Consider the following 144,179-nt stretch of genomic DNA (forward strand, 5'->3'; position numbering starts at 1 on the left):
GAGGGAAAATCCCCCATAATTCCATCACTGTCACAAATTAACCATTTTTAATTTTCCATGTTTAGTCTATATATCTTTTTTAAAAAAATATTTTATTTATTTATGATAGAGAGAGAGATCACAAGTAGGAGAGAGGCAGGCAGAAGCAGGGGTTGGGGGGAAGCAGGCTCCCTGCTGAGCAAAGAGCCCAACGCAGAGCTCAATCCTAGGACCCTGGGATCATGACCTGAGTAGAAGGCAGAGGCTTAACCCACTGAGCCACCCAGGCACCCCATCTATATATCTTTTCATGCTGACTGACATATCTCTTTGAATTATAAATTATTAATCCAAAGGCAAGCTGCATGAGCTATGGAAGTTGCTTACAAAGCACTTGAAGGATAGGACCACACGAGAAGTTTGAGTCATCTGTTTTTAAAAACTCTTGGGGTGCCTGGGTGGCTCAGTGGGTTAAGCTGCTGCCTTTGGCTCAGGTCATGATCTCAGGGTCCTGGGATTGAGTCCAACATCGGGCTCTCTGCTCGGCGGGGAGCCTGCTTCCCTTCCTCTCTCTCTCTGCCTGCCTCTCTGTCTACTTGTGATCTCTCTCCGTCAAATAAATTTAAAAAAAATCTTAAAAAAAAAATAAAAAAAATAAAAACTCTTCTGATGGGGTGCCTGGGTGGTACAGTTGGCTAAGCATCTGACTCTTGGTTTTGGCTCAGGTCATGACCTCAGGGCCTGAGATGGAGCTCTGCATTGAGCTCTGCTCTCAGTGTGGAGTCTGCTTGGGATTCTTGCTCCCTCTTCCTCTGCTCATCCCACTCATGCTCTCTCTCTCAATTATATAATAAAATAACTCTTTAAAAAATACTTCTGACACTTACAAGGTAGCAATAGTAAATAATCTTAATTTGTATATATATCTCATCTCCTATTCTAGATCATAATCTCAGAGAACAAATGAGGATCATAGTTTGTTCACTCTTGCGTTCCCTGAAATACATAGTGTGCATTTTGTACATAAAGGACAATAGTAAACATTTGTTGAAAAGTGAATGGGGCCTATCAGGATAGATGTGCAGCTACTGGAGACTGAGACCAAGACAGGAAGGCAAAGTTTCCTGTTCTCTCAGCTTCTCTCTTCCTTGGTCAATGACAATCTGTGTAAGAAGAGGGCCCAAGGGGTGGGGGTGGAACATCACCAGGAATCTACTCAGTGTAACCCTCCAAGTCCCTGTCCACCCATGACTACCCCCAGCTCCCATCTTCATTTAGGTAGAGACCAGAGAAAAACACTGTGAGATCTTTAAGAAGCTCTCCTCTTCTGTAGTACCCAGAGACTTGAGGATTCATGAGGGCATTGCCAGAGGAACATGGCATCCCAGAAGTGGCTCCCTAGGGAGTGTCCTGTGCAGTTAGGGGCTTGATGGCATGTTGTGAGCTGGAAATAGAAGTTGTTCAACATGTAGCAGCACACCACTGAATAGGTGCCTGTGCTAGGACAAAGAGCCACGTGTGCAGAGATTTGATGACTCAAAAGAAATGGACAAACCCAGCCACTCCATCAGTGATGGCAGCATAACACCCCAGTGGCTACAGAGGAAGGAACATTTGCACTCAGGATCCATCATGCAGGGAGAAGAGTTATCTCAGAGACGGCTCAAAGGCTGAGGCTAAGAGACTTTTGATTGGCTAGCTAAACAAATTTCATATTGTAACTAAAGAAAGTCAAGTTTTGACAAAGTCTCTATGGGCGACAGGAAATGAATTTCCGTAGGAACTAAGATTCTTGTATTTACTGAAAGAGGAGGATTTTTTTTTTTTAATGGTGTGAAATACTGTTCTAGAATAGAGGATAGATACTTCTACTTCCTGTAGATCTTGTGATTATGTTATCTTTGATCTTTATCTGGTATACATTAGGCTGGTTATCCATCTATCTATATTTATCTATCTCAAACAGGACCCAATTATTGCCAGTTCCCCAAATCATCAACTTTGAAAATAACATCTTAAAAATAGTGCTATGGTCAAGAATGTCTGCTCCATCCATTACTCAGTGCATTTTTAAAATAGTAATTTTACATTTATACAGACAATTTGGATCTGGCTACATCAAAACAGCTGTTTAAAAATGTCCTGCTTCGGACCTGTGTCCTATGTGGTCTTGTCACCACAGTCTATCGTAACCATGCTACTTCCTTCTCCTTGAAACTTCAGCCCAAAGAACACAGGAGCATTTGCCAGAGGGAGAGGTGATTAGGGATCTATTTTTACACAATGAGCAACAGTGGCAGAAGTAAAGGCTGTGCACACTCTCTTCATCACATTTTTGGGCATAATTCTTAAAATTCTGGTCATTCAGATAGTTGTGTAGGATTCATAAAACCTTTTGCTGGCTGGACAATGTATAGCATAGACTGGGAATGGGGACGATTCTACCTTTTGCAAAAACGTCCCTCATGTGCCTGAAATGTGGTGGTTTTCTTCTGCAAGAGGTGAGAGGACTTCCATTGTCCTGTGGGTAGGGGAGCAAGGAGAAAAGAGGGAGAGACTCATTCATTCAATTAACAAATATTTTTTGAGTCCTACTCTGTTCTCGGTGCTGGTCTAGGCACTCTTGATAGGAACAAAGATCCCTGAACTTGGAGCTTGAGTTCTAGCAGGATATTGCTGAACATCTTCAATTTCCTGTTATGTGAGAATACAACTGCTGTTTAATCAATTGTGGTCTGGTTTTCTGTTACGTGCAACTGAATGTAATCCTAGCGACATGGGACTTTGTGGGCCTAGTAGTGTTAACTCTGCTGGTCAAACATCCTCAGAAAGCAGTGATTGTAACTAGACTTTAACTTTACTCCTTCCAGGGTCAAGGACTCTCTGGCTTCCATTTTTCTGTTTGCTTTGGGATACTTCTTTCCTGCTTTTCCCTCAAATGTTTGGCTTCCTTGGTTGGCCACTAATTTTTAAGACTGACTCATGAAAAAGCTCTTTGGGGGCTCTGGGTGCATTGACAAGGTCTATGGTTTGAAGGGCCTTGCTGTAGGATCACTGGGTTCTGAACCAGCCTTATTATTTGGGGGCTGTCTAATGTCGGTGTCTGTAGGTCTTTCCTGGGGGGATTGTCTAGTTTCTTCAGAGGAGAAGCTCTAATTGATTGGGTGCGAGCAGGGGATAAGAACATGCCTGAGGCTCCCCACTGGTCAGTATTAGTTTCTCACATGATACTCCCCCTTTTTTTTTTTTTTTTAAAGATTTTATTTATTTATTTGACAGAGAGAGATCACAAGTAGGCAGAGAGGCAGGCAGAGAGAGAGAGAGGAGGAAACAGGCTCCCTGCTGAGCTGAGAGCCCGATGCGGGACTTGATCCCAGGACCCTGAGATCATGACCTGAGCCGAAGGCAGCGGCTTAACCCACTGAGCCACCCAGGCGCCCGATACTCCCATTTTCAACTTGATGACTTGTCCTTACCCTGCATGTGGCTTAGTTTTCAAGTCCAGAGCCTCTTGGATTAATTTCTCCAGAATATGAACTTCCATTGTCCTGTGGAGTGGTAGTTTTCTGGCTCCTTAGAATTGAGAAGGGGATTGGGGACTAGAGACCCAACCATTTTCCACATACAGTCCACCAGTCATATTACTTTTGGAGTCACACCTTCACTTCTACCTTGTGTGGTCCAAGCACTTAGACTCTCAGTTTCTAGCTCATTATTCATTGGAAATCCCCCTCTGAGATGCTTGTATTTCAACTTCCTCTGTTCTGTTAGGTTGGTTATGACTTCTCCATTTACTTTTCGATCTTCCATAAGTTTGTGGAATAGTCTTTTGTTTATGTTTCCTCTTCAATTTTTTTTTTGGAGGGGGGGAGGTAATACATTTTTATTGTATTCTTTCACTGTTGTATTACTAGTGTTTGGGAGGAGGCACAAGTGTGTGCTCATGCTACCATGCCTTCCTTCATCTCCAGAATTATAATAGCGAACATGATGATAACTGGCTATAGCAATGAAAACCCCTGAGAAGGGTTTAATGGTTCAGCACATTGTGGCAGGAGGTAGAATCACTTTTTCCTGAAAGAAACCCTCCCTTAAATGGGCTTATGGAAAAGAAGACTTTATTGGCTCGTGGAAGCTGGGAAGTTCACGGGGTTGAATGGACAATTTTGGTCTAAAAGAGAACTTCAGATGGAATGTATTACGCAGGAGGAAGAAAAGCTAGCCATATTAGTTAGTAAAGATAAAATAAGTTAAATAGCAAATTCAGGGCAAAATGAATGTGTCAGCCAAAAGTTTTGGAAGAGACAAAACAAGGAAGAGAGATGGGCAGGGACTGCAGAAAGTCTGTTTTTGTGACTATAAAGGCAAGAGGAGCCAAGAATCCTGGGTTCAGCTCCGGGATTAAACATGGGGTAGTTCAAGCTTCATTAAAATTGTGATGTGGTCTTTCCCCACAGGTGTTCTTTTTTTGTTTTTTTTGTTTTTTAGATTTTATTTTTAAGTAATCTCTACACCAAATATAGGGCTCAAATTCACAACCCCAAGATCAAAAGTTGTATGCTCTGCCCATCGAGCTAGTCAGGTGCCCCTTCCCACAGGTGTTCTGATGACGGGACACCTTCTTTCTTCAGAAAGGAATTCTCTAATATCTTCCATGCTTTTTTCAAGCCCATGTAGCACCTGGATAATCGTCATTCAGAACTCTAGTTCTTAGATATTACTAATGTCCATATTGATTAGGTCCCTAGCCATTGGTACTGCCTCTTGTTCTTTTTTTTTTTTTTGTGGTGAGTTTTTCCGCCTTGTCATTTTATCCAGATAAGAATAGATGAGAGAACAAAATACTAAAAGGGTAGCAACGACCCCAGAAAAATATACACTAACCAAATTAGAAGAGACCTGAAACCAGGGGGAGAAGAAAGGGAGGAAAAAAGAAAAAAAAAATATATATATATATTAGACTGGTGAATAAAACAGAGTCACACCCTTGATTTGGGGTGTATTTTGGTCTGTTAGAAGAAACTACCTCCCAAAATTTTAAAGAAAGAAAAACTTATATATATATATATATATACAAAAATAAGACTAAACACGATAAAGGGAGGGAATATAACTGTAAAGATGAAAATTTAAAAAAATTCTAAAAAAGGAATTGATAAGATTTGAAGTTGGTTGAAAAAAGAAAAAAAAAGAGGAAAGAATGTGATCAGGCTGGAGACTAAAAGCACTAGATTTAGGGTATATTTTGATCTGTTAGAATAAATTGTATCCAAAATTTTAAAGAAAAAAAACCCCTAAATGTATAAAAAAAAATAAGGTTCAATACAATGAAGGGATAAAAAAACTATAATGGGGTACCTGGGTGGCTGGTGGCTTAAAGCCTCTGCCTTCAGCTCAGCTCATGATCCCAGGGTTCTAGAATGGAGCCCTGCATCATCGGGCTCTCAGCTCAGCAGGGATCCTGCTTCCTCCTCTCTCTCTCTACCTGCCTCTTCGTCTGCTTGTGATCTCTGCCAAATAGATAAGTACAATCTTTAAAAAAGAATGTGACTATAACAATGAAAATTTAAAAAAGATTTTTTAAAGGTATTGATAAGATAAAATATTTAAAAATGATAAAATAGTAAAGAGGAAAAATTTTTAAAATAGAATAAGAAAAAAATAAAATTAAAAAAATTTAACTTCGAAAGACTAAATGATCATGGGGAAAAAAGCCATGAATTCTATGTGCTTTCCCCTAGCTGTGGAGGAACACCTTCTTTATGATAATGGCAAAAACCAAATGCAAAAAAGTAAACGAACTAAACCTTGGAGGATGATCTGGAGAGGCATTTTGGAAGTGTACTGACCACAGGTTAAGACTTGTGTCATAGGGGGCACCTGGGTGGCTCAGTGGGTTGGAGCCTCTGCTTTCGGCTCAGGTCATGATCCCAGGGTCCTGGGATCGAGCCCCGCATCAGGCTCTCTGCTCAGCAGGGAGCCTGCTTTCCTTCCTCTCTCTCGGCCTGCCTCTCTGCCTACTTGTGATCTCTGTCTGTCAAATAAATTAAAAAAAAAAAAAAAAAGACTTGTGTCATAAGGAAAATGATTTCTGTTTATAAAAAGGATTATCTAGGTCCTGTGGGCTTGAAAGAACTTCTAGGTGCTTCTAAACTGTTGTCTTACTCCCTGACTTTGACCTAAGTTAATGAAGATGAAGAATCATGTGCTTGCGTGTTCTTATTGTCTCGCCAGTTTCATTTGACACCACTGCCTGGAAGCAAACCCCAGGAACTCAGGACTGGGAAATGGTGGGAGTTTTACTCCTGGTGAGCCAAGTATATTGATTTGGGATTGGAATAGTTGAGCCTACTGCTCCGGAGTGGATGGTAGGAGATGAAAGGGCCATCAACATGAAGTTGGCTTTAGGCGTAACTGAATCAAGGGGTTCAAATGACGTCATTAGGCCTGTTTCCCTATCTCCTGACTCTCCTTATCTCTTGTAGCTTCATCTGGGCTTCTCCAGTCCCAGATGTCTAAGCTCCCAGTTTAGCAAATCCAACACAAAGGACAATCTATCCCAATTGTTCTGACCAAAAACCCTTGGAAGCAATTCTGATGTGTTCTGCTGGGTCACACATACATCTCTGAAAGAAGCAAGGACACTGAGGCAACAGGGAACTCGGGTTGGCCTTCCCTGTTCACTTGCATACTTGTCATGTTGGCCGTGTGAGAGCTCAGTCCCACCAGAGACACCGGGACTGGGCTCCTTACAGGAAAGAAGAACTCTAATAAAAAGGGGAGAAGCTAGAGTGTTAAAAACAAGAGAGGTCCATTACAGGTTAATTTTCCATGGATGGATTCGAATCTTGTCCTTGCGTGCTAAACAGCATGGTGCCTAAGAGGGATTCCAACGTGCAATATAAAACATTCTAAACTTTTGGAATGAACATGGAACTGATTTGTTCTGAATAATTTTTTAAAAAGATTCTTTTTTTTTTTTTTTTTTAAAGATTTATTTATTTGACAGAGAGAAATCACAAGTAGACAGAGAGGCAGCCAGAGAGAGAGAGAGAGGGAAGCAGGCTCCCTGCTGAGCAGAGAGCCCAATGCGGGACTCGATCCCAGGACCCTGAGATCATGACCCGAGCCGAAGGCAGCGGCTTAATCCACTGAGCCACCCAGGCGCCCCTTAAAAAGATTCTTTTAAGTAATCTCTACACCCAGCATGGGGCTTGAACTCACAACTCCCAAGATAAGAGTTGCGTGCTCCACTGACTGAGCCAGCCAGGTGCTCCCGCTCTACATAATTTTAAGCAAAGTTTAATTTGGTGTGATAGTACCAGAAGAAATGTTGCTATTACAGTCTCGTTCTTTAGGCCCCACAAATACGAGCTTAAAAATCTGGTCTTTGTGAACACAAACTCTGAAATTATTCCTCCGCTATTAGCCTCTGCCATGGGCACATGCGTTCTTAAGTTCTCTCAGCAACACAGCTTCAAGTGAGAGTGAGTCTCCCTTGTCATAACTTGGGATATCGTTTCATCGGCTGCTTTTATTAATAGACATTTTATTTAAAATAGGGTTTGGTTTGAATAACGCAGTATTCTAAGTATACTTTGAGACTACAATTTACCTACATGTATTACATGTATTTTCTAAGGATACTAAACCCGCAGATACTCTGGCAGAGGAGTGAACCTTATTAAATAGGTTTAATTTCTGAATACATTAAAAAAAAAAAAGAGAAATACTCATTTTATAAAATGAGGAACACCTACGGAATATAAAATTGGGAACGAATGGGGTATTTTTTGGGTAAAACCAGATGTATTTGGAATACATGCCTACCTAAAAGACTTTGGTAACTTTCCCTCATAAAATCTTCATGAGGCAGAGGGGCAAGGTGTGTGCTCCTGGGTGGCTCAGTGGGCTAAAGCCTCTTCCTTCAGCTAGGGTCATGATCCCAGGGTCTTGGGACTGAGCCCCACATTGGGCTCTTTTACTCCCCGGGGAGCCTGTTTCCCCCTTGCTCTCTGCCTGCCTCTCTACCTACTTGTGATCTCTGTCAAATGGATAGATAAAATCTTAAAAAAACAAAAAAAAAAAACAACTTTGCCAGGGCACCTGGGTGGCTCAGTTGGTCGTCTGCCTTTGGCCCAGGTCATGATCCCAGGGTCCTGGGATCAAGTCCTGCATTGGGCTCCCTGCTCAGTGGGAAGCCTGCTTCTCTCTCTCCTACTCCTCCTGCTTGTGTTCCCTCTCTCACTGTCTCTCTCTCTCTCTGTGTCAAATAAATAAAATCTTTAAAAAAACACACCTAAAGAAAAAATCACCTTCACCAATTCATTTGGGAGTTATGAATGAATGAAATTTCTTACACTGAGCTGAGTGAGGCTCAAATGTGCTCATGTTCCTGGGATGCTGGGAGTCCCTTATTCAAAATCTGTTTGAAGGAGGCGCCCATCCTGTTGCTAGGGCCTGCTGCTACATCCCCCGAGGCACACATGGAGGCATGATTAGCTCCACCCACCCAGCAATTAAGACAATTACCTATCTCACACTGTCCTCTTTTTTTTTGTTAAGTTTTTTTTTTTTTAAGATTTTATTTATTTATTTGACAGAGGCCCATCTCACTCTGTTCTTTCTTTCTTTTTAAAATATTTTATTATTTTTTCAAAGATTTTTTAAATTATTTATTTATTTGACAGACAGAGATCACAAGTAGGCAGAGAGGCAGGCAGAGAGAGAGGAGGAGGCAGGCTCCCCGCTGAGCAGAGCCCGATGCAGGATTCGATCCCAGGACCCCGAGACCATGACCTGAGCCGAAGGCAGTGGCCCCACCCACTGAGCCACCCAGGCGCCTCTAAAAGATTTTATTTATTTGACAGACAGAGATCACAAGTAGGCAGAGAGAGAAGGGGAAGCAGGCTCCCTGCTAAGCAGAGAGCCTGATGTGGGGCTCGATCCCAGGAACCCGGATTATGACCTGAGCTGAAGGCAGAGGCTTTAACCCACTGAGCCACCCAGGCGCCCCACTCTGTCTTTTCTTACCTGGGTCTCAAGACAGCACCATATGTGTGCCTCGTCCAACAAAGTATCATGTGAAAGTTTCAGCTTCTGATTCTAACACTTCTTTTTGCAAGGACCTAACAAGTTCACAGCCCAGTATGTCAGGGTGGAGTAGAAGTGGAGTGGTGAGAAGCCATGCCTTCCATTCTGCTCTCCCAGATTCTTGCTCCCAATCTTCTCTTCCTTTCTCAGCCTCCAAATTCATCAAGACTCTGAATATAGCTCACTAAGTCAAGAGTCAAACACCCCTGCATTTGTTTACAGATTCAAATATATGCCCCAGAACAGGAGAAGGTTTGTGTCAATCATTCACATTCCCCTTCTCTGCTAAGACTTAGGCCCACTGATCATCTGACTCTCAGGTGATTGCTTTTCAGAACAATTTCATTGAGATGTTCAAAAACCATTTTTAATCATTTTTACTAATGGAGCAAGGAACAGAATGGCTATGTAAATGTTGACAATGATTTTATTCTTTTCCTACACTTTGTCCTATATTATATACTTGCCATATTACTCAGCACATGTTCATAAGTGAGGTTCTATTTCTTGTGCTCACATCCATTATGTAAGAGAAGGAGGGCTGTAAAGTATTCCGCAAATGTTAGATGCTGTAATCCGTAATATATATATTTTTTATAACATTGGGCATTGCCAAAATATTTTCAGTAACTTTCCCATTGAAGCCAAACATAACATTAAGTTCTAACTCAAATCACAGGGATCACTGATGAAATAATTCATTTTTTTTCTTGTATGAAGTTTCCTGTGAAATCAGTGGCAATTCTGAATGTGGGCTAGCTCCAGGAAGCATTCTGCAGAATGAGAGTCACGTCCACTGTTAATGGGGTCATTATGTCCTTCTTCCCCATCTGAATCATCTATCAATTTGGCTTCCTTAGAAATGATTTTGCAATCATCTAAATAAAGTTTCCTTTGATGATATGATGATAGTGGGAAGGTAAAAATTATCTCTTGCTGTTTGTAATGGCGTAGATGGAGCTCGGGAGTATAATGCTAAGTGAAATCAGTCAGAGCAAGACAAATACTGTTATGACTTCACTGATATGTGGTAATTAAGAAGCAAATGAGCAGAGGGGGAATAAAAGGAGAAAACAGCACAGAAAGTATTGTGTCTCATTAGCACTCATGGGCATTTGGTTCTTAGTTATCATATTTGGTGATGTAGACTGCTGCTCCTGCTATCACATTCTTCTAGGAATATCTGGTGGTAGAAGTCAAGATATTAAAGATCTAAGGACAAAAAAGATGCCTCTTTCTGCCAGGACAAAAAAACACTCTCTAGTAAGAGAAATTAGTTTTTGTTTAATTTAACCAAGATACAAAGGCACTAACAAATTAACAAATTGACGAATTTTTAATAACTAGGGAATATGTGTATATAGCACAAAATTGAAAAGTATAAGAGAATATGTATTCTTTCAAGCTCTGGTTTCCGGCAATCTTGTTTCCCTCCCTGGAGGGTCTGATGTAAATATGCTAGGTATAGGCTAGAAACTACCATACCAAGAGATCCCAAAATAAGGCATACAAGCAAAGTGGAAGTTTGCCTTCCTCATGGAACAGTCTGGAAGGCTGTGGTTCAGGCTGTGGAGTTGTTCTGCTCCATAAAAATTACCCAGGGACCTAGTGCCTTCAACCTTGGTGCTCTACTGCCATCTTTTACAGTGTTCTGCACGGTGGAAGCTGATTCAGTTCCACATGTGTACTCCAGCATGTGGGAAGGGAAAAAGAGAACACTGAGGGCAAACGATTTCTTTTTAAGTAATGATGTAGCAATTCCACCCTCCTTTCTGCTCCTATTCCATTTGACAAGAACTTTGTCACTTGGCCACACCTAGCAGCAAGGGGTGGGGGGCTGGGAATGTAGTTTTTAGTCAGGGGACTGTTAGACCAACTGAAAATGCAGAAGAGAGTTGATGTTCTAGCTGGGGGTGTCTAGAAGTAAGAATTGAGCACCAGGGTAGCTCAGTCAGTTAAGTGTCCAGATCTCTCAGGTTGTGATCTCAGGATTGTGGGCTCCAACCCCGCACTGGGCTCCACGCTTAGTGCAGAGTCTGCATGGGATTCTCTCCCTCTGCCCCTCCCCCTGTTTACGTGTTCTCTCTCTCAAATAAAATCTTTAAAAAATATTAAGAATCAATTCTTTCATAATGTGGCAATGATGTCAACTGGATTGTGAACTGGTGAATCTATCTCAGTATCGAATTGTAATGTCTGGCATGTTACAACTAGATCCCTTCAAAGTACCAGGAATAAAGTAAATAGCAATCAATACAGGCCCAATGCTTCAACCCATGTCATTTCTAGATCATGTCGTTTTTGTATTGTTTTGTTTAAATTTTATTTATTTATTTGACAGACAGAGATCACTAGCAGGCAGAAAGGCAGGCAGAGAGAGTGGAAGGGAAGCAGGCTGAGCAGAGAGCCCGACGCGGGGCTCGATCCCAGGACCCTGGGATCATGATTTGAGCTGAAGGCAGAGGCTTTAACCCACTGAGCCACCCAGGTGCCCGTTTTTTTTTTTTTTTTTTTTTTTTAACGTAGGCTTTTTGCCCAGTATGGGGCTTGAACTCATGACCCTGAGATCAAGAGTCATGTGCTCTACTGGCTGAGCCGGCCAGGAACTCCAAGTTCTTTTATCTTCTTTAACCCATTCTTCTCTTTCTCTTACTTGAATCTCTAAGGCTGGAGTTTGGTAATCTGGAGGTGATTGGCAAACGTCCTTCCCCACAACAACACTGGGCAGACTTAATCTTTTAAAGTTGTGAAGTGGGTGAAATCTATCTTTGCTGGTCTCAGTTCTTCACCCTCCTTCCCTAAGCATACAATAGCCACAGTACTATAGACCATTCAAAACACCACACCCACAGGGTTGCTCTCCATGTAAGGCCATGGCTGAAAAATTCACAAATACATCCTTAGTGTTCCAGCTGGTTAATAAGAATGGGAAGCTGGGGGCAGAGAAGGGATTTAAGGAGTGGTTGAAATGTTGCTGCTTGTGATAAGAACTCAGTTTGACTAGGTAGAGCTATTGCCTCACCTAGATTAGAAGGACTAGAGTTCGTCTTACTGTCAGTAGGACACACCCCCATCTGTTCAATTGCAGATGTACACATTGGTATTCATGAAGACAGAATTCCAAATACCATTTTTGTAAATTTCCACTTCTTTTCTGCAAAAAAAGCACTGCACCTTATAGAAAATCAAGCAGGGGCACCTGGGTGACTCAGTGAGTTAAAGCCTCTGCCTTTGGCTCAGGTCATGATCTCAGGCTCCTGGGATGGAGCCCCGCATCGGGCTCTTTGCTCAGCGGGGAGCCTGCTTCCTCCCTCTCTCTGCCTGCCTCTCTGCCTACTTGTGATCACTGTCTGTCAAATAAATAAATACAATCTTTAAAGAAAAAAAAAGAAACAATCAAGCAGATGGACTTTCTCTCTTCTCCCTTCCTATGGTCATTTTGAAGCCATCTTAGAATTTTTTTTTTTTTTTTTTGAGAGAGAGTGAGTATGTACATGTGCACTGGCGGAGTTGGCGGGGGCAGGGTGGAGGCAGGACAGGGTGAGAGGAAGAGAACATCTTAAGTAAGCTCCATGCCCAGCTTGGAGCCTGATGTAGGGCTCCATCTCATGACCCTGAGATCATGACCTGAGCTGAAATCAACAGTCGGACTGCTAACCAACTGAGCCACCCAGGTACCCCACTACTATCTTTTCTCACTGTAAAATCTTTTTAAGAATTGACTTGATGATACACAATTCGATTATAGCTATCTTACTTCTTGTGTTTTTTTTTTTTTTTTTTTTTTTTAAGATTGATTTACTTGTTTTTAGAGGGAGAGTGAACAGGGAGAGGGGCAGGAAGAAAAGAGAGGGAATCTTGAGTAGATTCCATGCTGAGTGCAGACCCTGATGTGGGGCTTTATCCCACAACCCTGAGATCACGACCTGAGCCAAAATCAAGAGTTGGATGCTCAACCAATTCAGCTACCCAGGCGCCCAGAGCTATCTTTAGTTCTCTACATTTGTTGCCAGAATAGCTCACATTTTTAAAAAAATTTCTGCTACCAATAAAAGAGTCCAAAAAGAGTGCATGTATTGGCCAATACTTGACAAAGACTCAATAACAGACATATTTATTCAAAGAGGGCAATGCTTCCTACATCACAGTACAGGTGGAAAATATTAGTGCTTCTATGGCACTCTGATGGAAGCTGGGACCAACTGGCCTGGAGGCTCTGCCTGCCCCTGGCCTCACCTAACTGTCCCAAGGGTTGAAGGGAATCATTGCCTTGGCACACTCCATTCATTCGACAGCCTAATTGAAGAAGACTTATCTAAAATGCTGGTATTCAAAATGTGGTTCTCACATCAGCAGCACTAACATCGCTTAGGGCTTGTTAGAAATGCAAAATTGGGGGTCTCTGGGTGGCTCAGTCAGTTAAGCATTCAACTCTTGATTTCAGCTCAGGTCATGATCTCAGGGTCGTGAGATTTGCATTGGGCTCCACACTGGACATGGAGCCTGCTCAAGATTCTCCCTTCTGCCCCTCCCCCACAACTTGCTTGATCCTCTTAAAAAAGAGAGAGAGAGAAAGAGAATCATTCCATTAATACCCTCAATTATTCTTTAAGTATTTAATACTTCTGGCCTAAACTAACTGGATGAATTTTGATATAGTCAGCTCTGTTTTCAGGACCATGCATGTATACACTGATTTATTTAACAAATATTTATTGAGGGTTTTCTTTGAACAGGTGTTTATATATATTACATTTTATATACTATATCTAATGAAAAATTATATTCCTAAGAAAGTAGTTCCATCCAAATAGGGCAGGAAAATGAAAGTTCCAATTCCAATCTAATCACTATAAATAATAGTTCATATGTCCTCATTGGTATACTGGAAAGAAGATGGGAATTTAGAGGAAAATATTAGCTTTTCTGAACATTACCAAATGGAGACAGTAAGGACTTGTCCTGTCTACCCATAAAGTTTCTGTGAAAATCAAATAAGGCAACTACTTGTTAATTTTTACTATATTTTCATATGTAAGGTGAATTTACTTTGATAAATTCTATTTACTTTCACCTGGGATAGAAATGCTATGATTTTACTCTTTTTGCTTATTAAAATTATTTTTAAAGATGTCTAAAGTACTCTCAATTCACAGGAGTTAAAAGTGTAAATAACGTAAGTGTTATTTCTAAGACTAAGTGGCTATCAGTTATAATAAGAGTCTGAATTTTACCTGTTATTATTTGGTGGATGAGCTAGTCCTCTAAGGTAAATCTATTTTATTTTTGCTGATTTATCATAAGTTGTTATCATTATTTATTTTTTTAAAGAGGCCAAACATGGTGGCAGTTGTAGCCCCAAAGCAAGGTGCAAGACAGTCATGCCTGAAAGAATACCGCTGTGGTTACACTTGACTACACTTGACTAATAGTGCGCAGGGCACTTCCTACACCATGCATCCTCTTGGAACCGTGGCTTCTTTGCACCACAACAAACCCAATGCAGATCAAATTAAAAGGGCTAGCTTGGGTACAGCACCATGGTGCCCTTTCTTGGGGGATCTCTATGCAACATGGAAGTGGTACCATCACAGATATCCCCTGGATTTGACAAAGTTTCATAGGAACTAATTGATTTGTCTCTGAAGGGACTTTGTTCACATGAAACAGGTCTTAATTAAAACACACCTTTATGGTTCCAGTCCTTTGGAAATGTGGCTCACATTGTGGTGTGCGTAAGGGTTTTAATCATCTGATTTTGTAAGAGCTGGGGCAGGAAACAGTTTTGTATATTCAGTGAAGTAGCCACAATATTGGGGATTAAGTCTGGGTGTGAAAAGTTAATAATCTGTATTTCCAGTTGTTCAAATTATGCATCCATCACAAAATAGAGACACTTTTCTAATGATTTCTGAGCCTTTTTATAGAAATTAAATTTAAAAATGAACATGAAAACAAAAAAGCTAATAAAATAAAAAAAGCTAATAAAATTTCCTTATACCAATGAAAATGGTGAAAACTATATTCACCCCTTTCTGCACAAGCCCTGGTTAGAAATTAGCGAATAAATTGGTATCATGATAAGTGACTAGAAGACCTGTGTTTGTGGCAGTAAAAAATAAAACAATAATTAAATCATTCTTCTTGATGAAGAATATTAGCTCTGGAATCAGATGGCTTGGATTCTGATTCTGACTCTGGTTTACTTTGTCTCTAGGTCAGGTCCTTAATCCTTTCTGGATTGTTTCTTTTAATTTTACAGTGGGCACAGTAACAATAATGCCTATTAGAGGGCTTCTGTGGAATTTGCTGACATGACCCATATAGCGGTTAGCACAGTGCCTGGCACAGTGTAAATTGCTTTTATCACATGTATATTTATATGTGCGGTTTCCTCAATTAAAAATAAATTATTTGACAGAGATAACAAGTAGGCGGAGAGACAGGCAGAGAGAGAGGAGGAAGCAGGCTCCCTGGTGAGCAGAGACCCTGATGGGGGGGCTCTATCTCAGGATCCTGGGATCATGACCTGAGCTGAGGGCAGAGGCTTTAACCTACTGAGCCACCCAGGTGCCCTTGTTTCCCCAATTTGAGTGCCAACTTTGAGAACCCAGGGACCATCTCATACAGTTTTCTGGTCCCTTCATCACCTAGCACACTATGTTAAAAATTACAGAGTCAGCCCTGAGATTTAAAACTAAAGGGCGTCTCAGGGTTATATTATAAAGGATCTTGACATTTCCCTAGGGCTGCTCTGGACCTGTATCCCACTCTAATAGAGCCCCTGAGTTTGTGGTGATGGTAGTTCTTGGCCATTTCTGACCCTAATCAAGAGCAGCCAAACCAATCAAGCATTCAGACAATCAGCCAGAGGCCTGAGGCTATATGTAGTGCAACAGAAATTCCAGATGGTCGTGGCATTTAGGAGCTGTTTCTGGTTTCTTAGGCATTTCTGGCTACTGGGTGGTATATAATTTCTTAATCTCATCTAAGTTAAACCATGCAGAGTATAATTTATGCTCTTCTTCTCTTACTCTTCTCATGGTAGAGTGATGAGCTGGCTAACATTTTTCTTATCAAGACTTAACGTCTCTGAACAACTTATCAGCAATAAGCTCACAGATAACCCGTGGTCGGTGTACTGATCTATCTCCTTTAAACATGCTTTCCACATTTTACTTCTTCAGTTTTTTTATTGAACAATTTGGTTGAGCTATCCCAAAAAAGAACTAAGTTTCATACTTTGATAAATAGAATAAATTAATTATTCTATTAATATGAGAATCACATATTAATCTGGTATAATCTAGGAGTTGGAGGTAGGCTTTGAGAATTTAACATTTTCACTATCACTCTAAAACATTTGGAAAGTTTGAATAAGGCCTTCCTTCTGGCTCTTCTCCTTCTTCCCAGTGCTCTGCCAGTAATGTTTCCTCAAGTAGCTGGCACTACAGCTCCCTCGTTGATATTTCTTTTGTCCATTTCCATTCTATCTTAATTTAAAAAATAAATTTCCAAAAATTTTTTAGTTCTATTTTGTCAGTGTACACTTGCAGCTGCACACAAATTTGATTATAAGTCACTGCGGTGCTGTGAAAAGCTTGCAATTTTTTCCCCCAAATGACAGGCAGTGTAAATTATGAAGTACAAAATAGTGTATGTTAAAGTACTGCCAGCAATAAATAAAAATTGCTTTTTTTGAAGAAATGACTTTGGAAATGAGGAAGAACGAGGGGGGAGGAGGAAAGAGTCCATACAGGAAAGAGCCACATTTAGAGGAGCGTCTGAGGGATAAAGACGAAGGACACAGTTAAGGCATCTTGATCCCTGGAAACACTTAAGGCATCTACATCCTAGGCAGTCCTCCAAGGGTTAAGTCACAGAGGGTAGTTAGGTTGGGTTAGATTTGCTAGTTTCTTTCCTAATAAGATACTGGACCTTTACTTCCCAAGGACGGATCCTTCAGCAATGTTGAGTACCTAACTTGTGCCAGGGATCTGCACAGGAACTGGATTTGCAGAGGTGAAAAAGAGCACAGTTCGTCTTCAAGCGTTTCTGGTCTTTAAAACAGAACACCCTTAAGAGGTAAGCGTCAAGGGACCTGCTGGAAAAAGAGAAAGCAACTAGAAGCTTGGAAGAGTCCTCAGGGCACCACGGAGGAAGTGAGTTGTGGTCTGAAGGGCAAACAATTTCGATCGGTTTTTGTATCTTCCGAAAATAAATGATGATGTGAAATGAACAGATCCTCCCGAAAGGAAAGGGTTGGGATGAAGGATGACGTATTATATGATTTAAAAACACATTTAACTGGAGCAGAAACTTACACAACCCAGTCCCCTGTAACTGGCGGGAAAGAGGGGTCTACATGGCAAACTAGACTGGCTAGTGCTGACTGATCAAACTGACATTCCTCCGCGTGCAGCGTCTTCTTCAGACTTGCACCTTGCTAAATGGAAATCTTGACTGCTATTCTCGAAAATCCAGTTTGAGGGGGTGGGGGAGAGGGCACCCACTTTCATTAGATTTTGCACAAAGCATAGGGAGACCCCTACTTGCATGGTTCCGAGCCCTTTTCTCCCCTCAACCTCTGTAGTTTTAAGGGTGGTGCGAGGTCTATCTGCAGGGATTTTAGAGGTTTTCCTCATCCTCTTGAAGAGAAGTAATAAAAGCATTTAAATTAGCGGGAGGGCGGTTAACACCCGCAGCCCTGGCTCCACTGCACGCCTCGTCACCCGCTGGGGTTCACTCGGCGCCTGCCTTCGGCTGAGTCCCAACAGCGCTAACGGCCGCCGGGCAGCAACGGCTCCCGGCAGCGCGCGGCGAGCGTTGGGCGCTCGGGACTCGCAGGCCAGCGGCGAGTTCACCAGGCGCAGGGAGGGGGGCGAGGCCGAGCCGTGGGCGGCTCTTGACGAACAGCCTTTCCGGCCAATTGGAAGCCCGGTCGACTTTTCCCCCTGCCAATAGGGAGCAGGACCCAGGCTGAGGGGCGCTTCCCGCGGGCTGCGGCTGGATTCGATCCTCCGCGGCGGCGGCTAAGGCGGGGGCGGAGGCTCGGCCTGGGCGGCGGGGAGCGGATTAGGGGAGGAGGGAAGACCGGAAGCCACGGTCGCGTCCCCATCCTTAGATTCGCTCCCCCGGGTTGGGAGCGGAGACGGAGGAGGAGGGAGAGGCTGAATGTTGGCTCCGTAATAAAGGGGAGCGGTTGCTCCGGAGCTTCCTCCCGGGGCGCCCCCCTCATCCCGGCCCGCTCCCTGCACCCACCCGGCTCCTGGGCGCCTGGCTCCCGAGGCCGGCCCGGCAGCGCAGACCTTCGCTGAAGACACTCGGCCAGTGGCGGGGACTGGCCGGCGGCGTCCGAGGCCCGCGCCCCGCCGCCACCCCCACCCACTTGCCCGCCGGTCTCTCCGGCCGCCGCCATGTCCTCCTCCTCATCCTCTCCCAGGGAGACGTACGAGGAGGATCGCGAGTACGAGAGCCAGGCCAAGCGCCTCAAGACCGAGGAAGGGGAGATCGACTACTCCGCCGAGGAAGGCGAGAACCGCCGGGAACCGACGCCTCGGGGCGGGGGCGATGGCGGCGGCGGCGGTCGGAGCTTCTCACAGCCGGTAACAAAGCGCGGCGCCCCGTCCCCTGTGCCTGGCGGCTCCCCGGGAAGCAGGGCCCGGCGGCGGGGACTCGGCCCCGGGGCCTTCCGCGCGCCCAGTCCCCCCCCCCCCCCCCCCGGCTGCTGCGCTGACCCAGTCGGGAAGCGCCGGCTCCTCTCTTTAGAGCTTTTATTCTTTGCCCTACCTGTTTCCCGCATCCCAACCGGGAACCCGGCTCCGGCCTGGCTGCAGGCCCCGCGTGCGAGTCGTTTGCCGGCCCCGAACTTGGGGAGGGTATCCGGGCGGGGGCGGCGGGGCGGCGTTGCTTCCGCTCCGGGTGGGCTTTGGGGCGCGATTAGCTCTTTGTTACTTTAACTCCTCCGGCGGCTGGCCGGCGTCGGGACGACCCTTTCTCTCCCTTCTGCCCCTGTGCCCGCAGCATCCGCGCGCGGGTCTCGGTCACAGGATGGTTGCGTGGGTTCCGCCGGGGTCTCTCTCCATCTGGGTCCCGGGCAGAGCTGTAACCGAATGACCTATTGGGCTCTGCGCGCACACCCTAGTTCCCCTGAAGGTTTTAATTTCAAAATTTTTTTACTCTTGGCAGGCATGGGGTGCATGCTTTGCTTAGCCAGGTTTAAGATCGTTGCTCAGTATAGATTTTAGGTCTTCGATCCCCCCCCCCAAAAAAGTGTTTGGTAGTTGTTAACACCATCCTTATTTTCAGGTAAAACAGATCTTACCAGATTTGCCCCACGAAAGGAGGAACTGAACTCGGAACTGCGTTAAACACACATTCTTACATTCTTGTTGCTCTTATCAGAAATGTTAGGTGGAGGCAGAAGGAATGTGAAAATCGTCTTAGCCCACAGCAAGCAGTGGTAACTCAGCTTAAGTGCGTGGAGACTTTGAGGAAACGAAGCAAAGCAAAAGTTTTTGCCCTTTTTTGGTGCACTTAAGATGTCTTAATGGCTTAGATGTCGGTTAAACATTTATCACATTTTAATTGTGATTTTTTTTAAAAGAAGCTTTATCTGAAGTTTGAGAAATTAAACACATATATTCTCAGAATGTTTTTCATCATTTTATAAGAGGCACATTATAAGCCTTTTAGCTGTTGTTTGAATTTTTATGTGAAAAATTCTGGTCAGTAGTCCCCAGTGTTAGAGTTTCCAAATATGAAACAGTGACACACAGGTTTCAACACATTAGATAAAAGGAACTTTTTCTTCCTCAAAATAAGTGTTTCCTTGTGGCTACATATGGCTTTTGATTTTTTGTGCCTAGGTATTTAGAATACTCAAAATGTGGCTTGAACATGTGAATAAAGGAAATGCATGTTTTCTTAAAGTTTCAGTTCAAAACCAGTTCCCCTGTGGAATTTGGAAGCAGGAATATAATAACTGATATTTTAGATGGAGCTGATGGATCAGTGTATTTCTTTTGCCAGAAGTCTTGAGTTTTTTGTGTAGTAGCATAAAATGTTTTAAGTGTTTTGGAAAGATACTTTAATTTTTTTATGAAAATTTTTTCTTTGAAAAATAGATTTGGTATTAAGACAGTGGTATTATTTTGGATGTTGGGAAGAAAATAATACCTAATTAATATATCTAGAGTGAATTGTATCTGGCAGTGGAAATAGCACTGGGCAGGGCTTAGAAAGAGTCAAAAGTCTTAGCTAGCAAACGATCCGTGTGCCTTTGGGGAAGTCCCTTAATTACTATTCTTGAGTTCATTTAGTCTGTAAAAGATAAAAGTTGAACCTTTCCATACCTGAAGTTGTAGTTTGGTGATTAATGTAATGCAGCCTTTAAATTACCCAGGCAGAAACTAATAACCTGCAGATTTTAGTTATAAATTCTAATTTTTGTTTATCTTACTGTTGTTTTGTTTCTTAGGAGATAGTGAATTGCTTTTATTTAACTGTAGAATCAATACTGCACTGTCAATTTTAATGAAGTTTTATTTTTCCCGTTTTTAAACCTTTTTATTCATGTAAATTGTGGTGCTATTTTGAAATTATTGCAGCTGTGGAAACCTGCACATAATAAAATTTTATTAGGATAGGCATTCCCTGGATAGAAGTTTAATGTCTAGTGCGTCATCAGGCAGAAATATGGTAATTCATCTAACTGAAATGGGTTTGGCTCAACCTCAGTTGTCCTCCAGTCCAGCCAGGGAAGAAAATACCTTGTGGTCAAACTGTTAAACAACAGTAAATGCAGGTTAGGTACAATGATAAGCAATCTTTTCAATTCCAGTTGGAAGTTTGTAAGGTGCAAAGGAAGACTTCAAAGATTTACATTATTTAGCTTCAGATAATTAAGTTCCCACTAGTGCTTTAATAATATATTAATTAGATTTAAAGACAATAGTGAGTGTTTAGGAAAAGCAGTGTTGGGGTGCCTGGGTGGCACAGTCAGTTAAGCATCTGAGCTATTGATTTCTGCCCAGGTCCTGATCTCAAGGTCGTGAGATCGAGCCCCACCTTGGCCTCTGAGCTGGCAGTCTACTTGTCCCTCTCCCTTTGCTCCTCCCCTCTTGTGTACTCTTGTCAAATCTTAAAAAAAAAAGAAAAAAAGGAAATCAGTGTTTTTACAGATGCTCCTATTTAAAAATGAGTTGATGATTGTGAATGGTCATGATGTGTTAAGGTGCATGGAGAAATGAGTTAGGAAAAAAAGAAATGAGGTGGTAGGTTGGATATGAGAAACAAGACAGTCTTCAAATTTATGGCTTCTGGCACTTAATTTGAAGATCAAAAATTCCTAGAGTGTTCAGATTCATTGGGCTGCATTGTTGAACAAAGCTGGATAATGGAGGTTTGTGATGTATTATACATTTAGTTCTTCTGAGTGGTTGTCTTAAATTTAGCAGTCAAGACCTTCAGGATCATATTAATGGTAAATTTTGTATCTACTTATTTTTAAGAAAGCAGCTTGACTCCCAGATATTGGAGTTTTACTTGGCAAAACCAATTGAGGAATTAAATGGGGGAGGTTATATAGAAATAATCTGCTTTTTAAAAGACTGGCATCAATAAAGATTTATGGAGTGCTAATTCATTTTGGAGACTTTCAAGTTTTTCTTTTATTCTTTTCTGCTAGTGACTCAAGAGGCAAATCAGATTGTTAAAATGGTTTGTTTGCTGATGTGGTGAAAATTTAAGTTTCTCAACTTTTAATAAATAGACTTACAAAATGGCAAAATGCCAAGATAAAAATGTAGATCCTAGGATTTCCTAATGGTATATATTAGGTAGAGAATCTAGTTTGAATTTAAGACACACACCTATACTTTAAGGATCTGAATTACAGAGATGTATAGGAATATTATGATGGCTTATTGGATGAATATAGGATAGGAGATGAGATGAGGTCACTTTGTTAGCTAGCTCCCATAGGAAAAGTTTAGAGGCTGACAGCATAGTAACTACACTCTGGGTAATAAAGCTAAAGGGTGTGTTCCCTGGAGGTAAGTGCCAGCGTCTTGAGGCTTCTATAGCAATAATGTTCTCTGTCTCCTTTAGCTAAGGTATTCCAGTAGAGTGAGGTGAGGATTTTCTGGCTTGGTATTAGGGAAAAAGTGAAAAATACTAGGTTTTACTATCTTTTGGTTTTAATAATTGACTATATTTCTTTGTGTTAGTACATACAGTTGAAAGAGCTCTTAGTAGAACCATAAGCCAACCAAGGCAGGTTTCTTGGATCTGCTACCAGTATGCTTTGTGACTTAACATCTCTGGAACTCAACTATCTCATGAGGAGGTTAGATTAGATGAACACTGTGATCTCTTAACTGATCAAAAAACAATGCTTGAGACCCTTTATGTGCTGGCTGCTGTTCTCAGTGATGAAGATATAAAAGTTAAAAATTCCATATCTAAGAATCTGTGGTTCATTTAGCGCTTTTTTTGCCTGTATGAATTGAAAACAAGTTTGAAAGCTTGTAGTTGCAGCCACAGCAACAATTCAGGTGAGCTTAAGCAATACAAAAAGTGGCAGACAGAGGTAGGGAATTTATTGGCCCATGTCCCTGAGAAAGCCAAGTTGTGGCAGTAGTAGGCATGGCTGGGTCTAGGGATTTAGATGATGTCACTAAGACTTGCTTCTGTATGCCCCGTTTACTCTATGTATTTATAAAGCTAGACTTACATTCTTACAGCTAGCAAACAGAGAACACTCTTCTTCCCAGTGTCCATATATCTATATATCTATATATATATCCCCCCCTTTTTTTTTTTAAAGATTTTATTTATTTATTTGACAGAGATCACAAGTAGGCAGAGAGGCAGGCAGAGAGAGAGGAAGGGAAGCAGGCTCCCCGCTGAGCAGAGAGCCCAATGCGGGGCTTGATCCCAGGACTCTGAGCTGAAGGCAGAGGCTTAACCCACTGAGCCACTGAGGCGCCCCCATATATATCCCTTCTGATCAGCACTTTTTATCTTCTCTCTCCCTGCAGTTAATCACTGGGCTGCTTCTGTGTACATGACTGTGTGGTTGAGAATACCAGTGGGACAACAGCGTTCAAGATGCACAAGCGTGCATGTGTCCATGTGTCCATGCATGTGTATTTAACCAGAAGAAGGGGAAGGAGGGGGCGCCTGGGTGGCCCAGTGGGTTAAAGCCTCTGCCTTCGGCTTGGGTCATGATCTCGGGGTCCTGGAAAGGGGTTCTGGGTGGCCAAAACCAAATAATTTCTACTACATGAGCAAAAAAGCAAAGATTTTTTTAGAAAGTTATTTGAAGCATATGGCTGTTCTTTTTAATTTTTGTTATGTCATCAGATGTACCTAAAAATATTAAATAAGAAAATTAAAGGGTTTCCCATATTTTGGATCTGCTCTATTATTTCTTAAATAAAAAATGGAAGAGAAATGGGTGCCTAGGCGGCTCAGTCGGTTAAGTGTCCAACTCTTGATTTTGGCTCAGGTCATCATCTCAGGGTGATAGGATCAAGCCCCCTGTTGAGCTCCCTTCGGGGCATGTAGCCTGCTTAAGATCCCCCCTCCCTGCTTGTCTCCCATGTTTCTCCCTCTCTAAAAAAAGAAAGAAAAAAAGAGCAAGTAAAGAGATGTGATTGTTTAATAAAAATCATGTAGTGCAGCTGCCCCCTTAAAACTCCTTTTTCCGGGACGCCTGGGTGGCTCAGTTGGTTAAGCAGCTGCCTTGATTTCATATGAACTATCCCACATCAAATCCACTCTGTCTGCCTGGGATTTCGCTTAGTATCTAAATAAAACTTAAAAAAAAAAAAAAAAAAAAACTCCTTTTTTCCTTGATTTGTTGGAACTATATAAAAATGTTGTATCTAGAAATTACGTTCATTTCCTTTTTTTTTTTTTTCTTTTTTAAAGATTTATTTATTTATTTATTTGACACAGAGAGAGAGAGAGAGGTATCACAAGTAGGCAGAGAGGCAGGCAGAGAGAGGGGGAAGCAGGCTCCCCGCTGAGCATAGAGCCTGATGTGGGACTTGATCCCAGGACCCCGAGATCATGACCTGAGCCGAAGGCAGAGGCTTCAACCCACTGAGCCACCCAGATGCCCCCCCTCTTTTAAAAAAGATTTATTTATTTATTTGACAGAGAGAGGGAGAGAGAATTCTTTCTTTAATGTTGATAAATTCTAATTCTAAGAGGCATCCAGAGAATGATTACCAGAATGGAAAAGACACTTTAAATCTCATTATAAGAGGAATGACAGAAGAATCTGGGCTGTTCAGCCTGACGGGTATATTTAAGTATGGTGTGAGCAATCATTACAAATAATTGGAAGGTTATCATGTAGAAGAAGGAAATGTAGATAAGGGTAGGTGGCACCATTTAATATTTCTTGAACCATTGCTAAATAACTACATCTCTCACTGTGCTACACATTTTATATCAGTATATTGTATATTTATTTACAGTAATTAACGTGATACGGATTTTTTTTAAAATAATGAAACTGAGGCTTGGCAAAGTAATTAGCCTAAGATCAATGAGCCAGTAAGTGTCCAGATTCCAATGCTGATCTGACTTCAAAGGCCATTTTGGATACAAAACGACAGAGAGGGTGATTTGGATGCATATTAGCAAGAATTTTCTAAAAATATAATGGATTGTCTCATGAGTAGATGGTTTCCTGTCATTGGAGGTATGTAAGGAGAAGCTGGATAATCACTTGGCAGTGGTTCTGTGTCTGGTGCTGGCAAATGAATTACTGAGTTTGAGGTAGGAGTTTTTTTTTTTTTTATAAGATTTTATTTATTTATTTGACAGACAGAGATCACAAGTAGTCAGAGAGGCAGGCAGAAGGAGAGGGACAAGCAGGCTCTCCGTGGAGTAGGGAGCCGATGTGGGACTCGATCCCAGAACCCTGGGATCATGACCTGAGCTGAAGGCACCGAGCTACCCAGGCACCCGAGGTTGGACTTTTTTAATCCTGTAGTTATAAGAGGGCAGAAGAAGGTTGTTCAGTTGCTGTTGAGCATGTGTTGGGCATGGAGATGCTGGGAAAACAAAAAAGCCTAGTAAGGACATTGTGCTTGGCTTTACTGGTTTACAGTTGTTGCTTTACTATGTGAAGAGGCATTAATGGGCCCTTCTTATTTTTCTCAGATAGAAGCTTCATTTATACTCTACTGAGCTTCCCTTCTCTTCAGAAGAGTGTGCTCTTTAATCAACAATAGTCAAAATTCACACTTAAAGTTGTTATTAGAGTTGGTCCTTCAGATAGCCTTTAAGGGGCTGGGAGTTTGGAGTGGTTATAACTAGACTGGTCTATAGCCTGTAAAGGGGACCAGAGAGTGCCTCCATTATAGTTGACAAAGTTTGCAAAAGGAAGGGATAGAGTAATTAAAAAAGAAAAAAAAGTGTATGTAAAAATGAAGGCATGCCTTCATTTGCTAAGTGCTCATGTGGAATATTGTTTTTAGTCTGAAATAGATCAGGATGGAGCCTAGATAACTACATAATTAGAAATGGAAGGAATTTGGGCTTCTGTATGAGAAAGGATTTTAAAAAGAAACTTTTGAACTGGAGAAGACAAAGTGTTAATACATGCATGGGGTAAATAATACTACTGATTTATTCACCAATTAGTAGTTAGATGCATAGTATGATACTTCAAAAGAGGTAATTATAGGGTAAATAAAAGAAATTGTACAACTGATTTCAGATTTCTCACCACCAGTATATAGGATAGGTAGAGATAAGAAAATACTGATTTGAGAAAAGTTTTAGGGGGCGTCAGGTGGCTCAGTTAAGCATCTGACTCTTGATTTTGCCTTGGGTCATGGTTGAGCCCCAGTGTTGGGCTTTGCGCTGGGCGTGGAGCCTGCTTAAGAATCTTGCTCGTCTTTCTCTTCCCCCTTCCCCTGCTTGTGCACACTTGCTCTCTCGTTCTCCAAACCAAAAAAAAACCCCAAAATCCCCCCCAGAACTTTTAATATTTGGGACAAAGGGGGTGGTAAAAATATTGAAAAGATATCATTAGTATATCAGTTTTATATTTGGAAACAACCCTGGGGGGGGGTTCTTTTATTTTCACAGAAAGGATGAAAAAAATTTAAGTTCAAGAAAAATTTAAGTTCAAGAAAAGGGTCCGTAATACAAAGATGAGAGAAATGTCAAGGTAGATAAACTCATGAATGGCAGATTCACTGAGTGGGTATTAGGGAAATAACAAGGGGGACAGAATATGTTTTCTCCCTTGAAGTTGAGATAATTGTATCTTCTAAGTATCTTCTAAGTAGCATAGTGTTTACATTTAATAGCTTTTAGCTTCTGAAGAATGACTTACATTTTGAACTGTTCCATTTAGGAAATAAAATTAAATAATAATATATTAACATAAGGTATTTTTGAGGGATTAAAAAAAATTGGTCCTGGAATCCATTTCTTTGAGAGAAGACCAATTTGAAAAATGGTCATTCTTTTAAGCATTGTATTCAAGATAATGAATATCCATGATGGGAAGGGAGGTAGATATATTCAGCTGACTGGCAGTGTTTTATTTTTTAAACTGAGCGGTGAGTTAATGACTGTTTATATTGTTCTTCATACCTTGTTGTAGGCCTTAAGTATTACATAATAAAATAATTTGCCAACTTTTTATTCAATTACATATGTCCTTCACCTAGATTAATCAGTTTTTAACATTTTGCCATTTGGGATTTCATCTCCATATGTGTATATCTATATTTATATACATTTTCCCCCTAAACTATGGAAGTAAGTTGCATATATCATGACGATCCATCCCTAAATATCCCAGCTTTCCTAAAAATAAGGATATTCATGGGGCGCCTGGGTGGCTCAGTCAGTTAAGCCTCTGCCTTTGGCTCAGGTCATGATCTCAGTGTCCTGGGATCAAGCCCCACATCAGGCTCTGCTCAGCAGGGAGCCGCCCCCCCCCCGCCCCTCCCCACCTACTTGTGATCTCTGTCTCTGTCAAATAAATAAATAAATAAAATCTTTAGGGGAAAAAAAGAATAAGGATATTCTTTTCACATAAACATTACCATTATAATGGTATACCTAAGACAGTAGTTATAATGCCTAATATAATATCCTGTCTGTATTTAAATTTCTCCAGTTATCCCTAAGATGTCTTTTATACCAGTTTTTACTATTATAAAGATTTAACTATTGCCTTTGGTTGTTGTCTTTCTTTAGTCTTAAGCTAAAATCTTTCACTATTTTCTTATACTAACTTTTTGAAGAGTCTTGGCCAATGTAGTTTTCTTCTGTACGTTTACCTTCACCAGCTGATTTCTAAGGATAGCAAAGATGACTTATTTCTTGAAGTTAATTGTTGTCTCATTATTTTTAGAGTAAAACTTATTATTTAAACTTTAAATATATGTTCCAAATTAAATTTTCAGGTATGATTTAGAGCTCTTTTCCTGCATTGCTCTTCAGTTATATTTAGTACCTTAAGGATGATAATGCACATTTGGTTGTTGAGTTTTACTTAGGCAGAGTCTCATTTGTTAAGGTTGTTAATGGAGTGTTTGGTTACATGGTGTACAATCAGAATGATTCATTTCAAACTTAGTGGCATGTAATGAATATCTGCTTGACCATAGAAAAGACTTAGCATAAGCAATTCAAATGACATTCCAAGTATTGAATTAGTATTTGCAGAGGACTGAATTTATTTGTTCAATTTGACAATAATGTGAGAGTAGTCACATGGTTACTTTATATATTTAAATTAGCTCTTTTCTTTAAGCCATGCTGTAATTTTTTAAGTTATAAAGTAAATAGTAAAAAGACGCTTTTAAAATAGCCAAAGAGATTTAATTTTCTTAAAATGATTCTTAAGTTTTATAAAGCTAAAACATTTGTGCTTTTAGATTAGTTTGCTTGTAGGAGGAAAAAAACCTTTAATAGATTTTTTTGGTGTATATGTACAAACATATAGGGGGGGTGCTCTCCGCTCGGTGAGGATCCTTTTTCTCTCTCTCCCCTGCCTGCTGCTCTGCCTGCCTGTGTTCTCTCTGTCAAATAAATTAAAAAGAAAAAAATCAAAATTTTCATGCCGAACATTTAATTGATGATTTTTTTTCTCAGGTCCTTTTGCTAACTTGTGAATGCAATTTGGTTTGGGGTTTTGTTTGTTTCTTTTCTTGCTTTTTAATGCAGGATTGAATTTACTAAAGATGCAATTCAGATTTTGAAAGTTTTTAACTATAAATTATTTTCTTTTGCTAGGAGGCAGGTGGAAGTCATCACAAAGTTTCTGTTTCACCTGTTGTCCATGTTCGAGGACTCTGTGAATCTGTGGTGGAAGCAGACCTTGTGGAGGCTCTGGAGAAATTTGGGACAATATGGTAAGGCTCATAGGGACTTCATACAGATTGAAAACAGTATGGTAAAAGCCTTGATGTTTAAGTATATATTGGTGTCATAGTATATATTGTTTGCCTGTGATTGTATTTGTTTAGAACCTTTGTATTTCTTTTAAACCTCTTAGTTTTAACCTTCTGGGATGATGCATGGATGTATTTTTGTGGATTCATGATCACCTTTCAATCCTCAGCCAGGTTGTATGTGAAATAGATTACAGCACCTTTCATCTGATTTTCAAATGAGTCCATGATTCCTTGTTAAACACTGCTTTAATGTTTAAATGAGTTGATTACACCCTTCGTCTTTAGAATTTTAAGTAGTGGTGCTTAAAAACTGATTTTTGGTTGTTTATTTTGAAATATTTAAGAATTAATTGGTAAGTAAAAGGGGGTAGGTAGATTAAGGGTAGGCATTATTTGTGTAGGTTTGTGTTGTTGAGTTCTTATGCAGACCACGAGCAATCAGTGTTTTATCCTAGTTTGTTTTATTTTGTGTTTTGTATTCACTCAGGCTCCTCCTTTCACTTCCCACAGCTGCTGTATGCTTAAGAATATTGACTTAAGTGAAAACATAATCAGAAAAGTGAATTTGCTGCCAAAAATAGACACTCAAAAATTCTAATTATTTTTGGAGTATGCCCGGCTGTTGTTCTCTTCTTAGTATGGGTAGTCTGGAGTTGATTTTATTATTTTTTCCTTGGTGACTATGTTTGGGGTTTTGGTTATAGGCATCAGGCACAGACTAAATTAAAATATACAAACAGCAAAGAAATTTCAGTATATTTGCTGAGATTGTTTGATTGCTTGATTGCTTCAAACTTATAAAAATTTATGTGGAGTTCCGAGTTTTGAAATAGATGGTGAGAGAGTGATTAGAGATGTCCGACAGGAATCGTTGCTTCAAAGGAGCAGTAATAGAAGTGTTAAGTGACACCTTCCATCATGGCGTCTTTTTTATTAATTTTCTTGATGACCTTATAGAGAGGTGGATGACTTGGCGAACCTGTTATCCTCAACTTAATGAACCTCAGAAACCACAGTTACATATTGTTTATTCTTGGAGGTATGAATTGGCAATCTACACAGCAGAAGAAAGCCCATTTCTTAAAGTGTCATTAAGATGATTATCATTTGTTAGTCATTTGAAGTGGATATTGGAAGTTACGTTTTTGTCCTGGAGCTTCATTTATTGAAGCAGACCTTTAGCCTTATTTAGACCTTGCATGTTAGTGCTAGGCTAGCCCTATGGGTTGCATTGTCTCATGAAGTTAGAAAGAGATGGCTATTTCTGGTTTATTCCCCCCCCTCTTTTTTTAAAAAATATTAGGCTTTTAAAGTTACTTCCTTGAAGTGAAGAAATACTGAAGCAATATTAGAAAACCAGCTGATGAGCAAATACTGGTGGAAACTTTAGAGAAATAATAACTGTGTTGATACTTTGATGTTAACTATGACCATGACCTGAATGTTGGGCATTAAAGAAATAGGACTGTTTGTTGAAGTTGAATTATTTGAATCACTTTATACTTTTTGATATTTAGTCCATGATAAAGTGTTTTATATGTGAATATAATTCAGTGAATTTGCATAGTGCATAATTCTGCCCTCAGGATTTGTGGATAAAAAAGTGAAATAATTGGAACAAATTGGTATATAATTAGAAGTTTGATTGGCATAAATATGTGCCATAGGAGTTTTAACTGTATGAAGTGATCTTGAGTAAGAGGTGGCTGCTTTTAAAGCTGAAAGAACCTTGAATAGCCTCCAATGAGGAATAGGTGTTTTGCTTCAGAATGTTGCATTTTAGAGTCTTTTTCTGTTTATTTCTTTAGTGGTGTGTGTGGGATTATGAAGATTACATAGAAACTGCTCATATTAAAAAGATGTGTTGCTAAATTCAACATGTAGTAAGTTTATACCTAAAAACTAGATGTGTAGGAAAGAAGTTTAGGAGCAATTACAATATGATGTTGGTTGTGTCAATTTAATGAAATTCTATATATTTTTTGTCTTTATTCTGTAGTGTATCCATGTATTAGGATCAAAAGAATGTTTAAAAATCTTTACTGAGTCTCTCTTCTTACCTTTCCCCCTCCCATCAAAGGAGAGGATGCTAGGTATAATTAGCTGTATTGGTTTAAAATTTTATTTATTTTTTAAGACTTTATTTATCCATTTGACAGACAGAGACACAGCAGGAGAGGGAACACAAGCAGGGGGAGTAAGAGAGGGGAGAAGCAGGGTGGAGCAGGGAGCCTGGGACTACAGCTGGAGCTGCTGAAGGCTGACACCCAACCGAGCCACCCAGGCGCCCTGGTTTAAAACAAAACTATTGGGACCTAATTGTCTTTTCTTTTCTTTCTTTCTTTCTTTTTTTTTTTTTTTTTTAAGATTTTATTTATTTATTTGACAGAGAGAGATCACAAGTAGGCAGAGCAGCAGGCAGAGAGAGAGGGGGAAGCAGGCTCCCTGCTGAGCAGAGAGCCCGATGTGAGGCTCTATCCCAGAATCCTGGGATCATGACATAAGTCAAAGGCAGAGGCTTAACCCACTGAGCCACCCAGGCGCCCCCGGACCTAATTTTCATTTAAAAATTTGTAAATGTATTTTCAGTTATAAGTTGAAAGCACTGACCCTACTATGTCCCTTAGTCCCATTGTCTATTTCTTTTCTTTCCTTTGGTCTTCCAGTCTCCTTCATATTAGTGCTTTTAAACATTTCTTATAAATTATGTGCCAGGCAGTTTAGATGCATTCTGAAATGACTGAAACATTCTAATTTCCCCTTTATCTTCATGTAATGACACTTTTAAACTTTTTTTTTTTTAAAGATTTTATTTATTTATTTGACACAGAGAGAGATCACAAGTAGGCAGAGAGGCAGGCAGAGAGAGGAGGAAGCAGGCTCACCGCTGAGCAGAGAGCCAGACGGCAGGGCTATCCCAGGACCCCAAGATCACGACCCGAGCCGAAGGCAGAGGCTCAACCCACTAAGCCACCCAGGCTGCACTTTTAAACTTTTAACTGTGTTTCTAGTTCACTTACTATAGTTACAGAGGCAGTTTTACTGTGACCAAGTCCGTAATAGGCCAATAATGATTTATTTTTGAACCTTTATAAGTTTCTATGTGCCAAAGGATCAAAGGGCATTATTAACTTATCTACTTGGTAATACCATTTAGCTATTCAACCAACATATATATTTGAGAGGAGAATGTTTGTTCTTCCTTAATTTCTTTAGCATAGTCCTAATTCCAGGGTTTTCTGTTTTTCATGCAAGACATCAGAATGTTAGCAAGAAACTTCTAAAAGGAATGCTTTTCTCTCCTGGTATTTATATTTTGCATTCATAATTGGTAAATCTTTAATTCAAGGTCTATTGTTATTTTCTTTAATTTTGAACAATGTGGGTGGGAGAGCTAACAAGCCTCATAGACGAACGAATACTGATTTTTGAATGCCTGTTACACATCATATCTGTTTTCTTGATTCTAAAGATATGAAAATGAGGCAAAGCAAGCAGTTTGTATGCAGTAACATAATCTTGACAACAATCCTTCAAGTTTTATAAATGCAGAAGCTGAAATTACATAATTTGCCAGGTTACAGAGTGGTCTGTTTCTTTTTTTTTTTTTTTTAAAGATTATTTATTTGACAGAAAGAGATCACAGTAGGAGAGAGGAAGGGAAGAGATCACAGAGAGAGGAAGGGAAGCAGGCCCCCTGCCGAGCAGAGAGCCCGATGTGGGACTCGATCCCAGGACCCTGAGATCATGACCTGAGCCGAAGGCAGCGGCTTAACCCACTGAGCCACCCAGGCGCCCCAGAGTGGTCTGTTTCTTACTAATAAACCATTTGCCACTTTCTAAAGGGTAGCGGTAGGTCCGGATGCTTATTGAGAAGCATTGCTGTCACTGAGTACCTGGCGTAATGATTTTTCTGCAGACTTCTACTGTTATAAAGCCATGATGATTCTATTTTAAAACATTTCTAAGGGGCTTGTTCTTATGAACAGGGGAGATTATTGTTTCCCCTGGTGTGATCCACATGCTTTGATTTCTTTCTTCCCTTCCTCCTCCTTCATTGCTTTATTATTTCATATGTTTATTTAAAATATGTTCTTCCCCAAGAGTATACAGTGAAATGTGACTAACTTCACCCTCTTACTCATAGGCAACTATGATTACCATAATCCAGTGAATAATTTTTCATGGATTCTTTAATATTTAAAAATATTTTGGAGGAGATTATTTGTATGAAATTGGTTGGTTTGGAGTTGCTTCTCTGTATCTTTTGATTCTCTTGTTTTTAATAAGATAAATGTAAGTGTATAGTCAGTTCTTAGTTATTAGTGTGGGCACTTATTTATTTGGAAAAATTGATAGAGGTAGTAGTTTCTGTTTTTAGAGTTCCCATATGCTGATCTTCTGTTCAGTTTTATTTCTATTGATTTCTATATCTAGATATTTTCTTTCTTTTAAGACTTTATTTGACAGATAACAGATCACAAGTAGGCAGAGAGGCAGGTAGAGAGAGAGAGAGAGGAGGAAGCAGGGTCCCCGCTGAGCAGAAGAGCCCAATGTGGGTCTTGATCTCAGGATTCTGGGATCATGACCTGAGCCAAAGGCAGAGGCTTTAACCCTCTGAGTCACCCACACGCCCTCTATCTAGATATTTTCTAATATTGCTTGGGAGTGGCGACCTGAAGAGTAAAGGGGGCGGTGTCATTAGTAACTAACAGAGACTTGTGCTTAAGGAGGGCAAAAGGTGGAAAACCTCTCAGTCACAGGAGGATAAGCTTGCAACTATGCATCATCTACCTGATGTACAACAGCTTATTTGGATGATTTAAGAATTGACTAACATTAGATATATGTAGTGAAGAATATTAATCTGTATAGTTTGACATATTTTTTTTAAAGTCTGCTTTCCTTGATTGAGATAAAATAATGTTAACTGAATTTATTATATTTGGGTATTCCTTCCCAATCTCCCTTTTCAGCTATGTTATGATGATGCCATTTAAACGGCAGGCTCTAGTGGAATTTGAAAACATAGATAGTGCCAAAGAATGTGTGACGTTTGCTGCGGATGAACCTGTGTACATTGCTGGTCAACAGGCTTTTTTCAACTATTCTACAAGCAAAAGGATCACTCGGCCAGGAAATACTGATGATCCATCAGGAGGCAACAAAGTTCTTCTCCTATCAATTCAGAATCCTCTTTATCCAATTACAGTGGTATGCATTTTGTATAATAAACTAAATTAAAAGTGATTTTGAAAATTGCCTCTAGAGTGACTAACCTGTAGCTTTCTTCACTGCCATCTAGATATTTGAAAATAGTGCTTTTTAAAGAATTATTAAAATAAATATATCATGCTTAACAAAGAAATGGTGAACACTGAAGTTAAAATGTCAGAAGTGCAGTTGTAACAAATAAGCACTTTTCAAAATTTATATTATTTAGCATCAGTATTAACTATTTCTGATAAGGAATTAGACAGACTTGTTAGAAATAATCTAAGAAATTTCTCTCACTTATGTACCAGCACATGTGTTAAGACCATCTATTAGGTAAGGACAGAATCTCAAAGATGTATATATTATTGTAAGTGCTTTTGAGATAACTTATTAAAAACTTGTCTGATTTACTTAAATTTCCTGTTTCACCCTTTAAAACAGTGATATTAGCAGAATTTTTACAAAGGATTCATGTTCTGAACCAGTTAAGTTTTTTACTTCATAATCACATGCTGTTTCGTAATAAGCCAGTGACAAGGACACTTTATTTTTGTGATGAATAGAATATAACAGTAAGGGAAGCTTCAGTTAGTATGACTTCTAGTAAGGACTTATGATATTGGGACATATAGCATAAGATACAGATATATACAAGATATATAGATATAAGAATACAGATATTAATAAGTCTATAATATCCCTAGACTTATTAATAAGCAGTATTAATTAGTATTAATTAACAGTATTTTGTGTTCAGGGAGAAAGAATGTATCTAATCTAGTACAAGTAGTCTGATTTGTTTATGGTTGTATCCCTAGAACCTAATGGTGCCGTTGTGTAATTGTAGGTGCTCAAGAAATTTCTTGGTAGTTGAAGAATTGTTCTTAAGTAGATGTTAAGTTCTCTCTTATTTAATTCAGGGATCTTGTTTGCTGACATCTAACATTGTATAAATGATCTTTCTGGAATCTTTTCTCTATATAGTCATTGTCCCTTGAAAAATAAATGCCAAGTTTATCTGTTACTACTTCTTAATAAATATTTATTTCTGTAATTCAGGGGGATTTTAAACTATTCCTGAGTCACTTTGGAAAACAAAACATAAATTAATTGAATATAATTTCGGTTTACTTACTGTGTGTTGTCAGACATTATTTTAGGTAACTGTTAAAGTAAGAATCAAGGATTTTGGAGGGAGATAAAGGTAACAGTCCTTTTGAAATGTTTCATTGTAACTTTTCCGATGTTTGTTATACTGTATGGGTGAGGAAATAACTTTAGAAGTATAACCGTTTTTAAAAGTTTAATGAGTAATGGATTAAAAATGACATCTTGAGGGTGTTGTGGTTTTTTTTTAAATTAAAGAAAGCAGGGTATCATTTTCTTGTTTTTCCAAATGTAAAATGTGAAAAAATCTTGTTTTCTTTCCTTCATAGGATGTTTTATATACTGTATGCAACCCAGTTGGAAAAGTACAACGTATTGTTATATTCAAGAGAAATGGGATACAAGCAATGGTTGAATATCCTTTACATAGAAATTTTTTTTATTGATGTAGAAGATTGCTGTGTAATATGGTCTTATTTTTTCCTGCTTAATCATATCTTGACAAGTGGTATTTATTCTCTGCTCTTCACCAAAAACCTACTTGTTTTAGATTTAAAAAATGAAACTGCTGTACCCACAGATAAGAATAACTTGCTACCTAAAAACATTCCCATACTTCATCTCATAGTGTTCTTTGTCTTTTTAATAGGGGAAAAAATAACATTTTTTGATAATGTGTTCATTTGTACCTTTTAATTTTATTTTTTAAAATTTTTTGTTGTGGGGTGCCTGAGTGGCTCAGTGGGTTAAGCTTCTGCCTTCGGCTCAGGTTCCTGGGATCAAGCCCCACATCGTGCTCTCTGCTCAGCGGGGAGCCTGCTTCCCCCTCTCTCTGCCTGCCTCTCTGCCTACTTGTGATCTCTCTTTCTCTCTATCAAATAAATAAATAAACCCTTTAAAAAAGTAAATTTTTTGTGTTCAGTTAGCCAGCATATAGTACATCATTAGTTTTTGTTGTACTGTCCAGTGATTCATTAGTTGTGTATACACCCAGTGCTCATTTGTACCTTTTAAAAATGTATCCCAAATGGACTTTTCTGACTCTCTCCTTAAAATAGGTAGTTTGGAAGTGCCAAAACTTTAGAGAGTCAGTAATATAAAGCTCTTCTTACCTTTTTTTGTTGAATTTTTCAAATGGGTCTTAGTTTATATAAGAACTTTTTGTTGTTGTTGTTGTTGTTGAGTAAAAAGAGCAAGTTGCAAATATATAGGCAATACATACAAAGTATGTATTGTATAATCCTATGTAAAAAAATAACTATCCTCCCCCCCCACCTATGTGTACATGTGTATGCATAGAGAAAGGTGAGGGTATACAGCAAACTCTTAATGGTATTGGCCTCAAGCAAGGTGTTTTTGCCCCCTGCTTTTTTTTAACCATTTTGGTGGTTTTTTTTTTTTTTTTTTAAAGATTTTATTTATTTATTTGACAGAGAGAGATCACAGTAGACAGAGAGGCAGGCAGAGAGAGAGAGAGGGAAGCAGGCTCCCTGCTGAGCAGAGAGCCCGATGCGGGCGGGACTCGATCCCGGGACCCTGAGATCATGACCTGAGTCAAGGCAGCGGCTTAACCCACTGAGCCACCCAGGTGCCCCTGATTTTTTTTTCTTAACTATAGGCCAAAGTAATTTTTTAAAACCAATAAAATGAAGATAGTTAAATGATTATAAAACTCTGCCTTCTCAGAATATATAAAAATCAAATATTTGCTGTATGTAGTTTTTTTTTTGGTAATGTTTTTCCTTCTTTAAGAGTAAAATATTTCCTGTTTCAAGATAACAGACTATCATCATTTGCCAGGGAATTGGATCATGCTCCATTTCCCGTCTTCTTTTCAGTTTATAAAGTTCTTTTGATGATTTAGAAGGATTAATGTAGATAGTTTGGTTTACTATGTTTTCTTTGGTGCCCTGGATCTTAAAAATAAATTGTCCTAAAATTCATCTAGAAATTTTATTGGTAAAACATTTCTGGAAGTGAGAGTTATAGTTGATTATTTTTCGGTCCTTTTCTTAGGCAGTGAATAATGATTAAATATTGGACACTTTAAACCAAATTTCCTTAATAGAGCTTATGTTTGAATCAGTCCTTTGTGCCCAGAAAGCTAAAGCAGCACTCAATGGAGCAGATATTTATGCTGGATGTTGCACACTAAAAATCGAATATGCAAGGGTAAATATATTTTCAACACTTTGCCAAAGAAATATTTATGCTTTGGATATGCAGTTTGAGCTTATTTTCTTTTTGATCTTAACAGCCAACTCGTCTAAATGTTATTAGGAATGACAATGACAGTTGGGACTACACTAAACCATATTTGGGAAGGCGAGGTAAGTATTTTATGCATTTTAGAATGTACTTACATCTGCTGACAGATTTTTACATGCAGTTAGATTCCTTTTTCCTGAGGTGAGCTAGTGCATTTAAATGAAAATCTTGTTGGTGAATGCTTTTGTTGCGAAAGGCCATGTAATGCTGGAAAATAACCTTGAAATTAGTGCCCCCTACTGGTATGTGCTGAGTTATTTATATTTAGTTCAACAAGGAGCCCATACATACAGGCACGCCCGCAGTTCAAGGACTTGCATTTCTCCAAGCAGCTCTCTCTCTTTGGAGGAGAGGAAACTGATTCAGAATATTCCTTACAAACTGCAAACTTGCACACTGCTTCTCTATGGAAAGGACTTTTCCCCCAAGCTGGACGAGGCATTAAGAAGGATAGAGGACTCCAACAGGCTGACTCTACACTTCATCATGCACAACATCGGCATCAGCAAAAAGCCCTCTGAAAAACTCAGACTTGCAATTCACCTTGACTGCATACTGCATGCACCATCACCCCAAGTTTTTAAAGGAGGACACTTAACAGTACTTCAGACTTGCATGGGATGAACACCATGATAGACTGTGCCCATTTATTCAAGTTGTATGTGTATACTGGTCTGATTTCCCTTAAGGTTCCAGTTGTAGAATTTAAGACTTTTCACTAACGGGTACTAGACTTTATTTACAATGTTGTAAATCTTAATGCCCATTAATGTAACTGTTTTCAGCTCAGATTCAAATTGTTAATTGGCAGGTAACCAGGGCCAGTTTATCTATAGGTCTTGAGAATTGCTAATGCTCAACCAATCCACACAGATATTAAAGATAAAAGGTTTAGAAAGGTGCACATTTGCTGCACTCCGGTTTACTCCTTTGGGTTTTTTTCCCTTAACTGTGGACATTGAGCACATTAACATACTGATGAAAAGTTGCATTTTATGTAAAAGATGGTTTCTGTGTGGTTTGATTTTTTTTTTTTTTTTGTAAAGTGGCTGTTTATAAGTTGTCACTTTTTGTAACAATTTAAGGTTATCATTCATGTTAACTTGTGTAACTAGAAATTTTGACATTTCAAATGTAGGTGAAAGTAACATGTCTGTTCAAGGTAGACTATATTTAAACTTGATAAATCTTAAAATAAGAGCATTTCACTTGAAATGCATTTCCACCTATAACTTATAAATTTCATGAGCATAGGTTTGACTGGTAAAATTGTTCAACTAACTATGTGGCAATTCTGGAATATACAAGTTAAAATGTGGATCTTGTAAAAACAAGGGGGCTGCAGTATTGGCTACACCTCAACTACAATATCAGTGTTTGAACCACATGTTGAAAAAACTCACCAAGATGAGCATATCTATAAAAGTCCATAAAGTAGGAAAAACTTTTATGGCACCCAGAATATCTTGGGCAGTAGGGACTCCATAGTGCATGTATACTTAGCAAAAGAAAACATCACAAAAGACAATATGATCCTTTGCATGTTGCAATATTTAGAACTTTGGATGATTGGCCCCTTTAATTCTCAATTCTTAGGAAACCATCTTGCCTTATGCATGGGGTTGCAGACAGGTTTGTATTGTGATGCAGCTTTGGCTGGACCCCACATTTTTCCCTACTTACAAATCTGCTTGGCATAGGCTTGGTACAGTTGAGCACAGTATTGGAAAACAAAACCTTAGTACTCAAACAACAGAACAAGTGGTTGATGAGAAATCTCTCACTTCTGTGAAATTACAGTCTGTTATTGAATATATATATATTTTTAACTCAAAACAGTTTTGGTTACATTTCTCTTAATGTCTTTTAAAACATTTGTAGATGTGCTTCTTACTGTAATAGTGTTTACATCTTTTTTTTTTTTAAGACGGTCTAAAGTTTACACAGAGCCAGCTTAGATTAGTTTTTCATACAAGGAATTATAATCAGAAAAGGTTAGAAACGTATGAGGTAGATATTTAAATAGTGAAATATAAAGAAGTAAAACAAGTTCAGTTAGTTTTCAAGGGGAAAATATTCTTGCTTTCTAAGTCTAGCAGTTTCTGTTCTTGTTTTTGTAGTGACTTTATCTTCCACTCAAGTTGATACTGAATTGTAAGTTTTTCTACCAAAAGGAACTCTGTAATAAATACGACCTCATTTTTAAAAGTCCTTTTCAGCCCAAATTACACTTAGTAGAAAAAGTTCTTAGTCTGGACTCCAGAGAATCATTCCAGAAATGTTAAACAAAACTTGTGTATATGTGCATTTTTGGGGGAGAAGGTATATAGCTTCCATCAGATTTCAGATGAATTTATGTAAAGTCACAAACCACTGTTTATATAGACTGATGTAATCAGCATTTGACTCTTTCACACACTTTTTGTTTCATGTGACCTTATATTAGGTAGAGAATGTTTGGCTGAAAGATACCTTGGGAGACCATCCACTCTAACTCCTTCATTTTATGAATGAAGTGTCAGTTTCTGTGATTATACAGCAAATTAGTGTTTAAATTGGAATCTTCTGATTTCTAGTCTAGTGCTCTTTCCTTTATATAGCACACTATTAACTGTATCAGTAAAACAGCCATGAAGACATTATGGTGTTTTTGGTTTAAGATTCCTTAGTTAGATAAGGAATTGCATATAGTATTTGGTGGCATGCTTAAGTAGAGGAATATTAACAGAAGGGATTAGCAGACTGGATTAATTCAGGAGGAGTGGGACTTAAATGATGATGCTAGAATCCATGTAATGGAAAGAAGGAACTGTGAATGACTAGAGAAGAAATGACTTTGGGGAAATGGAGGGAGGATCTCAATAACTTGGAAGCATTTGAGAGGGTTTTTGGAGAGAGACTAAGTCTGTGAGTCCCAAACGGGATAGAAAATGGGTAGAGGACCAATTTATATACAATACAAAAATTATCTCATTATTTAGGACCAACTGAAAATGTATAGGAAGGTAATGAAGGTAATAAGTACATTGTTATTGGTATTGGGTAAACAGAGGGCTAGATGGTTCCAATTGATAGGGATGGTATAAAGAGCATTTATACAGTGAATAAAAGGTGAATTAGATGACCTCTTAGGTCCCTTTTAATGCTGTGCTAACTTGGAATAGGTACTTAAAATGGTACTTCTCTGGGCTGAAGTGAAAATTATTTCTCATCTCCCATAAATCTCATTTGTTTAGGTGACTAAGGATTTATAGAAAGCCTCTCTGTGAATTTTCAAAGATTAGAATGACCAGATTCATAAGATATACTTTAAAAAAAATCTTATTTGGTATTATAATTTGATCAGCAAACTTTATAAAAGTATTGTACAGTAATTTCTAAAATTTATCAACCAACATAGGAAGTGCTATTTTAGAAACTTACAAGTAATTTTTTTTTTTTTTTTGGATCTTTCAAATTAACTTTAGGAAAATTGGCATGCCTTTCCTGAAAACATAGCTAGCATAAAAATTATTTTTTAGTAGTATTGTAGTACTCTCATCCAATAATGTAGCCCCCTTGGTTAGCTTTATCTTGGCATATTTAAACTTTGGGGGGGTGCTCATAGTCCCGCCTGGTGTTAAGGTCTATAGACAATGACCAATCCGTGATATAAAATGGGCCAGTGATGTGCACATTTCCAGCTCTCAAGTCAGTAGGTGTTTGTAAATATGTGTATATACATACAAAATACTCTGTGTTTACTGATTGTGAAACCATGTAATACAGGTTGTTGTTGGCTTATGCTGAACTTCTTGAAAGAAGCCCACTTTGAAAATGTGTTGCTGTTGAAGCTAATAGTATGATTCAGGTACTGTCTTTCAAAAGTACTGCACTTAAAGCTTGTTTTAAAGACATGTATTGGTAAAAACTTCTGTACAGTGTCAAACTCTAGCATTGTGTATGTTCACTTCCTGAAAAGTATCCATTCTTTCCTTAAATTTGAAAGTGTGATTGTATTTGGCATTTGCCAAAAAGATATTTTCAAGCTAAGTGGAATTTGTTAGATAGAATTACTTCCTTAAACTCTTGGTGTTTGTATTTAAATTGGATATGAATGGATGTTTAAAGTTAACCAGGAATCCTATTTCTCTCATGAATTGTAATGGATGTTTTGAATGGGTGTTTCCCATGTGAGTACTCTGTTAAGTACTTGGGTCAAAATTGTTAAAACCATGTTTCTACTTTTGTGTCAGATAGAGGAAAGGGTCGCCAGAGACAAGCCATTTTGGGAGAACACCCTTCTTCGTTTAGACATGATGGCTATGGTAAGTTTGTCAAGGCAGAAGGAAGGTAGTATAGACAAACTATTAGAATTTTTGCATTTCTGATGAAGAATGGCACATTTCTTGTCTCTATTTTTCCTGTCACCTGACTTGGTTTATAGGGGATCAGTCCCTTATAATGTACTCCCAAAGAGTTGTCCAGAATCCTTTGTTTTCTTAGGATATTGATTTATCATCTAATCCTTGAGATAAATGAGAGCTGTTGGTTGGGGGTTGAAAGATTTTTTACCATTTTGGTTTGGTTTGGTTTTGATTAGTAATGGGTACTGGTCTGTTAGAGGACCAAAAGGAAATATTATTGCTCAGTAAGTATATTTTCTTCCATTCTAGCAATTAGGAACAAAGAGGAACTTTGAGTAATAAAGGCAGAAAGAATGGGGCATTTGTCAAAAAGAAACACATTTCTGGTTAGAGCCTAATTCTTTAGTTCTACAGTTGGTATTTTGGCTTTGGCTAAATTTGTTTGTACTTAATTCCTCTTTTAAAACTTCTCAGTTTTAATGTTAGCTATGTTGGTAAGGTTAAATAATATTCTTGCCCAGGAAAAAGTTAGGCATCAGACTATTGTTCTTGTAGGTAGGGGTAGATGTTGAGAATTGTTATTGATAAGACTTGTAACTGGTTATAAGTTCTGTGTTTTTAGATCTTCTTTAGTTTTTAGTAGTTGTTTTTGACCCCACCTATTCTGTGGTTTAAGGCTGAAGTACAATGCTATTAGAAGCTGTAGAAGATAGAAATTGCTATATTGTACTCTTGGGATTTATCTTCTAAAATCTCCCGGTGTTGCTTATTGTCCATAATGTTTTCAGATTGCCTATGTTTGATGACTGTTCTTAGCCATGAATTTTAGCTTATTCCTTAGTGTCTTTTTTTGAACTCTGGGATTTATTACCTGTGTGTTTGTGTGTGTGTGTGTGCTCGCATATGTGTGTGTGTTTGTTAAGGTTGCTATGGTAGTCTGTCTGGAAGAAGTGATTGAAACAATCTCTTTGTTGTCAAAATAGTAAGTGTGGTATATAATGAAAATCTTCCTCCAGTGGTTTCAATGAGTTCCTTGATCATTTTTCTTAGCTGTTTCTTTAACACCATAAATATTAAATCTGGTCATGTAGATAGTTTTGCTTCTGTACTAAAGAAACACTTATTAGGAGCTGACTGTGCTTTCCATAGTGGGAGGTTACAAAGAATTGCTTATCACAAGTTTGTAGTGTAGTTGTGGAGTATATGTGTCATGGCAGTCGGCGGAAGGCTAAAAATTGTTAAAATATTTTGCCAAGGGGTCTAGAAAAGTCTGTGAAAGAATAAATGAAGGACAAAGAACCCTACTGTGATATTGTTGACACAGACTATTTTCTCATTCTGGGTTTTCAGGTTTGCCTTCATAAAATACATCTTACTGAAAATTGGTATAAATAAAAGTATATTATATGCATGTGTAGAAGAACCATATTTTTAAAAAGCCTATTGTGAAATCTTTGTCAGTTTTCATACCCTAATTGTGTGTGTGTGTGTGTGTGTGTGTGTGTGTGTATAAATTTTAAAATGTAAGCTTACTAAAGAGAGGTGAAAAATTCTTTGCATTGGCAGTTAAATAGGGTCCTACTGAGGAGGACTGGTTGTGGGGTTGTGTAGGGACAGCCGTTCTGAGCTATATACATTGAAATGTTAACTCTCCGAGGATAACTTGTTTTACTTTCCTAGGGGAGTAAGCAGAGCAGAGTATAGGAAGAGTGAGAGATGAATACAGAGAGGTAGAGAAAGAGAAGTAAGGTGAGGAAATTGGTGGAAAAGCAAGATGGGAGTAGGTGCTAGTGATATATTGAGCCTGTTTAAAAACTGCAGATCATATTTGTATCCCTTCAGATCAGCAGTTCAGCAAAATAGGTGTTCTTGCATTTCGGTGTCATATCATAGGTGGCTTTTCCTTTATTTATTTATTTTTTTTTAACGATTTTATTTATTTATTTGACAGAGATCACAGGCAGGCGGAGAGGCAGGCAGAGAGCAGGGAAGCAGGCTCCCCGCTGAGCAGAGAGCCCCATGCGGGGCTCGATCCCAGAACCCTGAGATCCCAGGACCCCGAGATCATGACCCGAGCCGAAGGCAGAGGCCTAACCCATTGAGCCACCCAGGCGCCCCTGGCTTTTCCTTTATGATGGAATATGAGAATGAGGGAACAGAAAAGTTTTAATGACTTAATTAGATTAGATTTACTCATTGGTTGATTATAGTAGTATAAATCTGTGCTCTCAGCATTCTTTAAATCTTTTACTTTGGGAAGCACTATCCTATGAGGTGAACTGGTAGATGCCCTCATACTTGAAAAGTATTATTTTTACCACTTTTATACAGATTTGTTTTCTGTGGGTCTAAGAAAATTTTGTATATTAATTGCTAGCATCTTTGGATATGGCTCCTGGACCAGAGATTTTAAAATATAAGGATGAGAAATGCCTTTCAGATGATAATGCATTTATGTAGCATTTTCCACATAATCGAATTTTTTAAATACCTGAAGTATTAGCTTTTTAAGCATCAAAACATTTTGTATGAATTTTTTATGTATAGAAACATTTAGAAAGATTTCTACTTTTTCTTCTTAAACAATATAGGCAACAATTTAAATAGTATAGATAACATAATTTAATCCCGAGGGCTGAGGTCATAATTACAAACATCAGTTACATTCTCTAGCACTGAATTCATTTGTTACCTGTGGTAGTGGATCTCAACGTTTTTGGACATTGACCAACTTAAGCAGAGTGGAAGTTTCCATTGCCCATCCACGACACATCTTTCTACTTTCTATGAAAAAGAAAATTTAGTGATAATAGTGAAGTGTATTTTTTTTTTCTTAAGATTTTATTTATTTGACAGAGAGAGATCACAACACTGAGCAGAGAGCCCGACGAGGGGCTTAATCCCAGGACCCTGGGATCATGACTTGAGCTGAAGGCAGAGGCTTTAACCCACTGAGTCACCCAGGCGCCCCAGTAGTGAAGTGTCTTTAAAACGGTGGTAGCAAAGGGATGGTGTAGCATGGATATGTACTTCTTTTTTTTTTTTTTTTTTTTTTTTTAAAGATTTTATTTATTTATTTGACAGAGAGAAATCACTTCTGCAGTAGGGATAGAGAGTGATTGATCCCTTTGACAGAGAGCCCCCATCCCAGGACCCTGAGATATGACCTGAGCCGAAGGCAGCGGCTTTGAAATTATATATGTACTTCTGCAGTAGGGATAAGAGTGATTGATATTTGACCCCAACGTATGTATAAAGTTTAAATTAGAGTTCAAAACGTGTTGCTACTAACAACTCACCATGAGCTAGAGCTATTGTTTTGATAAACTACTAATCATCAGCAAGAAGGGCAGTTGAAGGTTTAAGGCAACACTGATGATGCATTAATGAAGTGTTTCTTCCTCCATGAAATCGTAGGAACTCACACTGTGTGTATGCTCACTGGTTGTATTGCTGTGTTGTTATGAAGGACAGCTATATTAAGAATACTAAATACTGCACTGGAGTCCACATAAGCTCTAATAGCATGCTATGAATACCAAAATGTAGTTCTTGGTAACTTAGTGGATAACAGGTGTCCCTTAGTTTTACATAAAAATGAGTGTCAGTAGCATTACATATTCTTCTTGAGAATTGAAGAAAAGACTTGGGTCTTTGGATTGGTTTCTTGAACACCAAGAGGACCTTTCCATGTTACAAGAGTATGCTTCTGTAATCACTAACTCAGGAGTATCTAACGTGTGGGTTTATATTTCTGAGCTATGCATCCATTTTAGTTGCTGCTTTTAAGTCGAAGTATAGTTGACATACAACTGTGATATTAGTTGAGTGTACAACAGAGAGATTGATGGTTTTGTTCTGTGTGCGGTGCTCACCATGATAATACGGTACCATACAGCGTTCCTACAGTATTACTGACCATCTTCCCTCTGCAGTACTTTTCATCCCGGAGGCTCATTTTATTGTACTGAGAGTTGATACTTGATCCTCTTTTCCTGTTTCACCCCCTCTTTTCTCTCCTCTGGCAAACACCAGTTTATGAGTTGGTGTCTCAGTTGCTTCTCATTTTTTAGGACTCTCTCTTCTTGATGTTGTGAATGTGCCCTATGCCTGCTTTTAGTATCAGTTTCTCCAGACTCCCCCATTCGTGTCTGTTCCATTGACTTTTTAGCTTTATTTTTCTTGTTACTTCCAATCTGTTACAGATGGGAAAACTGGATAAATCAAAGTTGTTTAGAACTACTCTAAAATTAGAAAGTTAGTTCTTAATAAGGATTCTCAGTATGAGACATAGATTTGTGTGTGTTTTGTGACTACAGTTTCAGCTGTTCAGGCATTATTCTGGGTTCTTGATGTTGTTTCAGATAATGCAGGGTGCTGAATAAATGATACCTTTGAGTTGATAAGATATTAATGAAATTAGGGGTTTTGTTTCCTAAATTAGAATTAGGGTAATAAAATACTGGAAAGCATGTTAAAGTAAAATATATTCAAGGAGATAGCTTTTCAGTGAAACTAAAGAGGTGTTCTTTTTTAAAATGTCTGTATAGAGATAGTTTCTGAGATTTCACTGTATATTTTATTGTATTATCCTCCAAAAGATGTTGGCAGAAGGCTTTTTGTTTTTGTTTTTTTTAATTTGAGATATAATTTATACACAGTGGCCCAAAGTTTTATACTGATTCTCCCCATCCCTGCTATCTGTGGCTTGATCTTACATACTTTTTTGTTAAACAGTATTTTTAAAAATATAAACTTTAAGCCCGATGTATATGCAGAGGTGTGCAGGTCAGTGTATCTTGGATCTGGTACACAGAAACAGATTTTATTAATCCTCACAGGTTATATTTGGATATTAATACATTTGAGTTTTCCTTGGACATACATCAAACTAGCTAATACTAAGAGTTTACTTTTAGTGGTGAAGTGTATCTGCTAAGTTGTGTTTTGTTTTATTTATCATTTTTATAGGATCCCATGGTCCATTGTTGCCTTTACCAAGTCGTTACAGAATGGGCTCTCGAGATACGCCTGAGCTTGTTGCATATCCGTTACCACAGGCTTCTTCCTCTTACATGCATGGAGGAAACCCCTCTGGGTCAGTTGTAATGGTTAGTGGATTACATCAGCTAAAAATGAATTGTTCAAGAGTGTTCAACCTATTCTGCTTATACGGAAATATTGAAAAGGTAAGTTTCATTTTATATTAATTTCCTTTACTAGGATACCTAGTCGGAAAGTTTGAAAAGACAGCAAATCTATATGTCTTCTCGTATTAGGAACATAAAAGTTCTTTCAGTAGTAACCCACATAAGCTAAAACTTTATAATGTAGGAACTTCAGAAATTGTTTTTTGTTGGTAAGTGATCAGTGTAGGTTATTGGTACTAAAATACTTTAAAAAATAGCTAATGTAGGGGCGCCTGGGTGGCTCAGTGGGTTAAGCCGCTGCCTTCGGCTCAGGTCATGATCTCAGGGTCCTGGGATCGAGTCCCGCATCAGGCTCTCTGCTCAGCAGGGAGCCTGCTTCCCTCTCTCTCTCTCTCTCTGCCTGCCTCTCCGACTACTTGTGATTTCTCTCTCTCTGTCAAATAAATGAATAAAATCTTTAAAAAAAAAAAAAATAGCTAATGTAAATGGAAGTCCAAAACAATAGTTTAGTCAGTTACTAGCCTGTATTTTTTTTTTTTATCATTGCCAAGTGTTTCTAACACTTAACATTTGAACTATAGAATTTGAAAGAGCAAATGGAGCTTGGCCACAAGTCCTGAATTTTAGGAGAGTTCTAGATTTAAATACTTGCCTCCCAAATGCTAGAGTTCTAGTATCTTCTGAGGAACAATGTGTTTTTAGCTATATCAGTATTTGAAACTGACCCCTTTTGAAAGACTGTATCCAAAACTATATCTGGAGGCTTATACTCAAAAAGCAGCAAAACATTTAAATTTTACATATTTTAAAGATCTTTAAAGCTATGACCTTATTTTTATTAGACAACCATTTCCCGAGATCTATGATGTTTTGTTCATTGATATCTCGTAAATATTTAAAATAGTTCCTATCATAAAGTAGATAAACTATTTTCTAGAATCATGGAAAATTTAACTGGGGAAGTGATTGGTCATCTTAAGTTACCACTTCTTTGATACACTTGCCAGTGAGTTTCAGTACTGAGATAATGTTATTTTTCTCTATTGTTTAAAGTGATTTTAGTGTTCTTTTCACAATAATAAAAAGGTACAAGCATGTGAGTCATAAATGTGTGGGAGCAGGAGCATGGCTTGAAAAGTTGGTCTGTGAGTTCTTGGTTCATTAATTCCAAAATAAAGGCTCCTTGAACTGAGAAAGCAACTCAGAAACTCTCTGAAAGAAGAATTTCCTCAACATAACCATTTGACCACATTTAGAAAAGAAAAAGAAAATCCCACATTTGGTCTAGGGATAACATATGGGGTATTTCTTCTTACATAACTTGCCAGGAATACATGAACAGATTTAGCAACATTGGGAGGAGTAGTTCAGATTTTTTCACAGAGACATTTATCTTAGACACCTAGGTGTTAGTTAAGGTTTAGAGACTGCACGTTTGTTAACTAAATGGGCTTTAATATGTATTTTAATCTTACCACGTAATGTTACTTTTCTGTTCGTGCTTTTTGCATTTGTAGACAATCAGAATCAGTTTAATCAACATCTTTAGGATATCTTTGTCTTTTCTGTTATGAACTAGTTGTCTCTAGATTTAGAAACCTAAATCACTTTGTTTAATAAACTTGAACAATTACAGTCTCACATGTCAAAAATTTTTTTGTATTTTAAACAATTATGATACATGAAACTTAAGCTATGGTAATCCTTTAAAAGACCCGTATAGGGGCGCCTGGGTGGCTCAGTGGGTTAAAGCCTCTGCCTTTGGCTTGGGTCATGATCCCAGAGTCCTGGGATCAATCCCCATTTTGGGCTCTGATTTCAAGTAAAACTGAAAAGTCGTGCTACCACCAAGTTTTGTTCAAGTGCAGGTATGGTATAAAAACATTGGGAGAGCCCATTAAAATTGGTAGTTGCAAGGGTGGATATAAATGCTATGTGGCATGTGTTATGTAAATACATTTGTAGTTTTCTTTTAAGGCTAACAAATAAGTATGTTCAAGGTGTTCTGAATGTTAGTGGTACAGAATAGCTATTTAAGGCGTTTCTAAAAAGTAGGTACTAGCTGAATTATCATACTTTACCCATTTAACCCTTATTATGGTCGTGTTATCTACTAAAATTAGAATGGTATAAGAGGATAAGTATGGCCTCGGCCCAAGATGTCATGAAATATTGTGAAGTATGCCTGTTTTTGAAACTGCCCCTACCTTGTACAAGCCTTCCTGCTGGCAGTGCTGTCTCAAGGCCATCATGCATTATTTCTTATAGCATCCTGTTTTTTGCTTTAACAGCATTCTGAGTAGTTGGGAATTATTACTTACTTTAAAATTTTTGACCTACCTACCAGAATATAAGTTTCAAGAAGACCGTGTCTTTTATGTTCACCATTAATCCCTAGCACCCAGCACAATGTTTATCAAAACATTTTAGGCACCCAGTAAATACTTGTTGAATGAATAAATATTGATGAGCCCTACCAGATACTATCATTATCTCTGTTTTATAGGGAAGCCTGTGGCTCAGAGAAGAAAGTTGCCCCAAATCACACAATAAATAGCAGAGCCAGGGTAAACCTGTGCTCTTCTTCATTGTGCTACACAATGGAATTATAGTCTTCCTTTTTAACTTTGTTGAATTACAAGGGTCTAATAGCACAGTGGAGTAAAGTAAGATTCCAGGTGATCTTCTGTATATTCTCTCTAAGAAATTCTGTTACTGTAGAAGGGAAATAAATAGTCACCTTTTTGGGATTTTTGTATTTACAGGTAAAATTTATGAAGACCATTCCTGGTACAGCACTGGTAGAAATGGGTGATGAGTATGCTGTAGAAAGAGCTGTCACACATCTTAACAATGTCAAATTATTTGGGAAAAGACTTAATGTTTGGTAATTATCTTAAGTGGTAAATTTAAAAAGTATTAAAAATCATTTTTATTAGATATTTCAGTTTCAGAATATTTTAATGTAATTGAGAGCACATTTGAAACTAGCACCTATAATGTTACCATTTTAGACAAAATATGTTAGGGTCATATAATTCAGGTTTTGCCCACCTATACCTAGTTTTTAATGTTATGATAAAACAGCATGTTAAAAATGGGCAAGTTTTAGGGACGCCTGGGTGGCTCAGTTGGTTAAGCGGCTGCCTTCGGCTCAGGTCATGATCCCAGCGTCCTGGGATCGAGTCCCACATCTGGCTCCCTTGCTCAGCAGGGAGCCTGCTTCTCCCTCTGCCTCTGCCTGCCATTCTGTCTGCCTGTGCTCGCTCTCCGCCCCCCCCCGATAAATAAATAAAATCTTTAAAAAAAAAAAAAATGGGCAAGTTTTATGTAAAGTTTCCCAGTTTGAGAATATACCTAAACTATAAGAGTGATGGATCATAACTTAAACATTCAAGTAAATGTTTAAAATATTAAATAAATCATATTTAAATATCTACTTTTGTCTTATTTGTCAGAATTGATGCAGGCTTAGATATTAATATTTTGACACTGCCTACTTGTTGCTTTTTGTCTAACAAGGTATGTTCTGTACCTTTTTCCTTCCCAATCCTTAGTGTGTCTAAACAACATTCAGTTGTTCCCAGTCAAATATTTGAGCTGGAGGATGGTACAAGTAGCTACAAAGATTTTGCAATGAGCAAAAATAATCGCTTTACAAGTGCTGGTCAAGCATCTAAGAATATAATCCAACCACCGTCATGTGTGTTGCATTATTATAATGTCCCATTGTGTGTCACAGAGGAGACTTTCACAAAGGTAAAGAAATCCTATTTCTTATTTTAAAATTTATAATATTTTAGCCTCATTTTAAAGTCTTGCTTTATTCATCATCTGCATTTGATGTTATCAGTATTCTTTTATTTATTTCGGTCTTTATAATTACCTCTTTGACCATTGGACTTTTCTGGTCCCCAATCTGCATTAGTCTTTTTAGTCTTTTGTTGGTTTGTGGCTCTTTTTTTGTTTTGTTTTGTTTGTTTTAATTTTATTTATTGACACAGAGAGAGGGAATACAAGCAGGTGGAGTGGGAGAGGGAAAAGCAGGCTTCCCACCAAGCAGGGAGCCTGATGGCAGGACTCGATCCCAAGACCCCAGGATCAAGGCAGATGCTTAACGACTGAGCCACTCAGGCGCCCTGTGGCTTGGTCTTTTTGAGAGCTGGAATTAGAATGAGATACCTGACTTCTCCATTCAGAAAGCTCTTTTATGGGGCGCCTGGGTGGTGCAGTGGGTTAAAGTCTCTGCCTTCCGCTCGGGTCATGGTCCCAGGGTCCTGGGATAGAGCCCCAAATCGGGCTCTCTGCTCTGCGGGGAGCCTGCTTCCTGCCCGCCTCTCTCTGCCTGCTTGTGATCTCTGTCTGTCAAATAAATAAAAATAAAATCTTAAAAAAAAAAAAAACAAAACATCTCTTTTATTATGCCCTTAAATCTTGCCCATAACAGGGGGCATCTGGGTGACTCAGTTGTTTAAGTGTCGGCCTTCAGCTCAGGTCATGATCCCAGGGTCATTTTTTCAAGTCCTGCATCAGGCTCCCTGCTCAGAGAGCCTGCTTCTCCCTCTTCCTTTGCCCCTCCTCTCCCCCAACTCATGTTCATGCTCTCTGTCTTATGAAAACAAATAAAATCTTTAAGAAACAAAATCTTGCCCATAGCAAAATTTTATGTATCCCTTCTTTTTTGCCAAACTGTAGGAAATGCTTCAGAAAAGAACTGATTTTACTGGAACTCCACTCCCTACCTTAGATACTAGATAAATTCTGAGAATACATATTTTAGTTATAAATCTATAAATCTGTGGTTTTATTGTATAGCATGAAGTTATTTACTTAGTTTATTGAACATCCCTTTTTAAAGTTGATTTTCTCATAGAACTTAACAATCTAAAACATGTTTGATTTCATTTATTCATGCCAGACTTAAATGCTGCCATAGGATCACTTTTTCTTTTTTCTAGAGAGAGAGTGAGAACATGAGTACATGTGTGTGCACACAGGGGTGAGGCAGAGGGGCATAGCGAGAGGCAGAATTTTTTTAAAGATTTATTTACTCACTTGAGTGTGCACACCTCAGTGGGGGACGGGAGGGGCAGGAGGAGACAGAGAATCTTAAGCAGACCCCACTGAGCATGCAGCCTGAGGCGGGGCTAGATCCCACAACCCTGAGATCTTGATCTGAGCAGAAATCATGAGTCGGATGCCTTTTTTTTTTTAATTAATTTACTTTTATTAATAGTGTATTTTTGTTTTAGGGGTATTGGTTTGTGATTGATTCATCAGTCTTACACAGTTCACAGCACTCACCATAGCACATACCCTCCCCAGTGTCCCTCACCCAGCCACCCCATCACTCTCACCCCCTCTCCACTCCAGCAACCCTCAGTTTGGTTCCTGAGATTAAAAGTCTCCTATGGTTTGTCTCCCTCTGGTTTTGTCTTATTTCATTTTTCCCTATCTTCCCCTAAGGCCCTCTGCCTTGTTTCTCAAATTCCATATCTCAGTGAGGTTATATGATAATTGTGTTTCTCTGATTGACTTATTTTGCTTTGCATAATACCTTCTAGCTCCATCCATCTCATAGCAAATGGCAAGATTCCAGTTATTTGATGGCTGAGTAATATTCCATTGTATATATGTACCACATCTTCTTTATCCATTCATCTCTTGATGGACAGATAGGCTCTTTGCATAGTTTGGCTATTGTGGACATTGCTGCTATAAACATTCGGGTACCCATGCCCCTTCGGATCACTACATTTGTATCTTTGGGGTAAATACCCAGTAGGGCAGTTGCTGGGTCATAGGGTAGCTCTATTTTCAACTTTTTGAGGAACCTCCATACTGTTTTCCAGAGTGGCTGCACCAGCTTGCATTCCCATCAACAGTGTAGGAGGGGTTCCCCTTTCTCCACATCCTCACCAACATTTGTCGATTTCCTGACTGGTTAATTTTAGCCATTTTGACCAGTGTGAGGTGTGGTTTTTTTGATTTATATTTCCTTGATGCTGAGTGATGTTGAGCACTTTTCATGTGTCTCTTGGCCATTTGGACAAAGAGAGAATGTTAAGCAGGCTTCCAGTGCTCACAACCCTGAGATCATGACCTGAGCTAAAATAACGAGTCAAACACTTAACCATCTGAGCTACCCAGGTGCCCCCATAAAGTTTGCTTTCTAAAAGAAAAAAAGGCAGGAATATTATTTTGGCCATATTTTTAATGGAGTTTCACATTTCTTTGACAGTTATGTAATGACCATGAAGTTCTTACATTCATCAAATATAAAGTGTTTGATGCAAAACGTAAGTGCACATTCCTCTTTTTAAGGTTTCTGGTTAAGCTGATGACAAGCAAATAACTGGACTTGTGTTTGTTTTGTTTTAGCTTCTGCCAAAACGCTTTCTGGGTTGTTAGAATGGGAGTGTAAAACTGATGCCGTAGAAGCCCTTACAGCACTTAATCACTACCAGATAAGAGTTCCAAGTAAGTAAAATTGTGCCATAATTATTCAGTAGGCGTTACTTTAGAAACATCGATAGTAGTTTTAAAATAACATTTACGGGGTTGGGGGTTTTTTTTGTTTGTTTGTTTGTTTTTTAAATATAGAGAAGTATGAAGAAAAAAGGCATATAAATCCCACAACCCACACAATCCTTACATTAGTTAACCTTTTACTACGTAACAGATTACCAAATTTAGCAGCTTTGAACAGCAAACTGAGGGTCAGTATTCTGTGTGCAGTTGAGCTGGGTGTTTCTGACTTAGGGTTTCTTGAGGTTGCAGCCAGGCTGTTGTCTGGGTATACAGTCATTTCAAGTCATGATTGGGGATTGAGAAATCATTTCCAAATTTATGTGGTTTGCAAGTCCAGTGAAGCTACATGGGCCATTTCGTCATGGTAGCTGGTTTCCTTCAGAGTGAGTGATCCAAGAAGGATGAGAGCAAAAGACTAAAACAGAAGTCACAGTGTCTTTTATGAACTAACATTGGAGGTGACATACTGTCACTTACGCTGTATTCTTATGGTCACACAGACCAACTCTGGTACAGTGAGGGAGGGGGCTCTCCAGCCGTGAATACCAGGAGGATAGGGATCATTGGGGCCATCTTGGTTGTTGGCTCCCACAGTCCTGTTCATCTTTCTAGAAGAAAGTCATACATACATTTATATGGTTAAAAAACTTAAAACAGCACATGAAAGTACAAAATGAAAGTTAAAGCTTTCTACAACTTCTAAACTATTTGTCTTCCTTTCATTCCTCCTCCTCAGTGCATATATATCTACATTTTCAAAAGTTACACAGAATGGTTGCTCTATACATACTCTTCAGTGCCTTGCTGTTTTCACTTAATATGTCTTTGAGCTATTTCTATATCAGCACATGCAAAGCTACTACTTTTTTTTTAAAAAGCACCCCAGAGTAGCTGTTCATAGTAGAGATACACCACAGTTTATTTGATTTACGCATTTCCCCACTGATGAATACAGTTTTTCCAATTGATTTTTTCTACTGCTGTAACATCCTTATCATTGCACATTTTGTGTTTGTAGGGCAATTTCCTAGTACTGCAGAACATAAAGGTTTATATTCTGATAGATGTTGCTCGATTGCCCTTTAAAAAGGTTGCACCAGTTTACATTTCGAACTGTGGTGTGTGAAAATGCCTGTTTCCCAATACTCTTTTTACCAACACTGAGTCTTGTCAGATTTTCAGTCTTTAACAAGTATTTTAGAAGAAAAATGGTATTCCATTGTTTTAATTTGTGTTAAATGAACTTGTCACTGTTTATTCTCTCAAGAATGGTAATGGCCTCTTTTTCTACCACACAAAGTACACTCAAGTATTTAACTTTTGAAGCTTTGTGCTGTGTACTTTTTTTTTTTTAACTTTTATTTATTTATTTGACAGACAGAGATCACAAGTAGGCAGAGAAGCAGGCAGAGAGAGGAGGAAGCAGGCTTGCCGTGGAGTAGAGATCCTAATGTAAGGCTCAATCCCAGGACCCTGGGACCACAACCTGAGCAGAAGGCATACTTTAACCCACTGAGCCACCCAGGTGCCCCCTGTGTACTTTATTTTGATCCTGGATCTAAATGGTGCTAGGTGATAGATAAATTGGGGTTTATCATACCATTCTATATATTTTTATATGTTTGAAAATTTTAATTAAAGGATAAAACCCAGGAATACCTCCTTTCATTTAACTTTTTGTCACAAAAGTTAATTTTAAGTAGTAAATCAAGCTTAATATGTGTTAGAAGGTTTTTAAAGGCTTTAAAATTATATGCATATTTGAGACATACTCGATGTATTTTAGACTTCTTTCAGACAGGAACGATTATTTATCTTTTTATCCTCTCCAGTGTCATGCAAGTACTTGTTAATTTATGTGCTTTTTCCTTTATAGGGATTAAGAATTTTTTTGAATTTTTTTAATACATTAGGATACCAGGATTGTTTCTTTGCACAGTTAATTGAGGAGGAGTTATCTGCCTGGTCTGAAAAGTTAGAAATGTATAAAATGGAAAAATTTTTGTGGAGTTTTTTTGTTTGTTTGTTTGTTTGTTTTATGGAGAAGTTTTAGAATTTAATACTAGATCTCCTGGAACTTTTTCACCTTATTAATATCTTCCTGTACATTCCATTCTTACGCCATTTTCCAGGCTGTGTTTGAATGGGCTTTTTTTTTTTTTTTTTTTTTTTTTTTTTTAAATTTAAATTGAATTAGCTGGGATGCCTGGGTGGCTCAGTGGGTTAAAGCCTTTGCCTTCAGCTCAGATCAGGATCCCAGGATCCTGGGATCAAGCTCCACATCGGGCTCTCTGCTCAGCAGGGAGCCTGCTTCCTCCTCTCTCTCTGCCTGCCTCTCTGCCGACTTGTGATCTGTCTGTCAAATAAATAAATAAAATCTTAAAAAATAAATAAATAAATTGAATTAGCTGACATATAGAACATCATTAGTTTCAGATATAGAGTTCAGTAATTCATTAGTTGCATATAACACCCAGTGCTCATTACATCATGTGCCCTCCTTAATGCCCATCACTCTATTACCCCATGTCCTGACCTCCCCACCTCTCCTCCAGCATCCCTCAGTTTGTTTCCGAGAATTAAGAATATCTCATTTTTTGTCTCCCTCTCTGATTACTTCCCTTTCAGTTTGAACTGGCTTTTATAGAGGAATTGCCATTCTGATACATTCTGCTGAGTGAGCTTTGCTGATGGACATAAGCCTAATCCGTACTGTTCACCTGTAACGATTAATTCACTAGGAAATACTGAGTGTGTCTATGTGTCAGATAAGGTTTAGAGCAGTAGGCATGTAGCATGTAGCAGTGGATGTAACTTACCTGCTGGTAGAGATGTACAAATGTAATCTTACCCTTACCTTACCTAGAAAGTTTCCTTTTTTACGTTTCTGGTTCTGATTTCATAAAAAGGTGAAATAATTTACTCTGCTAATTCAGGATAATCTTGAAAGGTTGATGAAGTGAACAGTTAACTTTGTTTTTTAATTTTTGCAGATGGTTCCAATCCCTACACATTGAAGCTTTGCTTTTCTACATCATCCCATTTATAAGAAGAGAAGAGCATGTTAGAATTTATGTTCACCTTTATTACAATTTTAAAGCTACACTTCATTAAAAAGAGTTCTAAGATGGTTGATCTAATGTTGCCTTGCTTACTTTGACTTAAGATCCTGTTCCGTAATAAACAAATATTTTGCCTTGAGTAAATTTGTTGTAAAGTTAAATATTGAATTGTTTTCATTTTAAAATAGAATGTCATAATGTAGACTATCTACAGGTTCCTTGTAGATTACACAAATATATGATTTCTAATCTTATTATTTTTCTTCCACAGTGAAAATATATTTGCATTCTTAATGCTGATTATCTGCAAGTATTTTTCCATTGTGTATGAGATTAATGCAGGTGAAAGTATTGCATTTTAATATTACAGAATTCCTATAATATGTTTAGATGTTTAAGTATGTTGCAGTTATTCATATTAAACATAACTTGTATTTATTAAGTATTTTAATCAAGTTTGAGAATAACATTGCACATAATGAATTTTAAGTACTAAAGATTTAGCTGATTTTATATTTCTGAAAGGCTAACAGACATGGATACACTTTGTACAGTATGCACTCAAACTTATTTAAATTGATGTAATTTTTTTTTAAGTCATTGTCCATTTGTATTGACATGCCTCTGTTTCTAGTTACAGTTTGGAGATTTTATAAAGTTACAACAATGAGTTAATGTGTTCATCTTCATTTGTTGCATGTGACTTGATCTTGAAAACACATCTGGAATTTGGCATTAAGATTTTAATAGAAGTTATGCTTAACAGTTCCTAACCTGAGATCCATGAATGGGCTGTAGGGAGTCCGTGAACCCCTTAAAATTGTATGTAGAATTTTGGGTACTTGCATTTTTATTTTATACTCTTGAATCCATGAGTAATATATGTATTTTTCTACATGGTGCAAGGTGTAAGGATCTAATTTTATTTTTATTCCGAACAGATAGCTATTTGTTTCAACACCATTTATTAAACATTCTTTCTCCCACTGGATCTGTTTTTTTCCCTTTTTTTGGAAAGTAATATTTAATAAGGAAGCTGTAAACATGGTATTAAGAGACTATAGCACACTTGAGTGCTTTGGTGGCTCAGTTGGTTAAGCATCTGCCTTCAACTCCGGTCGTGATCTCAGGGTCCTGGGATCGAGTACTACCTTGGGCTCCATGCTCAGTGGGGAGTCTGCTTCCCCTCTCCTCGCCTGCCTCTCTCCCCTGCTTGTGCTCTCTCACACTCTCTCTGTCTCGTAAAAATAAATAAAATATTTTTAAAAAAAAGAGAGACTACAGCACACTTGTTATCAAATTCATTTTTTATTAAGATTTATTTATTTATTTGACATAGCACATAAAGCGGACAGAGAAACAGACTCCTCACTGAGCAAGGGAGCCCAATGTAGGACTCGATCCCAGGACCCTGGGATCATGACCTGAGCCAAAGCAGTTGCTTAACCAACTGAGCCACCCAGGTACCCCAAATTCATAGCTTTTTTATAATAAAAATGTGATATAGCCATTTTATATTTATCTTTTAAAAAAAGAATGTTTCATCTACCCAAAATAATTGAAGTTTATATTGGCAATAGCAATTTTTGATCTTGAGACTTTTAAACAAATTTTACAAATAGAGATTCCATTTAGATCTTTTGTAAGTTTTATTTTGAATTTTAACTTTAAAAAGACAGTTTGCCTTAATCCTCTTATAAAGTGAGACTGACAGGGGTCTAAAAAGTTTTAGAGCTATTGAATAGAAATTAAGATGGAACCTAAACACACATTAACATTTATTTCCCCTTGAATTTTAATATCTGTGGACCAGTGTCCCTTTAACTCTTTAAAGACCTAGAAAAAATTAAATTCAGTCTAGAGGCGTTTTAGACTCTTAATGATGAACACAGTATGTTTTGCCAAGGGTAACTTTGTGTGTGAACTAAGAGTATGGTACTGGGTTGTGTACATACATTCCTCATTCATTCATTGCCAAATAATACCCAAGTTTACCTAAGTCTACAATAAACAAAAATTTTTCCCCCCTTCCCCTATAAATACTTTTCCACATTCATTGCAAAATTAAGATGTCTTCATTTTAAAAGGTAAATTCTGGAAAAAAAAAAAGTAACTTCTGAGTTCATGTAAATAATCATCTCCTTCTCTTCCCCTCTTCTGAAAAGTAATAGTAATAGTTACGGTTATTTTGTATCTAAAATTTTAGGAAACAAAAATTCGATTGTGACAGGGCTTATTTAATTTTGATTTGGTTTAAGTGGTATTAACTTTTTAAAAAAAATTTTTTTTAAAGATTTGTTTGTTTTAGAGAGAAAGTGCAGAAGGGAGGGGCAGAGGGCAAGGAAGAGTGAGTCATAAGCAGACCCCCCAGTGAGCACGGAGCTGATGGGGGACTAGATCTCAGACCCCGAAACCATGACCTGAACTGAAATGAGGAGTTGGTAGCTCAACTGATTGTGCTACCCAGGCACCCCTGAGTGATACTGATTTTTAGTTATGGACTCTCTCCTAATACTCTTTCCCCAACAAAATCATGAGTAAATTCTTAAGGTATAAAGTATGTTTTTTAAGAAAATACTTATTTCAGAGAACATGAGCGGAGGAGGGGCAGAAGGAGAAGCTGACTCCCCACTGAGCAGAGAGTCTGATGTGGGGCTTCATCCCAGAATTGTGGGATCGTGACCTGAGCCAAAGGCAGGCGCTTAACTGACTGAGCCACCCAGGCGCCCCTGAAGTATGTTAAGTTGTACCTTGCTGCTCTGGGCTCTAGTATGTCAGCCCTATACTGTTGCTATCAGTATTGTCTTTGACACTTTACTTGGGCATCACTGTTGTTTATATCCAGTATTATCTGATCCTAGAGTGGAATTGGCTTTGGCAATGTTCTCTTTTCCCTTAGCCTTAACAACAACGTATCCTTCCACTTTTACTAGGAGAACATGAAAGAGCATATTCTATAGCTAGAAAGAAATAATACTAGCTTTGAGTTTGTTTTCTGAGAATTGAAATCCTATTCCATATCTAAATTCCATTAAATAGGGCACCTGGGTGGCTCAGTGGGTTAAAGCCTCTGCCTTCGGCTCAGGTCACGATCCCAGGGTCCTGGGATCGAGGCCCGCATCAGGCTCTCTGCTCAGCTGGGAGCCTGCTTCCTCCTCTCTCTCTGCCTGCTTCTCTGCCTACTTGTGATCTCTGTCTGTTAAATAAATTAAAAAAAAAAAATCTTTAAATTCCATTAAATATTTGATAATACGTCTGTATAACTGAGTTAAGGAATATAAGCTGCTTATTAAGGTCCCCACTTCCCTGCTGAGGGTATTACCCCAAATAAAACAAAGCTGCCTTGGAGCTGACATGAGACTGACCAGCATCATAGTGATTTGGTTATCCATACTGTTTTCTAGGACTGAACTGAGAATAAAAATGGCCAAATAGGGTCAGTTTTGTTTCATTTTTTTAAACTCACTATTTGTCGGGATAGGTTGCTAGGTAACTGCTTTTTAGTAGTTACCAGTGATACTGCATTCTTCTCTAGAGCAAAGCGATTTTGGCCGTAGAGCCTTCTTCCATAATTAAGAATCAAAAGCTCAAGGAGCTTTACTTCACTTAAAAAGTTCTTCAGGGACGCCTGGGTGGCTCAGTTGGTTAAGCAGCTGCCTTCAGCTCATGTCATGATCCCAGTGTCCCGGGACGGGGTCCCACATCCAGCTCCCTGCTCGGCGGGGAGCCTGCTTCTCCCTCTGCCTTTGCCTGCCTCTCTGCCTGTGCTCACTCTCTCTGACAAATAAATAAATAAAATCTAAAAAATTAAAAAAAAAAAAAAAGTTCCTCAGGTGACAGAGGTCCTTGTAAGAAAGATAACTGCAATAAATTTTCCTGTCTCCATATGGCCTTTTGGCTCAAGAGACTTTGTCCATTAAGGGGCCATGTAAAGTAGCAAGCCTTCTTGGGCTCCCAGGGTGGCTCAGTTCATTAAGCATCTCCTTTCAGCTCAGGTCATGATCCTAGGGTTCTGGGACTGAGCCCTGAGTCGAGCTCCCTGCTCAGTGACAAGTCTGCTTCTCCCTCTCCTGCCTCTTTCCCCAATTCATTCCCTCCCTCTCTCTCAAATAAATAAGATCTTAAAAAAGGGTAGCAAGCTTGGGGCACCTGGGTGGCTCAGTCGTTGAGCATCTGCCTTTGACTCAGGTCATGATCCCTGGGTCCTGGAATCGAGCCCCATATGGGGCTCCCTTCTCTTGCCTTCTCCCTCTCCTACTCCTTGTGCTTGTGTTCCCTCTCTTGCTGTGTGTCTCTCTCAAATAAATAAAATCTTTTTAAAAAGTAGCAAGCCTTTTATTCATAGTACCACTTGCTTGCTCATAGAATTAAATCACCCCCCCCCCGAAAAAAAGGATTTAGAGGAAACAAATTAAGATTGATAGGTTCTGTCCCTCAGCATGTCTTATTCTTTCTAAATTATTTCTACTATGATGATTTCCAATGTAAACCAAAAAACAGGTGAATGTGCAAACATGATTCCTGTTTAAAGCCAAGAAAACTATTGGGAATTTTAAATCTAGTGGATATTTAATTTGTAAATAAAAGCAATGTCATTGCTTTTTTCCTAAAACCTAGCTTGTCTACCAAACAGATTCAAGTGCTAATTCAAAACATATATTTCATTTATTCAGCTAATCATCTTTCTAGCCATCTCAATTTTAACATGCTTTGAACTTGAATATAAGAGACTTTGTTTTACTAGTAGAAATTTCTCAAATAGCCATTTATCTGAGGAAGTGCTTGAAAATCTCTTTGTGTTTTGTTCATTTGTTCCTAAGCTTTTAATCACCCAGTGCTCTCTTCATGACAAGTGGATTCCTTAATCCCCATCACATCACCTGTTTAACCCATTCCCCACCCACCTCACCCTCTGATAAACCCTCAGTTTGTTCTCTCTGCCCGCCCACCACCCTGGCTCATTTGTTTCTTAAATTCCACATATGAGGGAAATCATTTATTTGTTGTCTCTCTCTGCCTGACTTATTTTACTGAGGATTATACTCTAGCTCCAGCTGCGTCTTTGCAAATGGCAAGGTTTCTTTTTCATGGTTGAATAATATTCCATTATATATATAGATTCCTTTATATATAGAGAGAGATCTATCACATCTTTTTCCATTAGTTAGTGGACACTTGGGCTGTTTCCATAATTTACAATAGCCAAATTATGGAAATAGCTCAAGTTGCATATATACATCAGGTTGCATATATCCCTTTGAATATCAGGTTGCATATATCCCTTTGAATTAGTGTTTTTGTAGTCTTTGGGTAAATACCCGGTAGTGGGATTGCTGGTTTGTAGTGTACTTCTGTTTTTAACTTTTTGAGGAATCTCCATGCTTTTGTCCGGAGTGCCTGCACCAGTTTCCATTCCCACCAGCAGTGCAAGAGGGTTTCTTTTTCTCCACATCCTCACCAACACCTGTTGTTTCTTGTGTTTTTTATTTTGGCCATTCTGACAAGTTGCGAAGTAGTTCTGATTCTCATTTTCCTGGTCATAAGTAATAATGAGCATTTTTTCTTGTGTCTGTTGGTCATCTGTATGTTTTTGGAGAACTGTCTGTTCGTGTCTTGTGACCATTCTTTAATTGTATTTGTTTTTTGGGTGAGATTCTTAGTTTTAGTTTATGATTCATGAATGTATGAATTTTGTTATCTCACCTTTCTTCATTTTGTAGAGTAATTGAGGTTTGAGTGATCCTTACTTAGTTTGATTCCTGCAGCCCAGTGGCTCTTAATGCCCCCTTGGAGAACATTTCATCAGTTTGTAGGAGGGCTTTTTCACAGTTTGGGGGATAATACTACAAATATTTGATGGGCAGGGACTAGGAAGAATTGTCCCTTGTCCTACATGAATTGCCAGTATCTCATCAGATATTATCTGATCTTAGAATAAACTCTGTTTTATAGCTATAAACACTGTCTTTTTATATACAGTACAGTGAATTTCCTAGCAATGCAACTGCCTTGTAAATCAAGGAAAGATGATTGTTTTGTTTGGAATATTTCCAAGAGTTTGCTATTTTGGGTAATCGTCACTACAGTATTTGAGTTGACATTATAGCACATCAGGGTCAGTTTTCATTTGCAACAGTCCTACTCATCTCTTTGCCTTCTATTGTAGTTATTCCTGATCATGTATGTATCACAGTATGCATTTATTACAAGTTTTATTTCCCTCTGGTAATAGAATTACATTTTTATGTTTTTCTTCAAATTGTGTATGTGTGTGTGTGTGTGTGTGTGTGTAGTAGGTAGGTATTATCAAGGAAATTTTATTTCAGCATAATGTAAGGATATCAGATTGTCTGGGTTGGGAACTGTTGCCCTAAACTAATCTGGTTCTGGGTTGAACAGGTAAACCCTAGGTTGATCCAAAGATAGCGAAGCCTAGGATTTGTTGAAGATTGGACGAGGAGATGCTCTCCCAAAGGGGTTTGGCCTGCATCTGTGGAGTAGACCTGAGACTGCTATTGCCAATTTGCTACCTTGAGAGAAACCAGCTGGGGGAGAAAAAGTAACAAGAGAGAGAACTAAAGAACCCTTAATTTAGACAGCTTGTGGAAAGCATTGTGGCATAGGCTAGTTTGATCATGCTCAGTAGACTCCTGTCTTCAGAGTTCCTTTTTCAGTTTGAAGTCTTGATGAGATGTTTTAAGAATGTCTAAGTGCCTAAATCTCACCTTTAGCTGTTGTAATGTAAAACTGCAAAATCACATGGAAGAACACTGGGAATTGGTTGAGAGGTAGCCCTATTTTTATTTTTATTTTTAAAAATTTAATTATTTTTATTAACATATGTATTATTTGCCACCGTTTTTTTTTTTTTTTTTTTTTAAGATTTTGCTTATTTGACATACACAGCGTGAGAGTGAACACAAGCAGGGGTAGCAGCAGGCAGAGGGAGAAGCAGGCTCCCCACTGAGCAGGGAGTCCGATGCAGGACTCATCCCAGGACTTTGGGATCATCATCTGAGCCGAAGGCATCCCATTAGTGGCAATTTCTGATTTGAGAACATACACAGCTCCCTTTTGTGATACAGTAATCACATAGGCTAGAGCTGCTCAACAACCCTGAAATGCTTGCTTTGAGTTGGTTTGATAATTTGGTTATCATCCCACCCCTACCCCAGAAATACCAAGAGAAATCAAGAACAATATTCGTCCTTTCAGGGGAGTAGTTATGCTTATTGAGAGCCTGGAAAGTAAGCCAGTAAATGGCCTGAAATATTGTGATTATTACTATAATTTTGAATGTAGCTGATTAGACAGCTGAATACCAGTGGGATAATTTGGGGACTTGAAACTTGATTACGATTTAGGATCGTGAAACTTAGGTTGTTAAGATGATTATGGATGTGGTTTTGTTTATTTGAAATGACCCTTTTCTTAAGACAGTAGGAGAAGAACATGTAGATGATACTTGTGTTGCCCAGTAATATTTGACAGTGATTTGGAACAGAAAAGAGGATTTTGTGGGGAAGTGGGGTGGTGGTGGTGGGTTGAGGGAGGGAAATGATTTCATTAGTACAAACCAGAATCATACTGTTGTCCTGGTCCATCTGCAGATTTTGACCAAATTGGACTATATATGTGTGTTTCTAATAGTCAGAGTAAATTGTATGATATTCATTGCTTTTCATTTGAAGTTTATGTTTATGATTTTAGGATGTCACAAGGCATTAATGTAGTTATAAGATTTTTGTTATTACTTAGAGTCACAAAGGACAAATGACAAAAATCTGAGCCAACAAATAACAGTTTCTACAAAAACCGTTCCAGAAGTGTCATTGCAACCATTTGGCTTCTTGAACATTGACCTCATTTATTTTTTTTTAACATCTGTTAAGTGCACAGAATATACCAGATGTTGAAAGTTCAAGCAGACAGTTACCTTTTAAAAGTCAGTGGGTTAATTTGAGCTTACAAAGGAACCAACAGAAGAATGGCAAAGATACCTTCCTAGATAGGAAACATTATTTCCTAAGAAGGAGGAACTAAAAATTGATTAGCGGGGGCGCCTGGGTGCTTCAGTGGGTTAAAGCCTCTGCCTTCCGCTCAGGTCATGGTCCCAGGGTCCTGGGATTGAGCCCCACATCGGTCTCTCTGCCCAGCAGGGAACCTGCTTCCTCCTCTCTCTGCCTACCTGTGATCTCTATCTGTCAAACAAACAAATAAAAAAATCTAAAAAAAAAAATTGATTAGCAAATCTCTATTCTTTGAGTAATATAACTTAATTCTGTTCTTTTATGAATCCCGTAAGATGGAAAAATGAGGTCAAGGAATGATTATTAGCACTGCATGGAGTGTGGAGGGAAACAAAGTGATGAGAGCCAGGCACTGTGATCTGTTAAAGTTTAAAAAAAGGTATAGGGAGGTTATGACCTGAAGTTAAATTGGGCTTAGAATCCAGATGTTAATCCTTAAAATTCTTATATAAGCAAAAAAGCCCTTTTGCTTCATTGAATTAATTGGTCCTTCTCAGTGACCAGCAGTATTAGCTATGTTAGCCCGAACTTCATTGCTGTGGCAAATGACAGCAGACTAAGTGGTTGTTGGGCCGGGGGTTGGAGGGATGAATGGGGAGTGATGGCTAATGGATACAGGATTTTTGGAGGTGGTTGATACTGCTCTGGAATGAGATGGTAGTGATGGTTAAGCAAATTGGGAGATTCTGCCTTGGAATCGTACACTTTTTAAACATGGTTAAAACAGTAATTTTGCGTGTATTTTACAACAGTGAGGGAAAAAAAAAAAAAAAGATCTGGCCCAGCAGCCCTTCAGTTTAGAACAAGGGTCAGTAGAGTGAGGGGATTCATGTAGCTGGTTAGATAGGTTGAGGAAGTGGGGTGAGAGAGAATGTGGGTTAATTTCACCCAACACCAGCCAAAGACGTGATTCTAGATCTGGCTTATGGTTCTATTGGTCTGATGGCTGGCTGCTTCTGTTCTGTCATCCTGCACTTTGGGGCAGGGGAGCTGGAGCCAGGGAAGAGAACCCACTGGGGTCTTACGAACAGTGAGCAGTTAGGAAAGAGTTTGAGAAGGGGAGAGTATGATTCCTTAAGTAGAAAATAGAATTTTTTCTGCATTCCTAAACCAGAGTAGTACATTAGCTGCTTAGTTCAGGTTCTGCTGGGACTCCGTATACCAAGTTTTGAGCTGTCTCCTCTTAATAAGCCCTAGACTACAGGCAGACATATTTATGAATATACCCAATTTCCTTGAAAGTTAATAGACTATCTTTTCTAGTCTACCTGATTTTATTTAGGCTGATCCATATGTTACATCCATAGCTGCTTCAAAGTTTTGAGAAATTGAGACTGATTTATGTAGAAAATAATACATAAAACCAAAAATGTTTATGTATATAGTATATAAATTCTTGCTCACAGTATGCTCAAGAGGACTTTAGGAGGCTTTTATTTATAATGAGAATGCTAATATATCTTGTTTTATGCATCTGTAGGATACATGATAAAACCTGAGTTTTTTCTGCCGAATACAAATTAATTGAGAGGACTGATTCCCCTATCAGTGACCTCAATCATGGTAGAGCTTTTCTTGGTAAACTCTTGTAGGGATAAGTAATACCTACAGTACTATTGCTAGTACAAGTTTAGACGTGTTCTAATGAAATCTTGCCATTTGCAACGACATGGATGGAACCAGAGGGTATCCTGTTGAGCAAAATAAGTCAGTCAGAGAAAGACAATTATCATATGATCTCCCTGATATGAGGAATTTGAGAGGCAGAGTGAGGGGTTTGGGGTGTATGGAAAGAAAAAATGAAACAAGATGGAATGGGAGGTAGACAAACCATAAGAGACTCAATCTCACAGAGTTGGTGGGGGGTTGGGAGAGGGTGGCTGGGTTATGGACACTGGGGAGGGTGTGTGCTATGGTGAGTGCTGTGAAGTGTGTAAGCCTGATGATTCACAGACCTGTACCCCTGGGGCTAATAATACATTATATGGTAATAAAAATAATTTTTAGATGTATTCTAAAAAGGCCTCATACGATTATTTAATACCACAGTATTTCTCAGCAAAGTGCTATTATTTGAACTGAAATTTCCACCACAGGACCAAAAAGACCCAAAATAGTTACATAGCCTGTTTTACCTCCTCCTGCTGTCTAATAACCCTGGAATCCCTACAGCTTCTGCTCCAAACACCAGTCTCAGATTCAGTAAAACCCATTATTTTCCTTAGTTCATTTATGTTTCTGAGAAAGTAGGACTGCTTTGGGGAGTTATTTCCATTATGTGTGAATGGTATTTAAATTGTAGAGTAAGATGCTGAAAATGTGTAGGGAAACCCCTTTGGAGCCCACCCTCAAGCTGCTTGCCACCGGGTGTGACACATTGGCTTGAGCTGTAACCCAGGGTTGTTTGGTGGGCTGTGATGCTCCGCCCATGGAGAGCACATAACTGTATAGTGCAAAGGGCAGAGACAGTGAGGAAGGAGGCCTGGATTATAGTAAGGGTTCCTAGGTCTAATTCTGCATCGATACAATGTATGGTTTAGGCTGGAGGACACTGTTTGCTCAAGAAAGCAGTTCTATGTGGTGGTGGTTGTCACCCAGGAGTTATCATTTAGGGAAAGGGGCTGTCAAAATTACTTGGATAAAATGAGCAAAATTGTTCTTAAATAATAGTTTTTTCTTGTCCTAATTATCCAGATAGGTTTTGTTAATTGATTATTCTTGTTCTTTAGTAATTTTGCCCTTGTAGCAAAGTGAATAAAGGAATGGCTTGGGCCATTCCAATTTCTTGCATCATGAATGCTCATGTGAGGATCCTTAAAGCTGGTAGGTATCACAGAGGTAACTTGAAGAAGAGGAAGAAATTTCTATCCCAGCTTATGGGAAGCTAGCTGAGGAGATCATTGCCAAGCAACAGTGCTCCGGTTCCGTGGTATTCCCTAATGACACCAGCCACCTCTATTCAGCTTATGGGTAAGATAGACGGGGCCAGGGGCACCTGGGTGGCTCAGTGGGTTAAGCCTCTGCCTTCGGCCCAGGTCATGATCCCAGGGTCATGGGATCAAGCCCCGAGTCCTGCTCTCTGCTCAGCAGGGAGCCTGCTTCCCTTCCTCTCTCTCAACCTGCCTCTCTGCCTACTTGTGATCTCTTGTCTGTCAAATAAATAAATATAAAAAAAGATAGACGGGGCCAGGCTATGGGATGGGGTGCTGTGATGAGGGTGGGGAATGATAGTTTTGGCACTCCCCAGTGTTAGGTTTGCCTTTCTGAGCTTGAAGAAATATCTTCTTCAATATATTTGAAGTGCACCAGATTCTAACTCCGAGTTGAAAAAAGAAACACAGTAGTTAGAAGTTGGATTCCCCCCCCCCCCCACCCCCGCAAAACTGTGTGGCTTTGAGAAAGATCTAGATATCTATGATGATAAGAAAATCTCACTGTGCCATTGGCCATCTAATGAGAGGGAGCGATCATAAGCATTTTTAAAACAGCTCCAGTGGGAGACACTTTACTGGAAAGACCTGGCTTTATATTCTGTCTGGACTAGAGTCCTGCTGTATCAGCCAAAAGTCCTGCTTTGGTCATGCATACATCTTGCCAACTCCCAACGATTCTTAGAAATATCTTTTCTGTCCTAGCAGACAGGTGACTGGATATGCTGCAGCAAAGAGTGGTATTTTTCAAGTAAGGCACAAGATACATATATTTCAATATAATGTTTTGAAATTAAGAAGGGACAGAAACAGAACTCTCTACATTCCGGTTGTTTTGGATGAGTCAAAAATAATGCCTAGTAACTCCGAGGTAGCACTGTGTAACGGGACTTGGGAGACCTGACTTTTTGCCCCAGCTGTTCTACTCCTGAGCTGTGTGACCTTGAGCAAAGTCATTTAAGGTACTTTTAAACCTTAGGTCTTTTTTTTTATGTAAAATGGGAACAGTAACATCTATCCTACTTCTCTCACAATGAAATAATACATATAAAATGTGTTTCTGGTGGTGGTATAAATCTTCAGGACAGATAGGGGGCACTTCCATTGGAGAGTTGGAGAGGGCCTTTGCACTGCCCTGGGGTCGGCACAGGGGAGGAAAATTCAGGCCGTCACAACACAGCCGTTGCCCTTTCAAATTCATGGTCAGCTGCTCCACTGAGGCTTTTTCAACAGTAAAAATGGACTTTATAGATTAAAATATAGTATAGCTCAGATAATAGTAAATCCAAGTTGGTGGTTTGAATTTTTACAACCTCTCTGGACAGTTTTTTTTGTTTTCTTAAAGACTTGACTTACTCGTATGATGTCCATAAAAGCCCGCCTAACTTCTAAAAACAGGTAAAATGAAATTTAAGCTATTAAAGAGAAGTTTATGGGATAGAATTTCACTTTTAGTGTTGAATATATATAAAGTATATTTGCATGCTCATATTAAATTGAGATCTCACACACGACCAGGATGTGGTACATATTGACCCTTTTGATATATATGGAATTTTGAAGTCATAATACTGGATTTTTACCTATGTTGGCCATATCTGTCATTTATTGCACATAATACCCCCTTGGTCAAGACTCTTCTTCATACTACTGGGAAATGGGAAAGAATGGGAAAAATACTTTAATTCCCAATGATCAGTTTATAAATTTTTTTCGGGAACCCATTGTCAAGAAGACTGATTGCCTGAATATTTCTGGCTAGCACTGCTTCATGGAAGTAGAGAGTTGGCTACATTTCTGCTCTGTGAAGAAGTACTTTAACAGGAATTTGAAAGGTGCCAAATAGATTAGATCTAATAGGGCCCGTCAGTCTTCAACCTGTCAGTCTGCATTGATTTTTTTTTTTCCCTCACCTGTAACATTTCTAAGCTGAAGAGTTTCAATTTCTCTTTTTCCTTTTTTTATTCTAATGAAGTAGCTCTTCTCTCATCAGAGGCCCAGGATATCTTCCATCCTTTAGTTGTCTCCTTTCTGGGGCTTCTCAGGTTCCAGGATGTGGCAAGCAGAACTGTATGCCAGTGGTGTACCTGCTCCAGTTCAGAGAAAGCTGTTTCCATTTTGGTTTCCAAACCCTTAGAAGGAAGAGTGCTGAGGGGGCAGGAATGTGGGGTACGGAGTCAGATGTCCTGGGTTCATGGCCTCCCTCTCGCCCTTTATCAGCTATATGAGCCTGAGGAAGTCCTTTAAAATGGCCGGAGCCTTAGTTGTTCATTAATCTATAAAATGGGGATGTTAATATCTTTATCTCATGTATCCACTTACAATTAAATTGCCTTAGAGTGGGCCTTGGATGCCATTTGCAGTGACCCTATTTTTTTCTTATTTTGAAAGGCACCATTAATTAGACTAGGAATGCGTTAAGGTCAGGAGCCTTTGTATTTCCTTTTCCTTCTCAGCACCTGACCCAGAGGGTCAGGGTCTCTCTCCTGTGAAACTGTTCTCAAAGATAAGAGCTGTCTCCGTTGGTGCCAAAGCTACAGCTTGACCTTCCTTAACTAACTTTGTGATCAAGATGAAGCCGCTAGTGGTGCTTATCAAGGGGAAGATAATACAAATCTAAAGTAAGTTAAAATATTGCAGACCGCAGAATTGAGATTAAAAACTGACAGGCTGTGGCCTTGGGTTGGAAATAGTGTGATGAAATTTAATTGAGATAAAAGTTTCCTCATTTAAATTTAATAATAATAGCTAACAGTTATTGTGCCCTTATGTATATTAGGTACCTGCTAAGTACATGTAGTCTGTAGTTCTTATGAGAGTCAATTGGGGAAGATACCATTATAAAGAAGAAATTTAAAGTAACTTGTCCAAGATTGCTCAGTTCCTAGTTGATATAATCAGATTCAAATCCCTGAGGATTCCAAAACACACACGCTTAACTGCTCGCCAAGATGTCCAAGTTCTAATCCCCCACCTGCAATGTGTAGCCTCATGGCAAAAGGGAATTTGCAGATATGAGCAAATTTGCGGACCTCAAGTTGGGGAGAGTATATCTGATATTAGAGAGTTTCTAATCACAAGAGTCTCTGAAATTGAGAACTTTCCTATCTGCATTGAGGGAGGATTTAGGAGAGAATTGAATGTGGGAAGAACTTGACCTGCTCTTAATGGTTTTTAAAAAGGAGGATGGAGGCTACAAGTTAAGGAATGTGGGTAGTCTCTAAAGATGGGAACAGTAAGCAAGCAAAAACCATGTTCTCAGTGTTACAGCTGCAGTGAACTGAATTATGGCGACAACCTGAATGAGCAAAGAAACAGATTCTCCCCTAGAACGTCCAGACAGAAACACAGCCTTGCTTGATACCTTGATTTTAGCCATGTGAGACCAATATCAGATTTCTGATCTATTGAACTGTATGATAATAAATTTGTATTGTTTAAACCATTAAATTTTTGGCAATTTGTTATGACAAGAATAGAAAACTAATAGAGTTGCATTAGTTTTCCAACAGAAACCTGGTTAGACGGCTAGGGGGCTTTTTTTTTGGCCACAAAATCTAAATACAGGTATACCACAGAGGTATTACGGCTTGGGTTCTAGACCGCTACAATAAAGAATATCACAATAGAGCAAGTTGAATGAAGTTTTTGGTTTCGTAGTGCCTATAAAAGTTATGTTACACTATACTGGAGTTTATTAAGTGTGCAAAAGACAACGTGTTTAAAAGTGTTTAAAAAACAACGTTCATACTTTGATTTAAAAATACTTCATTGCTAAAAAATACTAACCATCATTTGAGCTTTCAGGTAATCAGTCTTTTTGCTAGTGGAGGTTCTTGCCTTGATATTGATGGCTGCTGACCGAATGGGGTGGTGGTTGCTCAGGCTTGGGGTGGCTGGCTGTGGCAGTTTTGTAGAATAAGACCATGAAATTTGCCCCAGCGGTTGACTCTTCCTTCCGCGAACAATTTCTCTGTAGCATGTGATGTCGACAGTATTTTACCTGCAAAACTTCTTTGAAACTTGGAGTCTATTCTCTCAAACCGTGTTGCTGCTTTATCAATTAAGTTTATGTCATATTCCAAATCCCTTGGTGTCATTTCAACAATCTTCACCAGGAGTAGTTTCCATCTCAAGAAACCACTTTCTTTGCTCAGCCATAAGAAGCAACATCCCGTCCATTCAAGTTGTATCATGAGATGGCAGCAATTCAAATACAATAATGAAAACGTTAGAAATCTTGCAAGAATTGCCCAAACATGTCAGAGACATGAAGTGAGCAAACACTGTTGGAAAAATGGCTCTGACAGACTTGCTGGGTGCAGGCTGGGCCCAAACCTCGACCAGTGAGAAATGCAGTGCCTGCGAAGTGCTCTCAAGCGAAGCCAACAAAAGGAGCGATGCCCCCCTGAGACCTCACCGTGATGAGGCAAAAACAGCGCTAACAACATCAGGAGAGAGAAACAGTAGTTTTCAGATGGTACCACTGTTTTGCAGGTTGGCCAGACGGTTTCTGAAATATTAGGTCAGTTCTGAATGCTGTATTTGGAAAGTCATCAGCAAATCAGAGTAAATCAAGCATAATGAACATGGCAGAATGGTAAGTGTAGGATTCACCAAATTTTAATATATTGGAAATGGAAGCGTTTTTCACATAACTTTGTTCTAGTTCGTTGTCTTCTGAAAGTGTTGATATATTTCATCCAAATACATAATATACTTTTTTATTTGCTTTTTATTTTCTGATTTCAGACATCTCCAAAGTATAAAACAGATGATGAAAGTCCACTGTAATTCCACTCCTAACCATATTACAGTCTGCAGTCTAACATATGTACAGCCTACAACATTTGTTTTCATGTATCTTAACCTATCTACATATTTGTGTAAAATTTTTGAATAAAAATTTTTTTTAAGATTTTATTTATTTATTTAACAGATAGAGATCACAAATAGGCAGAGAGGCAGGCAGAGAGAGGGAGGAGGAAGCAGGCTCCCTGCTGAGCAGAGACCCCCACCCCCACCCCGCAATGTGGGGCTCGATCCCTGGGATCATGACCTGAACTGAAGGCAGAGGCTTTAACCCTGAGCCACCCAGGCGCCCCATATAACCAATTGTCTTAACACAGTTTCTGGAATAATCCCACACAGCCTTTACCATATACTGAATCCCCATAATGCTTGTGTCTGGTTTTGTATTCTCTAATCTGTCCCACTGAACCAGTACTATGCTTTTAATTTGATATCTGGCAGAATAAGCTACCCTCATGCATCTTACTTTTATACTTTTCTTGCCTATTCTCAAGTATTTATTTCTCTAGATTGAGGATCAACCAGTCAAGTTTTTAAAAAGTCCAGAATTTTCAGGACGCCTGGTGGCTCAGTTCATTAAGCAACTGCCTTTGGCTCAGGTCATGATCCCAGGGTCCTGGGATCGAGTCCCACATTGCTCGAGTCCCACATGGCTCAACAGAGAGCTTGCTTCTCCCTCCCACTCTGCCTGCTGCTCTCCCTGCTTGTACTCTCCCTCTCTGTTAAATTAATAAATAAAACCTTAAAAATAATTCTTAAAAAAAATAATAAAAATTAGGGTCGCCTGGGTGGCTCAGTGGGTTAAGCCTCTGCCTTTGGCTCAGGTCATGATCCCAGGGTCTTGGGATCAAGCCCCGAGTCGGGCTCTCTGCTCAGCAGGAAGCCTGCTTCCCTTCCTCTCTCTCTGCCTGCCTCTCTACCTACTTGTGATCTCTGTCTGTCGAATAAATAAATAAAATCTTTAAAATAATAATAATAATAATAATAAAAAAAAAATTTTAAGTCCAGAATTTTCATTGGAATTGCATTAGATTTACCCTTTGAGAAGAATCAACATAGTTTTACATTATTATATATTTATACTTATGTAAATGTGATATGCAAAATATAAATATGTAATATATAAATACACGTTTACATTATTATTATGTTATTTACATTATTCTATCTAGGAGATTTAGGTCTCCTTTTAAGTCTTTCAGCATATTTTTGTGACACTATGTGGAGTGTAATATGTTTCTTGTAAAATTTACTCCTAGGTGTTTTGTTTGCTTATTTATTTATTTATTTTATTACTGTGAATTGAAGCTTTTCTTTCATTATACTTTCTGACTAATTACTGCTGCTGTAGTGTTAGCTACTGAATTCAGAATATTTAACCCTTATTTTTCCAGTGTATTGAATTCTCTTACTGATAATTTTTTAGTTGAGTATCTTGGATTTCCTTTGGTAGACAATTGTAAGCATTTGAACATAATTAATTTTGTCTCTTTCTAATATTTAAACTAATTTTGCTTTTGTCTTGTCCCATTGACTATTGACATTTTGAATCAGCTGTTTTGACATCAGAGACGTTTTGACACAATCTAAATACAAATCACTAAATAATCTTTGTTTTTCCAAAGTGAAATAGTCAGTAGTGCATATCAAGTTGCATACCAGACAGGTCCTATACATTTTGCATATATTAATTTATTTACTCCTTAAAACAACCTTACATAATGATGGCAAACTAAGCAACAGAGACACGAGGCAACTTGCTGAAGGCTGAACAAGGGAGTGGTGCTAGGATCTGAACCCAGGTCGTACTCTTAACCACGATTTTAAATTGCTTCTGAATGAATAAAACAAAAATGGCTTTCTTAGTTTTTCTGATTATAAAAGTAAGACATACTTATTACAAAAAATTCTAATCAAAGTGTAGCCAAAAGAAAATCATCTCTAAGCTCACTGTCTTTGATTCCTGCAGAATATTCACTGTGAGATAGAATGGTGACTTATTTAATTCAGTGCTGGATTTATAACATTTTCAAGCACTCATTTATATGTTCATGATACTCTGCATTGGAATTTCTCGGTCAAAAAGTATTCACATTTCCAATTTTGACAGAATTGTCAAATTGAATTCCTCACCCCAGAAAATTGAAGTCAAATTTAATTGACAGAGAGAGATCTCAGGCAGAGAGAGAGAGGAGAAAGATGCTGAAGTGGGTCGATCCCAGGACCCTGAGATCATGACCTGAGCCGAAGGCAGCGGCTTAACCCACTGAGCCACCCAGGCGCCCCTGAAGTGTATTTTTTTAAGATTTGTTTATTTTAGAGAGAGTATGCTCACATGAGTGGGGGAGAGGCAGAGGGAGAAAATCTTTCAAGCTGACTCCCCACTGAGTGCTGCGGAGTCCCAAGCAGGGACTTGATCTCACAACTGATGAGATCATGACCTGGCTGAAACCAAGAGTCCGATGCTCAACCAAATGAGCCACCCAAGTGCCCCAGGAAAGGCTGAACTATTAAACTTTGTTAATCTGATAGGTGAAAATTAGCTCAATAGTATTTTTATTTGCATATTTATTGCAATGTATTTTTATATATTTTAACCATCTTTGCTTTGTGTTGGGTGTTCATTGTTTTATTGGCTTGTAAACAAGTTTCATTCCTTTTATATTGGGGCCATTCTGTTGCAATTTTTTAAACCAGTTTGTCATTATAGAAAGGTTGTGTAAACAGTGATTTACATTTTCTTATCTATCTTTACAAACTACCATATATTGTTTTAAAATTGCTAATTAATGAGTGACCCAGACTCTACCTTTCAGCCTCGCACTTTCCATTAGACTTACCCCCACGACCTCATTGAAAGGGATGAAGGGTCGTGGCCTACACACTTGTGCAAAGGATAAACATATTTATGCTTAAATCCACACAGGACAGGAGAAGCTAGTGAATTAGAGATGTCAAGAAACATGAGAAAATGGAGGAAAATGCCAATAGGCAGACTAGTTGCACAGCAGAACTCTGTCAGATTCAGAAAGTGCGAGCACCGGGTTCTTCAAATAGCTGGAGGGGAGAGAGGGCTCCTAACAGGATAATTTGTTGAAAGACTTTATAAGGAACAATTAAACCACAGATTCCTTTCCATACCCAACCCTGAAAGATGACTACCTCTCCTAAACTGCAGAAGAAGAAAGGAAGTTTATTTTCTTAAATTCAACTAGAGAAGCATCAGACTTAGGAACAAAAGCAGAGAGGATGAGAGTTGAAGCACAATTCTGAAAACGAAAATTAAGTGAAAATCTACATGGGGGGGGGCGCCTGGGTGGCTCAGTGGGTTAAAGCCTCTGCCTTCAGCTCAGGTCATGATTCCAGGGTTCTGGGATTGAGCTTCCCCTCTCTCTCTGCCTGCCTCTCTGCCTAATTGTGATCTCTCTGAGTCAAATAAATAAATAAAATCTTAAAAAAAAAATAACTTAAACTCTTAGATAAGAAGATTTTGTATGAGTGAAGCAATTATGGGATGCTTTTATTTTAAAGATTTTATTTATTTGTCAGTATACAAGCAGGAAGAGCAGCAGGCAGAGGGAGAAACAGGCTCCCTGCTAAGCAAGGAGCTGGATGCAGAACTTAATCCCCGGACCCTGAGATCATGACCTGAGCTGAAGGCAGACTTTTTTTTTTTTTTTTTTTTAAGAGTTTATTTATTTGACAGACAGAGATCACAGGTAGAGAGGCAGGCAGAGAGAGAGGGAAGCAGGCTCCCCGCTGAGCAGAAAGCCCGATGTGGGCTCGATCCCAGGACCCCGAGATCATGACCTGAGCTGAAGGCAGAGGCTTAACCCACTGAGCCACACAGGTGCCCCTGAAGGCTGACTCTTAACCAACTGAGCCACCCAGGCATCCCATGGAATGCTTTTAGTAACGAAAGAACAGAGAACTATTAAAAAAAAAAGAAATTAAAAAGTAGAGCTCAAAATTTAAAAGTCAATAAATACTAGTAAAAATAATCAGAAACTGAAAAAAAATTAAGTAGCACTTACAATAGCATAAAAAATATCAACTATTAGGGAATGAACCTGAGAAAAGATGTGTTAAGATCTGTGCATTGAAAACTGTAAGTCACTGATGAGAGAAAGGAGATTTAAAATTGAGAAGTCTGTCTTTTTTATGGGTCAGAAGACTCAGTATAGTTAAAATGTCAGTTCTTGCCAAGTGATTTATTAATTTAAGGCAATCCCTCTCAAAATCCCGGCAGACTTTTTTTTTCCAATTAAAATTTATAACCTGATTCTAAAAATTTATATGAAATGCAAAGGACCCAGAAGAGTCAAAACAACTTTGAAAAAGAACAAAATTGGAGAACTAAAACTATCTAGTTTCAAACTTATCAACACAGTGGGTGGTGGCACAAGATTGAAATAAATCAGTGGATGGGACGCCTGGGTGGCTCAGTTGGTAGGACGACTGCCTTCAGCTCAGGTCATGATCCTGGAGTCCCGGGATCGAGTCCCGCATCGGACTCCCAGCTTCATGGGGAGTCTGCTTCTCTCTCTGACCTTCTCCTCGTTCATGCTCTCTCTCACTGTCTCTCTCTCAAGTAAATAAATAAAATCTTTAAAAAAAAAAAAAAGAAAGAAATCAGTGGAACAGAATGAAGACTGTGGAAAGAGATCTACACATAAATTGATGACTATTTTACAAAGATGAATAGATAATCCAATGGTGAAAGGATAGTCTTTTCAACAAATGTTGCTGGAACAATTGGATTTACAAAAGGAAAAAACAACAAAAGAACTTCTAATCCATATTCTGTACCATAAAAATTAATTCAAGAAGGGTCATACACCTAAATGTAAGAAAGAGCTAAAACTATAAAACTTGTAGACAAAACATAAGAGAGAAATCTTTGTGACCTTGGTTTAGGTAATTTCTTAGTTATGATACCAAAAGCATGATCTATAAAAGAACAAACTCATAAATTGGACTTCATCAAAATTAATAACTTCTGCTCTTAGAAAGAATGAAAAAACAAGCCATGGGCTAGGAGAAAATATTTTCAATGTACATATCTGATAAAGGACTTGTATCTAGAAAATATAAACAACCTTCAAAACTCAATATAAGAAAACAGCCCTGGGGTATCTGGGTGATTAGGTCAGTTAAGCATTGGACTCTTGATTTTGGGTCAGGTCATGATCTCAGGGTCATGAGAATCAAGTCCCACGTCGGGCTCCATGCTGGGCATGGAGCCTGCTTAAGATTCTCTCTCTCCCTCTCCAAGCTCCTGTTCGTGCACACATGTGCACTCTCTCTCTCTCCCTCTAAGACAAAAATAAAAAGGGACGCCTGGGTGACTCAGTTGGTAAAGTGTCTGCCTTCAGCTCAAGTTATGATCCCAGGGTCCTGGGATTAAGTTCTGCATCCAACTCCTTGCTCAGCAGGAAGCCTGCTTCTCCCTCTGCCTGCCACTCCCCCACTTGTGCTCTCTCTCTCTGACAAATAAGTAAATAAAAATCTTAAAATTTTTTTAATTAATTAATTTTTAAGAAAAGAAAGAAAACCCTATTAAAACATCAAAAATGTTAGAATAGACATTTCACCAAAGAAGATACATGAATAGTCAATAAGCACATGCATAGATGCTTGACATTTTTAGTCATTAGGGAAATGGAAATTAAGACCCCAGGGAGATACCACTCCATACCAATTCGAATGGCTAAATTAAGTAGACTGACCATATTAAATGTTGGTGAGGAAGTGGAGGAACTGGAACTCTCATACGCTTCTGGCAGAAATGTAAAGTGGTACAACACTTTGCAAAAACTAGTTGGCAGTTTCCTAACAGTTAAACCATACACCCGCCATATGGTCCAGCCATTTACTCCTAGAGGAAAAGGATGTAGAGGTCCACACAATGACTTATACACAAATGTTCATAGCAGCTTTATTTGTAATAGCACAAAATTGGAAACAACCAAATGTCGGTCAACAAGCAAATGAAGAAATAAAGGTGGTATATTCTTATGCAGCGTCACTTCTGCCATGCCACAAGCCTGCCCAGATTCAAGGGAAGGGAACACAGACCCCACCTCTCACTGGCAGGAGTGTCAAAGTGACAATGTAAGAAAGGCAGATACAATGACACATATTGTTGAAAATGCCACACTGTGTGATGATGTTACCCCCTTTTTTTTTTTTTAAGATTTTATTTATTTGACAGAGATCACAATTAGGCAGAGAGGCAGGCAGACAGAGAAAGAGAGAGAGAGAGGAGGAAGCAGGCTCCCTGCCGAGCAGAGAGCCTGATATGGGGCTCGATCCCAGGACTCTGGGATCATGGCCTAAGCTGAAGGCAGAGGCTTTAACTCACTGAGCCACCCAGGTACCCTGATGTTACCCTTTTTAAAGAACTGTACCACAGGCCAAACTCTGAACACACTCATTGTCCCATAGCTTGGCACAGTGTTCATGTTTGTTGAAGGCCCATTAACTAGAACACTTCTGCTTCTGCTTAATGAAAGCTCATTTCTGAGAGACAACAGAGTGTGTTTTATCATAAACTGAGTGTTATTTAAGCACTTCCTGAGCTTAAAGAAATGCAGTACCGGATTGTGGCTTGAGGTTCAGATGTGAAAATTATAGTTAGCTTAGGTCAACACTTATCATGGCGACTTTTTCTGGTGGACTATTTCTGGCTGCCAATCATGTTAGCGCACAGACACAGATACTGCAAAAAGGACTCCAGAATTTCGGCCCAATGACTGTTAAACTAGCTCCTTCATTGGAAAATGGCAGAGGAAAAGAAATAAATTTAACTTGCCTTTCCGATAGAAACTGGAAACCAAATGGCCGCAGCTGGTCAGTAAAAATCTATTGCTACTTACACCAGGACTAGTGGGTCTTTAAGGTGAACCAGGAGGCATGGCCATCCACCAGCAGCTATTCTTGCACATCCCACAAGCAGCAGCACAGCAGAATTGCCTGGGGGTAGGGGACAGATGGTGGCGGCATGGAACATGAGGATTCCTAGGCCCCAACCCCAGAGACTCTGACTCAGTAGGTTCGGAATGGGCCCAACAATTGGCCTTCGTCCTAACTGCCCAGGTTTATTTTCCTTCCTTCCTTCTACCCCCCCCCCTTCTTTCCTTCCTATCATCTATCTATCTCTATCATCTATTTAAATTTCAGTTAACATATAGAGCCTATTGGTTTCTGGAGAATTCAGTGATGCATCACTCACACGCAACTGTATTTTTGTATCCTTTGGGTACATGTCTAGTAGGGCAATTGCTGGGTCATAAGGCAGCTCTATTTTTGACTTTCTGAGGAAGCGCCATACTGTTCTCCAGAGTGTGCCGTGGTCATTCTGATGCTGGAACGGGTGAGGGGATCCAGCTGGCCCGCAGCAGTTTCTGTTGACACCACCACTGCGCCGGGACTGGTTAATCTTTGTGGATATATTTAACTGAGTCTTCCCTCCTTCCTTCCTCCCTTTCTCCGTCCCTCCCCTCCCTCCCTCTCTTTCTTTCTTTCTTATCTTTTTTCTCTCCTCTCCGCTCCTTTCTCCTTCTCTCTCTCTCTTTCCCTCCCTCCTCCCCCTCCTCCCTCCTTTCCTCCTTCCATGCTCCCTTCTTTCCTCTTCCTTCTTCCCTCACTCTCTCTCTTCCTTCCTTCCTTTCTCTCCCTTCCTCCTTTTCTGTTGTTTTTCTAGTTAATCACTCAGAAATCCATCACGGGTCCATCAAAGGAGATAGGAAAGCGCAGTGGTTAAATGAATGGCTTTTGCAGTCTGATAGAAGTACTTTGAGTACCAGCTTTATTTAGTACTTACTAGCTTACTAGTACGATATGTTTCTTAACATCTTTAATAATTTTTTTTTTTAAGATTATTTATTTATTTATTTATTTGTCAGAGAGAGAGCGAGAGCGAGCACAGGCAGACAGAGTGGAAGGCAGAGTCAGAGGGAGAAGCAGGCTCCCTGCAGAGCAAGGAGCCCGATGTGGGACTCGATCCCAGGACGCTGGGGATCATGACCTGAGCCGAAGGCAGCCGCTTAACCAACTGAGCCACCCAGGTGTCCCTCTTAACATCTTTAAATCTATTTTCTTGTAGGTAAAATAGGAATGGATAATGATAGGGTTGTTATGCGGATGAAACAAGATGATACAATTACAGCACATAGAACGTCTCTAAAAACTGTAGCTGTGACTATTGTCACTCTTACTGTAATGAAGGGGCTGGGAATCCTCTGGGCTAACTCTGGAAGTTCTACATACGTATCACCTGCCTTTCAGCAAGAGGGTGTTTCCTGGAAAGCAAAAGGAGCTCCTCTTCCCTGAGAATAGCTTCTCACTGCACGTCTGTTCCCCGACAGGCCCATAGAAGTCCGTGGAATAATGGGCCTGTGTCTTTGGGGAGGGGAGACCTACACAGCGCAGCTGCCTCAGTCTCTTGCTCTGAAATCTCGGGTCCGGTTACCGCAGAAAGGAAAGCTGAGGACAGAGACTAGAAGAAGGTTCTCTAGTCTTTGGAATTCAACTTGCCCTTTCTGGATACATTTTCCTTCTTATCCAAGGTAACTTGAAGGAGGCAGGGTTTTCTTGGCAACATAATTACTGCTACCTAATAAAGAAAGATTATTTCTCTTGAAAGATTCCTGCTGTTTTCCTAGCAGGCAGCAACTTCTGTCTCTGCAGAGGCTCTGTTCTGTTCTTATACTTCCTGGGTTTGTTTTTTCCATTCTGGGACAGGAAACAAAATATCCACAGGAAACAATTGGTAGCTCTCTCTCCATTTATACTCATTTGGTGGGGAAAGGGAAGAGGGTTGGCTTTTTTGGTTTTTTGTTTGCTTTGTTTTCTTTGTCTTTTGTACTTCCACTCTATAACATTTTTTGGAAAATAGTATAATGCTTTTATTTTTTTTGAAAAGTGAAGAGGCATCATTTGACATATGGTCTGGTCCAATATTTGAAATAGGAACTGTCCCAAATACTCTGGAGGCTTCTGGTTACTGTGCTACTACCTCCCAAAAGGTCTGAGCAGCTTCTCCAAATACACATGGGGGATCAGAAAGCATGCCCCTGGTATGTCCTACTTTACCCTGTGTATGGCCCAGGGGCGATCTTACCCTGAAACTAATGGAAATCGTTCTTCGGCACCCTTCACTTGCCAGGGCCTGGCCTTTTCTAAGGCACTAGGAGGGGGCCTAGTGATGATGGGTTCATATGTTTTTGGATAAATAGCAAAAATAAGGTGGTTTTTTTTTTTGGTATTGTTTCCCAGTAAAAACTATCTCAGAAATTTTGTAAGCTGGATCCTTCCTGACCAGGGTCTCTTCTCTGTCCATGCCTGGTGGATTTCACGTTTATATAATCAGATAGTAAACAGTTCCAACTCCAGGCCAGGGCACACTGGAATGCCAGGCATCAGGTGGGCATGTCAGGGAAGAGGCGCATTCACCCCCGGAATCACTGCCAGATGCAGAGAAAACTGCAAGCAGGACCAGAGCAGCCCTGAGGAAAACAAGCTGTGGACTCGGTGTCTGGTGGCAAGAGTTCCCTCTTCAGGCAGCAAGTGTCACCGTTGCCTGTTTCAGTCTTTGAGAAACATTAATAGTCTCCATTAAATCCTCCAATAAAAATACGGTTGCCTGGGTGTGGACACCTCCACCCCCGAGCCCTGAAGGGTGTGCGTCCCGCAGTGGGGGGGTTTTGGGGCGATGGTAGCCCAGCTGCTCTGCTGAGACACCACGTGACTTTGACAAGTTCTCGATCCCTTTGAGCCTCACCCTGTTTAGCCTTTAAAACAGGGTGTTCGATTAGGCTGCCTTGCTCCGAAACTTGAATGATGTTATGGTGCGAGGGGTTGAATTTAAATTTCTATAGTGATACAACAGTATTTCCATGGGAAAATCTGAGGCACGGGTTGGGAGGGAGATTGACATATGGAGAAAAATTGGACCATATGGGATTAGGAAATTAAAAATTATCTCCTCCTGCTCAGTAGATGTGCCAAATATGAGCCTCTCATCCTAAGAACTGTCTTCCTTTTAGCAAATGGAAAGGAGACATCATGAGCATTTCCAAAATTAAAAGAATATTCATGTCATGTCAAATGTGTGATGTGTGTAGGCAGTGATGTGTTAGGTTCTAGGAAGGAAATTTGTATTTCAGGCAACGTCTTCGTTATTTAAGAGATTACAACCAAGCAAGACTAGCCCAGACGCAACCATTAGCAAACAAAGCTGGTGAGATAGAACCAAAACCCGTGATTCATGTTGGGCTAATTTCGTAAATTATGGTACATCAACTCTATGGAATACTATGCAGTCATCAAATAAAAGGAATGACACATTTATCCATATTAACTTGGAAAGGTGTCGACGACATATTGTTAAGTGCAAATAAACAAGTAGTAGAATAATATGAAGAGCAGGATCATGTTTTTGTAAAAAGCAAAAGTGAGACTATAAGTAGGCAACTCCGTATGAGCATAGAATAGCATGGAATGATCTATACTGATACGCTAACGTCAGTTACGTTAAGAGGGTAGGATTGGGCAGAGGAGGAAGAAAGGAATTTTAAAAAATCTTTCTGTCATTCAATGTGTTTAAATAGTTTCGGTGAGTTGGTACTAGAATCTTTAAAAGTGTTTTTGTAAAATGCGAAAATTGCCTGACCTTTGTCTGCAGATCTGTGGATGTCCGTTGGGTCATGTAATAGTTATAGCTTTCACTCTGCAGTGGCCCCAGCTCCCATCAGGTCGCCCCCAGTGATTTCAGAGCCAGCTCTCTCCGGTTTTGGGGGGGCGTGTTAGCCCACCACCCAGACAGAGGTGTTCCCCCACCCCGAGGAAATGCTGTCTGTGCTCAGGGCTTGGCCACGCTACCCGGTAGCAGTGTGCCTCAGATTCCCAAAGTGCCAGCAGCCCTCGGTTCTTCGGGAAGGAGGAACACCTTTCCTCCCCTCCCCTCTCCCCTGTCACACTCTGCTGGGTGGTCACAGGGTGGGCCTGCTTGGCCTGCCTTCCACGCGGGTCCCACTCCTCTCCAGAAACGCCGGCAGCCTTGTGCTGGGGTTCAGCCTGCGTGGGCCCGCAGACTCACAGTGAGTGCTGAGTTGTACGAACAGGCAGAAATTCGGTGAAGGGAGAAATCCAGGGTCCAAACAGGGCCATGGGGGAGAGGACATCAAGACGGAGGAGGGGGAGTGAGAGAAGAGAAAAGCCGCTGGCCTCCCGCGATGGACTGGTCTGTGGTCCTCTCTTGTCAATTTCACGCCACACCGGCGGCAGCCAAGGCCACTCCATGGCTGTGGGGGATCCAGACGAAAGCAAGACCCATCTGTCATCATGTCTGACCCTAATCAGTGGCACGAGATTGTCCAGATCACGAAAATGAAATGACCACCTACCATTCCCCTATTCCTGGGTAATAGGAGTGACTGTGGCTTCTTTCTTCGAGGTCGCTGTAGGCTCACTCTCTCCTTCCACCTTGTAGGTAAGAGTTAAGGTTCCCATCGCAGGAGCGCCTCCGCTTCCCGCCGACACCCAATCCAGAGCGGAGCCCCACGTCCCACCCCTGCCCAGAATCACCGACCACAACCCCAGATCCTCCCGTCAGCTCCCTGGGACGCCCTCTTGCCGAGGCCCTGCGGTCTCCTTCAGCACAGCAAGCCCCTGACCCCACAGCTGACTGGAGGTGTGTTTGGGGGGCTTTCGGCTGGCGGGCGCTGACGAAGGGCAGGCTCCGGGGGGGGCGTGGGGCGTGCGATCGAAGGCCAAGGCCTCCGAGGCTTCCCCCCCCGCCATTTCCTTTCCCATTCATGAGAAGTTCCCGTACACATTTGCACGCCCAGTATGTATTCATTGCCTGAAGGAGCCACGGGTGTGAGAGCCTTTCAGAGAAGGATCTGAGTGGGGATACGAGAAGGTTAGGTGGGGACAGAAGACGTGTCTGAATTCCAGGTGCTTCACCAATCTGTGTTCTACCCTCCTGGGGGCGGTTGGTGTTGACCATGTGGAGTGTAGAATCAGCCCCGGCTCCGCGGCTGGCCAGGCGTGTGACCTGGAGCAAGTTTCTTAACCTCTCTGAGCTGCTGAGTCTGCATCTCATGAATGAAGAGGAGACCGCTGACCCGAGGCTTGGGTAGCATGTGTAAACCCCTGGTCCGCAGGGCCGCGGGCACTCGCCGCAGATGCCACTCGTTTCCTTCCCAGTCAGCAGTGGACAGCCTCTGTGGGTTCCTGAAAGAGAAGTGGCCCCCGGACAGTCGACATCCTAGGAAGACAGCCTGATGGCGGCGTGAGAGACCACCGGAGTGGGGAGGCTATAGGCAGACCTCAGAGAGGCTGGGGCGCTCCGAATCCCTCTGCAGACACTGCATTGCGTTCTCACAAGCAACACAACTGTCCTGGATGGACGTGGGCAAAGTACGAGGGATGGGGACTGGCCACGCAGCAGCGCGTCTTCCTGCAAGCCTTAGTGGCATAGGGTAGAAAGGAGAAATGTTCACTTCAGGGACCCTTCTAGAAAGGCAGCCAAACTCTGGACTGGCTGGAACAGCAAGAGGAACGGACTCCCTCAGAGGGCCGCAGTCAGCAAAGACATGCCCCTTTCTAACAATAAGCCCACAGGCGGTAATGTCTTCCAGTTGTGGCTTGTTGCTGGTCACGCAGACAGCCTGCTTCAAAAGGGAGGAAGGACGCCGAGCTCTGAGTGTTATTTCTTGAGTGACCCAGGCGGATCGTTCCACCCTGGCCCCAGGGCACATTAAGTCCTAGGAGGAGAAAACGGATGATTGATGGCAAGAGCTGCAACTGGCAAGCACTCTCTCCTCACTAGTTTCACCTCTAGGAGCTCTTTGAGTTTATAGCTAATAGTACCCCAAGCAGACCTCGAGCTGGCACATTCCTAACCGAGCAAGGAACTTTGGGACCTGATGCATTTGTATTAAAAAATCCAAACAAAACACAAAACCCCAGGCGATGTGTGAAGGCTATAAAAAAATAATGGCAGCACGTGAATTAGCTGCAGATGGGGGTAAGAGTGAGGTGAAACCAAGTTGCCCCAATGGTCTGAGTCATAAAGTAAATCAGCGTTTATGGGGCAGCTACTTTCTTTCTTTCTTTCTTTTTTTTTTTTTTAAAGATTTTATTTATTTATTTGACAGAGAGAAATCACAAGTAGATGGAGAGGCAGGCAGAGAGAGAGGAAGGGAAGCAGGCTCCCTGCTGAGCAGAGAGCCTGATGCGGGACTCTATCCCAAGACCCTGAGATCATGACCTGAGCCGAAGGCAGCGGCTTAACTCACTGAGCCACCCAGGTGCCCCGGGCAGCTACTTTCTGTGAGGTTGGGCTCTGAGGAACCTGAAGATGAATGGGCTGATCTCCTCCTTCACAGAGTTGGTCATGGAGTGGAGAAGCAACAAGTCTATCAACCAGTGGAATGCAAGGGTGTAGGAAATGTGCCCAAGCCGTCAAGGTCATGTGAAGAAGCGGATGATTACATCTTACTAGAAGGATCAAGATTTTATTGTGTGTGAGTATGTATGTATGTGTGTATGTATTTATTTATTTTCAAAAATTTTATTTATTTATTTGACAGAGATCACAAGAAGGCAGAGGGGCAGGCAGAAAGAGAGGGGGAAGCAGACCCCTTCCAAGCAGGGAGCCCAATATGGGGCTTGATCCTAGGACTCTGGGATCATGACCTGAGCCAAAGGCAGAGGCTTCAACCTGCTGAGCCATGCAGGCGCTCCAGTATGTGGGTATTTAAAGTAGGCTCCACGTCCAGCATGGAGCTCAACACAGAGCTTGAAGTCACCACCCTGAGATTAAGACTTGAGCTGAGATCAAGAGTTAGGTGCTGACCGAGCTACCCAGACACCCAGAAGGATCGAGATTTTGAAAGAAGAAAGGGATTCTGAGGAATTCTTTTTTAAAGATTTTTTTTTAAAATTTATTTATTTGACAGAGAGAAATCACAAGTAGATGGAGAGGCAGGCAGAGAGAGAGAGAGAGGGAAGCAGGCTCCCTGCTGAGCAGAGAGCCCGATGCGGGACTCGATCCCAGGACCCCGAGATCATGACCTGAGCCGAAGGCAGCGGCTTAACCCACTGAGCCACCCAGGCGCCCCTGAGGAATTCTTGATTTCGGTTTTAGGCCATCTGCCAACAGCCATGGACATAATGGTCCCCTCCTACCCCCTCTCCTGGAAGCATGGGCCAGTCCCGATTCCTACAAGACTGTACTGCCCTGGACTGCCCTGGACTTTCATGCCTCTGGCTTGCAGGCATGACAGAAGGATCCCTAAGGACTCTCATCCTCAAGGTGCAGAGGCCCCTAGGCATTGGAGACCTAGCCTTGTGGGGCTCTTGGAATCCTAACCCAGACACTGGAGAATAAGGATCAGCAAAAGGCATAATTGTGCTAGATAGCTCAGCCAGCTTGCTAAAAGAGAATGGTGGAAACTGGGAATTATATACCTAGGTCTAGACAGTCTCTCTGCTTGATATAACTTAGTTACATTTTTTTCCTGTTTTGAGAATGAGAGCAAGACAGATAGATGCCTACTTTATAAATATAACAAGAGAAAAGCACCAAGATGTGTACACCAGTGTTGATTCAGTGAGAGAATCCACTTAGCTCATTAAACTACAAATTAGAATACTGTGCGTGTGTCTGTGTGTGTATGTATTCCTGGATTCGTTTGCATTTTTGTCTCAGGGCCCTCCTTTGTAAAATGGTTATAATCCCAACTTCATAGGGTTGTGAGGAATTGTCTTGTCTTGTGAAAGTCCCTTATTAACAGCACTATAAATGTTACAAAGTCTGAGACCCCCTGATGTTGGCTACTGTTATTAATTATACTGGAAATAGGATAACCCTTTCCATAGAAGCTCAAAACTATCCCACAGCGCAGTGTGCTCCTGCTTCCCATCACTATCTGTCACTCAGGCAGTAATGACAGTAGAGCTGAATTTCAAAAGGACCCAGGATATAAGACCTTATTATGTGTTTGGCTTCCATCTTTTTTCTGTCTAAAAGGGCTCTCAATGTAAGGAATATGAGGCAGATGTGTATGGACCTATGTATCTTACATCAATCCGTTTAAAATGTTAACATAGTTCCAAATGTCTTGAGGAAAAAAAAATTGGTTAAATTTTCTTTGTGCAAGTGGCAGTGTAAGGAACACTCTAAGCAGATAATGGTTTACCCCCTGAAGTGTTGGGTGTGTCTCCTAAAACCTTCAAGTGTCGGGAGAAGAGTTTTCCTTCTTGAAATGGATCATATCCTGCTCTGAGTGCAGGAATCTGACTTTGTAATTAGGAGAAATCTCCTTCCCAGCCATTCAGCCTGGGCTGGGTTTCCATGGATAAAAAGATCAGCCTCTTGGTTCTCTCTGGGAGGAAGCCAGTGGCTGAAGGCAGTGTTCTTTCCTTAGAACACGTCTGTTGCGAAGTGGAAATACTTTTCCAGCAAAAAAAAAAAAAAAAAAAAAAAAAAAACAAGCAAGCAAAGCAACCACACACACACAAAAACCTGTTGCTCCAAATTTTTCATTACTGATTCAGTATTCAGTTCCAATTTTTGTGTCAAACACTGCTGTGGAAAAGATACTCAATGTCATGGGAACTTGCGGACTGATGAATACAACAGATTATTCATAGAGGCAATATGAAATAAACATTGAGCTTTAAAAATTACCGTGCAATAGTCAAGTGTGTAGGAATGAAGTAATACGAGATCTGGGGTTCGCTTTAGAATAACCCAGCTGACAGGGGGAGGGGGCATGGGGTATAGACTAAACAGAATTGGCCATGTGTTGATAATTCTTGAAACGAGGTGATGGGTCCACGGGAGTTCATCATACTATTTTCACTAGTTTTAGAAATATTTGAAAATCTCCATATAAAAAGATAACAAAAAAGCCCCACATGTGTAACTTTCTCTTGTTTGAATGAAAGATGTTTTTTTAAAAAATTAGTTATTCATGGACGTTGCATACTGGAATATAGGTATGCTAACAGGGGTGCTCACTAGGTTAAGCATTTGTATACTATTACATATATCACTGTAACTTTATATAGATTACTATATATAATAATGTAATTTATAGATATACATACTTATACATGTACATATATAATTTAATATGTACATACATTTAACACACACATACATATGTAGTGTATCAACTCATTTAATTCCTGTTCACAACTCCATGTGTAGGTTCTATATAAATTATCTGCATTTGCGCTTGAGGCCAAGGGATATGGAGATTAGTGCACAAGGTCATAAAGTGTGTTTCAAAGGCATTTAGACTTCGGAACCCACGGTCCTTCTTAAACAGAGCCCTCCCCTGCTGTCAGTAACCACGCTGTTCTGTACTATTACATTGTCGCCATAAACTTTCCTTATCACAGTTTATTTTTTATTTTTAAATTGATGCTAGGGTGGTGGGTGGGGTGGAAAGTTTTTTTAAGAGACTGTTCAGTAATCCCGCTGAAACTGCCTGCCCCCCTTAGCCTCAGGCACGGAGCCGGTGTGACGGGAGGAGTGAGGTCGGGCGCGTTGCTCAGAGGGGTCCTCGGTCCTTGGTTCCCTGGACCGCAGGGGCTCAGACCACCCTGGAGACGCGCCCTGGCCGCCCAGTGGCGCCACCTGGTGGCCAGAATCCCCGCAGCGGGCGTCTCCGCGGCCCAGAGCCTTCGGGACCTGGCGCCGCAGTCCAGAGTGGGAGGAGGCAGGCCCTTCCCCCGGGACGAGGTAGAGGCGTGACACGCTCAGGACAATTGCGCCTTTGACCTTGCCGGGAGCCTCTTGTCCGGCAGAGCCGGCCTCGGGAGGGCGAGCTGGGGCCTCGGGGACCGGAGAGACTGAGTAGGGCTCCCTCCAGGGGCCCGCCTTCCCTGCCCCAGCCAGCGCTCAGCCAGAGCCTGGAGAAAGTGGGAGTTGAGAAGGGGGTGGTTTTGCCTAAGGACTCTTAAAATGAGCTCTTTAACATTTCCAAGTACTTGAGATTCACGTATTTATGTACATAGACATATGTATATTTCTTTGTATCCTCACCTGTTTGCAGAAACGGTATTCAAGCTGGAATCGTGTCATACAAGGTTGTTTTTTTCCTCACCACAGTCATCCTAGGCTTGTGAAGAGCACAGACCTGCTGCTGCTAGTACCCAGACCTAGGGAGCAAAGCCACCCCAGGACATTTGTACAGGCTTGAGGACCTCAGCCCAAGTTCTGAGCCCTGTATCGCCTGCAGACGAGCCCCACCCCCACCCCGTTTGCTGGAGGAAGATGGCACAGCTCTAGAGCCAGAAAATGTGGGCGCCCTGGCAGAGGGCACAGTGCTCCCGAGGGCACAGCCCCCATGCAGGCAGGGACCTGGGCACCAACTCTCCCTCCTTCATGAACCTGCCGAGATCAGTGAGGCCCAAACAGGTGAATCTGCAGGACTTCATGGGCTACCTGGACCCAAAGGCAGTCTTTGAGGCACGTTTTCCGTGGCCTGCGCTGCTGCTCCGGGGCTAAGCCAGGAAGCTCCTCGCTGGATGTCCTTCAGCTCTCGGGGCACCTTCTGTTACGTGAAGCAGTTTCTGGATGCCACAGAGGGAGGGCAGCCCCTCAGAGGGCAAGGCCTCATCTGTCCTCCAGAGCTGCTGAAAGTTACTACAGCAGAGGCCCAGGTCCCTGGAAGCCTGCCCTGGCCAGGGATTAGACTGGCCAACTGGTCTACTTTGTGAATGCGGCAGGGCACACCACACTAGGAAAAGGCAGGGTCCTAACTGAAGGGCGAGGTCATTCATTATTAAGGCTACTCTAGTGAGGAGGGACATTTTCCAGTTCTGATTCCATGATCTGAGCAGTGTAAACGTGGGGAGGCAGCAGAGGGGCGCTGGCACTCTGTCTAGAGATGGAAGATGTCAAGATTGCCCATGAGGGGACTCCTGGGGGCTGGGCTGGAGGATGGGCTGCCCTCCATGTAGAAATGAGGAAGGCAAAGAGGGTACTCGAACACTTGTATCAGATCCTTTGGGCAAGTGTGTGGGTCTCTCAGATAGCGACTGAGCTGGGTTAGAAACCGAGGACAAATTAGCCAGGTTGGAGGCAATTCCCATACTACCAAGGCCATTTATCTTCGGAGAGCCAAGAGAAAATCAATGGATGAGGGAAGGGGGTGGTGTCCACATTTAGATTCCAACTGGAAGAGAAGGCCTTGGCCTGGGCATCGGGGCAGTGTTGACGTGGTGACAGAAGCGAGAGAACCTAAAGGTTACTGAAGACTAGGGGCTCCTTAGTCATCCCGTCCTCTTTGACGTCTCCTTCTGATGCCCAAGCTTGCAGGATCTAGGGTTAGTTTTACTTAGGAAAAAGTTGTTCCTTATAATGAATGATTTAGTAAGAGCCAAGAGCGAAACCAGTTCAATAGGTGACTGCGAGGTTTGCCTGTGGGACCAGCAGCAAGCACCTGGGCCGAGGGATGGAATCATCCACTGTAGTTACTCACTCCTGGGTGGTTGGTGGCTCCTTCTGTGTTGGGTAGAAGGAGGTAGAGATGGCTGGTCTTGGCCAGCCCTCATGGCTGGGCAGACTTCAGCCATACCTTATCCCTAGAACTAAGTCCAGGCCAAAGGCAGGCCAAAAGCCTCTCTGGATCCCTTTATCTGGCCTTTTGACTTGGCTGGTGAGAAGGCCTGGGTAAAAGACCACAACCCTTCAGAACCTGGGGTACAGCTGCCAGCCAGCCACTCGGTATCTCCTTTGCCTGGCTTCGGCTTGGGCCCTAAGGGCACGTTCTCCTCTCTGCCCACAAAGGAGGCAAACCCTGGTCCTTTTGATAAGACTAGGCATGTGCTTCCGGGAGATAGAGATGCTAACAGGGAGAGGGAAAGAAGCCAAAACAATGTTCAATTCTGTACCCTTTTCCAGTTCTAGCTTCCTCCTCTTCCGGGGCGGATTAAAGGAGTTTCAAGCTTCCCCTTGTGGCTAAAGTGTGCCATGACTCTGGTCAAACCATCTTTCCTAAAAAAAAAAAAAAAAAAAATGCATCGTCCATTAGCGTATAGTTAACAGGGAATTGTGGGCAACAGGCTTGGGAACCAAGTAACAGTTGCAGGAACTAAGGATGCTTGTTTTAGAAGATATGCAAGGACCAGTCCCTCTTTAAATAATTTTGAATGTGTGGGACGCCTGGGTGGCTCAGTTGGTTAAGCAGCTGCCTTCTGCTCCGGTCATGATCCCAGTGTCCTGGGATCGAGTCCCACATCAGGCTCCTTGCTCAGCAGGGAGCCTGCTTCTCTCTCTGCCTCTGCCTGCCATTCTGTCTGCCTGTGCTCGCTCTCTCTCTAATAAATAAATAAAATCTTTTTAAAAAATTAAAAAAAAATAATTTTGAATGTGGGGGCACCTGGGTGGCTTAGTCGGTTGAGCATCTGACTCAGCTCAGGCCATGATCTCAGGGTTGGGGGATCAAGCTCCACATTGGGCTCGGTTCTTGATGTGGAGTCTGCTTGAGAGTCTCTCCCTCTCCCTCTCCTTCTGCCCCTCTACCAGCTGTGGCTCTCTCTTTCTTTGTCTCTCTCTCAAATAAACAAATAAAACCTTTAAAAAAAGATAAAAAACAATTTAGAATGTGGAAGAGAAGGTATTTATCTGTGGAGGATAAGAGGGCAAAATTGGGACCAAGGAATGAATAGGAAGGGGATTTCTGCCTCAATATTAAAATTACTCCACTCCTACTTCCAGACATATTCGAGAAGGTGCCTTGGGAAGGAACATCCTGGCTGGAAAGCTGCGCATTCCTGCAATCCCTCATCACAGGCTTTCCACGACAGTACTATTTTCAATATTAATCTGTGATGGTGCCTATGTCCTGGAGACTCCAGTATGCCCACGTGCACTCCACACCCTCTTGAAGGCATCTCGCCTCTGGAAATGGAATAAGGATGTTTGCCTAATAGATCTTGACTTGTGGTTTGCAAATCATGGGCAAGGGGCCATTAGAGTTGCCTCTAATTCTGAAGGTCTGTAACTCCACATTTATCACAGGAGATCAAGTGACCACTTTAGATTACCTAGTGAAACAGTGACCGAGTGGGATCTAGAACCAAGGATCCGACTCCTCTCTGAGTGCTATTTGAGACTTTTACAAATTCTGTCTCGAAGGAGGCTGGCTTCCCTTGATAAGATAAAAGAATCATCTTGTTATTGGATGGGATTGGAATCAGCTTTCCTTATTTAGCTCTGCCCGCTGCGTTCTTCAGGTCTTCCCCTTTGTCCTCCCCTCCCTTTAACACAGCCCCACAGTGCCGGCTTTCCTCTGCTCCCCGGGATGCCCCTGGTACAGTAGGAGATGGAACAGAGCTCACTCCGGAGTGGAGCCAGGGTTTCTCCAGAGATGAGCTCACTTCTGTGTGTCTGTCCGCCTGGGGCAGGGACCGGCCCTGGTGTCACCCAGTGCCCCTCCCTCAACCCTCCCCTTTGTGTATCGGGAGAGTCTGTTCTTGCCTTCGAGGCTGGAAGTCCTGCACGCAACAACACCTACTTGTTACTCTAAATCTCCAGGCAGCTAATAAGGTGTTACGCCCTGTGGGTATTTGGTGCACACGTGGTATTTGCTCCTCTTCTCCCACATGCAATTTCAAGATTCCATCATCTGGGGAGGCCGTTCCACCTGTCACTCCTCTTCCAAGCTCCGCCTTGGGAGATAGGCTTCCAGGGAAGTGCATCTTCTCGCAAACGGCTCTGTTTTAAACTCACTATGTTTATTCCACTACCTAGATACCATGGTGATCGGCGCTATAGAAACAGAAAGATCCGGGAGGCGGAACAGAGAAAGGGAGCACCCCAAACACCAGGGGTCTGGAAAGCAGTGTTTTGCGACACTGGTGTTTATTTGGAGCTGGTAGTGTTATTTATCATATCCTCCGTGCACAGATCTGTCCCCTGGGAACGTGCGTGCCGGCTGCTTCCTTACCCACTTACATTTTCTGGGCCTTGACAGGAGAGACGCTGCCTTCGGCATCATTGTCACGACTTCTTACATGGGTCTGTCACTCGCTGGTTCGCAGTGCATGTTCAGGCCCATTACTTCCCTCCTTTGATCCTAGGACAGCGCAGATTGCATTCACCCTATTTCTTGGTGAATTGCGTGTTCAGGGCTAACTTGCGCAAAGTCACGCGGCGAGTGAGTGGTCAGAGCTAGTGTGCACCTGCTTCCGAGAGTCAGCCCCCTTCCCCTAAGGTCGGACTGCGCGGCGCGGGCGAGCTCGGGGCAGGCTGGACGGAGGCAGTGCGCTGTGGGCCGAGTCCTTCCAGGTAGAATGAGCTGAGCGGAGGAGTCCAAGTCGCAGAGAAACGGGGAGCTCCTGCACGGAGCCCACAAAAAAATGTGATTGGCTGCGGAAGAAATTTTGCTAATCTGATGTCTGGAGACAAAAGAAAGCGCAGGCTGGGGTGCCTGGGTAGTGCAGTCTAATAAGTGACAGACTCTTGATTTCGGCTCAGATTGGGATCTCCAGGTTGTGAGATGGACCCCGCTCCTCTCCCTCTGCCCCTCCCCCCACTTGTGTGTTCTCTCTCTCTCCCAAATACATACATACATACATAAAACCTTTAAAAAACAAAAACAAAAAAAACTCGACTCTTGATCCCCCAAACCCCCAAATCCCTAAACCCCCAAAAACCTCCACTCTAGATTGTGGGATTATGAATGTCTTTTATTTTCTATTTTCTTTCCAATATGAACAGATATGCCCTGTTCCATTCTCCTGAACTCAGAAAGACCTTCTTTTCATGTTAGAAGCTTCAGAAGACTGGAATGTGTGTTCCTGAGAGGATGTAATGCAGGCCCAATGAGAATACTTTTTTGGAGACGTTTGTCCATAATTCATCGGCAGTCAAACAGGGAGGATTTGAGGGCTTACCATACATACCCACCAGGGAACACGAGGAAGAGCACGGCCATCTGAATAGACATGTCTAAAAGTCAAGTCTGCTATCCTGGAGGGGACTGTAAGGGCCTACTTAGCCAGAGGGAGCCATTTTGTTGTTTATACAGTAAACTTAGATCGACCCTGCCCCTCCCAGAGGAACTTATTTAAAAAGCAAGTCTGGGAAACCAGTCCCAGGTAGCAAAGCCCAGATACAAGGGCGGGTCAGGCCAGGTGGAGACATCCAATCAGTGGGGCGCACAGTATCTACTAGGGTAAATTGAAATTCAATTGGCCACCTGTGTGTGACCTAGTATGACTGTGCAGTTTTTTCTGTGTGTTGCAATCTCATTGGCCACCTGTGTGTGGCCAGGCCCAACCAACATGTCCTTTGCTCTATAAAAGTTAGTCTGTGAGGCTGGGAGGGGTCGCTTCTTTATAAGAGATGGCCGCGAGCGGTCGTTTGATTCTCGATGCTTGGCACGAAATAAAGCTTTCCTTGACCTTCGCTTTGTATCAGTCTCGATCCTTTGATTACAGACCTAACAAGGACTAGGGACCATTTAAAAGCCAGATGAATGGTGCAGACAGGCAAGGTGAATAGTTCACAGGAGGGAGAGATCTCGGGGCCAGGGGTTGGGGGGCTGGAGGGCTGGGGAGATGGCGACCTGAGAGTCTTCGCGGAGGAAGAGTCTTCCAGGAGGCGCTTGGACAATGAATAGGATTTAGAATGACAGGGAGAGAAGAGAGGCACAGCCAGACAAGGACAGTATGGTGAGTAGGGGCGAGGGAGAGGCCTGTAGGGTGCCCAGGGCACCAGGTGGGCAAGGCTAATCAAGGAGAGTCTTCCTTGAGCATCTGACACATGACAGGGGAGCCACGCTCCCTGCTCCTGCAATGGGGCGAGTCTGTCTTCAGTCATTAGGGACAGGGAGCCTCTCAGAGGATCCAGTCGCACACAGAACACCTCCCCAGGGGGCTCATTTCTAATGGCAAACCGCTTGCAGATGCTGATGCTCATGGCCGAAGAGACTGTCAAGGTTTGGATTTGATCTTGCTCTGAATCATCCCGTTCTTGGCTGGAGGCCATGGTGGGAGGACCCTTGATCCTGTACGTGGACCCTGCCAGCTCTCCAGGATGGGAACGTAGCAGCTGCCTGGCCGGGCCCGCAGAGGGCCAGCACCCAGTCTCCCTGAGCGCAAAGCTCCCCGCTCTTCCAAGTGTCAGAATAAGCAATGGAATTTATTTTGGGGGGATAAAGGCACAGCCAAGTGTGATGGCTGAAAACAGCCACCTCCTACCCTGTCAGACACTAGAGTTTTATTCCTTTGAGTGTTAAGGTTAAAAATTAAAAAAAAAAAAAAAAAAAAAAAAAAAGTTCTCCCAATTTTCAGTTTGATTTTGTGCGCGTGTGTGTGTGTGGCGGGGTGGGGTGGGGGAGGCTCTTGTGACTCTCCCTCTTCTGTGACTCTCTGAAACTACTTCTAGGCCTCATCCCTTCCTCTGGGCTGCCCCTGGATTACCAAGGGAGCCCTTCACCATGGCTTCTCCGACTTTTGGGTCAGGACAATACTGCCAGGTCATCTCGCAAAGAGATTTCTTTAACCTCCTCAGAGAACCCATTCTTGAGTCAGACAATTCCTATTTATGTCTAACCTGAGGCTTTCATGTTGCCAAAATAGAAAACATCCAAGTACCACCTACTTTCCCTTGAACCAGACTCTCCTATTATCCCCCCTGAAGGTCCCGTGGTGTGATGAGCCCCAAGTCAGAGGAGCCTTGCTTCTGTCCCTGCCAGCTGGGGGACCTGATGCAAGCGACTTAGCTCAGAGCCCGTGTCTGTACCTTTGCCTGGTGAGGACTGATAGCGAAGTGCATGACTTGTCAGCAAAACATGGCAAAAGTAGTTTCTTTGATATTTTCAAAAGCCTCTGTTGCTGTAGCCCTCAGCCTTCTGTGTGTTCAGCCCCTGAGCTTATCCGTCCGTTTCCAACACTTTAATCCCACCCGTCTTTGAGTGTGTTGCTGACCACAAAGGTCCTGAGCTCGCCCAGAAGGCTCTTTTGAGCCTGTACAGAGGAAGCAGTCCTCTCCAGGCAAGGTTTTTACACCAAGAGCTGACTTCTAGGCCCAAGGAGGCTGCCGCGGGGAGCCAGCACGGCCTGGACGCTGCCTGCAGGACAGGAGCAGACACAGACGGGGGGCCTGTGTTTGCGATCTTGTCCTCAGTTACCCGAAACCAGTCTCCTCGGGAATTAACAAAAGGTGTCTCCAATTCCAGGGAGCGTATTTCTATCTGAAGTTGAGCTGTCTGTCTTCTCCCTCCATGGACCTGTACCACATCCTCCCAGAAATAAGTGACCCAGCCTCCTTGTGGAATGACCTATAGAGAACACCTGCCTTCCTGGGTACAGGACGAGAACTGGGACAAGACGCGAGGGAGAGGCAAGGCTCTTGTGACTTAAACAGAGCTGGTCAGGAGCCAAGTCATTAATGTTCCTAGTGACTTCCCTTTGGAGCGGTCAGGAGCTGTTTTTCTCTCATCTTCACTCCTCTCTCTTGGGTCTGGCAATGACTTTGATCATAAAGATGGAGGGACACATAAGCAGGTACCCCACACTCCCAAGAACTGTATTTCAGGGACTCTCCCTTCCTTTGTCCTGGGGCAGCCACCCTCACACCTGTCTTCGGTCCACCCTCTGCCCCCCATCTCGTTTTCCTTGGAGCTGGTTTTGGCTGTGGTGCTACCTGCACAACTACACAGCCGTCTAACACCAACGTGTTAACAAACTAACGTAATGAGTGTTTCCCAGCTCGGTGGGAGAAGACCGGAGGTATTCCTGACTCCCCGTTGAGTTCCTTGTGTAGTTCCAGGCATCCCATCCCTGACTTGGTGATTCTGATGTTGGAAATTTCTTAGAAAGCAGGAGTTGCTTTTTGAGCCAATGGGTCATTCAAGTAACCTCCTTATGGAGAACCAAGTTCTCCACAAATTAAAGACAAAATTATGAGATGACCGTCATGCTCATAAGCAAGAAACAGAATGTTGTGCCCTGGTGATCTGGACCAGCCCTGTAATCAAGGATGATATAATCAAAAGGATCTACTGCCTATTTGGTGACATTATTTTATGCTTTCTTCCAGCCCTCACTGCAATTTGCCATGGGGGAAGAGTCTGTCTTTTTTTTCTTTTCTTTCCTTTCTCCTTCTTCTTTCCTTCCTTCCTTCCTCTCTTTCTTTTCTTTCCTTCTTTCTTTCTTTCTTCTTTCTTTCTTTTTCTTTTAAAGCAGATTGCTCAGTGAGCCCGGAGCCCAGTTTGGGACCCAATCCCAGGACTCCAGGACCATGATCTGAGCTGAAGGCAGTCACTTAACTGACTGAGCCACCCAGGCACCCAGAAAGAGTATCTTTCAACGTGATTTTTTTTTATGATAATGGATAGCTTCTTATAAGTCATGATTTCTTTCTCCAAACTATAGAGTGGTGGTCTTCAGACCATATATGGTCTGGGAACCAGCAGCATCAGCATCACAGGTCAGCTTGTTAGAAAGGTAAATGCTGGGTGCCTGGGTGGCTCAGTGGGTTAAACTTATGCCTTCGGCTCAGGTCATGATCTCAGGGTCCTGGGATTGAGCCCCACATCGGGCTCTCTGCTCAGCAGGGGGTATGCTTCCCTCTCTTTCTCTGCCTGCCTCTCGGCTTACTTGTGATCTCTATCTGTCAAATAAATAAATAAAATTCTTCAAAAAAAAAAAAAAAAAAAAGAAAGAAAGGCAAATGCCCAGGTCCTGCTGCAGACTGTGGAATTGGAAATCCAGAGGGGGGCCCAGCCAATCCCGCCAGGGAGTCCTGATGCTCGCTGAAGTCTCTCAACCACCGGTAGAGAGTCACCCCATTAACTGTTTCTTAGCTGTTACCTGCTCTAGCTTAGAGCACTGGTCCAGCCCTCACCAGGAGGCCTCCCAGAGAAAATAAAATTCTTGTCAACCTTGTCTCTTCCCTAATCAACTTAACTTGTTTTGCCTGGAGTAGTGAGGTGAGAAAGCTCGCTCCCTCCAGTTGAGGGCCGCAAGCCGAGAGTGCACCTGGGATTAAGTCCAGCTGAGTTCAAACGGAGTCAAAACGGAGGCACGAGCACCCATTGTGCCCAGGAGGGCAGCTGGACGCCACCATCCCAGGAGTGGGTTTCTTGCTGATCTACCCCTCTCCATTCATCGATGCGGATAAGAAGAGCTGTAGAAACGTTATTTATTGGCGTGTGGTGCCTGGTTTTAAAGTAACTCATGAACAGGACTTGTAATCATAGGGACGGTCTACAAGCATACAGCCTTTCTCTTCGGTAAGAGGGGATCAATTAGATATTATACTGGAATGATTTCTTCCAAAAGAAGGTATCTATTTATTTCTTAATTTTAGTTTTTAATTTTATTTATTTATTTATTTTTTAAAAATTTATTTGGGAGAGAGAGAACAGGGAGAAGGGCAGGCAGAGTGAGAAGCAGACACCCTGCTGAGCAAGAAGCTCGACATAAGACTCGATCCCAGGACCTTGGGATCATGACCTGCACTGAAGGCAGATGCCCAACCAACTGGGCAACCCAGTTTTTTAATTTTTTAATTTTTATTTTTAAAGGTTTTATTTAGTTATTAGAGGGAGAGCGAGTGTGTGCATGTGCACAAGCTAGGGGGAGGGGCGGAAGGAGAGGGCAAAGCAGGCTCCCCTCGAGCAGCGGCCTGACAAGAGACTTGATTTGAGGACCCTTGGGATCCTGACCTGAGCCGAAGACAGACAATGACTGTGCCACCCAGGAGCCCCTAAAGGATTGATTCTATGTTTAGAATCATACACTAGTGACAGAGAGCGTCTTGTCAGCGTGACCGCACCGGCCCATGAAGCCTGCAGAAACACCAACTACCTCAAGCACCGGCGACTCCTGACTCTTCACGAGCGGTACCGATAGCCTAGTTACAGGTGGGAAAACTACGACTCAGAATGTTGGGTCAACTGCCTCTTACCAAGGGACAGAATTGGTGCTTGAACTAAGCAGCGTCAGAAGCCCCCAGGTTTAACCACCATGAGTCTAATGAGCCAGAATCTTCCTTCTTCGTTTCCCATGAAATCTCAGCTTCTCTGCTCAACTCCATCTTCTTGTCCCTCTCCCCGGCTTCATCTCCCTCTTCTTCCTGAGTTTGCCGACAGTCTTTTCTCCGTCCTGATGGAATGCTTTGCTTTTGGGCTGCTCTATGGGCTGCTCTCTGTTTGATCCATCCATAATTAATCCTAAAAATGATCAGAGGCAGAAATTTGTATTTAAAAACATTTCTTGGAACTCTCTTGGGTTTAAAACAAACACAGTAGATTTTGATTAATACTTATTTGCTCAATGTCAGACCCCCTACTGGATCTCTCTTAGAGGTCAATGGTGTTGGGCAATGGTGCATGTTGGATGTAAACCAATGGTTGCTGGAGCCCCAGAGAGCAATTCTCAAGGGCGTTTGGACAAGTGGACATGCCCCACCCCCAGGAGGTTTGCATCTGACTCTGAGCCTGGCTGTGTCAACTATTCTCTCGCACTCTGTTTCTTAATCCCCCAAGGCAGGAGCTAGGACACTGGTTTTTTCAAAAGGGACACAGTAATACCTAAGGTTAGGCCAGTTTGGGAAATGCTGGCCAGAAGGAGTACACTCTGGTTCTGTTTTTTTTTTTTTTTTAAGATTTTATTATTTATGTATCAGACAGAGAGAGGGAGAGAGAGCACAAACAGGGGAAGCAGCTGGCAGAGGGAGAAGCAGACTCCCTGCTGAGCAGGGAGCCCAATGTGGGACTCGATCCCAGGAATTATGACCTGAGCCAAAGCAGACGCATAACTCACTGAGCCACCCAGGAATCCCAAACTCTGGTTCTTTTATGGCATCTCCAATCACCTATTTCAGAAGCTCCCTTTGGAGATCGCGAGGCTGGGCTCCTGGGACCAAAACTTGAGTCCACTGCTCCCTGAGCGAATGCCCTCAAACCCCCAGCATGCATCAGAATCCTCCCACAGCTTGTTAAAGCAAGGGGGGGGGCACTCCCAGTGTTGCTGATCTAGCCGGTTGGGGAATTTGCATTTCTAATAATCCCCTAGGGGACACTGACGCTGCTTGCCTGGAGACCACACTTTGAGAACTGCTTTGCTAGATCCTTCCATTGCATGGAAGAATAAACTGGCCCTCAGCCCAGACCAGAGAGACCTTTCTTTACTTCAAGCTAAGATGTATAACGGAAGTGCCATCTGACATGGCCAGGCCTCCTCATAAATCACCGGGCTCCTTTAGTCCAGAGCTCTGCTCTCGCTCCGTCCAGCAAATACTCTATTTGCTGTTCACACCAGCTGTTGGGAAACTCAGGCTCAAGGATTCCCGGACCCAGACGCTGTGTACAACCCAGACACTGACTTTGTGAATGACCACAAGGAAGTCATTTATCTTTCCCTGGCCCGATGTCCCCCTCATCTGACAAAGGTGACATCTTGAGGAGATGAAATGAGAGAATAAATTCAAACCCATTAAGACATGTTTAAAGCTCAAGTTACAAATGCTGGACATTACCCCCAGTAATGACTAGAGAGACAAAAAGAGTGGCTGCCGGGTCTTGGTTTTTCACTAACTGGGGTGACTTGGAGCCAGTGGCGTCCATCTGTCAATGGCAAGGGATTGACCTGGGGGGTCTCAGATGTCACATGTAGCTGGAGGATGGCGGGGTTTGACTCCCAGCCATAGCACCCGGGGATCGGCTTCATCCTTGTGCTGGTTTATACAGATGTTTCTTTCTCCCCTTCTTCACATCGTAATGCAGGTTTGGGGCACCAAATCATGTCCATTTAGCGTACCTGGGATACTTGGAGCAGGTGGATAGAAAAAGCATCAGTGTCATTTAACACAGAACAAGGCCAAGCGAAAGCAAATTGCAAGCAAAACGTGGCCGTGGGCCTCGGCAGAGAGTTCTGACTTATCTTGACCTCAGCAAAACCTCCAGCGTGCAGGTGAACACAGAACAAAGGGAACTAGGCAGGAGATGGGTGAGTGAGCAGGACTCCTTGCTCTCTTGACACAGGCGGGAGGTTCACAGGGCTCTGCGGCTCCAGCCAGCCTGCGGACCCAGGCGGGGCAGGAGGCAGAATCCCTGTTTCCCTGGCAGGAAGCTCTGGCCCTAGTCCCCGGGACAGGACTGAGCTTGGAATCAGCTCTTTCATGAAACGTGGAAGGTCAAGAGATCAAGGGTCTCTTCTGAGTGAACCCAGAGGAGTCCTTGGTTCATCAGCAGCTCCTCGGTGAAGGCAGAAACCCCGGCTCGCGCTCAGGGTGGAGGGAAACGAAACAGAGGGCTCTCCCGGAGCTCACGGAGCTCACGGGAGCTAGACCCGGAATGCAATCTCTGCCAATGTTGCCTTTTACTTGCAGTTTGCAAGTTGCATTTAAAAATTATCTGCTGATTGCTTTAACATTCATCCTCACCGGTGTGTTTGTTTAGACGTTCTTCTGTTTGAAAGGAGAGAACAGGGTCTCCGGGGTGGCTCAGTTAGTTAAGCGTCTGCCTTCAGCTCAGGTCCTGATCCCAGGGTCCTGGAATCGAGCCCCACATCGGGCTCTCTGCTCAGCAGGGAGCCTGCTTCTCCGTCTCCCTCTGTCCCCCACCGAATGAATAAACAAAATATTTAAAAAAAGAAAAGAAAAAAAATAGAGAGCAAAGTCCCAAGGGCATTGCCTCCGAGGGAGTGGCAGGCTTGCAGACAGCCAAGGCTGAGGGTGGGCGCTGGGGGCTGCTGCATCAGCCTTCATCTGGGGAGCAATTTTTGGTTGTTGAGGAACACTAGGACAATTTGCGAGATGTCATCAGAATACACAGAATATAAACAGCTATGAGGACGAATTTTTGCAGTATTTAGGGACTGACTGATAGTAAGATAGAACACTCAGCTGTGGCCACTAGAGAGACAGCTGGTGTGGAATTGTACTGTAATTGTCCATGTACTTGACCACACGCCACTGTCTGCACCCAGATTAGAAGTACAGTTGGGCGGGGCTCATCTCTGTCTTTTCCTGGATACTGTCTCACCTTTATTAAGGTTGGCATTTAATAATTATCCATTGAATTAAACTACTGAAAGCAGTTGATGCAACTGCAAATTATTATTACAGCTACCCCAGTTGTTGAATTACTCGTACAATCGAATCCACTTAAAAATGTCCTCTTTGGTGGTTTCACCTTAAATCCATTTTGCCACAAAACAGGGATATGTAGGTTACTGAATGAGAGAAACAAGGAGCAAATGCATGAATAAGCCAATGATTAAAACAGTGAATGGAACAGACAAATAGGAAACACAGACATTGGGGGCACCGGGGTGGCTCGGTGGGTTAAAGCCTCTGCCTTCGGCTTAGGTCATGGTCCCAGGGTCCTGGGATCGAGCCCTGCATAGGGCTCCCTGCTCGGTGGGGAGCCTATTTCCTCTTCTCTCTCTCTGCCTGCCTCTCTGCCTACTTGTAATCTGTCTGTCAAACAAATAAATAAGAAAAAAATAAAAAAACAAAAACAAAAACACAGACATCGGGAGCCTCGTGACTTGGCCTGATGGATTGAGGCCACGGGCAGCCCTTACACTAGAGCAGTGGAGGCCTGTGGTTGTCCAGCCCAATTTGGATGGGGACCCAAGGAATGAGATTGGGCTTGTCAGCTCCATTCACACAGGAGCCACGGGGTGCTGCTCTGCGTTGAGGCCCAGGCTGCAGCATGGAACCAGACCCAAGGCAAGCGAATCCTGATAGATGATGGTGTGAGCCGTGTTTGCCTTCTCAGGGCTCCTCCTTGTGGAGCGATTTCTCTCCTTCCTACAAGGCCTGAACCATCCATGCTGCATGACCCTGGAGCATATCCCTGCTTGTGTCTCTCACAGGACTGACAATGTCCCATGTATCAGCAGTTCCCTTGACTTAGTTCATCGCGGGTTCTCGCCCGTGGTATTCTACTCAGGTCTGTGGACAGTGGGGAGGTCCCAGTTAACCTAGTCAAAGGGAAGAGGCCTTTAGGAGGTCTAAGTCATGGCATAAGTGTCAGGCATAACTGAAAACCAGAGAAGGCGTTTCTGGAAAGATAGGCCACCAGTTCCTTCCCTCTACAGGGTAGTTGTTTATGTGTTAGATACCAGGCCAGGGGCCCTAGAAGGCCAAACAGACACAGATGGACACACACACACACACACACACACACACACTTTCTTCCTCCAGAAACTTGCAGATATGAATGGAGGAAGCCACACAAATGCACAGAAATTATGATAGAGTCGGTATATAAAAACAATCATTTTTGGTCTAAATAATGATTTGCTGATTCTTATAAAAAGCTGCCCTCGCTCCTCTTTTCTTCCCACTAACCTCTCTTTCCTGTCTACCTTTGTCTGATTGCCTGTCCCAGCTCAGGACTTTATACAGATGAGCAGTTCCCCTGAAAAACAAGAATAAGAAAAACAATAGCTTTTCAGTCAACTCGTGCTGGCAGGAAAACACCAGAGACGGGGAGGGTCATGTGAGTCGGTGAACTGTTGCTTCTGGCAATTGAAATATTTCATTTGTCATCTGAAAAGGAGACGTCAGGACTGGCCTGGAGCTTAGCTAAAAGCTGTGGGGTTACCTGAGGTCTGGAACAAGGCTTCCAGGAAAGGAGAAGGGAAATGACCCAGCGGGGCCGGGGTCAGCAAAGCCTTCCACGAAGCCTGCAGCGTACCTCACTTCTTCCATATCCTGCCTCCGACTTAGGGGGGTCATGCTGCTTCTCTGGACCTCGATTTCTTCATTTGCAGCACAGCCGTAACATCAACGCGGTGCACCTCACAGAGTTGGCCTAAGGATAAAGTGGGTTAACATATGCACGTGACCACCATTCCGAGCACACATCGCAGGTACCGGCTGCTCATTTCAGGGGAACTCGTGTTTCTTAGTTTGTCAGAAAAGAGGTGAGATTGGCTAATACCCAATACTCCATTACACCAGAGAAGTGATCTAGATTTTTCCTCACAAACCATCCAAGGACTCAAACATGTTTATCAGGCATCCGCTCTGGTGTGATGTACATAATTTAATTTAATCATCTCACCAACCCCGTGAACAAAATATTTCTTTCTTCTTTAGGCAGAGGGAGAAAACAAAGCTCAGAAGAGTTGACTATACTATGTTTGAGACCACATGGGGCTTCTAACTCAGATCTGTCTGACTCAAAGCATATGCATGTTTCACTGTGCCTTACTGGCTCACAACTTTGATAGATATGAGAATAAAATCTCGGCCTTCCCAGGAAGTCACCAAGACCTTGTACGCCCAAGTAGGCCACAGAGAAGTGAGAGAAGAGATAATGGGATCTCTGAAAAAGTCACCTCACCTCAGGACTGTTTTGTGGAGACAGCTGGGGGTTGATGAGAGGCCCCAGGTCCACTAAATGGGCTTTGCCTTTTCACCCTCTCTCTGTCTCTGTCTATCTCCAGTGTCTACTTCAGATGACCCCAAAGCCAGTGGTCCACAGAACATATCTTCCTGGCCTCACATAGTTCTCTCAAAGTTGCCCAACTGCCCTCTAACAGCCAGGCCCAATGGGCACTAGAGGGGGAACCTACTTTGGAAACAGCTTGAGAGCTCTGTGGGGGTGGGCTGGGCTAGGGGCAGGCTTCACTCTATCTCCCTTTCTCCGCGCAGTTCTGACTCCTCCTCCTGGCCTGCTTTCTGATGTCCCCAAGGCCTTTCCAAGTAGGGAGAGTAGAAGGACAGAGTGGATGTGGCCAATCAAGAAACGACATCTTTTAATCAGGTCATCCAGGCAGCCCCTTGTCTAACCCGGCTGGCTCTGAGCCTTTTGCCGGGGGATTGTTCTGTTTTGTAACCGTGAAGCTGACCTCAAGCTAGGCCACTCTGTCCAGGTCCTTGTTTGATCTAAACAAGCACAATAGTGATCTCACCAGAGAGCCCTGTCTCATGGGCAGGTCCCCAGAAGGGGGCGCTGCTGTTTAGACAGGAGAGTCAGCAGAGTGCCTCTCCCCTGCTAGGTCACCAAGGGTAAGGGCCTGCGGATGGATTTTCCTTGGGTGCAGAAGACCCAGATTTTCTAGAGATGTGTAAAAAGAAGACTCACACAACTTGTAAGAAAAGCATCAAGTTTGCTAAATAGAAGAGGATTATACAAAAACCATTTTGCATTTTTATGACCAATCACAGTGAGAAAACACAAGCTTTTAGATAAAGATGTGGTACACACACACACACACACACACCCATATCCATACACTATGGATGTATGTATGTACAATGGACTACACACACACACTGAAATATTACTCAGCCATCAGAAAGGATGAATACTTACCATTTACATTGACGTGGTTGGAACTGGAGCATATTATGCAGAGAGAAATAAGCCCATTGGAGAAAGACAATTATCATATAAGAATATGAGAATGGGATATAAGAAAGAGCACAGACGATAATGGGGGAGGGAAGAAATCAAGAGAGGAAGATAAACCATGAGAGACTCTTAACTCTTGGAGTTAAGGTTGCTGGAGGGGATGTGTGTGGGGGGGTATGGGGTAACTGGGTGGTGGGCATTAAGGAAGGCACGAGATGTGATGAGCTCTGGGTGTTATATGCAACTAATGAATTACTGAACTGTACATCTGAAACCAATGATGTACTATACATTGGCTAATTGAATTTAAATTTTAAAAAAGTAAAAAAAAAAAGAAAAGAAAAGAAAACACAAGATTTTAAAGCTAACATCTAAAAAAGAAACAAAAGCTATAAGCACCAGAAATAAATCTAATAAAATATATGCGTGATCTTTATGAAGCAAAAGATAAAGCCTCACTTATTTAGGTATTCTTCAATAGATGAATAAGGTTTTCATGATGCAAAGGTTCACCGTCATTTCATTTTTTCCTAAACCAGTTTATAAACTCTACGTGACATCAAACGAAACCAAGCCAGGGATTTTTGTGTGTGTGTGTGTGTGTGTGTGTGTAACTAGAAGAGATTATTCTAACCTTGCTGTGAAAACACAAAGGATCAAAAGAGTCATAAAATTTTGAAGAAATCAGGGTGAGTGACTTTCCTTACAAGATTCTCAGACTTTCTAAATTAAGGCAATGTGGTCTTGGCCCAGAAAGAGACAAATAGAACCAACGGAACAGAAAACGCATTCCCCAGACAGGTCATACTGGGAATTTGGTTATCCATAGAGAAACACAAAACCAAAAAGAACCCATTAAATTTTAGGTGAAAAACTTGAAAAGCAGAACTTGTGGACTTCTAGAAGCAAATACAGGAAACTTTCAAGATCACAGTGTGGGCGGCGCTGTCTGAAATGACAAAAAGAACAGACCATAAAGAAAAGTAGCAGTAAATTTGACTGCATCAAAAATGTAAAGCCTCTTGGGCTCCTGGGTGGCTCAGTGGGTTAAACCTCTGCCTTTGGCTCGGGTCATGATCTCAGGGTCCTGGGATCAAGTCCCGAGTCGGGCTCTCTGCTCAGCAGGGAGCCTGCTTCCTCCTCTCTCTGCCTGCCTCTCTGCCTCCTTGTGATCTCTCTCTTGTCAAATAAATAAATAAATTCTAAAAAAAAAAAAAAAAAAGAAAAGAAAGAAAGAAAGAAAAACACCTGAGTAAAAAAAAAAAAAAAAAGGGCGCCTGGGTGGCTCAGTGGGTTAAAGCCTCTGCCTTCAGCTCAGATCATGAGCCCAGGGTCCTGGGATCGAGCCCCACATAGGGCTCTCTGCTCAGCAAGGAGCCTGCTTCCCCCCTCTCTCTCTACCTGCCTCTCTGCCTGCTTGTCATCTCTGTCAAATAAATAAATAAAAATCTTTAACAAAAAAAAAAAAAGAAAGAAAGAAAGAAAGAAAAGCCTCTTTTCATCAAAAGATGCCATGAGGGAAAAATAAAAACTAGATAAGCTCAAAGTAGGAGAAGATCTTGGCTGTGTGGCAGCCGTAGGACTGCACGACTCAGTCTCCCTTCTAGAGAGAAGCACCTGCCAGGTGTGTGACAGGGAGACAGCCTGTAGCTGTTGTGCCCTTCAGAGGCACCATAGGGTTCAAGTTGAGGCCATGCTTTCCCTGGTCTGATCCTCACCGAAGACTGAGCATGGCTGGACAACCAGAGCTAAGCCATTCCTGCCCAATGTTGGACTCTTAAAAGGCAAACTTCTAAGGCTCAGTAACTGGGCAGAGATTTTTCAGAGCTGCCCTAGAGTGGAGGCTCTTCGTACCCAATCCTTCTTTCTTTTCTCTTCCCCTTTCCAGATAGCAAGATCTGCACTGGCATCTAAAGGCTCTCCCCACCCATTCCCACCCTCATCCCATTACCCTTCAGAAGCATTAGCTGCCACAATTGCAGTCTGCTTCTTAGAGGACTTTAACAGACATAGCCTATAAATGACAAAGGACTGGTACCCAGAATGTGTATGAAAACCAAAGTATATATTGCTGAGATAAAAACAAACAACTCGGGGTACCTGGGTGGCTCAGTGGGTTAAAGCCTCTCCCTTCAGCTCAGGTCGTGATCCCAGGGTCCTGGCTCTCTGCTCATCAGGGAGCCTGCTTCCTCCTCTCTCTCTGCCTGCCTCTCTGCCTACTTCTGATCTCTGTCTGCCAAATAAACAAATAAAATCTTTAAAACAAACAAACAAACAAACAAACAAACAAAAAACCCCAAACATCTCAATAGAAAATCAGGCAAAACATAAGAACAGGCAGTTCACAAGAGAATTCTAAAAGACCAATAGATACAAGAAAAGATACATGATCTTACTCATAGTAGGAGAAGTGTAAATTACAGCAATCCAGATACCATCTTATACCTATAAGACTGGTGAAACCCCCAAACATTTGCAAACTACTGGGGGATATATGGAGCCACAGGAACACGTACTGTTGGTGAGAGGGTGACTAGATGCCGCCATTTTGGATCGTAGCTTAGTAATTGCAGCACTCCTTTAGTAAAGATAAGCAAGTACTCACCCATCGATTCCTCATAAAAGACTCTCCTGTGTGTGCATAAGGAGACTTATAGAAGAATATATTACAGAATTATTTGAAAGAGGAAAGGAACTCAGGACAACCTAAATGTCCATCAAGAAAAAAAATGCATGAACACGTCATGGGATAGACAGGGTACGACAAGAGTGTCATAGAGCTCTGAAAATAAATAAACCAAAGCAAAAACTTCCATATGGAACGAAAGTGAAAAGCTGCATTTGGGCTGTGAAAAGTTCTAATAATATTTATTTTAAGAAAGTTTAAGAAAAACAACCAGAGAAAGAGAGCGAGAAAAAGAGACACTTGTTTATCCTCTAGTCTATAACCAAGTTGACAAGTACTTTTGACATAATTTGTCTGGGCCACACTAACTCTCGAAGGAGGCTGTGATTTTGTAAGTTTTTCATCTATTAAAAGCAGACGGAAAAGAGCTGTTGTTAACAATTTTTTTTTCTCATCAACCGTGGAAGTTGCTAAAGGTTTGGTGGTATTCTCTTAAAATGTCTACTCCCCTCTTGAAAGGGCCTGGCAGTCAGGGCATACACATGGGAGGGGAGAGGTGTGGGGAGGGGAGGGGCCTACGGTGGGGGGCAGAGGTGAGGTTGGTGTGGGAGGGCTGTGGGCCCCCAGATGTGCATCCCCGCTGGGGAGCTGCTGTACTGCCCCTGCCTTGGGCTGACAGAAACAGATAGTCCAGCTGCCGTCTCGTGTGTGTTGTCCTGGAATTCTTACTATGTCACAGGAATCCAGCTCTGGCCAGCGATGAAATTACAGACAGCAGGGTCCAGCCTTGCCTAGGTGACCCAAGAGGGGAAACCTCTTTTCTGGATCCTGGCTTTGGAAAACCTCCCAGCCTTCTTTGCCAGGGCCTTGTCCCTAGTTGCCTTCCTGATCTGGGACCCGCTGACAAGCCCTGAGCTGTTCACAGGCGCCTCTGTGTCCATAGGAAAGTGGCCCTCCAGGGACGTTGCCACCGCACCTTCCGATCAAGTCAACAGTAGGTAATGCAGGAGTCCCCCTTGACCTGCGGTCTCAGTGACCAGAGGTCAACCTCAGTCTGAAAGCAGATGATCTCTTTCTGCCCTATCGATAGAAGATCAGTAGTTGCCTATCACTTTGCCATAATGCCTACATCGTTCTCCTCGCTGGGTCTCATCACGTGGGGACCTTATCATCTCACACCACCACAGGAAGAGAAGAGCGAGTACAGTATAGTAAGATCTCTTCAGAGAGAGAGACCACATTTGCAGAACGTTTATTCCGTATACTGTTATGATTGTTTTATTTTATTGTTAATTATTGTTGTTCCTCTCTTACTGTGCCTGATTTAGAAATCAAGCTTTGTCATAGGTATGGATGTAGAGGGAAAAGCATAGCATACATAGGCCTCAGTGTTATCTGAGGTTTTAGGCGTCCCCGGGGGGCCTGGGAATGTATCCCGAGAACCAAGGAAGCTGCCAAAAGCACTAAGGGTGAGTGGGATCTGGGGTAGGGCCGTCCATGAGCTGACCAGATCGGGTCTGGTACCCTAAGACTTTTCAACCAAAGGGGGTGTTATTTATTTTATTTTTAAAAAATCTGATTCAGAAATATTTATTGAGCCTTGCAACGTATTGGGGGGAAAACATGGAATAAGATTCTGACCTTGTCCCCAAGGCATGTAAAACTCAGAGAACACAGACTAAGGGGGCAGGCGGTTACAGCAGGGCTCCATGTGCCCCCCAGAGCCCCATCACCTAACACTGGAAGTCCGAGAAGGCTTCTGGGGAGATGATGGAACCACGGAGTCTGAAGGGCTGCCACCTCGCCAGGTGCTGTGGGGAGGGGTTGGGGGCCACTGACTGTGACTCTTAGGACAATACAGAGAGAAGCTTCTAGACAGAGAAGAGAGCCAGGAAAAACTTGGTGGCAAAGAGCGATGTCAAAAGGAAATCGCATGACCAAGAATGGTACAGAGGGGGAAACCCTGGGGCCAGGGGGGCCAGTAGAGCCTCGGAAGGAAGGTATCCTTTCCCACAAGGGATCTATGGGAAGAAGCATCCTTCTCTTCCCTCTGGAAGAGCCATGAGGTGGGCAAAATAATGGCCCAGATGGCAGAAAAAAAGAGTTTACTTACTAATCCTGGACTCCATGACTGTGTTACGTTTAAGGGATTTGCAGGTGTGGTTACATTAAAGATCTTGAGATGGGGAGATTAATCTGGGTCGGCTGGGTGGGCCCTAGATGTAAACGGACAAGAGTCCTTAGAAGATGGATGAAGGCAGAAGGTCAAAGTCAGAAGGAGACTTTCACAATGGAGGAAGGGGCCAAGAGCCAAGGGACGCAGCAGCTTCTGGAAGCCGGAACACATCAAGGGGATGGATTCCCTCTAAAGCCTCCGGAAGGAATGCAGCTCTGCCGCCACCTTGATGTGAGCCCAGTGAGACTTAGTTTCGACTTGTCACCTGCAGGAACTGTAGGACAATAAATGTGTGTTGTTTTAAGCTACTAAGTTTGTAGGGATTTGTGACAGTAGCAACTGGAAACTGATATGAGATGAACAGATTCTAGATTGATTTAGTAAATAATTTGCTTAGAAAGAGGAAATGGGAGAGAGGCCTCATGGGGTTTCTGGGTGCAAGTTAGGGAGGAGAGGAGGTGATCACATTTTGGTGTTGGACACATTAGGTTTGAGTGCCCATGGGGGGTTTAAGGTAAAGATGTCCAGTGAGCAGCTGTCCTCTTGGGTACAAATGGACAGATTTCTGTTCTGCACTCCTGGCTTCTCCCTTTTACCTGTGTTCATGCCCTCCCAGACATAGCAGGCCTCGTCCAAGGGCGTAAAAAATGTTCCTGGGCTCCAGCTCCCATTCCTTCTTCAAGCAGAGCTGCCCCCTCCTACTGGTTGGGAACATTAGGGTCTGCACGTAGCCGTGTCCGCGTCCAGGCAGCGACCCGGCCATCTGGGCTAGCTGGTGGCCCTAATCAGCGTCCCCTGGGCCCATGAAGGCCTCAGTGCCAGCTGGCCATGGGCGCGATCTCCCTTGGTCTCCCTTCCGTCACCCTTCTCTGCCCCTTCAGTCCTGATCTGTTTTTACCCTCGCTCTTTCTCTGCTTTTCCTGCTCAGATTTGGGCCCTGCAAGCAGGCAGACAACCTTCCTGACTCTGCTCTTGGCATTTGAATCTTAGCTTAATGCTGCTGCTTCAGGATTGGAGGCCCCTAGCCCTGCACCCCAGGTTTTGCACAGACTGTTCTCTCCGCTTGGAATGCATTTCTGGAAGAAACCACTGGATCTGCTTGACACTCAACTTTCAAAGCACTTTTGCAGGCTTTGATCATTCATTTTATGTAGCACATGGATCATAGACCACATGGGTGGTTAAAGACTGTTTACTGGTCTGTGTCCCTCTTGACCACAAACTACTGGTGAAGAGGGACCTTGGTTTATTTATTTCAGGATCTCCCGCACCTAATAAGGTCGGTGGTTCAATCAATGTTTTCGTTGAAGGGAAGCAAACCCTTCTAGATTGCCTCTTTATGCCTTCACTCTGATAGCGAGGCGAGCTTGCACCAGCAGGCGGGGTTTTTCCTGACTTGAGTGCACTAATTAGCAACAGGTGAGTAGCCGAGCTCTAACCCATGTGCGTCACTTACATAACAGAGCCTTCTCCTCCGCCTTTAGCTGTCTCCCTCTGCCTGCAAAAGCTCTGGTTCCCTTCTCATCGCCGCCTGCCAGAGGCAGCACAGAGATCTTGCCTGCCCCCTCGCCCCTCCCTAACAGATACCTGTCTTTGGCCTCCCTTCTCTTGTTTGACAACGTGAGCCAGGCAGGAAGGCATGGCCTCTGTCTTGGGATGCTTTGGCATGTCTGGAACCCAGAGGAGAGAGTCACGTGGAATGGGTGGCTGGGGGGAGGAACAGGATGGAGCCAGAAGGTGACGGACTGTAGGGAGTCTCCAGGGCTATAAATTTCCATTTTCCCTAGGAGGGGACAGGGAGTCAGTGTTGAGAAATGCTAGAATAATTGACCTTGAAAATGAAAAGGAAGTGGGAAGCATATGAGCAGTCTTAGCGGTTACTCACCTGTCACGTGCAGTCTTCCGAGCTCTTATTTCCAAAGAGCAGGACGAGCGGGTGCAGGTCTTAAGGACACTTCTCAGTTGCCTTGCCAGTTCAGGCAGCTCTGTTCGGAGGGGGGATCCAAGTACAGCTGGAGCCTGGTCCCCCTGCCTCTCTTTCTCTTTTTTAACTTTATTTTTATTTAAAAAATTTTTAAACTTGAATTCAATGTAGTTAACCTACAGTGTATTATTAGTTTCAGGGGTAGAATTTAGTGATTCATCAATTGCATATGACACTCAATGCTCATCACATCCAGGGCCCTCGTTAATGCCCATCACCCAATTATCCCATCCCCCCAACCATCTCCCCTCCAGCAACCCTCGGTTTGTTTCCTAGAGTGAAGAGTCTCTTCTGGTTGGCCCTTGTATCTTTTTGTTCACTTTGTGCAGTTCCCCCAGCCTAGGAAGGAAGGTCGATCAAATTACATTCTGGCCCTGTCCTACCTCCTTCTTACCGCCAAGGTTAAAAGAGTTAACTCAGTGCTGTGCACCGTAACCGGGAAACAATGGGCTCCATGTGCTAGAAACCCTGTACATTTCTGCAAAGAACTTTTAAATACAAAAGGCAAACTTCGATTGATAAGTAGCAAAGGGTGAAATATTTAATACTTTTGTGGTTCAATGGGTCTGCCATTCTACTGAAGTGGTAGGGCTGGGATGAGCCTGTGTGCGCACCACCATCCACAGAAGGCCTTGTAAAACCCAGGCTGCTGGCTATAGCCCCAAAGTCTCTCCTGCCTTAGGTCTGGGGTCAGGTAGAGCATTTGCATTTCTAACAAGTTCCGTGGTGACGTTGCTGTCCCTAGCAGAGGGACCCTTGCTTTAAGAACCACTATTTTTTTAAGAGCTAAAGAAACTTATTGAGAGAGAAATTAACAACAACAACAAAGAATAAATAGGAACAAAAGGGAGTAGGAAAACTGGTGTCAGGGAGGTCACCAATGCAAGACCTCTGGATACTTCTTTGCCCCCATGTGGCAGGTCATCCTCTTCCAGATTCATTGAAGGTCGAGGAGAAATGGCTTTTCCAAAGGGGGTGCCCTGGGATTCATAGCTTTTCCCCTTTTGGCTCCTGTGATCCCCCCCCCTGCCCCAAAACAGCGTCTACCCATCCAACCTCTTGGTGCACAACCAAGTGGAGACGAATGTCGGGGCGCAGTACCTTGAAGACGATGGAATCTGGCGGTTAGAAGGCACTGCTTGTGTTAACCAAAAATACTACCGAGTTGTCTCCAAATCTCTCAGGTTTCCTGCTCTTCTCTGCTCCCCCAGCCTTGGCTTTGAGTCTAATGTCTTTGAAGGCAGACATGGAAGGCCCGTGTTTCTCTGTGAATAATCTCCTTTCACCAAGAACACAAGTGGTTCTCGGTAGAAACTCGTTACTGCTTTTGTCCTTAGTTTCCCAGATGAGTCAAGATAATTTTGTGTTTGGCTTCTTGTCTACCTTCTGATTTCACTCTGCTTTCATTCTCCCATGGGCTCCAACAGTCTCACATCCCTTCTGTGAGCCTTCTAGAGCTGGACTCTGCCACCTCTCCCTGGGAGAGACTAAAGCTTCTGGCCGGGCTTCCCCAGAGAATTCTGATCCCTCCCAACTGCCTCCACCTGCTTCAGACCACTTGGCAGTGCTTGGATGTCTCCCTCTTTTCCATAGGAAAGAGCTCTCACTTTCTAGTCAATGACACCACTCAAATGCACCTCCTCCCCCACCCCCACCGCCCTAGGCTGGGTTGCAAATTTACTGGAGGGAGGAAGGTGGAGGGAGCTGGGTGGAGGGGTGAAGTAGGGGGTGGGAGGATGGGAGAGGTGGAGAGCGTTTGCTCATGATATATTTATCATGGGGAAAATCAGATCTGCGTTCTCCCTCCCTTACACTTAAAAAAAAAAAAATGCAGTTTGATGTCACTTTTACTTGGGGCGGGTTCCTTGATTGGTTCTGTATTCGTGGTCTCTAAAAGGTTTTAACTGGGCTCCGACCACCGCCTTGGAACCATTCTATCTGTGACCAGAGGTATGTTTTAGTGAGACAAACTCATGCACTAGTAACAGCTGCATACCTCGTGTAGACTTCACTTCAGAAAGTATCTTACATTTAAGCAAAAGTGTGTTTGAGGCTGAAGAAGGTAAAATCTGCAAAACCTTTTTGGTCTCCACAGAGAAAACCTCACTGCCTGCCCCTCCGAGAGAGAAATGGCAGGAGTCCCCTGACAGGGCCTGCCCAGCTGTAACTCCACACAGGGCTCGGGGACATACTGTCTTCTAACCCACAGGCTTTCTGGGACCGCATCCTGGTGTCCTTGCTAAGCCTGGAGGAAGTATTGCTTGTCAGGACTCGGTTGTGAAGCAGGTGTGGAAGGCGGGGCAGTGGAGTTCAGGTTTGGCTTGAGATCTGACCCCCCGGACAAAGGTCTTTGCGCCATCTGAGCAAATACGAAGACCGGCTCACTGTTCTGTGCCGGCCTCGGCTCAGGTCGTGGGGGCATGGCTAAGAAGTCCAAACCCAGAGCCGGAGCTGTCCTTCCTGCTGGACATGAACGTGGTCCCGGATGGATGCTGCGGAGGGTGGGAAGCCAGCCAGAAGCTAACCAAACACATACGAGTCTCAAAATGTGGTGGCCACCCTGTCTCTCACCCGTTCTTCTGCTCTGGAGGGGACCTTCTCGGGATGACCTGGATGACCATCTCCGGCGGTCTGAATTAGGACCACGGCAGCAATAACAGAGCAATGCATGGCAGAGACCCCCCGCCCTTTGCCCTGTAGAGTGGTCGGCCCGGGATTTGGGTCTTCCTCAAGTCACTTCCTCAGAAATGGCAGCATGAGGCCATAGCAGACTGAGTGCCTGCCTCCCCCCACCCCGACCCTCCCATGACTTCCCCCACCCCCCACCCACCAATGGGGTCAGTACTGCTGCTCCCAATAAAGAACTTTGCTGAGAAGAGTCCACTGCTTTCTGGAGTAAGACTCCTTTTGAAATTTCTACCTCATTGTGAAGTCAAAGAGTGGTTGTTTCTGGGTGGGGGTGGGGGTGTCTGTAATGAGGAAAATTACAGGCAAAGGTAAGGTGGAGGAATCATTTCTTTAAAGGTACTAATGGCAAACATAATTCTCTGTTTCTTTACAGGGAGCGCCCCGGGCCCTGAGTTGTTGTTCTCTCTGATTCCGTGCTGTGGGTGTGCTGAGCATCCCCCTCTTCGGTCAGGTGCGCATCTGGGAAATCATGGAGTGACAGGTTCTTCCTGGACACCACAGGTGAAGCCATCCAAATGATTGTGGGTCAGGTCCCTATGCTTGGTTTTCTTTTCTAGGGGGGAGACTGAGGCTCTTGGGCAGGAGGGAGTTGTATGAGGTCCCACAGTAGGAGTGCAGAATAGAAGACCAGGTACCTGCTCGGAGGGAGGCATTGTGCCAGACCAGCCATGTTTTCCTTCCCAAGGCCCAAGCAGGGCTTTATTCCCAGGTGCACAGGAGGGCGGTGGGGGCCCACCAAATGGGCTTCTGGCCTGAAGAATGTGTTCTTCTTAATAATACAACACATTAATTGTGCATTTACTATGCCATGCACTGTTCTAAGTACTTGACATGCATTAGCTTAATAGCCCTATGAAGCAAGAGCTGCTATAATCACCCCCATTTTATAGATGGGAATACTGAGGCACACAGACACTAAGTAGGTCTCGTAGGAAGTATGAGAGCCAGTGCTCTTAATTTCCGCCTTCTGCTGGCTCATGCTCTTCACTGTCTGAGTATTCAGGACAGCACTTTACCTGGAACATTATGTCCAGAACATGATCACATTTAATTTCTTTCTACAACAGCCCTTGGAGGCAGGTAGATTGAATAATATTGTTCTCACCAGAGGCTGAGGAGACTGAGGCAGAAGTTAACCACCTTCCTCAAGATCACCTTACTAGTTAGTAATAAACGAACCACTCAGGGCTTCTGATTCTGAAGAAACGTTTGCTGCATTGACCCACCAGGAGTTAACCGTCAGTGCTGGATCGGAGAGGACCAGTCTGCCCAACACAAAAACAGGGTGCCAGGCGATATGCCACCCAGGACTTCCCCATCGGGAGCTGCTTACAGAATAGAATGGAATAATCACCTCTAGGTGCTTTCAGGCTACAAGGGCAAGACAGGCGTGCCTCTCTTTAGGTGATGGGTGTGAATTCTACACCCATAGAGGGAAGTGAGGAGTCTTGGAAAGCCATCTCAATAGTGCCGAGCTGTGGTTTGTCCCGGGCCTCCCAGAGCTGCCCCGTGGGGTCATGGTGGCATGTTCTTTGTAAGAACCTCACATTCATCCTCCTGAGACAAGGATATCCGAGAATCCGGTGACCATCAATCAGGAGGACCCCTTTCGGATGAGTCCTCCCTGCCGGCTAACCTCATTCGGTCCAGGGTGGGGATTGCTTTTGGCATCTTCTCTGTTCCAGGTGGTTCCTGGTGGGCGGGTTTGCAAGACTGATTGACCTCATTCAGCACGCAGGGCACTATCCAGCGTAATGACACCAAAAGAGCCTCCTGGGCCCCTTACCTCAAGGGGAGGCAAAGGGCTGACTATGAGTGGCCATGAGTGGCCTGTCAAACACAAAGGTAAGGCGAGTAGAGACCTTAGAGACAGCCTTTTAATTTTTTGGAAAGCCGAGTTTGGAGAGGCCAGACATTTGCTCAGGGCCCCTGGAAGGGTTCACTGCGGAGCTGGAAGCAGAGCCCAGTGGCAATGGCTCTAGGTCCAGCCCACTTCCCATTGCTCCCTGGACATGTCAAGGAGGAGCCTGCCATCTGCTTGTCTGCTCAGCTGGGTGCTCCCTGAGTGCTGCACAGCAGTTAGAAAATAAATAAATAAATAAATGAATAAATAAATGAATCAGGACTTTCTTGGGTATGAACATTTCCCAATCCTTTCTCCCCCCACAGACCCCTGCTGTCTTCATTTGATGCAGACTCGGTATAGACAGGGTGAGCAGGCATGAGGAAACCCCACAGGCCAGAGCCAGGAATCTGTCTGCAAGACAGAGCGAGGCAGGAAGCGTCGTCGAGCAGGTGGGCAGGCATCTGACACCACGACACCACGTGTCTTCGAGGTGGCGGCACGTCTGTCCCAGGCAGCCCAGCCTTCCTGGCACCAGCTGCCTCCCCCTCCCCCACCCCTCCCCCCAGAGGGACGATTCAGCCAGAGGGCACACTAAAACCTGTCAGCCATGGGACACCAAGTAAACAGCCCCTAGGAATTTCTCTTACTTGAATTTCAACTCATTTACTTGGGAGCATCTGTCCTCTTTGGTTGGGGGGTGGGGGAAAGGCTAAGATTACCGTGTCCTCTGCCTAAAGGAGCCGGTGGGGTCTAGATTGCTGAGGTCCCCAAACCCCGTTCCCAGGATGTTTGCGGGGACTACTGCCAGTACAGAGGGTGGGGAAAGGGGAGACTGAGGAGGACGCTTATTCCCAGCCGGCCACCGGTTGCTCAGCTTATCAGTGGGTTCAGCCAATGTTTTGTTTCAGGTGAGGATTCTGTTGCTGAAGCTTTTGGAGAGGCAGGGATCCAGTAGGAAGATGTGGGAGGGGAGCTGGCAAGGCTTTAGGCTCACCACTCCGACAGCTTGGGAGTGAGCTCCGTCAAGTCTGCTCAGCCGGGGAGCCTGGGAGGCTCCCTGGGTTGGGCGTCTGCCTTTAGTGCAGGTCATGATCCCAGGGTCCTGGGATGGAGTCCCGTGTCAGGCTCCCTGCTCAAGCGGGGAGGCTGCTTCTTCTCCCTCTCCTTCTGCCTGCCGCTCTGCCTACTTGTGCTCTTTCTTTCTGTCAAATAAATGAACAAATAAAATCTTAAAAAGAAAAGAAAAAAGCCTGCTCACCCCAAGAGCCAGACCTTGGCTATTTCCACGCCAAGGAAGGCTCACCTGGGCTCTAGCCTCTCCTCCTTTGCAAAAATGGTCAGGGAGGCTGCCCTTCTTTGGAAACACTGCCAGGCTTCTATCTGTGTTCTCAGGCCGGCCCCTCACGGCCCACCCGGGGCTCCCACTCACCCACCCTAGAGTCTTTCTCAGGGGAGCCCAAAGGTGTGATGCTAACTGAAACGATAAAAAGGATGATTAAAGATCAAGGTTCTATTATTGCATAAATTGGCAGGGAAGAAGAAAGACTGGCGGTGGGATGGGAAAGAAGGCAGGAGGGAGATGAGGACTCCTGAGCCTGGAAACCCGCTCGGGGCTACGTTTAGCAAATAATATTTACTTTCTAGTCAACAAGCTTCATAGATCCCGGAGGAAGGGATGCGGAGACTTTGAGGCAGCTCCTGCTGGCTCTGGTTAGGTAAAGTACACTAATTAGGATGGGGTGGGAAGCCAGAAAAAACGTAATTACTCATCTGATCCCAAACGAAGCTCATTGACTCCTTGGGAAACTTGCCCTGGGAACACACCCTGTTGGAAAGGTCAAGACCGGCAGATGAAAACTGCAGGCCGAGATCGGGAGTGTCCTCTGACATTCAGCCGGGGACTGACAGGTCTCCAGAAAAGGCCAGGCACCTTTGCTGACTGCTGAATTCCCAGCTCAAGTTTGCTCTCCAAATTCCATGACGAGCAGAATTCTCCACCTCCCCCAAGTGCCTTTGTGCTGTTCTGTGCACTTACCTACGAAAGGAATGACGACTTTCAAAGCCACATGCCCTGTGTAGTAGGTGGATCTCAGGGGGCTGGGGGAGTGGTGAGGACGGAGCGGAGGAAGAGGGAAAAATAATAAGGTTATATACAGGTTAGCAAATCCAGATTTTTAAAAAGGAGGCTTTGGAGTACCTCCACTCCAAAAATAGAGATTACAGAACACAAAAACAGGCCGAAACTTTCCATTGAGATTCTTAGGAACAGAGGGATTTCAGCTCAAGGGGATGAGAGCCTAGTAACTTTACTCCTTTACCCCCATGACTAAAAATAAGGATGAGTAAAGAATGGAATCCTAGCTCCCTGGCATCCCAGAGAGCCAGGCCTTGTTCCTGGACTTGTAAGTCAAGCAAGCAGGCACACGAGAGAAATAGTTGCCTTTGTAAGTATTTTGACTGTTATCTACCCATTGTTTAGTCAGTAAGGTTGAGGACCACAGGGCACCCATGGATTCCCGTTGGGTCCTTCTCTGGCCAGCTGCTTCCTGGGTGGGTCAGAGCCCATGCTTGAAATGACTCTGAAGTCAGCTGGCCTCTCTCAGACCGCATCTTCCGTGGCTTGGAGTGACTTGCATGTCCTCCAGAATTTCTCAGGCTGCATCTCCAAATGCCTTCTGCACGATTTGGAATGTCATTCTTATCTCACAACCTGCTCTCTCCAACCAGGATTCCTCCCAGGGCACTGAGTGTATTTCCACCAGGCGCTCACATAGCCACAGCTGTGAGAGCAGATAAAGCCAGGCGGACAGGTGAAGCTGTCACTGCGGCAACTTCTCAGACATGGCAAAAGAACTCCAGCCAACAAGAGAACCCAGAGAATGTCTCCGTTATGGGGGGCCAGTCCGTGGGACATATGTTTCCTTAGGGGCAAGGCTCAGAGATGTCAAGGCCAGGACTCTGGCCAAACGGGTTGGCAAAAGGCTGACTCCGGGAGAAGGAAAGATAAGGGACACAGATACCTCCTGAATGTCCTGAGCCAAGCCAGCGTGAGACAGATTCACACAAGACAGATCTAAATTCCCTTTGGGATTCTCCTAATTAAATTCTCTGAGACCTTGAAATTACAGCAAGTATAGAGTGTAAATGACTCTGCGTTTTGTTTGCCTTCTATTAGGCTCGTACAGATTTCGATCCGTCTTTGGCTCACGGTTGTTGGCTATAACTGAATCCCATGAAAGGTAAGGACATTTTTACTAACTTTCCCAGAACCCCATACAGGGATCTACACACACACACACACACACACACACACACACACACACTCTGTAGGACTTTGCTATCATCCAGGTTGAGCCAATATTTCTGTTGTCCTAGGAAAGAGAAGGAGATGAGGCATTAATGGTATCTGTATTTACCTGAGTTAGTACAGATTTTTTCAGCCCTGGAAAACTGGCCCTGGAAACTGGGAAATCAAAACTTAGAAGGAAAGAGAAAGATAAGTGACCCTGCCATCTAAAAGTCTGAGATAGGTGACACAGAGCAAACGGGTGTTACTGGTATCTCCAAGGCACCCCCTTGGCTCCAATCTTCCCAAAGAACCTGGGAGAGCAGGGTTCTGCCCCATCCCTACCATAAACCTGAGATACCTGTGGGTGCACTGACCCCATGGGCTGCCCCAGGAGAAAACAGTGAGGGCTGTGGGTTGGATAACAAGGATGTTCATGAGATATGGAGTGGTGAGAAAAGCCTGCTGTAGAATCTGGGCCCCACCATTTACCAACTATGAGATCTTGTCCACGTGCCTTAAACTCTCTGGGCCTCAGTGTCCTCGTGTGGTATGATGATCAGAATTGTCTAATGTGACCGTGGGTTCTCATTCTAGATTGCCTGGATACTGAGATTGCGGGGACCAGGTGGGAAGCTCTCACTGTCTCCGCATCTCAGCTTAGCCCAAGGGCCTACTCATTTTTTCCTGACAAAAGGAACTCTAATATCCCATGGGCCCCATGATCTGAGCAGTTGGTCTTCTCAGAAAACTCCTAGAAACAGCTGGCAAACCCAGATGGCCTGGCCACACTGTCAGCTTTCCTAAGCTTGGACTGTTGGGGAGGATGGGCGGACCCAACGGACGGCTGCCTTCGCTCATTTTCTAGATCCTTGTTTGATTCACTGGCCCTCTCCCTGTTACAGCACATTCCCTAACACATGCCTTGTGACACCATGGAGTTTGTCTCAGACCCTGGTAACAAGGAGCCATCTTGTGGGACACCTTGTTTGCAGAAACACTCTTACTAACTTAAGGTTAGTAACACTCACCTTAAAGGGCTGTGGTAAAAAATCATTTGCTGAATCAGGTCCAGAGGCAACGGCCTGAATAAAGGCATGAGGTTGTGCCCTGGGCTTGCGTCTTCAGGACATTTAAATATGGAGATCATTGCCCCAAATGAGGTGAATATTGAGAGATTTCACCTAAAACACTCCACTGAGTGAAGCTTGCTTCGTTCACCTCCATTTCCCATGTGCCCTTTAGAGGCATGTAGGCTCCTGACTCCTGGGTGCAGCAAACTGGCTTCCCTGACTGATTTTTATGTTAGATTGGATTCATTCTCTGAACCCAGTGAGAGAATGACCCGCCCCAGGATCTGAGGTGGATGGTTATGTGTGTGGCCGCAGCGGTGGTGTGGGTCCTGGTGTGAGAACCAGAATAGGGATGTGGAAGCATAAACATACTTGGGTTTTCACATCTCAGCCTCTGCATCCTCACAGGAGAGAGCACTTGCCAGCCTTTTGAGATCTCTATTCCCCAACCGCACCCATCCCAGAAGCCAGCCTTTCCAAGGGTTAGTCCCCTCCGCTGCCAAAGCAGGAGAAACATTTACACCAAGAGTGAGCGTTCATGACCTGTCCCTACCTGGTTGGCGGGAGGATGTTGCTGCTTGGGTCTTCGGTGGCCGGATAAAGTGACCACAATCTTGGGAGAGCTCACTGTCTGCAACAAATCTGGGGTTTCCTCAGAAACTGCCGAGGACTGCAGCCCCACAGACTGGCTTGGGCATCAGGGAAAAAGAAAGTCCAGAGGGAGACCCTAGCTGAAAATGTCACATCTCTTGTTCAGTTCAGTTATGGATTGGGCTTGGTTTGGTTTTGTTTGGTTAGTCTTTGAATTTTATACCACTCTGAATGTGCCCCAGAATGAACAATTAGAGTTTTTTCATTTAGGGAAAAAAAAAGTTTTCTTGAGCCATAATTCACATATATATAATTCACTCATTTAAAGTACAATCCAACATGGGTGTGTGTTTGTTTCTTTTTTTTTTTGGTATATTACCATGTTAATTTAAAACATGGTGGCAAAATAATTGTAACATAAAATGTGCAGTTTTTAAGTATAAATTCAGGGGCACTGATGACATTCACAATGTCGAGCAACCATCACTCCTATTTCCAAAAGGTTTCCATTCCCCCAAACAGAAGCTCTGTTACTCTGTAACCAACTCCCCACTTGCCCCTCTTCCCAGCCCTTGGTGGCCTCTAATGTGCTTTCCGTCTCCATGAATTTGCTTATTCCGGACAGCTCGTATAAGTGGAGTCATGCTGTATTTGTCCTTTCTGTGTCTGGCTTATTTCGCTCAACTTCATGCTTTGAAGGTTCATCCATGAGGAGGAAGGCATCAGAACTCCATTCCTGTTTCAGGCTGAATAATAGTCCATCACACACACACACACACACAGACACACACACAGACACACACACACACACCATGGTTTGTTTTTCTAATCATCTAGTGGTGGACACCTGGGTTGTTTCCTTTTTGGCTATTATGAATAATCCTGCCAGGAACATCGGGGAGCAAGAATCTCTTCAAGTCCTGAGTTTTCTGTTCCTTTGGATATAGATCCAGCCGTGAAACACCATCCGCTTTTAACTTCCTCCCCCACCCTGGGTGCTCACACCAAGCCAGAAAGTGAACTCTGATCCTAAAAATAGACAGAGATTCAGATGTTCTAGGGCAAGCTGACTGCAATGCGACCACATAGCAGTGCCTGTGTCAATCCTTTGTCTTTTCAAAGCCGCAAATGGCATCCCTTCCTCTGTGTGCAAATCGCCCAGCCTCTGTGGAGGGCAGTGTCAGGGGAGGGCAGATACTCTCAAGGTTCTCCTGCTGCGAGAGCAGAAAAAGAGAAGACACTCCATTGCTCCTGAGGACAGGGGCCCATTTAAGAGGAAGGAGAGATGAAATTGGCATATTGAGTCTTTTCGAGGAGCCAGATGCTGGGGTAGGGGATGTTGGCTTCTTTTATCTTCTGGAGCATCCTTGCTTCCATCTAGCTCAGAGGAGGTAACTCAATGACTCAAAGACTCAGTGGCAGAAACGGGCAATGCAGAACTTCAAAAACCCAAGCAGGTGACACATCCTGAATGAGGATCCCATAAAAATGCTGTGGGAGCTCAGGACAGGGAGAACCCACTGCTGCTGGGGGGTCCCGGGTGTTTTCATAGAGAAGGTGAGCCATGAAATATGGACCATGAAGAGTAATTTTATTTGCACAGGAAGATGGGGCAGAGAAGGGAAGCGACAGGAATTGAGATGCGGTTGAGAAGTATGGAAATTTGTTTGGAATTTTTTCTGTTATATCTGGTTGATCCCCCCAGTCCAGCAGCTGCTGTCTGAGATTTGGGTCTGCAGGGGTCTCCTGGGAGGCAGATTCTGAGAAGGCAGGTAGTGAGCAGGACGTTTACTGGGGATTGCTGCTGGGGTCCACACCAGGGGGAGGGAGCTGGAGGGGCCAGAGGGGGAGGAGGGCCTGCGACGCCTGCCAGTGAAGGTGGCCCTTCCTTTGTCCCAGGTAGACAAAGGAGCGTGGCCTTTTTCTCCTGCGCTGGTCAGTCATTGGATACAGTCTACCCTCGGAAGGAGCATGACCTTGGGTGAGGCTGTAATCTTCAGCCAATATAATCCTCAAACAGGGTGGACAGCTGAGGCCTATCAGCTGACAATCTTTGCGGCATCTGGCGGGATCAGGTTTCCATTCCCAGAGGGGGATCTGGTGGCAGAGCATAGGGTCCCCATACACAGACTCCCCGAGGGTCCCCTTGCCCTGTTGTGTGCTCAAGGCTGAGGACCATCAGATTCCTCGGGCCTCTCATCTCTCCTCACTTAGGCGATGGTTGAAACAATAAATCGGCTTGAGCGTGTTGAGCAGATGTCTAACATCTTCCATATTAGACAGGGAGATGAATGTATGCATTGTTATTAATTAGTTTATTTGATTTATGAAAAAGAATAAGTTTATTCATCAAAAATGCAGAATTTTAAATATATATGGAATATAGATTTGAAACAGAATAACACATTCTGATATTATTATTCCTTCTAAATGGGATTTCCAAGGAAAATGTGCAGAACCTGTCATCTTTCAGAGCAAAACGAACACCTCCCCTCTGCCAGCCCACTGGGGAATCAGAGACGGGAGTGGTTTTTATATCAGTGAAGATAAGTGAGGGCCGCAGCTGTCCATGCTGTAACCCTCACTCTAGCTGCTCACATCTCTCCATTGTCTCTGGACTTTCTCACTCCAGTGTGAATAGTTAACTCTTAAGGAGCTGGGGTACTAATCTCAGGAAACCAGTGGCTGCCTCCTGCGCGTTCAGGGGAGTGAATGATCAAAATGGGTCTTGAATAACGTTCCTGTGTGTTTCCCTCCACCCACCCAAATGAAAATTAAAATGAACTTAAACAAAAAGAGAAGATACTGGCTCATGTACCTGAAAAGCCCAGAAGGCTTCAGGAATGTCTGAATCCAGGGGTTCAAAAAATGTCATCAGATCCCAGCGTCTCTCCATCTCTTGGCTTTGCCTCATCTCGGTTGGTTCCATTCTCAGATGGGCTTTTCTCCTGCCATGAAAGATGGATGCTCCAGAATTTTCAGATTCATGTTCAGCTGGAAAGAGTGAGCCTCCTTCCCAGGAGCTTGGGCAAAAGTCCCAAGGTTTGATCAACTTGAACTGTCTTAAGGCACGCATCTGCTTAAGCCAATTACTGTGGCCAGGAGAATGAGTTATGCTGATTTTCCTGTCTTGCACCTCTAAAATCAGAGTTAGAGCCCACCCCCTGCCCCGCCCTTGAAAATATGGATTGATACAATGAAAGTTAGCAGCTAAAGCCCAGAGAAGAGTGTGGTAGACACAGTCGGTTGCTGTGGCTCATTAGGTGGGATTGGAAGTCAGTGTCTTCCTTCCTTCCCCTGGTGTACCTCTCTGTATCACAGGTGATTAAGAGTGAATAAGGACATTTCCCAGACTCTCTTGCAGCTATAATTTCTGCTGTGATTTGATTCCGCCTGTGGAATGCTTCCCTATGAATCTTGCCAACCCTATAGTTGTCTCCTCCGTGCTACTGCCTTGCAGCCCCAGCCCCTACTTTTTTCTTGCTGGCAGTGCCCACTCCCACTAGAGACTCTGAGAACCCTTCCCAGTCTCTTTGCAGCTGCGTGTTGGGTGTATGTGAGGAGGGGAGGATTCCTGGACAAGTTTTCTACCCTCACGACAGAAATGCCCTGGAGATAGTTAAGAAAAATCTTCCCTCTGGCTTTTGGATGTGGTTGGGAGAAAATGTGCTGTGTGGTGCTGAAGCATCCTTTTCGTAACCCTGTGGCTATAAGCCTGAGGAAATAAACTGACTGATGTGCCACTAAATTAACAAATCTTAAAATTGGAAATTGCATGAGAATTTCCTTTAAAAATTTTTTTTAAGATTTTATTTATTTATTTGACAGAGATCACAACTAGGCAGAGAGACAGGCAGAGAGAAAAGGGGAAGCAGGCTCCCTCCTGAGCAGAGAGCCCGATGCGAGGCTCGATCCCAGGACCCTGAGATCATGACCTGAGCCAAAGGCAGAGGCTTAACCCACTGAGCCACCCAGGCGCCCCTGCATGAGAATTTTCTATTGTTTAAGCCACTTTCAGCTGGATTGTGTGGTTATCTGCAACTGGAAGTGGAGAGAGAGAGAGAGAGAGAGAGAGGACACAGGGAAGCAGGGGAGGGGATAAATTCTAATTCGGCTAATGTCCCTTGTGGAATTAACAGCGACTTTGGGTGTAGGCAGGAAACCACAGTCTTCATATCTTGTATCTTCATGAGATACAAACACTCATCTTTTGGCTTCCCTGGTGCTGAGTCCCTGAAGCTTGGCAGAGGGGAGGGGCAGCAACTGCTAGGCTGGTTGGCGAGTGTGGTGTCACCTCCTGCCTCCCATTCTCATTCTCAGTTTATAAAATAATATAGTTCTTCTCCATGCTCCCCCAAGGCTTCTTGTGCCTATTTTTATGTGATCTTCACAAAAAATCTTCAAGGCGGTAGGGCCAATGTTATTCGTTCTGCATTTCTGATGACAAAACTGGGACAGGGACTTAAATGGCTCGGCCAACCTCGCACAGCTGATTAGGAGAGACACAGATTTCCTGACCCTTGTTCTAGTTTTGTTTCTGCTACGCTATATTGCTGCCTCTAAACTTTGGCAAAATGATTTGTGTGTGTGTGGGGGGGGGAACAACTGAAGTGTCTAGCCCCAAACAGCCTGCAGGTTCAGCCTCTGCTCCCAGAGGGCAAAGGGCCTCACTGGTCTCCCTGGGACCCTATCATGCTCTTGGCCTTCTGTGGCTCAGCAGAGGCGGGGGACCTCTTGCAAAGCTATCATTTGGCTCATGCCTGAGTGAGGGGGAGAAACTGTGAGCTCACCCAAGTTGGGGTGTTTGGGGTGAGTTTGATATCAATAAGGAACATTACACAGAAATGCAGACAAGAGCTGCCCCAGGTCAGGACTCACAGAGGAGGGACTGGAGGGTGGCTCTGGATCCTGTCTGGCTCGCGGTACCTTGCCGTGGGCCTGGTGACGGGCATTTCGGGTTCCTTCACGGGACTCGGCTGCCCTCTGGGATTGCTTTCCTGTCCCACCATGGGCTTCCTCATAGTTTCTGTCCTGGGTCACTCCCTTCTTGACTCTGGCCACACGTAACCTCTTTGGCCTCCTCTGCATCGCTAGGAGGAAGGGAATGTAATAGAGTAGGGGTGAAGGAGCTCCGGGTGATGAATGAAGTTCTTGCAGCAAAACACAGGTGGGCGAGGCTGCTTGGGCCACCAGTGGCGCTGCTAGGAGAGAAATGGGGCAGCCCTGCTGTCTGTTATCAGGGGAGTGGGTCCTGGGTCACTGGCCGGCTGGAGCCACACTGGTGCTGGAGGGGATGGCCAGAGCTCAGGGTCATATGGTGGAAACACTCAGGGGCCAGGGGCCTGTGTCAGAGGGCAGTTTCTGTAGAAGGGGCTCAACAGTGGAATTCCCTGAGTGGCTATGCCTTTGCCAGACTCAAGAATGAGCTTTGAGCATGGGTTTGGTTTCTCAGACCATTGCCTGTGCCTCAGGGAGGGCGACACAAGCTTCTCTCCACGTGGGCCTGCCCTAGCTCTCCTTACGTGCCCCGGGCTGACCTGTATGAGGGCCCGGGCCACAGGCGAGGCCACGTGTTTGGGAATTTTATGGATGACCCCACTGTGGTTTTAACTTCCTCTGTCAGAGGGGAGACAAATCAGAAGGTGGGCTTGCTAACTCTCTTTCTAAATCACTCCCAGCCTTTCCTAGTTCCAGGCAGCTTCACATTCCACATTTTCCTTCCGGTCTCCAAACCTTTCCATGCTTGGGCTCCTCTTCCGACAACGGGCCAGTGTGTGGCTGAGCATAGAGATCGTGGGGGGCCCCCTCTTCCCTTGCGGTGTTGGCCCCACAAAGTCAAAGAGGGCTATAGACAAACTGTGAACCCAAATGAACATGAAACCTAATCAGGTTTGGCCTCTAGATGGAATTAGACTATTTTTAGACAAACTATTTTAATAGCCTCCCCACCTGCTTTAAGTTCAGACTTTTCACACCTCCCTGAAACTTTGATTTGTCAATAATCTGTTTCGTTTAATTCTGAACTGCCACTCAAGGCGTGATGTGAGCACCTGGGATGAGCTGTGACACACGGGCCAGGTCTCCAGCAGATGGGGTTCTGGGGTTCATGAGAGAGTGGCTCGTTGACTTTGCTAAACCTCCTCTTTTATATCATCGTGCTCAATACTACGTCCAGAGGTCAAACTAAGGCGGGGATGTTGTCACTCAGTAAATGCTTTCAGAATAACTAAGTTACTAAATAATGGGGAATAGCTTTAGTTGAGGCTCTCTGTGGCACCTTGTCTCCCCCTTTCTGGATTCCCCTTTCTTCCACGGATGGCCTCCACCTTTGGAGGCCACAGTGTCCTCACAGCACACCCCCCGCCCCACTAACCCCAGGCTCGCTCCAACCTCTTTGGTCTGCCTTCCAGGATCCTATTCTGGGAGAATGGAATGGTTAACTCAAAAAGAAAGGATCCTCCTAATGGTAGACCTCCAGACATTGGCAAATGGGTCAGAGAACAATGTTTGTTGGGGATGAGGTAGGAGTGGGGGACAGTCAGGAAATGTTTCTGGAATCCCAGCTCTGTAAAGCTGGCCCTGGCTATCGGAAATGCAAACCTCAGTTAGTGGAAGCAGCGGTGCTTGTTCTTATTCAACCCTTTCTGTGGATGAGCTAAGTGCAAGGAACAATACACAGCCGGAGAGCTGTCCCTCAGGAGAGCACAAGAACCGGAAGATACCAAGTCACTGGATTCCAATTTAGACTATAGGGCATGACTGCAAAGTTTAAATACATATGTTCTAGGATGTACAAGTTCACACGAAGGCTGTCCTTTAATGGGAGCAGGTCACTTGTTTTGTGATTTTTTTGTTTGTTTTTAACAAAAACCAACCTGCATGGAGAATTGCCTTCAAGTCAGCCTGGCAGACACACCAGAAGAGTATTCTCTTAAATTTTTGTTAAAACAATAAAAAAGGAGCATGATTATGACCCTTAAGCATTATTCTTTGCAACAAATGACTTTACAAAGTAGTTTTATTGGGATATAAGTGATGTACAATAAACTACACATATTTAAGTGTGTATTTTGATGAGTTTTGACGGGAAACCCATCACCACAACTGAGACACGAATGCCTCCATCACCCCCAAAACTTCCCTTGTGCTCCTTCGTATTCCATCTTTTTCCTATGCCCCCACCTGCCCTGTCCCAGGCAACCACTAGTATTTGGTGGTAAATAAGCGTCTTTTTAAAAAATTAGATTTTCCCTAAAAGGCAGAAAATTTTCCAACTCTGGGGCTGTGGTCATGACGTGAGGTCCCCAAAAGAAGTCCAGGGCAGCTCTCAGCAGGTGCACGACTGTGGGAATAATGCGCAGCCTTCAAGGAAGGTACTATTTGTTTGGATATGTAAATCCTGGTACGGGCTTTCGAAGAGTTAACCACATTTTTTTTTTTACATTTTATCTTGTATCTGGTGACAGTCTGTAGTTGGAATCTACTCACCCGAATTAACTGGCCAGTGGCACAATGACACATTCAAGCCCTCATCTGGGAAAGTAACAGTCCTTGCTTCTTACGCCAAATGGTGTCATTTGAGGAATTCCAAACAGACTTCAGGACATAGTTTTTCTTTTCTGGCTCTGTCTTCTATGAGGGAAGTGCTCCCTTTACCCCTGAACTTGTTTCTCATGCCCTGATACTGCATTCAACCCCGGTTTGTGTCCATGCTATCCTCGAAATAGTGGCAAGCCCATCGCACCCTCTCTGTGTCTTGTGTCCGTCTCTTAGGCGACCTCCTGCCTTCTTCACCCGTGTTACTCAGGGCCTGTTGGCCCCTTCAGACTCTTCTCTGACTCTCCAGCTTCCAGTCTTCTCCCTCTTTCACTCTCTGTGTATCAGTGGATCTTTATGAAAGGCAAATGCGTTCAAATCATTCTTCTGCTTCAAATATTTAACTTTGTGCCTTTATAATGTGGCTCCCATCTACCTGTCAGCTCACGTCCCCACCTCCCCCAACTCAGCCTGCTTTTTTGGGGCTGCAACCAGGAAAGGTTTTAATAGAGCTCCATGGAGAAGAGGGGCACCCACGTGTGCTCCCATTCCTACCCCCATTTGCCGAGACTCACTTTCTAACCATACCAATTTGGGAACCCCGGAATGTGCTATCTGCTCTCCTCCCCAACCCCGTTATTTCCTGTGCTTGAACTCCCCTTTCCTCCTCTTCTAGAAGACTTTGCATGCTTTCTCTCCTCGGCAACTATAACTACCCTGACCATTGTAGATAGCGACTTTTTGATTGGTCACTAATCAGGAGGGCAGGGACCATCTGTGTCTTTCATTACAGGATGCCTGCATGGCGCACTCATGTTTGTGAATGGAATGAACCAATGCAGCTTGTCTTTTCCCTAAATCAGACTCTTCTCTGACTCTCCAGCTTCCAGTCTTCTCCCTCTTTCACTCTCTGTGTATCAGTGGATCTTTATGAAAGGCAAATTCATTCAAAATCAACGAATTCGTTGATTTGTTCTAAATCAACATCTGATAACCTTTAGGACTGTGTCACTGGTGAGGAGGATTTAGTAAGTCAGACGTTCATAGCTGATGGAAAATATTTGTAGCCTGATACTAAAATGCTGTTCACCTACTATTTTTTTTTCTTTGCCCAACTCCCTTCTCCCAGAGACTGACTTGTCTCACTCCCTTACTTCCTTTAGGTCTCTGTATTTTGAATAGCAAGGCCTGATGACTTCCTGTAAAAGAGCAATGACCCACTCCCAGCAATCACTATTTTCCTATATCTTGCTTCCCCCATCCCTTCATACCTATTACCATCTGACATACATGTACTTACGTGTGTATTCCTTTATGGTCTACTTGTTACCATCGGGATACAAGTTCTGTAAGTGCGAGAATTTTTCCATTGTATCTCCTGCTGTATTCCCAGCGTCCCCACAGTGCCCGCCCCTGCCACATAGTAGGGGCTTGTATGCATGTGTTCAAAGAACAAATATGCACAGAGAACAACAGCACGTGTCTTCGGAGGACGGCGCTGTGTATTTCAGTGTCAATGTGCTAGAATGAATGAAATACCAGCTTGCATGTGGGAACAGTGGCAAGCTGGGGTCATAGGATGGTGTAGAGTTCCAAGAATGAAAACAGCCTTTTTCAGCCTCAAACAAGAGGAAAAATGTATTAAAAAAAACAACTTATCACCCTGTGTCTGGAATACTAATAATGTATGTGAAGAAACAAGATCAGAGCAAACAAAGAAAAGTGAATTCTAATAAATCAGAGAGAGAGAGAGAGAGAGAGAAAGAAAGTGAGAGGCTCATCCACACCATCCTTTAGATGCCACCAGCAGATCTTTGGTGTTTGCTCTAAATTCTGTAAATCAAGTGCACTGACCTATGAGAAGAGACAATGGCAAAGACAAACTGAAAGCTGGGACTTTATTTTAAGAAGCAACCCCAGGGGTTATGGGTGATTTCACTGAGATTGAGTTCAGTCTCACAGGAGCTTTGAGCGGCCAGTTCGTGGGCCTGAGTCCTTCTTGGCTTTCCCTCCACCTGTCCACTGGGCTCAGCGCAAGCTGCTCCCTCCTTCTGGGCCTGGGCCTCCACCAGCAGGGGAATGTGGGAGCTGCAGAAAACCCACCTCCAAGGTCTCGTCCACCCATAAAGTTCTGCAATCCCGAGTCTTGATAGGGTTTTCAATTTGTCCTCATTAATGCAGAGATTCAATTAACCAGGACAGTAAATTCCCTGAGCATTCTGCTTAATTGGATTTTTACTAAAATAGCCTCAAATTTTGTTTACTGCATTGAAGAAAAAAAAAGTATTTTTTTTTTTTTTTTTGCATTATTTTACATCGGCCATCCCCTGAGCCGGAACACCCTCCCCTCTACCCTGGATGAGCCTGGGCGTCGCTCCTGAGGGCATTATGGTCAGTGGAGGAAGCAGAGGAAGAGGCAGGTGCAGAGAGAAGTCAGTGGAGGAAGCAGAGGAAGAGGCAGGTGCAGAGAGAACGCAGAGCGACCACAGAACCACTCCTAAGCCGGTCTGCAGTTTGGGAGTCAGGATCGGGCTGGGGATGGGGGGTGCTTTACACGGGACGTGATAGAAATGTTTGGGTTTAGATTTGACTGTGCTTTCTCGGTATCTGAAAATGATGCAATGAGTTCGTTGTGAAAGTGGCTGGGAAACGCACAGGCTTGAGCTGTCATTTGGCGTTGGGGGAGGGGCCCCCGGAGAGGAGTCAAAATGTCTTGGTGGGAAAGAATAAAGTTGTTTTCTCCTTGTGCCCTGAGGAGTCTGGCTCATGTGGTAGATCATTTACCCCAGGTATTATTTTTTTTTTATCTTTCCCTTCCAGTCAAATAACCTGTGAGGCTCATGAGAGGGCCTCCCTGTCCCCATGGATCCTGAAGTTCCTTTACCTCATATGGCATGCAGGCCGGGGCTGTATGACATAGTGCCCTCTCAGCTACTGTCAGCTGGCTTCCTATGTGTGAGACCTGCGGCCACCCTGCTAACTCGCTCACCATAAGGGGATGGGTGGGGACAGAATTCTGAGAACCCCTTGGTGAAGACCAAATTCTAAATGACCAGGTGGCTTTAGAGAGCTGGCTTAGCCCCTCTGGACCCCCGCTTTCTCTTCCCAGAGGTGAGAAGTCACAACTCCAGCTGTGACATTTTTTTTTTTTTAAGATTTTATTTATTTGCTTGACAGACAAAGATCAGGAGTAGGCAGAGAAGCAGGCGGGGGTTGGGTGGGAAAGCAGGCTCCCCGCCCAGCTGGAAGCCCGATGTGGGGCTCAATCCCAGGACCCTGAGATCATGACCTGAGCCAAAGGCAGAGGCTTTAACCCACTGAGCCACGCAAATGCCCCTGACATTCTGTTTTTGATATTTTCTGAGTTCCCTTCATTTTGTCTAGCTTAAATTTTGAGTAACTGGGAGAGAAGATTCAAGACCAAGTCCCACCATACTTATACCTGATGTGTACCAGGTATTTTCCCAGATGTCAAGGGATGAATCCTCAAGCAGGTATTATTACCCCCAATAAAGATGCAATTTAAGAGCAGACTGAAGGTCACGGAGTATAAATGTTTGGTCACCACCGTTGAATTACAGCTGTGGTTTGAATCCAGGCCTTCCGATTCCAAGGCTAGTGCTCTTTCTACTCGCAGCTTTTGTTAACTTACAGATTATTGGACTTATTTAATAGTGTTTCCAGTCAGGGCTTGAAGTTGAGGTGAGGAAATGAGTCTTATTCTTTTTCAACTCCTATAAAACACGTCCTCTCAGATACACGCTCATCTCTTCTTTCGACTAAGGGAGGAAGAGAAAGCAAGGAGAGGGAGGAATGAAGATAATGCAGTTGACTCTCAAGTGGAAGAAGGAAACATAACTCCCAGGAGAAGCACAATTTTCTCTTCTAGCCCCTAGTTTCCAGCTTCGACATCATTCATCCCCAGCTGAGATGACCAGTCCTGAGCCAAAAAATATCATTCAGTAAAGATCATTCACACATCACTGTCAATGGCTAGCACTCCATGAGCTTGGTCCTCTCTACCAGGCGCTGTAGCCATGGCACTGCTTGGGGGCTGGGCATAGAGAAGCAGAAAGGAAGAAAGAAAAAAACAACAAAGCCATATGCTTTGCTCTCTGTCTCTGAGCACGAGAATTCCTTTATGCCTGGCCTCCCCTCCCCCACCCCCGGAGTACTCACAGTCTGTGCCCCACTGTCTTCTGGGATTTGAGCTGCTCTGAGTATAGGCAGGGAGCTGGCTATTGGAGGAAAAACTACTGGCAAACTCACCCCTGGGTTCGTTGTGCTTTGATCCCCATCTTTTTCCCCAGTTCACCTGCTACGGTTTACTTCTCAGAGTTCTCAAACACCTGCTCCAAGCTTGTAGCAGGAGAGACAGAGCTGTCCCAACCTGAGTCAAGAGAGGTGGGCTTTTGTGCTCCCCTGCATTCACTGGCTAAGGGACTCGGGGTTGGGGTTAAGTGGCCAGCCACTTTCAGCTCTTCTGGCTGTGGGCAAAGGGGGTTTCTGCAGCCCGGGAGCAGCCCTGGAAAGAGAGAAAACACGGAAGGGAGGGGATGGAAGCCATCAGAAGAGACTCGAGAGAACCCTGGAGGAGGGGCATGCCAGTTTGGGCAGATCCCAGAGCAGACTGTGACCAGGTGACCCAAGGACACACAGGGTGCTCATCTACGGGTGAGGTGGGGGCACCCCGATCTGATCCATCCACTCCAGACACCACGACCATGACTTAATTGTGCTCTGTGTCCACCTTCAGGTTGAATTGAGACAGATGAAATGCCCACAAAGGGCTTTCAATTTCTGTGGTAAAATGGTTTAAAAGCCCCCCTGGCTTTTAAAGCAATTATTTCTGGCTCAAATGTTCCCCAGGAGACGCCTGCTATTTCTTAGTGCTCTTTTGCTTTGAGCTTCTCCATCTCCTTTTATCACCAGATCCCCAAGTGTCCCAGCCGCTGTCACACATTCTTCCTGGACCCTCCACGTACGTGTGGGTTATATTTGGATGCGGGGAAAGAGCCTTCCTGGTGGTGTCCCACGGCTCCCTCAATGATGTACTACAGAGGAACCCTCTGGTGAAGGGGGCCTCGCACGCCTTGTGTGAGATCTGTGTCCAGACACTTGTAGTCAAGAGCCAAGCAAAACCACCCAGCTGATCACTGAGCCATGATGGGCAAGATGAGAATGACCCTTACGGCAATATGGTGACCTCAGACGTCCCCTTTGCTTGGAATTTTTTGTTTGGTTTGGTCTGGGTTTTGGTTTGGTGTTTGTACCAACACAAATCCGAAGGACTGACAACCCTTCTTCAAATATATCCATGAAAACCAGCACTGCAGTCCAAAGGTTGATCTTGATTCCAGCTTTCTGCAGCTTCAGAAGGCTAAAGTATGCAGTGTTTATTTTCTTTCCAGACCTGGAAGCAATTCCAGCCAGCTTGGGCTAAAAGGAGAAAACCAAGAACGAGGCTGAATAATTGCATGGAAAGGACAGGACACAGCCAAGCCCAGCACGGCAGAGCCATGAGTGTGGCCAGCTTCTCGCTCCTCTTCTTGTTCCTACTCCTTTTCTCCGTACCTCGACTCAGTCCTCTTTCGTTGCAGACCTGCTTCCTCCAGAGCTGGTAAAGAGGGAGGCTGACAGCCCTGGTGAATGGCGTCATAGCTTCTGCATTGGAGATAGAGTGACCTCCTTTCTTGGTTCCAGGGTGGAAAGTGCTGGAAAGGTCTTTGATTGTCCCAGCTTGCATGTCAGGGCTTGCCCCCGCCCCACTCTGACAAATCAACTGGGAGATAAGGTTCATGGAAGAACATGGAGGCTCCTAAGGTAGATGTGTGGGCGGGAAAGGGCAAACCATTCATTCATCCAGCCAGCCAGCCAGCCAGCCAGCCATCCAACCATCCATCCATCCAACAGAGTTTTGTTGAGCAAAACTTCGAGACTGAGTGAGGGGTCAGAGTCTGCACTGACTGGGGAGAGGTCACCTAGAGGTTGGGAGATGAAGGTGAAGAAAAAAGGCAACAGGCACCTCACGCTCAGCAAAGTCCCAGATGTAAGAAGAAATGAGATGCAAAGTCCCAGATGTAAGAAGAAATGAGATGCTTGTGCCAGAACGTAGCTCAGCGGCTCCTTCACAGCGGAGTCCTGCTCGGGGAAAACTGCTGGTCCCCCGACAGACAGTGTCTAATAGTGTAGTTGTTTCATGATCTAGTGCGAGTGCCCTCACTCGTGGTCAAGCAGGGCCAGTTTGTGCTCCAGCAGTGGGGCTGCAGACGACACTCGAGGTAGCTGTGCCCGGGGAGATGCTCGCACATATTCTACAGGAGGCATGTATGAGAATGTTCACGATAGCTTTGTTTGCTTATTGATTTATTTATTTTTAAAGATTTCATTTATTCACTTGAGAGACAGTGCATGCGGGAGCACAGAAGCAGAGATGAGGGGTGGAGGGAGAGGGAGTCCTATGTGGGGCTCGATCCCAGGACCCCGGGATCATGACCTGAGCCAAAGGCAGACAGACGCTTAACCATCTGAGCCACCCAGGCGCCCCAATAGCTTTGTTTGTAACTAAAAAAGGTAACAACCCAGATGTCCATAAACAAAAGAATCAAGAAGTGATCATGGTGTAATCAGACAATGGAAACCTATGTAGCCCTGACAATGAATAAAATCCAGTTACGTATATAAATGTGGACGAACTTCAAAAATATCGACCATGGAGTAAAAACAGCAAATTGAGGAGATTATCATTAGTATGGATTCTTGAGATGAGCTTCGAAACCAGGCACTAATGATATAATGGTTAGGGATCCCTTATAAATGGGTTGAAATCTGGAAGAAAAGCTAGGGAGTGAACAATACATCTGTCAGGTCAGTGGCTTGCCCACCCCCCGCGCAGGGATGGAGTGTGGATTGGAAGGGGGCCCAGGAACAGAAGGAGCTTCAAGGCATTGGCCGTATTTTATTCCTTAAGCTGGGTGGTAATGTGTGGGTTCTTAGCCTCACTGTTATTCTTTAAACTGTACATAGAGGTCATACACACTCTTTTGTAAGTATGATCTATTATTGCACAGTGAAAATATTTAAAAATTTATTTTGTCAAAGCTATAACTTCCCCCAACCCCACATCAATAACAGGTAGAAGTTAGTGTAGGTCAGTGGTATGAGCCTCAAAGGAATGAGAACTTTTCCAAATGTGGTGCCTTGAAGATCTGGAAGGGCATCAGTGAGAGAGGAAGGTATGCCACTCCCTGTCCACTGGCCATGGGTACCAGCAGCTTGACTCAGGTGTGTCCCACTGTCCCAGAGGCACCTCCTGCTTACATGGCCTGGGGACCTCACCTCACCTACTTTATAACCTTTTCTTCCCCCACCACAATCCTCAGGATTTAGCCTGTTTTGCTTTCCCTTTCAAAGCTGCCCCAGAGTCCTCCTTTTCTCTGCATTCCTACAGCCACCAGCTGAGAAGGGTGCAAAAATCCTAACTTTTCCATTTTTTTAAATTCCCTTCCGAACCCACCCACAAGCCCCAAGCAAGTGCACAGGTCCATTTGGAGTTAAAAGCGTGAAAGCCTGTTGGATAGTGCAGAAATCTTTCCTAATAGCACTCCCGAAGTTTGTTCACTCACCATCTGATTACCTTTTTAGGGAAGGTTTGTCATTTGCCGGCTGAAGTTTATTTTATGTTGTATCTGGTTTGCAAACATATTCTTTGTTGACAGCTCTAGTTTGAAATGTTTGGACTCACTTTGCTCTGGGTAAAACACGTTGTCAAGTCTTTTTTAAACTGCTGGTCTTTCTGGCCCTGGACTCTGGCATCCAGTAACCTCAGGGACATAAAAGCTTTGAATTAGGAGGGACCCTGGACATCTCCCATTGGACTTCCCACCCGATGAAAGAATTTTTCCTGAAACATGCCAGATCACAGCCTCTGAGAGCTTGCTTTTTAAGGGCATTGTTGAGAGTCTCATAAGTTACAAACTCCCTATCAAACTTAGCATCCATTTTCACTTTGTCATCAAGAACCAGCAGTCAGCAGGAGCATTTTCCAAGTTTGCTAATTAAATTAAATTGAACGCAGACTCTTGCAAAACCAGTTTCCGAGACGCGGCAGGTCCTACACTGGTCACAGACACCTTTAATCTACTTCATATAATCATATCCTGGATTAGGAAGGACCAAGGAACAAGAGAGGAATTGGATCTATCCACACACTTGGAAATAGGGCAGAGAAGCTGGGGGATTTGGCTAATCGCTTGAGAGTTCTGCGTGCATATTTCCCTCTGTCCCTTTGTCTCGGCTTCTTGCCTCCTTAAAGGTACAGAAACAAATGCAGACGGCGACTTTCCTCAAAAAGGAAACTCATCACGGGCCCCTGAGGAGGGGAGCAGTTCTGTGCTCTGTCACCCCTTACTCCCCTCTGTCTTCCCCACCGCCTGAGTTCCTGGCTGCCTTTTCCCATTAAGCTGGGCCCACCCCACTTTTTGAGCCCAGCTCAGGGACAGTGCGATGTGTGTTACTAGTTGCCTCTTCCATCTGTCTCCCTACCTTCGGTACTGCTCTGCCAGAGCCTGGAACCAAGCTGTGACCCCAGGTGTGGTCACTGTTAAGTGGGTTTGGGCCCTGAGCCATGCTGGGACATTGGTGGCCCAGGTCCTTCAGGGTAAGGGAAGGAAGCCAGCCTGGAAAAGGCCAGAATTAACTAATGGGACAGCAGGGTTGTTCTATACCGGAATCCCAGTCTCACACAAGCCGGTGAGAGTTTCTGGGCTAAAGAAGGGAGCTGAAAATGCTCTTTAAAATTGGGGAGGGGGGCAGGAAGCCCAAGCTTGGGTGGATAAGGGACAGTTAAGGATGCTGACCCAGTTTGAACACAGAGCAGGCGAGATGCTGTGGGCATGGGAAGCACAGGCAAGGTTGAGAAATGCTGGGTGTGCCCTGGCCGGTGGAGCCCTGAGGGCCTCTGTGGCAGGAGGTCCGCAGACCTGGGGAACTGGACCCTTGACAGCCGGGTGTTGCTGTCAGAGCGGATGCAGGTGGGACTTGTGGGGCTGAGTAGTTAGGGACAGGGTCCAGCCCATGGGGCTCCAACCTGACCATTAGGGAGGCCAGGGTGCCCCTCCCCACCCCCCATCACCAGGGAACCAGAGGTGGGAGTAGGGGTGGGTGGCTGACTGACAGGGAGCTGGATTAGGAAACACGGAGATCATGCAGCAGATTATAAAAGTGAAGCACAACTGTGTTCAGTAGTCAATACAGTACAGGGTGGTTGGTGTTATGCCCGAGTTTTTGCATCCGAGAGACCACCAAGGAGCCAAGCACTGATGCAATCCCACGAGGGTTTATTTGACAAGCTTAAGCTTGGGCCCAAGTATACCGGACACAGCAGAGATAGGGACTTGGACTCCGAACCAGAAAGGCTGTGGGCATGGGAAGCACAGGCAAGGTTGAGAGTAGGGATGGACTCCATGGTGGGTGAGGACAAAGGGGATTATGGATGATATACATCTCTAAGGAATCAAGGTCTCCAGGACCTTGAGGGGCTAACTATTGTTGGGAGAGAGGTTATTTATTACCAATAATAAAAATCTTCTCGTGAGACCCTTTAGATGTACATCAGTGGGCCATATGCTTGGGAATGATTCTTGACATTATCTTGGAGGTTTAGAGATAAAGGAATTGTTAAAGTAGACTTACAGGATCCTGGTCGGACCTGTTGGGGTAGGGGGTTGGTCAGGCTAGGATTGTCCTTAGCAAAATCTCAAGGTGAGGGCAGTTAAGTCACCAGGGGAGAGCCACTCTGTCTGTTTCAAGGGCTTGTCAGTAGGTGAGGAATTTTAATGATTTTCTTCTGCCTCTGTTTCCCACATCAGCTAAACTTGAAGCGGGATGGCCTGAATTTTATCAGCCTCCACATTTCCCCCTGAACAATTTTGACCCTTAAATCTTTAAGGTTGTTGAAGGTGGAAGGTCTTATCTTCTGTAGCTTCTTCCTGCTGAATAGGGTTGTAGAGTTGTCCCTACCTACTCGGGTCAACACTGGTCAGTTGGGGAATGTGTAGAGGAGTTATGCAGTTGAGTCCAGGGGTTTAAATCAATCATTAAAAGAGAGAGGGACTGTTTAAAGTGCTAACCTGAGTATGTCAGAACCCAAGAAATATTTTGTGATAATCTGGAACATCAAGATGGCTGCGCTTATGTCAGGGCTAGACTCGAAGTGGGTACAGCCTTGTTTTTCTTGGTTTCCACAGTTGACATGGGGGAGGGAAGGATGAGAGTTTGGCACAGATGCCCTTCTCTGGGCGTTGTCTCCCAGGCCAGTGGGACAGTCAGCAGGCAGGGACCGAAGGTGTCATTTTCACAGGGTCTCAGGGAGACAGAGGCCATAGCTGTGTGCTTTGGGTTTAAAGCTAACTCCCAGGGACACCAAGTGGAGGAGGGGCATCATCGTCATGCCCACCTGTGCAGCAACGCATCTTTCTTGAGTGTTGAGGCTAGCAGAAAGCATAACTGCATGTTGGTCCCTGCCCCCTTGATGTCATGGAAACAGCACCTTTGGTAAGGATACAGATGTATTCGCAGAGGGCAGCCTGAGAACACATGAGTCTCCCTCGAAGACTCTGGAACACCAGAGAATCATTGGTGGGGCTAGAGGGCCTGCATCATGTAGGTGGAGGCAGGAGCCACTGACGTTCCAGATACACCTGTACCTTTCACCTGGTAGGTACCTACAGTCCAGGGAGACCTAGAAACACTCAGATCAGGGAGCAGAGCTGATGCTCCTAAACGCTAGATAAAGCAATGCAGCATTTTAATTTTCACCTTAACAGCTTTGACAAATTCCTTCCTTCTTTTAGATTCATAGAGCTTTTAGGAGTCTGTAATCACCTTATTTTTCTTCCATTATTCCAAGGGTCAGCATGCTTTTTTTTTTTTATTTTTTATTTTTTGATAAAGAGTCAGATAGTAAATATTTACAGATTTGTGGATCATCCAGTCTCTGTTACAGCTGCTCAGCTCTGCCACTGGAGCGCAGAGGCAGCCTCTGGACGCTATGTCAATTGTGAATGGGACTGTGTTCCACTGAAACTTTACTTGTGGACACTGAAGTTGGAACCTCATATAATTTTTTACAAGTTACAAAATGTGTGCCTTCTAATTGTTTCACTAATTCAAAAATGTAAAAAGTGTTTTTAACTCGCAGGGTCCAAAGACAGGCTGTGGCCATAACACTATTTAATCACTATGATGGTGGGAACTGGCTCATGATCAGGTCCCCAGTGCCTGGCACAGGTGCTCAATAAGTATTTGCTGGAGGAGTGAACTCTACTTTACATACAAGGAAATCACGGCTCAAAGAGGTTAATCGACTCTCTCGTGTGCGGTAAGCACTCAGACTCATGTGACGGTTGGCTGGTGGTTGCAGAGTTGGGTGGTTTTTCTATATCCGGTGCTTCATTCCACTAAATCACAGCTTTAATCTTTGCCAAAAATAAATTTATATATAATTAGTATATATTTATATATAACAAGTATACATAAAATATTTTATATATAAATAAATATATATTATATATATTATATATATTTTTTGCTACATGGAAGTTCACAGAGTTTGGAAACTTTACTCGAACAGTAAACTAACCTGATAGATCCTACAGTGTCACCTTTCAACATGGTCAAGTTGCAGAAACTTAACTTCAGTTCCTCAGCCTTTTTCTTTTTTTAAAGTCTGGGGACCATGCCATGGCTAGCCTACCCCGGAAGATGGCTGTGAAGGATAACCATATTAAAAAGTCCCCAGGAGACCTGAGTCATATGTATATTCTTCAGACTGGGCATTTTCTTAGAATCACCCTGATGTTTTTATTGGTGGTGTTTTCAACAATGGCTCTGTGTGAGCAAGGGGCTACAGGCCCTAGGAAAATCCAGTCCCTGGTGGAAAAACTGGTTCTCCCTCAGTTAGTCTAAGTCAGTCTTTATCTGCACCCCCATCTCTGTCAACTCCTGTACTGTTTCAACTGAAGTCTCTGTCTTGATTACTACACTTTCTTTTTTTCTCACTCCCAGGACTGGCTCCCACGCTCGTCCTTGGCCTCAAGCGGGCCCAGCTCTGCGGGGGGTGTGGTTAACCACAAACCACCCAGCATTCCACGCAGGTCAGGACACGTGCTCCTGCCCTGAAGACCTGCGCCCAGGTTTCGTTCTCAGCCAGTGGTTCGGGTGGATTGGTATACCATAGGCTCTGCTGGGGCTCTGGCCAGGGACTGGGCACCACCGTGATGCCTCCCGTGGGTGCTGTCCTATGATGAGAAGCAGGGGCAGTAGCAGAAAAGAGACCGGAGTGAAAAGCTCTCGCCCCCGCACATCCCTATTTGCCAGAAACTCGCCCAGCCCAAGGGAGTGGCGTCTCAGGGTGGGCATTGGACAGAGCTCCCTGAATACTCTCCTTCAGAGGCCTCCACCTGACCGGTCTTGATTGCCCTCATAGGAGGAAGCATCATTTCCATCCCCCATTTTTGTTTTTTATTTTTAATAAAAGTAGTATACACTCCGGGGTGGAAAGTTTGAACATACTGATGAGCATAATGAAAATAAAATCTACCTATAATCACTCTAGGCGGAGGTAACCACTAGCAAACACTGTAGAACAGATCCTTCAAGTCATTTTATATTTATAATTTTCTAAGGAAACTACATCATATCACCCGTTTGTCACCCAATTTACACTCTGTCACCTGATAATACAACATGAGCACATTTCCATGTCATTAAGTATCTTTCTACAATATGATTTTTCACTGTTATTTTGGGTTCCATGGTAAATGTGGCACAGTATATTTAATAAACATTGATTGTTCAACATTGAGATTTTTTTCTGGTTTTTCATGCCGAGATGAACACCCTTAATTATAAATGCTTTTATGCATCTCTTGCTGCTTCCTTAGGATTTATTTCTATAAGTGGAATTAATTAGGTCAAAGGCTGTGCACATTTTTAAAGGCCAGATTGCCTTCTAGAGATGATCCAATTTTTTGTTTCTACCAGTAGCGCAAAAGTCTGTGTTCCCCGGTGCCTGCCAACATATTTTGGATATTTAATAACTTTTAATTTGATGGGTGGAAAACAGTATTTCATGATTGCTTTCTTTTCTTAGACAACTGAATTCGTCATTGTGTTCTTTAGCTATTTGAACACAAGCAGGATTCCTCTTGGAAGGTGGAAATGTGCTCTGGTACCCAGCAGCAGGGGTTGTTTGAATAAAGTAACATTGAGCGGATGTGCAGCATACAAATGAGAAGCAAAGAGAGAATGAGGGAGAGGGTGGTGACCTTCTAGAACAGTCTCTAGTTATTTAAAGAAAACTCTCTTAACATGTGGGTGAGGGTAGTGAGTTTAAGGTGGTGATGTTCTCTGTTCTTTTTTCCTTTTTCTTTTTTTTCAATCCCAAGTTTGTTTCTGAGTAGGTAATATCATCACATATACAGAAATTCAAAAGATACAAAAGGGTGCACAGTGAGAAGGTCTTCACCCATGACCCAGCCAACAAGGTTGCCCCTCCCTGGAGGCAACTATATTAACAGTTTTTACATATCTCACAACAGCCTTGGTCCCTGGACTAACAGCAAAATAATCACTGGGGAACTTGTTAGAAATGCAAATTATCATACCCCACCCTAAATGTACTGAAGAAGAAATTTTGTGTGTTGGGGGAGGCCCAGAAATCTGTTTTATATAGTAATCTTCATAAAACATGTTTACAAGCAGACCCCAATTTTTTTTAAAGATTTTATTTATTTGACAGACAGAGATCACAAGTAGGCAGAGAGGCAAGCAGGGTGGGGTGGGGGAAGCAGGCTCCCTGATGAGCAGAGAGCCCAATGGGAGGCTTGATTCCAGGACCCTGGGATCATGACCTGAGCCGAAGGCAGAGGCTTTAACCCACTGAGCCACCCAGGAGCCCCAAGATATGGTGCATTCTTCAAGGGAGGGCCATATTTGGTGAAGGCTAGTAACAAGAGAAAGGAGTGAGCAAAACAGGTTTAGAGTGAAGGGATTTCTTTTTTTGAAGTGAAATTCACATAAATTCAGTGAACTATTTTAAAGCACACAATTCAGTGACATTTATTCCATCTACTTCTAGGTGTGAGGGAAACTTGCTCACTTTGAAGTCAAGTTTCCTGGAGAAGAGGACTTGGTAGAGCTAAGGGTGGAGTATGAGGCCAGGCACCAGAGAAGTGGAACCGGGCAGGTAAGAGCAGGGTGGGAACCTCATGGCAGGGAGTGCTAAGGTGGTCAGGGAATCAGAGGTGACGGAAGACCCAAGAAGAAGCACACAGGAGGCTGGAGAGGTGAAGGCCGAGATGAATTGCTGCTGGAACTCGTGGATAGGTGGGGAGAAGGACCAGGTCAACTGAGAACCAGACGTACAGGTGGGCGCGGAGTACTAAGGAACGTGCACACACACTGTGCCGAGTTGGAGAGGCTTTATTGCCCCATTCCTAGCGGGGCAGTTAGTGTGGCGGCGGTAGTGCCCTCCCAGGACCAGTTTCAAGCCGGAAGAAAGGGAGCACAACGCCGTGATTCCCTCCCACGCCTCTCTGTCATCCGGGAGCCCCGGAAGCTCCGCGGCAGATTACTCCTTACATCTCATTGGCCAGAACTGGGTCACATGTTTACCGTTGGCCCAATCACCATTCGCTCCGGAGGCCCAGCCCATTGTCTCTAGGACAAAGAGCACGTTCTGTTGACAGGGCAAACAGGTGAATGGCGGATGGATCGGTAACCACCAGCCTCCGCCACGGATCTCTGGCGTCCCTCCTGGTCAGTGAGTCGAGGGGAGAAGAATAATAGGAATGTATCATGGAACAGGGGAGACGGGACCAAAAGGAAATATACACTAGGACATAGCTAATAACGAATAGGAAAGCAAAGACAACCGATGGACGAAGGCATGAAGGCCCCCGAGTCACTGTGGTCTGGGAGTGTGAATATTTAATCCGACGTTTATTGAGGCGCGTGACCTTGCCGAGTCTCTGAACCTAAGCCCA

General features: G+C 43.1%; 1 protein-coding gene and 1 long non-coding RNA gene across 3 annotated transcripts in view; both read left to right on the forward strand.

Annotated features, from left to right (window-relative positions):
- The first annotated feature begins 18,079 nt into the window (after positions 1-18,079).
- On the forward strand, positions 18,080-56,865 carry HNRNPLL (heterogeneous nuclear ribonucleoprotein L like). 2 transcript variants are annotated; one of them, XM_013062984.2, is made up of 13 exons: positions 18,081-18,677; positions 28,354-28,472; positions 33,491-33,728; positions 35,168-35,253; positions 36,914-37,010; positions 37,096-37,168; positions 41,342-41,413; positions 46,424-46,641; positions 49,368-49,489; positions 50,160-50,361; positions 52,844-52,901; positions 52,984-53,082; positions 56,127-56,865. In XM_013062984.2, exons 1-13 carry the CDS (start codon positions 18,489-18,491, stop codon positions 56,180-56,182), a joined length of 1,629 nt encoding a protein of 542 aa, XP_012918438.1. In that variant the 5' UTR covers positions 18,081-18,488; the 3' UTR covers positions 56,183-56,865. The 2 variants fall into 2 exon arrangements, with proteins under 2 accessions (XP_012918439.1, XP_012918438.1); XM_013062985.2 differs by lacking the exon at positions 41,342-41,413 and having other exon boundaries at positions 18,080-18,677.
- Positions 56,866-143,839: 86,974 nt separating this feature from the next.
- LOC106007118 overlaps positions 143,840-144,179 on the forward strand; it is a 3,491-nt gene continuing 3,151 nt past the window's right edge. The window contains exon 1 of the long non-coding RNA XR_001181675.2: positions 143,840-143,952. This is a non-coding gene — a long non-coding RNA (uncharacterized LOC106007118). The remainder of the gene's footprint in view (positions 143,953-144,179) is intronic.

The sequence above is a fragment of the Mustela putorius genome, unplaced genomic scaffold (assembly GCF_011764305.1).
Source record: "Mustela putorius furo isolate JIRA1106 unplaced genomic scaffold, ASM1176430v1.1 tig00000281_pilon_pilon_pilon, whole genome shotgun sequence".
Taxonomy (NCBI): domain Eukaryota; kingdom Metazoa; phylum Chordata; class Mammalia; order Carnivora; family Mustelidae; genus Mustela; species Mustela putorius.

Bases quoted from the DNA above. Each gene is read 5' to 3' on its own strand.
- HNRNPLL (XM_013062984.2), top strand. From the start codon at position 18,489: ATGTCCTCCTCCTCATCCTCTCCCAGGGAGACGTACGAGGAGGATCGC. The intron at 33,729-35,167 runs GTATGCATTTTG...TTTCCTTCATAG, and splicing joins CTCTTTATCCAATTACAGTG to GATGTTTTATATACTGTATG. The intron at 37,169-41,341 runs GTAAGTATTTTA...CTTTTGTGTCAG, and splicing joins ACCATATTTGGGAAGGCGAG to ATAGAGGAAAGGGTCGCCAG.